The sequence below is a fragment of the Melozone crissalis genome, unplaced genomic scaffold (assembly GCF_028551555.1).
Source record: "Melozone crissalis strain CALT ecotype California unplaced genomic scaffold, PUWL_Pcris_2 ptg000013l_1, whole genome shotgun sequence".
Lineage (NCBI taxonomy): Eukaryota > Metazoa > Chordata > Aves > Passeriformes > Passerellidae > Melozone > Melozone crissalis.
Window position 1 is genome coordinate 62080555 of NW_026535791.1, and position 141166 is coordinate 62221720.

Here is a 141166-nt window from a genome sequence, read left to right on the forward strand (position 1 = left end):
GCCAGCTCCACCGCTCCTCTTGTCTCTGCTGGAATAAGGTGGATGGGGGTGCTGGTTCTGCTTGGAGTAGAGTTCATTCTCTTCACAGGAGCCGTGTATTGGATCAGTGCTGAACACAGGGTTGATAATACAGAGATGTTGTTGTACCTCGTGTGTCGAAGACAGAATATCCCTTTTGTCATTTGGGGTTACCTGTCCCAGCTGTGTTTCCTCCCATGCACTCCCGGCCCCTCACCAGCGTGGCCTTATGAAAAGCAGAAAAAGCCTTGGCTCCATGCAAGCCCTGCTCAGCAATAACAAAAACATCTCTGTATTATCAACCCTGTGTTCAGCACTAACCCAACACACAGCCCCATACCAGCCACTGTGAGGGGAATTAACTCTACCCCAGCCCAAAGCAGCACAATGGGACTAGTGTATGGATAGCATTCTGTGCCTATCTCATATTAAAAAAACAAAAAAACAAAAAAAACCAAAAAAACCCACAAAAACCAAAAAACAACCACCCACCACTCTTTTCTCAGTATTTTTACACTTTTCATCTCTGCAGCCCTTGGGGTATCTCCCAGCTCACTTCAGTGAGTTGGACAGGTGAAAGTTTTTTCTGCTCACATCTGCAGTAAGGGAGGGTCTTGTGTACATCCCACAGTGACTGCCTTGTAACTCAGTGGGAGATGAATATCAGAAATGAGGAGTACCAAATTTCTGTCAGAAAATGGACTTGGAATAGGCTGCCCAGGGAGGTGGTGGAGTCACCATCCCTGGAGATGTTCAAGAAACATAGTTTCTTGAAAAAAGCTGATATTGATTTTAGAATACGAATAGCACCGTGTTAGTCCTAGAAAATGTTGTTAGAATTTTAATGTAAAAGGTGAATCACCTGAAGAATATGGTAGCAAACACTTCATCAGGAACAGAACTGTGGAAAGACAGACAAGGTAGGCACCCTTGCACGATTTTCTTTGTCATGATAATTTGTTGTTCCCTCTTAAAATTCCTACATTTCTTTACTGCAGATTCTTTATAGACCTAACAGAAGCAGCTATAGCAGGAAGAAGTTTAACCACTGCATTGCAGAACTGGGCAATGCTCCTTAATAGGCAAATTAATGGGACAGCAGAAATACCACTAACAAATGGTACAAGATGAGCTCCAGTACCCACAGACAATACTGGTATTTTATTATGGATTTGGTTATAGAGATTTTAGCATGGAGAAGTTAAACCTAAAGGGTACCGAAATGACCAATCAGTGAGGAACACTATTGCCCTCTTTCTCCATTGCACCATGCTTTGCACAAGCAGTTACATTTACAGAATATAAGCAGCCAGAGTGAGGCAAATGTTTATGGAAAACTGATTTTGCAGCATTTTGTGGAGGTTTTGTCAGAATGTGGAATGATGGTGTAGTTTGCAAAGCACTTACATTTCTTGATGCATTTTAATAATAATTCTCAAGGAGTTTAAGAAAATATTCAAAGCTCAAAGTTATAGGTGAGCCCACAAGAGGAGCAATGTGAATCACTCAAGGTGAATAATGGCACCTGCCCTGGTTAGTTCTCAAGCAAAGGTAAGTCCCATGCCATGGGTAGGATCAACTGCTCCTCAATTTTTGCAGGGGGCAGACATAAGAATATTTCAAATACACTGTGTTTTTAAGTTTGGTACATGATTACTAAAGAAAATTCCATTTCTTTCTGGACATAAAATGGTGTAAATGTTACAAATATGTATTTTTGTCATCAATTTATATGTAGTGGCTATACAGCAATTATTAACACAATTATGTAACATATATAAATATCTGAAGAACAGATGGTTGTTTCAAAAAAAAAATTAATCCAAATAATTTTATTAGCTCAGGCATCTTCAGTGCACTTTTTTCATTAATGTGGATATTAATCTTTAAAACTACTGATAGACTGATTCAAATAAATGGGAAAACCTTTGTAGAGAACAATACAAACATATTTGCTTTCATGTAGGAGTATTCTTCTCTTATACTGGAGGAGGTTGTCCCTGCCAAATTTCCCTGGGACAAGGATAATATATGCCATAATGGATTATGCACAGTCCGAAACACTGTCAGACAGGCTTAAAAAGGAGCTGAAGTTTCTGCTGCTGAGGCCACAGAATAAAGAGGTTTGGCATGATTGACTCCTGGCTGTTTCTAATGTAAGGACCTCTAGCAAATTTCAGCTTGATTTTGCATGCCAGTAATTTTAGAAAATTGGCTTTTCTAAACACTTGTGAAAGACACATTTCCCTCAGAAAACTCAGAGATGCTTGAAAATGTCACCACAGTTCATAAACTATGTAATCACAGGCAGAAATACAATTTAAGGAACTTGATCTCTAATCCAATGCCTTAGGCATTATGGTCTGAGCTTTCATAGTGTTGTATTAGATTGCTTGTTTACAGATTATTTTTGGGTCAGGAAAATAAGATCAGTCTTTTACTACTAATACACTTACACTTCTTTGCCATAGATGTACAATTGTAGGGAAAAAATTGATTTGTTGCACATTAATGTTAAAATATGAGTGTGTAACATCTGTCCATCAAATACCAATGAAGTTACCTACTCACACTGATTACTGGAAAACATTATAATTCTGGAAGGCTGGTTTATTTTGATGTTCTCCTTCATGATAATTGTTCTAGTATATTAAAAAACCAAACAAACAACCACAACACCCCCCATTTTTCTCTATTCACCTTTTCTCATTAAAACAAATTGTTTTTAAAAATACCATGACTTGTCACTACAGTTTTGCCAGCCTGTTCAGAACTGGGTTTTGATGTCTTTATGAAATAAACTGCTATTCCCCCTCTTAGAGCTTTTTGTGTTGTAAGTGGAAAGAATGCTGTTTGGCAGCACTCTCTTCAAGGTCATTGAAAACATGTAGGTAATAGGAAATACACAACCAAAGAGCTTCAGTAAATTCAGTTCCAGCTGTTAAGCAGCTTCACCCAATGCTGTGAGGCTCGAAATGCCCACACAAGGCCCAGGGGGAGGGCCACGGCAGGCACAGCCATGCAGTCTGCAGAGCCATGATCAATTCCTCAGGTTCCTGTCACTTCTAGCACGTATTTGTCAGGCAGCTGACTGAACTAGCTTTTATTGGGTGCATGATGACACTTTTCACAATGCCTTTAGTGGTTTGCATGTCCATAGGAATACCCCTTCATCCTTTCTACTTCATTCACTTCCAAAATAAAAACAAAAGCAAACAGAAATTGAACAGGCTTTTGTATTGAATGATACCGTCTTATTTAGAGTGAAACTTATCCCGTGCTTTTTCTGACGTTTGTCAAAGGCACTTTATTGGCAGCTACAGGTCTGAATTCACACATTCAGAAAGTAATTTGGCTGTTGAGAACAGATGCCATTGCAGAGCTATTTGTGAATTCCCACTGACCTACCTTTAATTGCAGCACAGGCTTTATGCTTTCACATCTGAGGTAAACCAGGACGAATTTCAGCACCTGTTTTCACACCAGCTTTGTCACATTCTGACAGCATCCTAAATTACACTCTGTGCTTTCCAAATAAAGATTCTATAAAATAAGACAAGAGGCAGGTAGAAGAGAGACATACATAATGCAAAAACCCCAGTATAACCCAAATGCATCTATTTCACTTCTGGTATACCATGGTTAAAACCCAAATGTTCCTTCCCTGATTCAAATCCTTGGCTTCTTGCTGCAGCCACCAGGAGCTCTGGTTCCTCATTTTCCAGCTACTCCTTCCAGCCACAATGAATAATTCTTCTGTCATTCTATCAACAGGTTGTTGATACCACCAACAGAGATGTGTGGATTGCCTAGTCAAGCACAGGTAATAGGCTACCAGTAGCAGTGAAAATACAAACAGCTTTTTGATGCCCTTAAATACTCATCACAACAAAATCCAACTCTTTTCAAAATTTAAATGCACCTCAGATTTCAGTTGAACAGGATACATTCTGGAAATCAGCTGAGGCTAGAAGATGAAAGGTCCTGCATCTGTTGCCAGTCTGTATATATTTTGTGCATGAATTTTTTTTACCTTAAAAAATTATTTTCACAGCAATCCCTAATTTCTTAGCAAGGTGATGTGAATAGCTTTACCTCATTTGCCTGTAAATGTCTTGATTTACATATATTCATAAATGCACATGCCTATTAAATGCAGTACATTATTTACCTAAATGAGTTTCTAGGTCTACCAAATAATTCTCAATTAAAGGTACACATTCCTTCTGGAAGCAAAATGCCCTTTTTAGGACATAATCTATTTCTGTTCAGAGCACTCCTTAGTCTGGAAGTCCTTCTGCAGTTCCTTGCTCTGTGGTACCAAGGCCTTTGTTCAGGCTGGGTTTGCACCTCTGCATTCCTTTGTCTCATTCATCAAAGCCCATAATATCTGGTAGCTCCCACTATTGCTTCCTTTCTAGCAGCATTTGCCACAAGGGAGCAACACCAACCTTACCCAAGCTTAGTCCTGAAGTGCATTTGGGAAACTCTAGGACAGGTCTCTCACAATCACTAATGAAAGCCCTCATTTCAGTGGTTTCCCCTAATGATCCCTTTTCTGTTTAACACACTTTATCCCCTACTTCTCATGTGACACCATTGATGCCTACCCCCACTCCCTCTGGAGAAGGGCCATGGTTGCATGACTGCAGCTCATGGTGCAGGAACTGGGGGGCACAGGGCAGTGGGGCAGAGCCTGACAAAGTCTTTACTTTAACTGCTTCTATCCAGTACAGCATTTGAAACTACCTCAGACTCATAAATTGGTACAATATGGTGACTTAGCTTGCTTTGGCTCTAGTATAGATGAGAAAAATGTCACATTTCTCAAGTGTGATCAAATAGGTTCTCCCTCCTCTGTGCATGTAGCAGTGCAGGGTACCACACAGGCCCAGAAACTGGGTGTTACAAATAGGAGCAACTTTGCTGAACATCAAGAGTGGCAATTTCATGAACTGAAAAGCCTGAGGGATCAATCCATTGTTACAGAAAATGGGAATGTGAAACAGGTAAATTGTATGTCTGGTTCCAGGCATTATCTCTGGAGGATATTGGATTATTTCCATCCACAGCAGATGCATAAATCATCAAAAGTTAAAGTACTGGAAAATTGCTAACCCATCCAGCCACTTTAATGTGTTCTGCCCTGCTTTGAACAAGGCTGCAGATCTGAGAGCAGATCTCTCTGTGGCTTTCTACTCCAGTTTAACAAGTTTAGCAAAAAATACATTCTTGTAAATTGATTTTTACCATGGGAAAAATAAAAATCTCTGCACAGTAAAGCTGGGACAAAACTAAAATTGAGAAACTGATCACTTTTTAAGGAGCATATGTTCTGCAGAGTACAGTTGGTTATTATTTGTGTGTTAACAATTTTGTACTGAGATTTCCTTGGCTAAGGTGTTTAGTTTATTTAACTTACATAGAGGTCAATCTCAATCCCCTTGTTTTCAGAGAACAGCACTAAGCCAAAATCCACCTCCTTCAGAAAACAGCTAAAACACTTCCAAGAAGGTTGTTAATTGGATCAGTTCCCAACTTTAAGACCATGAAAAGTCATTCAACTAAAAGTTACAGTTGAGTTAATTATCATCACCTTTTTTTTCTTCTGACACATAATGCTTTGCAGTGCTTTGGATAATCTGTCAGGAGAATGATTAGGAAAGTTATTACTTGACAGTAACTTCCTGATTGCAATTAAATGAACTCCAAATCCACAGGAGAAGAAATATACAGATTTTTAAAAAAGCTTTTGCCCTCTGAAACATCTTCTTCTGAAACTGGTATTTTGGATTTCATTATAGTAAGTTAAAATTCAGTTCTTAGTATCAAGTTGCCACCTGTGTTAGATGAAAAAATCCTTGCAGAACTGCCTGTAAGAACCAGAGGAAGAAGTGAGGGCATGTGTGGCACAAGGCAAATCCTATGGAACATCCTCAGCTGACCAAGGACACCTGAGGAACTTGGACTCTTCCTGGGCATAGATTTGCCAGGAGGGCTTTCTGAGAGGTGCAGAATGATAGCAGAGGAACTCCTTGTTTGCAGGAGTGAAAATAAAGGTCATCTCTACACCAACATAGGGGAAGCACTAAAGGATGCCTTCCATCGACACCAGAAGCACAATCCCATGCATTTTGTATGACTTGGGCAATCTGGGAAGGTAAACACAAGAGGAACCCACTGACCACATTAGAATTCTTACCCTGAAGTGACAGAACTCAAACACAGAGGAAACACTTGGTTTCTGTTGGTATGATGTAATTCCTTTGACAAAGAAAGGATGGTAAAGTCAGAAAGTCTCATCAATAGCACCTAAGTACATACAAACAGACCCATACCATGCACAATTCACCACAGGAAAGAAAAGATTCTCACACAGAAAAAAATTGCATGGTGTAACTCAAACTTGTGAGATGAAGCACATGACAAAATCCAAACAAAGTCCAAACAATGTTTAGAACATGCCTGAGGACATATGGAAAAGGCTGTGGGAAAGGAGGCTGCCAGTTCAAGCCAAAGACAGACATAGCTGTCTGGCAAAATTAAATAGTGCAATATAAGGGTTAACCATTAAAGCCTTCTACCTCATTAGAAAACAGATATTTTATTCAGCACCACTTACTGAATAACATTTATTTGTAATGTACAGGAGAAATGCTACCAAGGGTGACACCACCAGGAGACATCTGAAGGCATCAGACACAAAGCAAAGAGTATTTTTTAGTTCATTTACAGACCACATACCATCAATCTCGAATGTTTGGTGCTCAGCATATGGTGTTAATGCTGGTATTCATTCCAGTGGATAGATGACTGACCAGTCACTGCAGGCTTTACCAGACATCATGATGAGGTTCATTTTTACCTGTAAACATTGCCCACAGCACCTGGCAGCACAACTATAGAACTGAATGTAGCAGTGGAAAATGTTCCTGAAAACAAGAAACTGAAGCTGCCTTTACACATATTCCCTGCCCTCTTCCTTGAATGAAGGTTTTGCTCATGCCAAGGAAGTTGCCTTGGTCCAGGTGGTGTCTCAGTTAAAGGATGACACTGAACCATCAGCAAGATTTGACAGGCTAGAGGTGGGTAGGGGATCATGTATCCACAAGAGTATTGTGGACTCAAAAGGTACAGAACTGATACAGAATCTGTGCAATGGCCAAAGCAACACTCTGCCTTTCCATATTATTGTATCAATGAATGAATTCATTATATGAATCCATATAATGGATTCAAAAAAAGAAACAAACAAACAAAAATCCCCAAACACAAAAGCGCAGAACCCCAAAACCCCAACTTATAACAAAGGGGGAACAGCTGTTGAAATTAGGAATTTCATGTCAACAAGAATAATTTATAGCAAAGAATACAGAAAGCATTCACCAAATAAGCTTTTTGCCAAAATAACATAAATTTCATACCATACAGAACAAATGAACACAGATTACTAACTACTGTCAAAATTAAGGCCACATATTAAACAAAACAAAATGAAGAATTTGGTATGAACCAGTCAAAATGTGAGAGCTCTAAGTGAAATAATGGGAACTTTGTTGGAGATGCCTGATGAACTACAGAGGTGCTAACAAGTAATGTCAGGCATTGTGACATCTTGGAAAAAAGGTATTGCCAAAAATTCCACCTGGCTCACTGAGAAGGGAAATTAAAACGGCAAATGAAAAGAAATGTAAGTAATATTTACAATGTGACAAGATTGTAATCTTCTCTTGCACTGTATCAGTCTAATGCATTTAGTCTCCTCTTGAACTTAAAATGGGGACACATTACAATTAAAAGTGGCCCTTCCTCCCTTTAATTCATCCACAGCATTCTCCCATTAAACAGTACACTGTGTAGGATGAAGAAAAGTTGCTAAAAAAGGAGGGGAAGGAGGAGGGGGTCGGAAAAGTTACTTTAGGCAAATGAAGTTCAAAGTAATTTGAATTATTAAAATAAAATTAAAATGCTATTTTAGAACTCAGTATTGAAAAAAAAATAAAGACATCACAGTTGTTTTCAAATATTCTTGACAATCTTCAAATATTCAGACTTTTAAACCAGGGGCTTTGATCTGAGAGAGACTTGACAAAATAGTGACAGAGAAAGTAAAAGTGTGGCAGTGGACTGACAAGGAAGGCTTTCATCAGACTGCTTGAGAAAATAGGATTATAACCTGTTTTACCTGCCCTCCCAGCCCGCTCCTCCTCCCTGGCACTGAATGCTGATCTGACACTTTAATCCTGAAATGAAGCTTCCCCCTCCTGTTCCAGGCAATGTTGAGAAGCATCACCTGGTCCTGTGGCACTGTGAGCTCCAGGGTGATGCACACCTGGGCTGGGAGCCCAGAGCAGGGAACCTCTCCTGGCTGCTGACCAGCCCCAAAGGCCGCCCTGCCTGTTCAGCCTCTGTTCAGGCAGTCTGAATTCAGAGCTCCACACCAGGGGACAAATGTGACAACCAGGTCAACTCCAAACATTGATTCAAGCCTGAAATGCAGAGTGAACAGATAAACACACCACAGCAATTAAGACTGGGGAGACAGTGAAATGCAGCTAAAGAGAGGAGCCTGAAGTTGCTCATATAAGCACATCCAACTTGACGGGACAACTCTAACAAAATCTTACACAGACATTGCAGCAAGACAGTTTTGAAGAGTGTTTAACTGAGTCATCTCTGAAGTCCTGGAGAAGATAATCCAGGTCCACTACATTTTTGAGTACTACAAAGTTTACACAAGAGTGTTTAAAGATTAAAAATATTTTATTTACACTTTTCTTTATACACATTTTATACAATTTTTTCAGTTTTAAACCCAAACAGAGCACATATGCAAGTCTGAGCATATTTGTATCCATGACAAGGGAAAATTACTTTCTGCCAAAAAAAAATATACAAGAAAAAATGCTTTAAAACAGTTAAAAAGAGGCAATTCTTAAATTATTTAGACAAGTTTATAGCAGTTCTAGGGTAATCATTAGACAGGTAATCCAAATGTATATATGAGGACATATACATATAATTTTGATTTTCTATAGGAAAAGTATTTCCAATGGCTAGACACAAACACAGTACAGTTTGAAAATAACTTTTCCTGTTAACTTATCAAATACATTCTTTTCAATACAAACAATCTGATATTGTACACTGGAATTGTGGGATATTATAGTGGAATTGCAATCTCCAGCATATAATAATTTATTTTAGAAAGATCTACAAAAATAACAATATGTAGGGAAAAATATTTAACATAAAAACATAATTCACTCTTCCCTTCACCTGCTCCAACACTGACATAAAAGTTAGGTGGGTCCCTCTGAGGTAATAAAAGCCCCCCTAAATATAGCTAACTTTACAGTCCTACAGAGCACTTCATTTCCTAGACTTACAGTAAGATTTTTCTACCAGAGCCATAAATAAAAACTATCTGCACATAGAAATTATTTTCCCCTAGCTACCAACATAATATTAATCCAGTAAGTATTGAAAATTGATTTTTGAAAGCTGTTTTTAAAAGATTACATAAATTGAACTTAGAGAAGTGTAAAAAAATTAGTAGAGGGACACACAGGAAAGCTGTGCTCAAAACAAATTAGTTTTTCTGCCACATGCCACAGACAACTGTTTTATGAAGTTTACCCACACAAAATGGAAATTTTCAAGTTACTCACCAACTTTCAAAAATAGAATACAAATGCAAAAGTAGTCATTAGCATTTCTTTTAAGCAGCTTTTAATTGTTTAACAAACATGAAAATCTCAGAATGTTAGCTGCAGGACACCAGCAAGCTCTGTTTAAACAGATGATGTGTTTTCCAGTTATGTTCTTTCCTACTCTCCTTCCGCAAACCCTGCCATGTGTGACAGATGCTTATTCAAGTAGCTTCACCACCTAGATATATATTTTTATTAGCAGGAGAGCAGGAGGGATGTTTTCTTTCATGGCCCCAACCCTATAAACTCTTAAGCACAGGCTGAGTAACACATGTGCTTACATGTTTTCCTTTAAGTACCTTAGAGTTTTCTGTTTCTTTGTATTGGACTGTTCACATATGTGAAATCCACATCTGAAGTGTTAAAAGAATCTGGGGCCCAATTCACTATTTATTTTTTTAAGAAAAAGTATATTAAAAAGGCAAAATACCTCTACAAATGCAACTACTTCTAAATAGACTTTGACAAATGCAGGCTGACACAAACTACCAGATTTATTTTAAAGAACTGTTAGCATCTCCCCACAATGCTTACTCTCCCTTTGCTAAAGAATGGACATCATGAGTTAAGCAATGGGGTTTTTTACATCAGTTTGAATTTGCACCTGCTGAATTTTGTCTTTGTTTTCTGAGTGTCAAGTGAAGCTTCATCCCTGACACAAGTAGGTACCATATTCTCAGCATGAGGAAATGCAGCACTTGGAATTCTTGAGGCAGGAGGGCCTCAAGAATCAATAGCTTCAAAGCTCAGGAACCAGGGAAATATTACAGTCAAACCCTCAGAGCTAGTTCTAACAGGACTGCTATCATACTGCAGAAGTAGGGCATCCACATTTTTCAAAAGTAACATAAAAGCAGGTTGCCAGGTAGCTTATATGCTGCCACTTGCTAGCAGTGCTTTCTGAAACAGCAGGACCTCTGTAAAACCAAGGTCTGCCTTCTTCCAGCTGAATTCATGGGTAAAAAAATACCTGAAGTTTCTTTTTGTCAGCTGATGCCTCCCCACAATGAAACTACCAACAAACACTTTGTGGCAGAAAGTGAGCTATTTTTTCCTTATGCAGTACTTAAAAAAAAAATCTGTCCCCTAAAACCAGACCTAGGAGCATGTGAAATGGGAACTGGCAGTATCCAGTCCCTTTACAGGAACACTGTGCTTTTTGTCCATTGTCTCATTTGAAAAGAAAATTTATTCCTGAAGTTGGTTGCTAAATTAAGAAATGAAGCTGATATATTTTTTCTATAGATGTGAAAAAAAAACCCCTAGACTGTAACTCATTATGTCCACCTTTCTAAAAAAAGGCAAGTACATTTGCTTTTCAAAGCAAGTCATATGTTGCATTTTAAATATGTGGGTAACATTAGATTTGCTGGTATTCCGTTATGGGATGGGAATAGGAGAACCTTGCCAAATCCAATAACCAAAGATCACAACTTTGCTATCCCTTTACAAATGAGAGCCATTTAAATGTTTTTTAAAATCCATCTTAATCTGACCATAACGCTCAAAATTTGATAGTAACAGGCAATTCTTATCAGCCATCTTAGGTTTGTTCCTAGTAAGGTACTAAGTTATCTGGAGCTAAATACTAAGAGTAAGCATAAAAAAAATTCAATTAAAAAAAATCCCTCCAAGTAACCAAAGTAACTGTCTCAATAGTTCCATTACAGTATAAAGGAGAAGAGAAGCTAATTTTTATATTTCAGGTCTGAAACAATGAAAGCACAGTAGATATGTAAACTGACAAAACATTCTCCCATATCCCCACCATTCTAATCCCTAATGCTGGAAAGCTTACAGCCAGCCTCTCAATGGGGACACAGCTTCAGGGAAGCTGAAACCAACAGTTCAATTATAATTTCACAGAACAATTACTACTACAATCCTGAACAAGAGCTTTCAGAACTGGGCACCTGAAGATAAACATGAGCTTAAAAGCAGAGCACCAAAACCCATCTGGTTCTTCATTTTTCAAGTGTCAGCACTCACCAATGACTTTAGTGGCAGCTGCTGAGTGCACAGAGCTTCAGAAGGTGCTTAAATGCAGACTCAAAAATGTAACTTGAGACACCCCTATCCTTACCACTACTTTTAATAAAGTCTTGGCCATGTCTTTAGGACATCTGACTCCTGAACACCAGATATCCAGAGCCAGGGCTGCTCCCACACTGGCACTGGCCCCACACAAAGTGAAGTGCTCTACTCTATGTAACGTGCCCTTGACAGCTGCCTCACATAGGATTAGCCTGCTGCCCCATTAAGAAATGAGCTGGTGACAAAAAAAAAATAACAACAAAACCACCAAAACAAACCAACAAAAAAACCCCAACCCTAACAAACAAAAATCTCTCAACTGTGTTTTTTTTCTCTTGTGCCCCAATATTCCATGAACTATGTACAGTCAGCACACAGGCAGCAACCCAGCAGAGTCAGTTTATCTCTCCCCACGTAGGGTGATGTACACGTCTCACAGTGAAACTGGGGTTTTAGTGTAAGCCACATTGTTTTTAAGTTAGTCTATCAAGACAGTAAATTAGATTTCTAATTCAGTAAACTGAATTCTTATTAAAAAAGACAAATTTAGCTGTAAACTAGTCTGCATCAGAAGGCTGAATATCAATATTTGGTCCAGTCCCTTCTGTTGTAAATAACTTATCACTACAGCTATGATGGCAAACATTCCCTCCTTCTTTTAAAACATATGAATATATTTGATTAATAAATCATTTCTAACAATAAACAAACCCTAAAAAATCTGCTGACTTGCCATATAGCTCCAAATACTCACATTTCAACCCAAAACATAATTCCTACAAAGATACAGGAACACAACAGGAGAAGTTTTACACATTGTTTTAACTTCTATTATTTGAAATTTCATTTACACAAGCAGATGTTATTTTTATATAGAAAATTTAGGGTGATTTTGGTCCCTTTGTAAGTGCATTCTTTTGAACTCCCTGAGTACTATACATTCCTTTTCTACAGTGAATTCTGACTGGAAGATGCTGAATAAAGTGGTTTTGCATTGCTGCATATAAAGTAAAGTCTACTGCTTAAAATGAAACACACCAGCATAAGATTTTACAAAATATGCAGCTCATGTTTCAGCATCTGAACTACATGTGAGCCTTCAGCTTCACCAGATCTCTCCTGTGGGTTCTAAAAGTGGCTAATTTACATCCACAAAGACAGTCCAAATGCAGTTACTGTTATTATTTGTGTCGTGGCAGATAATTCTTATCAATCTACTGTCATTTATACCTGCAAATTAGCACAATGGACAGTCAAAGCCCTCTTGGACCAGCCATCTCTATTCAGGCACTCCAAGGTCAGTAGCCATAGTTGTGTAGGTTTTTATAAAAGAAGCAGAAATTATACTAACAAACCAATCACCTAACTCCACATTTTCCAAACACAGTAGTTCTTAACAGTTAATAATTAAATAATAATAATAAAAATATTTTATCACTTCAATATGAGTACTCATATTGAAGTGTGAGTATAATAAAGTATTGACAATAAACTGTAGCATATCCAGTATCCAGTCCCAAAAATAACTGTGGGTTACAGCAGTGCTGAGCATTTCCTTATTGACATTTTCAATTTCAACAAAAAAAGAAAACTGGGCAGCACATCGAAACAAAAAAAACCTCAGGTAAAATGAGTTTACTTTAAAAAAATAATTTATAAAATAACAAATAACCAACAGTTCATTATGTAGCAACAATATAAAGAGTTTAAGGTTACTGGATCAATCAGTATATACTAAAGATACTTTGATACCAAATGAGGCTTCCAGTTTCACTTAAGAACTTTGAACAATTTAGCTCATGAAAGAATACCCTAAATTCAACAGATATGGCTGAATCTGTGCACTAGTTAAAATATAATATTGTAACTGCACATAAAAAGATGCATTTATATACAGTTTTTACAGTGTATGCACATGTGTGTATACATTTTTTTACTCACCAACAAACAACACAGACAATAGAAGGCAGCATAGAAATAGTGTTTTGAATATAAAAATGCTTTGTTTTCAATTTAGTAGAAAATGTGTAATTTGCATTTTGGCAGACTTACTGGTACAGCTATACAAAACCAGGAAAAGGGTCATGCAAAAGGGTCAAAATTCTTTTCCAAAGTAAATAAGGAAAAACAAAAACACCTAGTAGATTTGAGAGTACTTTGCAGTTAATAGGAAAAGCATCTAAAAGACAACATAAAATACAGAAATGGTTGGCTTGTTACTTTATACCTGGTTGTACCCAAGTACAGGTGATGAACTGTATTTTGATGCTCAATAAAAAATGAAAATAACATCCTTCTTCTCTTCCTTTCACAAATATTTTTGTCAAACTCAACTTCAAAAGCATAGTGGTATAATGGCCATTAAAAAAAACAGAACACATTGTGGACATAAAATGTTACCAAAAAAAAGCAGACTCAAAAATACACATTTTTCTCATACTTACAATTACATTTATTAAAAAAAAAACCAACAAAGCTTTCACAAGGTCAGACCAACTATCATCTTTTCTAATAAACTTGGTAAGTACACTGCCTGTACATCCTGTTTCTCTTGAGCATTTGGCCATTGTTCTTATACACAAGGAAATGTCTCTGCAGGAATTCAACTGGTTTGTAATTTTTTTCAACAAATTGGTATAGCTCTTTTGTATTTGACTGGGTTGTTCATTTTGTTTTAGCTGCAACGTCTGACATGCTCCAAAACATATTCAGGGAAGTGCAGGCTGCAGACCTGTAAGCCATCCAGCTTGCACGGCATCCTTGGATATTCATCTTCTTTCCACTTGTTTTCCTCTGGATCAAAAGTGAGAATTGAATCACTGTAATGACCATTGTAACAAAGGCCTCCAAGAACCATTATCTGCTTGTCCAGAACAGCCACACCATGACCACTCCTGCCTATCGGCATAGAAGCCAGTATAGTCCACTGATCGGTATCGGGGTCATAAACCTCTGTAGACGGACATCCCTGAGATTCAAAGGAAGCTCTCAGGATCACACAGACACCACCAAAGACATAGAGCTTACCATTATAAGAAATCATTTTGTGAAAGCATCTGGCATAATTCATTTTGCATTTGTTCTCCCAACAGTTAGTGACCACTTGAGTTCTCCGTGTTCGCTGCTCTACCGTCCCTTCCTTACTGGGATCAAACACACACACTTGCTTAGAAGTTGAAGAGGATGTAATTCCACCAGTGATATACAACTTGTTACCAAGCACAGTCCCTTCATGTCCGTACTTATTGACTGGGTAGGGATCCACAAACTCCCATTTATCTTCGGTAATGTCATAGCGTTCAGTGGAGTAAAAGGTTTCGTCCCTGGTTCTGCCGGCCACCGCATAAACGTACCTGCCAATCACCCCGACAGCGAACTCGGAGCGTGGCACAGACATGTCTGCCATCCGTAACCAAGTGTTCTGCCTGGGGTCGTACCTGAACACTTTGGATGAAGCATGGAACTCGCCATCCGGCCCCAGTTCTTCCCCACCTAATAAGAACACGAAGTTATTGACAATGGCGAGGCAGTCTGGTCGCAAAGGTACTTGAGGACCCTCTAGTTCCCACCAGACCCTCGGTTTGTGCAAGAGAAGGATTTTACTGTTTACCATACTGTGTCCTATCATTCCTCTAAATACTGCAGTCTGGGGTTTGGCAGAACGAATTTTGTTCGATTTCATTTCCATCAAAGGCTGCTGGTGAACGCTATGAAAGTAATTCATGGCTTGGTCAACCTCATGTCGCAGCTGCCGGGAGTATCGGTAAAACTCTGATGTTTTTACCTATGAATACATTTAAAAGATATTAAAATTCTGACCACGAGAAACAATCCAGAAAACCTAAATCACTATATGTCATTAGAAGATTATTCTACTTTGTTTCATTCAGGCAATCTTGAGAGCAATTGCATTTATGCATGAAGGTTTAAACTGATGTATTGTTATCCAAAATCCAGAAGGCAATTTAGTGATTAAGAGCAGTGACTAACATTTTCAGCAGAATAATCACATGCAGAATTTATGCTGGAATTAGGCACAACTGAAATCCCCAAGTCTAAGAATCATTCCTTCTCCTGAAAACAACTTCTGTTCATCTTCTGCTTAATCCATAAAGTACCCAAATTAAAAATTCCATATTTTCCTGCGTTTCAAAGACACTCTACACACCCATTCTGTGGTTACCAAGGTCTACTCTAGTCTGGTTTTTTTCTGCATTCTCACAAACGAAGCCTGAGCTCCCAAATGCTAGGCTCTGCTCACACAGCTATTAATTGCCATGGGGTGGGAAGGGAAGGTACCCAACTGCCTTCCTTCAGAATATGTGCTTGCACCAACCACTCATCATGATGACAACCTTAGGGCTTCCCCTGTGTGAGTCTCCACGTTAACACATGCCTTGAACACAAGAAGGAAACGTCTCCACCTATAATCCTCTGGTTGTGCATTTCTTTGGCAAATTGCAGAGGTAGGTTTGAACTTCCACTTTCCAGGTTGAGAGTTACAACCTAAAAGCCATCTTTGTTCAGTTTTATTGGAATTGCAGGCACAGGGGAAAATAAGAATTCCTTCTGGGACCCTTCCTACTATTTGAGCCTATTCAAGTGCCTGAGGCTGGTCCTGAGACCATTCCAAAACATATTCCTGTCCTGAACATTTTAATTAATCTAGCTCACTGTGGGAATCTCTTCAGAGGCCTCACTCTTCCTGTACAGTCTGGTGTAACACAGCATTCTGAATCACACTTCTAAAAAAAATCAAAGCCTGCTAGATGTTGCCAAATCCACAAACCCTCCATCAGATTTGATCCTAAATGCCAGTTTCTTTCACATAAAATTGGATTGCTTTCAAACAGTCTAAAAGCCTTTAGCATCCACCAGCTCCAAATAAGAAGCAATGCTCTGAAAAAAAAAAATCAGAGGCCACTCTGAAATTTCAAGTGATCACAAGGTAACACCAGGAGCTACCGTTTTTAAGTATCTTTTACCCCACCTCCTCCTACCCTCTGTCCCAAAGAATAAATGCCTCAGGGGTGGTGGTATCAATTTTGACATATATGGAACGCAATTTGGAAATTAATGTTCTTTATACCTTGTGAATAAAGTAGCTGCTTGTTCCACAAACACATACCATTAAAATTTTGTTAGCCATCTGGTAATCATATCTTCCTTGTGTAGTAATTAGGACATTGTGCTGTCAAAGAATGATTGTTTAAAAAAATCTTTTGAACTGCTATTATTGAACACAATTTGCACAGTTTTTGAGACAGTTTGAAACACCCAATTTCAAAAAGAAAGCCAAATATTAACCTACTATTGTAAAGTGATGTATTGCTCAAGAGTTACAGTGACTTTATGTTTTTATTTAAACTTTTTCTTTCCTCCACTTAAATCTTGGCAAGTTTAACTTATCTTTGTTTGAAAAAAGGAGGATGGTCACATGCAGATCATATATATTATTCTTGAAGCAATGTCCAGCCTCTTTCTACTGTTTTTACCAGAAGTGATTTTGGAGCAAAAAAGTCTACTTAGGTATGGTACTCACAGAAAACCCACAGCAAGCCCAACTCTTCTGGGAACAACAGCTATGTTTTCTTGTTGCAAATAGATAATATATCATACAAAGACAGATTTGCTCATATGATATTTGTTAGAATAAACCATTTACTTTGCCTGACTGAAAAGACTGAACATAAATTACAGAAAATATGCTGCCAGGGAGAACCACAGCACAGGAAAATGGTGACATATAAAGGTTAAAAAAAATGAAAAAAGAAGTTAAAATAACAAAGAATCATTGCTGGGCTACTTTATCCTTAAAAGGAACTTTCAAATTCTAAACCGGCAGGACTACTTCAGGTATTCTCAAACTGGAGCTATCCTCTTTGGAGTTCAATAAAAATATAAATTCTCTTTTTTTCCACCTATATTCAGTTCAGGTTTTCTTGGACAATTATGGAAGACAACAGGATCAACATGCTTACAATGTGAAGCATATCAGTAAAACCTGGCAGAAATGGAAATTTTTTTCGTTCTCCCTCAGCATTTACAACTCTGTTATTAGATCTAGAAATTGGAATGCCAGCCAGAAACTGGAATTAAAATAAGCCTACAACCTCATCGGTGTACTCCTCCACACAGCCTAAATCTCACCCCATGAGAGCATGCCAAAGGAAACAAGGAGTATCTCTAATTCCAGAGAGGGACCCTCAAGACCAGGGAATGAATCTCTTAGTTTACTATTGCTTATCTTGACAAAGGCACTCATGTCAAAGCCAAGCCTCAAGCTCCTACCTTAAATGACAAAGACATGATGGAGCAAATGCAACTGCAGTTATTAACACCCTCTGTGACTGCAGCTCACGGGGAAGCTTCGACAAGCACAGCTTGGAAGAGCTGAACATGAAAACACACAAGCACTAGCAATTCTTACAATATGCAGAAAAAAACCCCCCACAAAACAAGAGTGATTGACTGCCTCACTTCTGGGAAGAAAAGGTAATTGGAGCATTCCTAGACTTGGCTGTCAAGGAAAAATATCCCTGTTTTTAACCATCCACCTTTCACCAGCATAACCTCTGCCATACAGGGGCAGTACATCTCCTGAGGCTCAAATGATGAATGTGAGGATATCCCTATAGGAAAGTACAGACTGCTCACACTTGCTTAATGCAAATGAAAACAAAGCAAATGTAGGTCATTTGACCCATTTTCAGTCATATATTCTAGAATGTTCTAGAAATATTTGAAATGTTCTAGAAATATTTGCAATGTTCTAGAAGTATTTGAAAGCCCTGTTCAGTCCCTAGTAAGAAAAACCCTCTGCCTACACTTTCAAGTAATTTAACAGTAATTTTCATTACTTGTGTATATTATCAAAAAAGAGAAGCATTGAAATTTAGGTGGTTTGGTATTTAAAACAACTCTAAGCTGTGAATGTCAGCAGATGAACGCCCATGGCCTTTTGCAGGAACTTCTGACACCCAAAACATGCAGAAGGAAAGCCCTCAGCCTTCAAAAGCAGGCTCTGCCACTACCTGCAAGGAGCAACAAGGAGCTGATCAGCAAATATCAAAGTCCTTATCAACAGACTAATTTTCCTGTTAGGCTCAAATGGAGAAGCTCTGGAAGGAATGTGTCCATAATAACACTCACACAGAACACACGGATTTCAGCAGAACAGGTGGAAATGCACAGCAATTGTCAGGAGCCCTGAAGTAAAACAAATGTGCATTCCTAAAGAGTACATCATCAACTCTGATTTTATAAAAAAATATAAATGCTTCAAAGCATTTTCAAAGTTTTTCTTTAAAGTGTTCTGTTATCTTGCTGAAAGGTCTCAGAGGAATTTTAAGTCGGACTTGCTTATCAACCCGTCATACCTGTTAAAAAAGGAATTTAATCCAAGTCTAAAGCTTTGCTCATGTGATTTTCTTTACATACTTTACATTCTTTCCAAATCTTTCTTTAATTTTCTGGAGAAAATCCCCTTAAAGAGGTTATGCTGGGACAAAACATAATGTAAGAGTTTCCAAAAGATCTCCAGAGATGAAGGATGGGAACTATCTCAGTGTATGAACTACCAATGGTTCACAGTTTTTCTGCTACATAGACTGAGAACAGCATAAACAAAATCAAATGTGTTATTCCATAATAAAAGATGTAAAAATAATTAGAAACATCCATCCCTCTACTTTTCCCCTGGGGAATCCCTCCAATGCATTTGAGCTTTAATGCATTTCCTCTCTTCATTTTAAACCACTCCATAAAAAGTGCTGGCTTTCCAAGTTAATGCAGTGATTAATCACTGCCTATTTTTCTGCTGTACTGAATACATGCTTTTCTAGTTGTAGCAGCTATGGAAGTCTCAGAATCTTCCATTTGTATTATATGAAGAAGTAAAACAAAAAATTAAGCCATTACTTTCTAATTTGAAAAGTTATCTCCACAAAAGATCAGCTGTGTCCCACATTATGTTCATCAGCTTTCCCCCTCCCCAAAACCAATTATGCTAATTAATAAGCCGCAGGAAGAGCAATGAAATGCCAGGTAAGTGTTCTCTAACACATCTGACTTCAGTATACAAACTTTAAAAAAAAAATTCCTCATACAAATATTTACAGCTACTGCTCTGTTTGCATTCTTGTTACTTAGGTTTATAAGAAAAAGCTTTAAAAATCAAAAAACTGGCTTCTTTTGAAGTGCTCAAACTAAACAGCTATTATTTGTGCACCTGGTAACTAAATTTTAGTATGTTATTATATGGGGTGGCTATTAACTTGCTTCCTTATGTAGAACTGGTAAAAAAACCACAAAGACAAACAAAAACAAAAGCACAGAAAAATCCCAATGGCTCATAATGTCACTTTATCATCTCTAGTCATTAAACAGAGAATTGTTTTAAAGATTCCAACTTATTGTCCTTATGTTTTCTAAGCCTGCCCATTCTGAATGTGTGATGCAGCTCAAACTCAGCTACCAGGAGTACAGAAGCAATGCTCCACCTTCCCAATGAACAATGATGGCATCTGTATCACATTTCTAATAACCAAATTCTTGCTCAAAACAAAACCCTCAAGTTATTTTACTAGAGATTAACCTGAACCAAAACTAAAGATCCATCAATTTCACTAACAAGGATCCTTATTATTTTCACATCTGTTCATCTCTGGCCATATTCTAACCACAATTACAAGCTGGTATGAGAACTGCTCAGTACCAGTGAAGGGCTTTGAAGGGCTAAAATGCAAGAACAGAAATCACTTAAGTGTTTTCAGCCTAACCAAAGAAAGGCACAGCCTCTGTGCAGCAAGGACAATGCCCTCAAATTGATTACTCAGCTGTTCCTTTTTAGAAGTTCTTAAAAAGGAAAGAGAAATTGTCAAAATCAAGCTGGAGTCTAACTCAGTCTAACCTCTGAAATGAGAGTGGAATCAAAAATCTATATGCCACAATTAAGAAGCTCTGCATGCAATAAATGCTGCTAGCAAATCTATTCACATCAACAGTGATCTCAACACCCAAAAATATTGAGCCCAGCACCTATTTACAATAAGAAGGGCCCCTAACTTCATCCACAATTCTTATTCTATGCTTCAGCACACCAAGTTGTGTAAGTAGATACATATGTATTACTAGAAATGCAGGTAAATAGGAAAATAATTCAACACACTTATGAAAAGTAAAATCACAGTAACATAAAATTACAATGACATCTTCTGAAAAATTATTATTTTCTAGGAACAGGACAGCAGATATTCAAATATAATGTGCTATTTATCCTACCTCTACAACAGAAGCTGATGAACCTAGTGATTAGTAAATTTCTGATTTAAACTAGCAATTAATAAGAAAGAGCTAGTCATAATAAACCTTACAGACTGGACATAAAAAAAAATCTCTGGGTTTTAAGGACAGAGATTTTGAAACAACATTTCAATCTGAGTAGTGCACAGAACCTAAATGGAGCTTAAACAGTGTATTTCAGGGAAATCATGACATGGTGGCCTCCAGTAACACGGAGATTAACTCAGTGATCCAGGTGAAGGGCACTCCACTCCTATCTCCAAACTTCCCCAAGACTTACAGAGTCGTGGATAGGTTTAGTAAAAACAGGAAAGCACATGGATAATATCACATGGATAGTGAAACTTGTGCTTTTCCCCAAATACTTTGCCTTTACTTTCTAACTATTCCCTAAATCCTTATCTGATTTATATTCCCATTTTTCCCATACATCTGCATGTACCTTAAGGGCTGAGGAACAAAAGGAGTACCTACTCATAGCTCAGAAGCCATTCTTCCAGGACATTCTGTAGTAAGCAAACATGCTGTACCTCCACTTGTGCACTCTAAATGCACTTCATGATTTAATTTTTAAATTGTACATCTCTACAAAAAAAATGATGTAAGGAACAGAATGGCTTAAGAGGACAAAAGTATCCTTACCACAACTTGCAAAGTTAAGTTATGTAAGTTATTTATATCCTACAGTGACAGGCATCTGAGAAATGTGTATTAGAAAGATTACACAAAAGTACATAACAAGTCAGCCAGGGTACAGCAAATACAGAGTTTGGTGAACTGGAAGAGTCAACCTCAGACTGTATTTGGTACATTCATGCATTTACTATGTGCTGGCTTCAGGAAAAGGGAGGATTCTGTTTGTGGATCTCCAAAAAAGGGAATTTTACCACTATTTCCCCATTCCACACAGAGAAGAAAGAGGCTCTCCCTGAGTTACTGCCAGAACAGTGAACAGACATGCTCTTTTATTAAAAAAATAAAGTGTTCCATATTCTGATGTTGGCTCCAACTGCAGTTGTCCTTTGTCACTTGTCCTGCTGGATAACTCAATACTCTCCAGCCAGGGTGGAACACAAATGCATTGCTAGCTGCAGTAACAAATGGCATAATTAGCTCTGCTTCCCTCTGCTGAGCTGTCTCACTCCATAACCTGCACTGGCTTTTCTCTGCTCCCACACACAATTAACAGAGAGGGTATTAGCAGATAAAGCTTTTACATGTAGGTACATAACCATGCATGCTCAAACCAGCTGCTCTCCTGAAGTTGCACCTATTGGGCCACTGGGAAGCTGTCAGGATAAAACATGAGGAGCACTGTATGCAGGATTTATGCCAATGATCCCAAAACCAACTCCAGAAGTTATACCCAAATATAATGCTGAACATACACTTTCACTTGCACTTACAGAAATTTAACTGAAGACAGCTTGATGCTTGAGCTTGCATCCCCAAAATTCATAATGCTGAAGCAGACTCACATAAATCCTGCCTTATCAGATCAACCTCAAAAAGTATGTTGTGAACTCTGTAGTTTTATTACTGAAGAGCTTAAATGATGTAATAATATGGTAGAAGTACCCATTTAAAACAAGACACTACACAGTATCCTGCAGAGTTCAGCTCCTACTAGTTAAAAATATTTTAGCCCAATATAAACATTACATTAGTGTTCTAAAATATGTTTAGGTATTTATTTTATTTATGTCTACAATCCAATATAGCATAATAAATATATTTTATGTATTATTACTTCCTATACTCAGTTCACACACACAGAAAAAAATCCAAAATATAAAAAGTCACTCGTCTGAAGTAATTAATAGCTCTTATAATATGAAATACAAATAAGAATTACTGCTTAGATGATCCAGTGGCCCTTAAAACCATTAAACCTGCTTAGATGATCCAGTGGCTCTTAAAACCATTACAACCTTGTCTGTAGATTCACTAGATACTAAAGTAAAAATATATGGAAGATTAATTTGTAAAAGCACAACAAAAACATGGGTTCTGAATTCCTATTAATTTGCTGAGAGGTGAAAAATACAGAAGTTGAAGTTGTACCTTATAACACAAAATTAACATTGTTAAAACAGCACAGATCAAGTAATTCCTAACCTGAACACTGTTACTGGCCTGTATGAGAACTGCTTACAAAGTATTGTAATCTTTGTGCTGTTAATAAATATTCAGAGATTCTGAAGAACTAGAAAACAATTTTTTTTTGTCTGTTCTTCAATAGTAGAAAAGGCAAGTTCTCATTTAGCTCTTACTACATACAATGGAAGTTAACTATAAACCACCTGTTACAGAGTCCTCTGATATTTAAAGTAAATCATTACATTTGACACCATCAATAATTTTTGATTGTATTATGTCTTGTGTACAACCAAGTGTATGAGTAATTTTGCAGGATCAGGGCTTACTTCTAACTGCTGTGTAATAGCACAAGCACTGAAGATATAACAACAAGAAAACTGCAGATTTAAGAGCAGATGCTACTTTTCATTTGTAAATAACTCTCTTCTGTACTTAAACCACATAAGATGTGCAGTCACTATTTTTGATTGTATTGGTAACAACCATCATAACATACACCCTACATATTATGTGCAGGTCTAGAGCCTCTGGAAAGCAAGAAACAACTTGTGGAAAACAGTTAAGAACGTTTAAAAATCAAACTAGATACAAGTGACCTTATTTCAAAAGGTCTTTTCCATATTAAGTCACACATAAACATGAACTGCACACATACCTGTTCTCCAGCCACTGTAGTATTATTGTCTAATAACCAAAGACAACACTTCTACATGTTTGTCTTCTCTGCTTTTCTTTATTAGAAAAATAAATGCTATCATTTTGTTCCTTTGCATAGCTTCTGGAATCTTACCTATTTAATGGCATGCTGCCCTAGCTAAATGGAGAATCCTGCCTACTGCTTTTCAAATGCACCAACCTTCTCAAAAACACTGGATGGTGTCATCAAACAAAACCTGATGTTCTGAATGATGGTGTCCGTATGTCTCCAGCGTCTTCTATCATGGCGCAGCCAGGCCTGCACAGCTTCATACAGCTCTATCTCTGGAAACCTGCTCAGATGGTCATTGTCCAAGTAAGACATGAGCTTCTCAAAGCTCAGGTATGAAAGAAAGTCAGGTCTGGACATGAGTGGCACAAAATTCTCTAGCAGAAAGGAATCCAGTTTTTCCCTGACTCCTTCGATGTTTACACCAAAATCATCCAGAAGTCTCATAATTTCTGCACAGTTTTCTAAGCAGATTTTAGCTAAGAGAAAAGAGCAGCAAAACTTTACCACCTCTATAAGCTGGACATACATGGCAGCCTGAAGGATTTCATGAACAGTGTTCATACTCAGTTCAATAGTTCCATAGTACATGAATTGGAGGACATGACTGAAGCCTGTAGCTGTCAGACCTTTCAAATGGATTTTGTCCTGATCTCGTTCTCGCATGTCTGCTGTGAACATAATCCTGAAGTAATCACTCTGGGTGGCAAGCAGTGCTTTATGGGCCTGAAATTGGTGGTCTTCAATGACAAGTGTGACATCAAGAAGCAATCCCTCCTCATACAGTGCTCTGAATCCTGCAGAGACACTGGTGTCATGGATGGAGGAGCTAAACCCTTCCACGTCCCCTGCCATGAATCACCTGGGGGGAAGAAAGAAAATAAATAAAAATAAAAATAAATCATAACTTCTAATAACATATTACAAGCTCTTCCTGACCAGATAAATCCTAACTGAGATTGCTTTGATTAGGACTTAAAAGTGTTCACCATTCTTTCTGTTCTGTCTCCAGCTGAAAAATCAACTTAGGAAATAACTTAAAAACACAAACTTTAAATATTCCTCCCCAAACCAAATATTCTCATTTTAAAGACAGGGTAATGAACAAAAATAACTATGCAATACTGCCAAAATGATTCCTTACTCCAAGTTAATTCATGGTCATATAATGAACTAAAAGGTTGTCATGGTTTTTTTCCTCTCTCCCGTCAATCTTTCTAAAGAATTTATCTCAGGGGAGCAATAAAACACCCACTCTTGGATATCAAAGGTCTCAAAAAAAGGAAGCCAAACTTCCTTAACTTCAGAAATAAGCTCCAGTAGATCTGTACATGGTATGATATTAAAAAAACTCCAACATCTATTGTGCTTTAAGATCTATGTCAACTTACTCCAAAGTTATTTGTAGGAAAATGAACATTTTCACAGATACTATTTGAGATTGTGTACTTCACTTCTCCTGTAACAACACAGTCCCATCATGTTCCCCCCCATTTCTTCTATACTGTGAAGTGCAAAATACTAAGGCAACAAGAAGCACTGACAAGAATAGGTCACAAAATTGATATTCTGTATAGTGGGCTTAGTGAGGCTTAATTGCTCATTAAGCATTTGCAGATATAACATTACTTATATGCAAGCTAAAATTAAACTGCAAATAAACCAAAAAAATCTAAGAGTAGCAGGACCCTACCCTGTTTAAGTCAATTAAATAATCAAAATAAAAACCTATTCAAAATCCAGAAACTTCTCAAAATGCTGCTCAACTGCTTTGGGTTTAGGCAGGGTGGAGTTGCCCAATGCAGCTTGAACCAATTAACAATTCACGAAAGGACCACAGCAGCTGCATTCTCCTTCTCTGTCACACTGCAGGACCTGAGCTCCTGCTGCCTGCTTTGAGCCATTTCTGGGGTTCACTGGGCTACTCCAGAAAGTCAATTTAACTCATAAACATGGCTAAAAATTAAACTAAGAGCAGGGAGGGACAGGTGTGAAAAAGACACATGACACAAACATGTCACACACAAACCCTCAAAACTAGGAATCTTTCTGTTTCCCAGTGAGCTGACTTCTGACCTGACACTGTGGGGTTTGGCACAAGAACCAACCTGATGCAGAGGGCAGGACACATACTTGTGCAGGAAGAGAGAGAAAGATCAACAACTTCCCTACTTGGCATTCATTTCCTATTAGAATTGGTTCAGCTACTTTTGTTCTACTTCATTCCACCTTAAATTATACTTCAATTTTCCCTCAGATGTTTGTTGCATTTAACTCTGAATTTTCTATAACAAATGAAGATAATAATGTTTTGGTACTGGTAACCCACATGAAAATCTAAATACCACACATTTGAGAAACCTGCAGATTCTCAAACTTCACACAAATCTGTGGAGCCAGAAGTGACTCCAGGCTGGCCTGTGTTTCACAGCCTCAGAGAGCAGTTTCCACTCGCCCCCACTTCCTCAAGCACCACATTCTGGCTGCTGCCATTATAACAGGAATGCATTTTATTACACTCATCAATGGTTAATCATCTCCTCTCCTTCACTCCTCAGCACACATCCTGGAAAACCAAACTGGAGATACCCTTTGTGCAAAACTGATCTGGTGAATGGGTGTTTGCAGCCACACCTCAGCAGCACTCCCACAGTGCTGAAGGCTGATGATGGGTTCTGGGCACGATAAAGCCAATGCTGGGAGTGCTCTTTACAATGAAGGCGTTCTCACAGAACTCAGATTCCTGGAAGTAAGAGCAGGAGTAAAGAACAAAGATGACAGCCCAATCACTTTCTCACCAGTATCCCAGATAGCACCTGCCCTTCACTGGCACTGGAGACAAAGAGAAACATGCAAACTGCTCTGCACCCTCACACTGTGAGTCTCTTATTCCTCAACATCAAATGCCTACCAGAAAGAGAAATTACCATCAGATATATTTCTTTGTTGTTGCCAACTCTTACACAAAAGCAGATGAGCAAAGAACCACTTCATGAATTTTTACCACCTCAAAAAAGCACCCAACTGAAGAGGAGGCATAAAGCCTTTGTTACAGGATTTTGCTTTCTAACTGGATTTCTGATATCAAATAAAAAAGTAAGAACCAGTATCAGCTTACTTCCTTCTTTCACTGGAGTACTTGTAACTCCTCTTTGCCCATCCCCAGCTCTCTGATGTTAAATAATAGCTGAGCTCATCCTTCTTGTTCAGAGATTTAATGATCACTTGCCTTTAAATGGGCCACTTATTTTCATAAAACATACAGTGACCTAAAGCAACTCTCACTGCTGTCTGAAATGAGCCAAGAGCTTCAGTGGTTACAAGGACTCTCAGACAGAACAACTGTGGAAGTCACAGAGCTTCAGGAGACCAACTAAGACTTGGCTCAGCATCAGTTCCATGATCAGGGTTAAAAATGGGAAAGGACAGTTGGAATTTGCAAATGTGAGAATGAGAACAAAATGACACAACAGTGTATCAGGGGAGAAAAGTAAAAAATGAAGCAACATTCCCCAAGTGACAGTAGCAATTGTACATTCATCTGGAAATGATGGGATCTCCCATCCCACAGGTAATCCTACTGAAGGGATTCCTTCAAAAGAGTATGTGCACATCTGTGTACCTGAACAGCACTGAAAATCCACAGCAGCAAGCTCCAAATACAGGAGGATCTTTGCCCTTACTTTGACAAAGGTAATTACATTATGGGTACTCGTCAAAAAAAAGGAGACTAATTAACTTGTACACAGGATGGACCTAAAAGAAAGGCCTCAAAGAAGCAAAAGGAAAAAAGTTGGAAGTGAAGTTAAGCAGAGAGACATGGTAGATGCACCTCCAGTGTTGCTTTTAAGGAGCAAAACAAGGAAATAATATTCAACAGAATCCAATAAAAACTCCAATTCCAAAACAAACAACCCCCAAACAAACAAAGAAAACACAAAACCCCCAACCAAGCCAGCACCAGAGTCCTGGGCAACTGGCTCTAGGTGGCCCTGCAGGTGGCACAGATGACCTCCAGAGGCCCCTCAGGACCTCAGCCAGTCTGTGAATCGGTGATCCTGCTGCTTTTGCACAGACACTGCAACGATGTGGGGATTTTTCTGCCACCTTCTTTTTAATTCTGATTGAATAAAAATAAGACAAATATACATACACACAAAAAAAAAATCATGTATATGTTATTGTCCTTTGAATTTTAAATCTAGCAAGGCAGCAGTCACTGAAATACTGAGAAATAAACTCCACCTGTATTTAGGGAACACCCTTTAGGGCTGCAATTTTTACATCTCACTACAACTGGCTATTCCATTAAAAATATTTTAAACTCTGAGTCAGCCACAAATCTCCATAACAGTAACAAAGGGGTCAACACTTGGAAACTATTATTTCTGAATGTTTTAAAAATGTGGGTGTTTAAATCACTTAATCCTTCTTTCCACATTCCTGCTGATATTACTTTTAGTAAATCTACAGATTTCAACATTAACATATTTTTCCTCCTAAACAGCAGTGAGCATTTAATGGATTACTTAAGAAGACACAAAAGCAGTAAGACTTCTCCTTACATCATCTAAAGAAGCTTCAGAATTCTAGGAGTGAAAAGCAAAAGGACTACTTGTCTCCCTGAATTAAATAAAAGGAGTAAATATCCTTTTCTTGGCATAAAGCCATACACATTATCAGCAGATAAATTCTTAAAATCAAAAAAATGCATTGCCAGTGCAAATACACAAAGGGGTTAAAATAGTACAAAAACTAGGAAAGTAGATAATTAAATGCATATTATGCTTAATTGGTAAAAATCTTCATTTCTAAGGCTAACATCCTCCATCAAAAGCAAATAGCAATGTGGTAGTTCAAACATTTAAAAAAGGAATACAAAATACTCGCAAACCAAGTAATTTTTCTAAAGCATAGCTATGCCATTCCTCCCACACATACACTTGCAATCTTTGATGTAATTCTGAGCACTATTCAAATGCTGCAGTTATTTCCCAGAGGACAATACATAACAATTTTTTTTTTCATATTTTCAATAAAAATGGAAAATTCAGTTAGATTTTCTTCATGCATGCAAATCACAGCTGCACACTTAATCCAGTGGAAGACATGGAGCCTGCAGTGGTCTCTAGGAAAACTGGAACAAAAAAATCCCAATGTATAAACAATGAAGGGGAGGTGGGGGGCAATGTACATTGACATTTGTTATTGTTCTGCACATATTAGAGCTGATCAGGATAATGCAGCACAGGAAGTAAGACTCTGCTGAAAAGCCAAAAGAGAAATACATTTAACCTTATTAACTGTTCCTTACATTTTTTCCTCTTTAAGCTCATAATGCATTAGATTCTGCAGTGCTCTAACTGCAAAAGCACTTACTTGGAACACTGATTCCTCATCTTTATTCTGCAGCTGTAATAAAAGTCTGACAGCCCTCCTCTAGACTGCTTTTTCTTGCTAAACAAGGAGAACCTTCTTTCCTCAGGGTGTCTGAGGCTCTTAGTCACAAGCAGAAGAAACAGACTCTAAATGCACTGGCTATTGAGAAGCAAGCTATACAATATCTGCTTTTGACTCATGCCCTCCTGGATTTAAAACCTCTCCAAAAGCAGTACTACCTGAAAAAGGGCCCTTTGAATATGCATTTTTATGTGAAATGTAAGCTTATGTGCATTTTCTAGAGACAGAAATTTATTGTCCTTTACCAAGTCTAGCACACCAGCCCAAAGGAAAATTTCAGCTTTCCTTTACTGCTGTTCCTTAGTAATTCATTTGGGATGCTGAGACAGAACAAGCAAGATTAGTTTTGTTTACTAATTATGGAGTACTTGTTCATTTTACCTATCCCATAGAAGATATGCTAAGAAAGCATCTTTGTGGACAAGCTGAAGCACAAATTTTCACATACTAAAACACTATTATCTATGAGTTACACCATAAAGATATTTCACCAGACACACAGAACCATGCTTTGGTTACACAAAGTACTAAAATAGAGCTTAAAACGCAATAATCTCTTCCATCCACCAAATGCAAGCATTTAATGTAAATTTTAAAGCCATTATGCATGCTTTATTTGGTGGAGTGCACAGCAAAGGCTGCCTAGAGCAGAATTCTTTGACCCTATTTTTGTTAACATGCTTTTCTGCAGGAAGAGGACATTTCTCCATAGTCAAATGTTATACACACAGATGAAAATACAACACAACAAGTATTTGAACACAGTAGCAAACATTCACAACTGCAGTGTACTGTGTTGAGCAGGAATGCAATTATAACATACACAGTATAAATAATTCATCCCCCAAATTAAACCTTTGTTTACATGGCTTAAAACTAAAACCATTAAATTTTGTCCACCATTTTTCATCACAATCCCCCACTAACAGCAACAGAAGGAGTGATGTCATGTGGGATAGATCAATAACCAGTGGCTATCAAAGTTTTCCATTGCTACAACAATTGCAAATGTAGGGAACAAAGCAAAGCATCCAGTCTCCACGTGTTTTATCTGAAATCCTTTGTCATTAGTACACTAAATCTGGGAAACCATTTATCTTCAACACGTTGGTATGTTCATGTTCAACACTTCATCCAATCCATCTTGAGAATTCCAAAAGCAGTGGATTACTTGAGAATGGAGAAGTCAGGAGCTCACCAATCCCTGCCAGGCTGAGGAAGCAGACTGCCAGAACCAGCTGCCCACACGGCATTCCTTAGGGACACAGAGCTGGCCAGGACAGCTCCCCTGACCATCTCTGCCCGTGCTGCTGTCTGGGAGCAATCTGAACCAGCACACAGCAACAGTGGCACTTGGTGTCACTGTGCTCACCACTGCTGTGGCAGAAGCATCAGAAGCAGTTACATCCAAAGCTGCTAAAACTCAGCCTGGATTGTGCCTGGGCTCAGCACGGTCATTCCTCACTCTGTGTGCCAGAACCTGCAACTGCACCTCACAGACACTAAGGTAGCTTGAACCATCTGTCTGAAGGGTCACTGCATCACAACACCTGCACAGAAAAACTGCTCCCAAACACAGAGCAAGCTCAGCTCAATGCTCTTCCAACTGCACTGATACCAGAACAGGTGCCCTGTATAAAATAGTTGATACATCCATCAAAATGAGAATTATCTTTAACTGGAAATACTTGTATTACTAATACCTAAAAGGCAAATGATTAGTAGTGTTGAAAAGTACAGATTTGCCATTGCTCTCAAAGTGGACAGGGCTGCTCTATCCTGAATGATATCAGTGCTTCTTTCATATATACATATATATATATATATGTATATATATATATGTATATATATATATATACACACATATATATATATATATATATATATATTTGTGTCTTATAGAAAGATTAATCTTTTCAATTGTAAGAAAAAGGTATGAATAAAGCCTGACTGTCTCACTGTGAAGATTTTTATGAAGAAAATTATAGTGCATTTTATAAAGAAAAGTAGCAAGCTAAGTATCTGTTAGTAACAAAAAAATCCTATCTTTTCTGACTTATAAATTTTTAGTGTAATAAGATGGAAAAGAGCAAGAAGTAATATTTAAACTACACTAGTAAAAAATATTTTAAATTTAAATTAGGATTGCTAAACTACCCCCTCCATTTGTCTTTTTATCTGTGTCTTATTGCTAACTTAGTAAGTACTCTGAGCATCTTCTGAGAAATGACATTAATTGTGCCCTTTGTTCAAGACACACAACGTTTTAACCTCACTGCCAAATGCCAAACTGACTTGTCAGAAACACAGAAATCTCAAACATATTTCATATCTGCACATATCCTCCAAATTGGCAGCTTGATGAATGAAAAAGGTCTGATGTCTCCAGTGTGAGCTCAATGGTTATCTGCTGTGCTCTGCCTGCTGAAAGGTAAATCAACACATGTGCAGATCCAGAGCAGCCACAGGGTATAATTATGGAAAGTGAAAGGAGATGAGTGTCAGTGGGAAAGTTTATAGGACATGCGGTAGAAATTAAACACGTTTTCTAGGTGATGGAAGGGAAAACACAGGAAGTATGTTGGTGCATGGTGGTAGGCTCAGGGGGTCTGAATGTGATCTGGGGCAACGGTGGTGCAAGAGCTGGGTTATTCTACAGGAAAGTTTATATAACAAGTCCACAGGAAGCCAGACTTCAGTAGTTCTGTCCTTTTATCCAGTAATAGCTTTATGATGCTCCTATTCCTCTTCTAAAGGAGAAGAAAAAACCCAAACCCCAAACAATAAAAAGGCCAGAACTTTAAATTTTTAAGTGATGTTCCAGCATTTACCAAACGGATCCAAGCTCCAGTACCAACCCTGCCTAGCTCTACTCGTACAGATCACGGGTACTTTTCTCACGATCAGCTATGATCGAGGTGGGGGGGAGGGGGGGGGCAGGTAAAATGGCCATTTTCGGGGCAGGAACTCGGATGACCTACTTCGTTCAGCTGTGTGCTGGCACGCTGAGCCCCGCTCCGCTGGGAGCAGAGCTCGCAGGCCGAGCTCCCCCCAAGCGGGGCTGCCAGGCCCGGGGTCCGCCACGAGCGGCCGCAGGAACCCGAGGGGCCCGGCGGGGCCGCGGCCGCCCCGGAGCCGCCAGGCGTTCACTGTGCCCGCCCGATCCCCGCCGCAGCCCGCCCGCTCCCCGCCTGCCGGCCCCCGGCCCCAGCCCGGGGAGGAGGGTCCCTGAGGGCCAGGAGGGCGCCCGGGCCGCCCTTCATGGGGCGGGCGACGGCGGCGGGAGGGCCCGGGGGATCCTTCACCCACCTCTCGGCAGCGGCGGCTCTGAGGACGCGGCTCCTCCCGCTGGAGCGGCGGAGAGGGGCCCTGGCTCCGTGTACCATACAGCCGGGGGCGGCGGAGGGAGGCGCCGGGGGGCTGCGGAGAGGGGCAATGGCTGAGGCGAAGCCGGGAGGAGGAGGAGAAGGAGGCGGAGGAAGAAGGGGGGATCCTGGGCTCCCTCCTCCCCGCCGTCCGCGCTCGGGGGGGAGGCAGGAGCCGGCCCCGCCGCGGCGCCCGGGCACCGGCGCTCCTGGCCCGGCCTCGCCCCGGGGTCCCCGCCGCCCTCACGCTTGTTTACCTTCCGCGCTGCCCCGCGCGGCCGCGGGCGCCATGTTCCCCCGGCAGCACCGCGCCGGCCGTCACTTCCGCCGCACCTGAGCCGCGCGGGCGGGCCCGGGCCGAGCCGCGGCACCGGCACCCGGCACAGGCATCTCGGCACCGGCACCGCCCCGCGCGGGCTCAGCCAGAGGCCGGAGCCCCGGCACGCCCCGAGGAGCACGGCTGGAGACAGCGACACCGAGAAGCATCATCTGCGTCCGGCCCGCGAGGACGCGCATCCACACGGGTCCGCTTGCACAGGGTCCGAGTTGCGCTGCTCTCTCCCACCCGCTGCCTCCGGGCTGCGGCCAATTCCTCCGAGGCTACGGCAGCTGCCCGGTGTAGCGCTGCATCCCGCCCCGGGCTGCACTAATCCCCGCTCGGTGCCGGCTGGGCTCCTCCCCGGCCACCGGGCAGCCCAGGTGCTGCGGGCTGATCCCAGCTGATCCCAGCCCGCGTGGGAACCGGGGCACCCGAGCCGCCCCTGAGCAGCGAACAAACTGCACACAGAGAGCACTGCCCTGAATGGGGTGAGCAAGGCTCTGCCTTAGCACAAACATCACCCCTTAGCTTTCACTATTTTGCCTTTGCCTGGCAAGCTCAGATTTTATTGTAAGAGATGAACTAACCTACGTGGAGCTTTGGTTTGCCACTACCACCCCCAAACCATTTGCTACCCTTCCATGTCACTCACTGCTATAAACAGTAGGCCACAGGCTGCCATCCTCTCCCCATTTACTGCTGTCCCCATCTCTTTCACAGCCTATTTTCAGTCTCTCATTACCACCCCCTTCCCATTCTTGATTTATAAAACAAGTGTACCTTCTCTATACCTGCCACCCCCAAGCTGAATGTCCTCCTCAGCTTTCAGGGCTTCACACAATGAACCAGCTATCCAAGTGGTGCCTCACAAAGACTTCCCAATGCTATTCCCACTCTGCTCACCTGCCCACCTACTGCTCCCTCTGCTACAATCAGCTTCCCATTCTCTCCTTCATCCCAATGGGCAGGCCTTTGCCACTCCTTACTATTCCATCTCATTCACTCGTGCAGTAAATCTGCCCCATCTCCCCAGTCACTGTTTTAAACCTGTTATTTGTGCACTTCTGGTGAAAAAAACCAACCTTTATAGACTGACCCTGCCAAGACAGCAGATGTTCCTGCCACCTATGCCTCAAAGGAGAGGCATTCCCTCCCTCTTCCATAAGGGACATCTCCTGCTGCAGCAAGCATATGCCCACCCGTATCAAATGCTTCAACAAAGAAAAATTAGTAGAAACCAAGTTTATCAGATACAGAAATGATACAAGCAAAACTTCATGCATCCTACTGCACCCCTCAGGCTTTTGACCTTCACAGGTGAGCCAGGGTGGAAAAAGCAAAACTTTCATGTTTTACCTGACTGTCATTTTGCTGTCTCCAGTTTGTGTCAAGCTGAGGTGTGAGATGATCAGATCTCTCCTACACACTGTCACAGAAGAGGACCTCAAACCTAGCCACAAAACAAAACCACAACAGCTTTGACATTTAAAACAGCTCAACATTTCAAAGCACAAAAAACCTCTCCCGTCCCCTTCCCCTTCACATAGAACAATTTGCTTCTATCAAAAAATCAAAATATGTTAATAGTGTCTCAGTTCTAGTCTCCTGAATAAAATTAAATAATTACATTTAGGCCTCTGACAATGACCACTGGTATCAAGATTACCTTACTGAATATTAATTTAAATTAAGATTTAGGTTGACCCCTCTGATTTAGGCATCTCTACAAAGTCAGTGGCTAAGCTGTTACCACAGGCTTAAATGAGACTATTGCAATGAATAAAATTCTGGATATAATTTTTTGAACTATATTAATACACTAGTTATGATTTAATTCTAATATTTTAAACTTGATTTAATTCATATATAAATGTCCAATACATATATACTGACATATGACATAATGTCAACTCCTAGAAATGTTCTTACCTATTTTAGTTGGGGTTGTTCAGCATGGACAAGAGAAGGCTCTGAGGAAACCTTCTAGAAGCTTTTGGTGCTTAAAGGGGACTCAAAATAAGGCCTGAAAATGGACTTTTCACAAGGGCATGTAGTAACAGAACAAGGGAGAATAATTTTAAATTGAAAGAGGGCATGTTGAGATTATGTGCTAGGAAGAAATTCTTTCCTGTGAGGGTGGTGAAGCACTGGCACAGATTTCCAGAGAAGCTGTGGATGCCCCATCCCTGGGAGCGTTCAAGGCCAGGCTGGAAGGGGCTCTGAGCAACCTGGGATAGTGAAAGGTATTTCTGCCCATGGCAGGAAGATTTGAACTCAATGGTCTTTGATGTCCCTTAGAACTTAAACCTATAATCCTACAATAATTGGACATTTGCAGACTTTAGACTTTTCTGGGTTTTCTTTATACTACAAATATTTCTAGATAAGTGAATCAAAATAGCAAGAGTACTTCAGAATATGTAAAATGTACAAACTCATTATTAAAATAGAAGCAACAGTTTGTGGGTTTTTTTCATATTTCTGACAGGGTGTTTGGCAAGGATTAAGTCCTTTTTAAACGCTGTTTCAAATGTGACAAAAACTATTTCCATAATTTTACACACACTGCACTGCATTTATTGCATAATTTACACAGCTAAGTAACTACAGAGTCCAGTATTTTCAGTTCATTTTCATAAAAGAGGGATTATACATGTGTGAACATGGAGGCAACTACAACCAAGTATTGCATCATGTTCCCACTGCACCTCGTGCATCTCAGTTGTTTTTCCCAGCAGTGAGATATTTAATACAAAATTGAAAACAACATGTGGCCTGATAAAAGATTGGATATGAAAATTTATTTTCCAAATCAATGTATGACATGATTGGGTTGCAAGACAAAATACATTTTGTCATTGGCAACACCTTCATAGATACTGGGAGGTTTCTTACAATGTGTTCCTGTTAATTTCCTCAGACCAAGAACAGTGGCAATGTGTTTGCTCCAGGTACATCCAGCACAACTCACTCCTAGCTTTTGATCAGGAAAGCATGGAAATAGTAGCATTGGTGAAAGTGGGAGGTCACAAACATTGCTAAACCAGGCACACCAGTTTCACATGGATTTCCATCATCACATTGCAGTCACGTGGTTGTCTGCCCCAAACTTGCTTTTTTGACCTGCAAACCAGGTTAAGTCTGAGAACAAACGTGTTTTCCAACAGACAAAGCCACTGCTGTTGGCACAACACACAGGAATTTGAAATAACTGGTTACCTGCATTGAAACCTGCTTCCCTGACCATGGAGGAAATACTCTCAGCAACATCTTCTGTGCTTGTAAGAGGCTCCCATGAAGAAGTCGCCTTGATTTCCCACAGGGAAGGGTTGGGAATTTGGTGAACCTCTAACCTGGCTCTCATCACTGGATTAGGGATTTTATTCAATTTAAAAAGCATTTATGTCATACCCAACTCTGGAAACAGCAAGTGTTTGGTGGGATTTTTACCTGTTTCATACAAAACATTCAGGTTGTTCGTATGTTGGGGCAGCTCTCACATCCACATGCTTTCCCTAACAATGATATCTGTTGCCCAGTCTACAAAGACAGCAACGAGAAAAAAGGGAGAAATTAGAAAGATGTCCTCATGTCGATGGCCAGCAGAGGTTATAATACGTTATAACACAGGTTATAATACAGGTTATAACACAGGTATAACACGTGCTATAACACAGGTTATACCACAGGTTATAACATAGGTTATAACACATGCTATAATACAGGTTAAAACACATGCTATACCACAGGTTATACCACAGGTCATAACATAGGTTATAACACAGGTATAACACATGCTATAATATAGGTTATACCACAGGTTATAATACAGGTATAACACATGCTATAACACAGGTTAAAACACATGCTATACCATAGGTTATACCACAGGTTATACCACGTTACTGTTCAAGCAGACTCCGCGGTCGATGCGCTCCTTTCGGTACATACACGGGCACCGTGTTTCAGTCCTCCCCCCGGGTGCCTTTCTGCACCGCACCCCCGGGACACGGCAAATAAACCCGCACAGCCACAAACCCTGAGCCCGGCCCCCTGAGCCTCCTGCGATCGGTGTGCCTTTCACCGGGCCCGTCCCCTTCCCGCACCCACGGCGCTGTTCACCGGCGCGACCTGTGCCGGCTCCCGGCGCTCCTGGTGGGGTGTTCGGGCCGTCCGTCCCGGCGGGCTCCGGCTGGGCCGAGCTGCGCGCTCCCGCAGGCGCGCCGTGCCCGCGCCGTGCCCGCGCTCCCGTTGCCGCCGGCCGCGCTCCCGCCCCGTGCACGCGCGCGGCGCGGCCGCGCCGCAGGCCCCGGTTGCATCACCCGGCGTGAGGGCGCCCAGGGGTCCTTTACAGGGCTGCCCGGTGACTCGCCTGACTCGTGGCCGCTCCGCCACGGAGCCAGTGGAGGCTCGCCGGCGCTGATCGCTGTTTGTCCTTGAGCTCGGTGTCCGCTCCCGGGGCGGCCGGTGCCGCGCTGTGGGCCGGAGGCTGCGGGCCGGCAGCGGCGGTGCAGAGAGGAGCCGGCGGTCAGGCGGCCGCGCGGGACTCCTTACTTCCTACTCGGGCCAAGATGGCGGGGGACGAGGCGGGAGTGACTCTGGGGCAGCCGCACCTCAGCCGGCAGGATCTCGGCACCTTGGTGAGCGCCGCCCGCGGGGCGCCCCGGAGCCACATCGGGCTCCCGGGGCTCGGCGGGCGCGGCCGGGTGGGCTCGGGCTGCGGCCCGAGGGGCTCCGAGCCTTTTGCCGGGCCCCACCGTGGCCGATGCGCTCCGAGGGGCGCGGGAGGTGGCGGCGCCTCGGGGAGCCGCGGTCAGCACGCGGGGCGGCGGAGGACGGGGCCGAGGGCAGGGGGCGCGGGCAGGGAGCGGGGACCGAGGGCAGGGAACGGGGAGCAGGTGCTGCCGGCCCTGGTGGGTGTGGGGCGCCGGGCGAGGCGCTTCTCCCGCCCGTGGGTGCGGGGCTCAGCGGCTCCGTGTCCCGCCGGCGCGGCTGAAGCTTTCATGGCTCTCTGGTGGCTGCAGTTTTCCTCATCTAAGGTTTGGCCTGTTCTCTGGTATTAAAGACTTCTCTTTTTCCGAAGCAGAACCATAGATTTGAGGTGTTTCTCTACAGCAAACTCGAGGAGTTCGCTACCAGCCCTGTCTTGGTTGGTTTGCCAAGAAAGTGTTCTTGATTATTAACAACTACCGAGAAATACCAGTTCTATCTGCCGCTGCAGCCAGTTGCAGTGCTCTCCTTGCCTATTAAAAATCTCACCTGGGCTTCCTCACTTATTACACTTACACGCTACTCTAAGTGTATCTATAATGTATATTTCAAATGCAGGTGTGTTATAATGTACATAGTCAAAAATCCTCCTGCTGTGTGCCCGGTGTTTAAACTGGAGCAGCTAATTTGTTTTTACAGTAATAATATTCGATGTTTTTTGGGCTTGAGCACAGGAATTCCCTACTGTGAGCGTGTTAGTTATTTCAGATAGTTTCTTTTCTTCCTGTCATTGTTGACCATGGCATTTCCCAGCTGGAAAAGGCACAGATAGAGACTGGCTGGAACATCACCAGGAATTCTCTTTAAGGCCTGCTCTGCCGGCCCTTGAGTGCTTGTGGCTGAGTGAAGCTTCTTGCTGAGCAATAGCGTTGTACAGTCTTGAGGCAAAAGCTCCATGCGTGCATGATTTCATGCACCAGGAAGAATTCTCCTGGTGGCAGGAATTGCATCACGCTGAAATTCTGGTCACCCGGCCACATAGTGCCATCTGCAGGTCACGTTCCCATCCTGGGAAGTCATTTTAAGTTCGATATATGAGAAATATAAATTTATCTGTGTGTCTTAGGTGTTCAAAACTTGCTTTGTATTGAAGGGGAACATTTTATTCATGTCATACTTGAGAGCAGAATGACTGAGCTTACGTTTTTACACAGATGTGTTTGATCATTTTGCACAGAGCCTCCATGTAACAGTGTAAACAATATGTGATTCAATGTTTGTATTATTTGTATCTTAAGTTTTGTCCTGCACCGAGGACTCTTCTGGCATCATGAATCTGCTTGAACTGAGTGGCTCATCCCTATGAATTCAATGCAGGATGGATATTAGCTTTACAGAAAAACATTTCAGTGGATTTCAACACTTGTCCATTATTTGGTCAAACAGCTTTTAAAAAAATAAACAACTCTTTCAGAGTTGTTTCTTTATCTATACAGAGTGTATTTGTGAGGTTTTTGTGTTGCCAGTGGCTACCAATAAGTTCACACAACAGACTGTTTAGGACAGCAGAATTTTTACCTGGTACCTAAAGCAGCAATAACAGTATCTGAGGAAAAAAACAGCCATTAAAAAGAATTAAAAGCCATGGTGCTAATGAAACCTCTGGACCCAGTGACTCCAAAGTGTTAGTTGTAATTAGGTATTGGCTGTAATGGAACTTTACACCAATTAAACAACTGTTTATTGACAAAGCTTTGTTTATAAAATATTAGTGCAGTTTGTCATGTAGACTGTTGAAAATGGATTTGTCTGTTGTGTAATTTAGGTTCAGGGATAGGAAGGTGCTTGGGGTGTTTTGTTAAAAGCTTCTTTTGAGATTTGTTTTGTTTACTCCCATCTTTAACACTTTGCAGCCAAGTCTGATTTACAGTCAGGGTTTTGAATTGAAGCCTGTACTGATTCACAAGCAGGACTTGGTTCATTTTTACCCACATATTTCGCACACTTAAAAAACTGGAATGCACATAGTATAACTGGATTTTGCTGAATAGAACTATCAGTTAATTTTCAAGTTTCTAAATTTTTAACTTTACAAACTTTTATATACAAGTTGAATAAATTCTAAAATCTCCCTCATACAGGATGTTACCAAGTTGACGCCTCTCTCACCAGAAGTCATCAGCAGACAAGCAACAATTAATATAGGTAAAAAAACCTTATAAAAAAGAGGGGTGCATTAAGGTGACTCTTTTTGATGCTCATGCAGTAGCAGATAGTGCCTATGTGGTAACACTGTCAAGAAATTTGTGCAGAAACAGTTACATAGTAGTTTTAGGGACTTGTCCAGCCCTTTTGCCTTAAAAACCATCAATTTTACTTCAGGAGCACAGTTGAATGGCATAGGGAATAATTGCTAAAGCAGAATTTGTTTTACCTTTGAAGTAAAGGATTGAAGTGGGCTTCATTAAAATGCAAAGATCTGTCCATTGGGAGCACAATTTCAGGCCTTGTTTGTTTAAACAAAAATGATTACAAATTCCATATGTATACCATATGGACTTACTGGCTGTGAGAATTTGGGGTAATTGTGTATTGATTATAGTGGAGCATTGCACAAAATTAAACTAGTTTATTAACAAGCATTTCCTTCAACAACACAGGTACAATTGGTCATGTAGCCCATGGGAAGTCAACAGTAGTCAAAGCTATATCTGGAGTTCACACTGTCAGATTTAAAAATGAACTGGAAAGAAATATCACAATCAAGCTGGGTTATGCTAATGCAAAGGTGAGTCATCACTGTAATTGTAGCATCTCTGTTACTAATATATTTCATGGGGGATGTAAGATTACAGGTAACTAACCCTTGAGGAATTAAACCTTTTTTCAATTTAAAAAATCCCAGATTTACAAGCTGGATGACCCAAGCTGCTCTCGACCAGAGTGCTACCGGTCCTGTGGAAGTAGCACCCCAGATGAGTTCCCTACAGATATTCCTGGCACCAAAGGGAACTTTAAACTAGTCAGGTAACTGCTTTAAATTACTGCAATAAATGGTGTTTAGTTGCCTTTGTATGAGAACAGGATTGAGCTGCGAGCTGAACGAGTTCTGGCACACTGCACATTCTTAGATGGGGCACCCTGGGCTAAGGCATTGTCTAATCTCAATTCATTGGTGGTGGTGAGCACTCCATGGTACAGCACAGCTGTGTCTGCTGCCCTCAGCTACTTGCAGGACTTTGAAGTTAAATATTTCTGCTATTAATAGAGGTACATTTTAAACCAGGCAGATTGAGAACTAATGTGGACCTCACAAACACATCTTTTAGATCTCTTTTGGAAGGGTGATCTTTGTTGAACTTTTTCTTCCTAAGGGCAGAGTTTCCAAAGCTTTTTAAATGAATATATGAAAGCCTGATGCTGAATGTGAGATCAGGCCTCTCACTGGAGGCCAAGTGTTCTTTATTTGCTTGATTTCTGATGAAGTATAGCACTGTCTTTATGCAGTGGTGATGTGGCTCTGCACAACAATTGCTCAAATGAGAGTAGTCATGAAGACTTGTGGAGATCCTTGGTACACCACACAATACATGTGGTGTAACCATGTGTCTTTCCTTTTCTCAGATTCCCAGCAGAGCACTTGTACTGAGATGAATTTCTGTTGGAGTGTGACAGGCAGGCAGTCATTGTGAAAAAACTGGTTAAAAGCTTTGCATTCTTTATCCTACTGGATACTTGCTTGTAGGAGATTCCTAACATCATCAGTAAAGCACCAAATTAGTCCCTTTTTGATGGCCTGCCACTAAGAACAAGGATTCTTCACTAGATAGGTTCAGGAAAGAGTATAGTGAATCAACTATGTTGGTCTGCACAATAAAACCATAAGGTTGGAAATGTGACATCATGTCTGTAGACAAATCTTTGAAGTGCAGTTATAACCATATAATTAAAGATGCATAGTTTCCTAAAAATGAAGAATGGGAGGTGCCTGTTAAAAGAGTTGAGAGAAATCCCATGTGGTGTGTTGGGATTTGGGTTAGTGGTGGTGGGTTGGTTTGATTTTGAGCTTTTATCCTGGTGCATTTAATCTAGTTTAGAGTAAATTGGTGAAATATTAAAGAGGTACTTAATGTGGACATGTGGAATTAAATCTGAAAACTCAGAAAAAGTATTCAGTAGCTGTTCAGTAGCATTTGTGTTCTTTCAGAACTTTTTTGAAAATACTATTTTAAGGATACTTTTAATGTCTGTGTCTGGCTAATCACTGACATAAATCAGTCAGAGGAATTGTGATAATGGCTTTTGGATCTCTCTTTCACCTTCTCCTGCAACAGGCATGTCTCTTTTGTGGATTGCCCTGGCCATGATATTTTGATGGCTACCATGCTGAACGGTGCAGCAGTAATGGATGCAGCTTTGCTCTTGATAGGTAATGATTGCTCCCCAAATGCAGAGCTCTGTTTTGTAGTAGCATGAGGCAGCTTTATGTGGGCTTTAAAATCTCCTGGGATGTGGTGAGCAGTTTAAACAAATGAATGCTTTTGAGATGTGTTAAAGTGGTGCTGCAATGGTACTGTACTGTAACAAGCTGGTTTGTTTTAAACACAGCTATCCATACACACTAGTCTGGTAGCTGGCCCCATTGATTGGAGATTGGTAATGTAAAACCCTCTTGTCATACAGTACTGTAAAATTTTATCACTTTGTGGAAACAGATTAGCTGCATTTTGAGTTTCTCTGAAGGTTCAGTTTCTTTTCAATATGCATGTAGTCTTTGCCATGCAGTAGAGTTCACAAACAACAGTACCAACAGTAGCCCAGATAAATATAGGCAACATTTAAGTACAGGAGATTTAATATAATCCAGACAACTTTTGTTCTGATTTGCAATCAACTTAAAGTGAGTAGAATGGATTTTTCTATGTCTGTAGAACATTCTAGTGTTCTCTAGTGATACATACCATTTATCTTGCCTTGATAGGATATGTCAACAAAAGAAGCAAACAGCTTCAGATATTGTAATTTAAAGTCTGAGACAGATGATGAGCTATCATTTCTTCTGCCTGTTTATCTCCAGAAAGTGTGATAGACCAAACTTCAGGCAGATTAACCACCATAATAACACATCAGCCAATGATGGCTTCTTAGCTGAAATCCAAACCATGCTGATAGCAGCCCTATTCACATACTTGATTGAATTATAGCAGAGTTTGGGGATCTTGGTATTTTTATGACTTTACTGATAAGAAAATATTAAGGTATTTCTTGAAAGGTAATTTGTGCATTAAGCTACAGTCAACTGTGAGATATCTGAAGAGCTAAAGGGTGGAGTAAGCCAAGTTAGGTGTTGTATCTTTGGATATTTTGGGTGGGTGTTCCTAGTGGGAGCAGGCAGAATGGGGGAACCTCTCTGGCAGCCTCTTATCCTGCATTGTGTGGAGGCTACAGCCAGCAGCTACAGGGGAGAAGAGGTGCTTACTGACTTGGTGATTCACATGTAGATTACTGAGAGACAACTCTTTTCTTTTTTTAATTTTTTTATTACATATTGATAGTAGATGGAAGTAGATATCCTAACTGTAGGAGTTTTATCTATCTTTATAGTTTCTATATTCCACTCAACTTTCTTCTTTCAGCTGGTAATGAGTCATGCCCTCAACCTCAGACCTCAGAACATCTAGCTGCTATAGAAATCATGAAACTGAAGCACATTTTGATTCTACAAAATAAGATTGACTTGGTGAAAGAGAGTCAGGCTAAAGAACAGTATGAACAGATTCTTGCATTTGTACAAGGTAAGTTTCCATGAGCAGAAATCCAATGAGTGGTGGAAATTCAGTGTTGAGACAGTGTTCAGTGGTTTTCTGTATTTGATAGAAAAGCTTATCTTGGGCAATGCAGGTGTACATGATCTGCTAATGTGAAAATTAGACCATGGGGGTTGTGCTTCTTTCAGCCTGCTGGCATACAACAGTGTTATGGCTCTGGGTCAGAGCTGGAGATGTAAAACTAACATCAGTCACTCTTACATAGTAGCTTTCAGTGGATTTGTGATTTCTTCCTGGAGTGCTTCTTTGGTAGAGATTCACTGTGGTTTTACTGCAGTGCAGGAGAGGAGGAGGCTGTACTTGTTAGGGGCACCTTGTAGGTTTAAATATATTAACTTTTTTAACGAATGACAAAAGATTGCTCTTTCATCTGTCTGTGCAAATCCAGTTTGGGCAGTGTTATCTTACTCTCTAAAGGTCTGCTCACCTTTAGAGTGATTTGAGTTTTATCTTTCCCTGGAGCTTCCACTGTTTTCCCTGTTTATCTGCAGTAGGTGGGGTATGTGACAAGCTGCAGAGCTAGATTGTCACCATCAGAAGTTGCCAGTGGGTCTTTCTTTTCCTTTTTTTCTGTTTTGTTCTTTTTTTTTTTCCCTGTAATTCATAATTGTTGCCTTTCAGAAGCTGTAGATAACTTTGTCAGAGTGGCTTGACATATAAATTTGGAGTTTGAAAACTGGAGTTATCACAAGGAACATAGACATAATTAAAACTAATGATTGTCTAACAAACCTGGATTACTAAATGCATTCTTTTGTAAAATAAGCATTTTTCTAAAATATGTATTTGTATTGCAAAATTTGAAAAACATAAATCATTAAATTAACAGGAAATTTGGTTTGTCATAATGAAATATGACTAAAATTAATGCTGCTGTATCCAATACTGAGATATTGACCTCTCTTAGGAAATCTCTGATCACAGTGCAGGAAGTGAATTCTCCCTTGGAGTGGAAGATTATCTTGCACACTTTCAGAATGCCTCAAAAAGTAGATGTGGCTATGTGAGCTAAAATGTTGAAGGGAGGGATAGATGCTGTGATGTTGCTTTGGGAGATACACATAGACCATGCCATGGAATTGATTCGTATTTTTAACAAGGACAGAACACTTGGTCATATTAAAGCTAAATGTTGAACTTGATTTTGCTTTAGGCACAGTTGCAGAAGGAGCTCCAATAATTCCAATCTCAGCACAGCTGAAGTACAACATAGAGGTGGTTTGTGAGTACATAGTGAAGAAAATCCCGGTCCCTTTGCGAGACTTCACATCTGAACCGAGGCTCATTGGTACGTAAGAGTCAGGCCTGGGTGTTGGTGGCCAAACATTTTCTGAGTGTGTCTGCACTTAGAATAGCAAATGCTGAGTGCCCAAACACAGGTGGGTTTAAAAGGAGTATTTAGGATGCTCTTTTTTTTAAACTTGCATGTCTTCTGAGAGCTGTATTGTTTGTTCACCGTTAGTTGGTTTTGTGTATATTCCAATATTCTAATATTCTAGCACTAAAATGCAATAAAAGTGAGAAATATGTCTATCTTAAAAACATCCCTTTAGTTGTTATGAATTTAGTTTTGATTGAACAAAATATTGGCAAGCTGATGAATTTGATAATTCACTTATTTCCATGGAAAATTTTTGGGTAGCTTGGTTAAATCTTTTGTATTAGTCTCCTGTTTCCTGGTTGTAATTGTCAAAGTTTCAGTTTTTGTCCAGCATGAAATGCAGTTCCTACAAGGAATTCATTTCCTTACCTTTTTTTTTCCAGTAATCCAAGGGAGTCCTACATTGCATAAATGCATAAAAATTGACCAAAAAAATTACATCAAGGTTACAGTGTTCAGCTATGAGTACATTAAAACAAAGTTCTGGTATTTACAATTAACATTGTGAATTAACATTGTGTATTCACAATTAACATTGTGAATATTAAAGGGGTTTTGTAAAATGGTTGATCGTTGCTTTCTTTTTAGGTCTTTAAGTTACTTTCTGCTATGCAGAAAAAGTCTTATGAAACATTTATATATATGAGTAGTTTAAATGGTTTGGAGAATAAAATTAACTGTCTGCCTAAAAGTTGGGAGTAAAATATTGATCTGTTTTTGTAATATTTATAAATATGTGTATCCTTTCATAAGAAAAGAAGCAAAATTGCTAAAGAAAGACATTGTTTGAAAACCTGATAATAAATATAAACCTGGTCATGATCTCTTCTTTTCAGTAATTAGATCTTTTGATGTCAACAAGCCTGGCTGTGAAGTTGATGACCTTAAGGGAGGTGTTGCTGGAGGCAGTATTCTAAAGGGTGTTTTAAAGGTAACCCTTTCTCTTTCTTGACTGAAATTTGTAATGACAATGAGTAGAGTTTCCCCACGCTTGCTACAAAATGGGTCTGTATTATTGATTTTTTAAAAACTTGAATACAGTCACATGGCACTTATTCTTTCTGTCTGTAGTTCATTTTCGCTTTACAGTTTTAAAATACCAGAACAAGAAGCACTGACTTTATTTTTTTTAAATATATTACTGTAGTCTTATTGTTTGCTAATAATGCTAACAGATTTCATCCCTCACAAAAATGGAAGGAGCTATTTGTGTCCTACCACTTCCACTTGCTGAATTATTGTCAGGAAGAGGAGAGCAAAAGAATTTTAAAAGCACTTTAGAAGTGTGTATGGGTTCTCACAGGTCCCACTTCCCCATTTAAGTGTTCTGTATATTTTGATTTTTTTTTTTTTTTTTGCTTGCTTGCTAGTAATAGACAGAAACTTTAAAATAACTGCTTTGTGAGGCTGGAGAGCAAACTGTATCTTTGAACATTTATACAGCTTGTACTTTCTCTGGTTTGCAGTGTACTGATGTCCATCAGTTACACTGATTGAGTCAATTAACTCAATTTTTCTCAAAGCTGAAATATTTCTAAATGAAGTACAGTGTTTAAAAATTAAACTGAAATTTAATTGTTGGAATTATTGCTGATAAAGATCCGTTGTTAAAGCAGTTTTACAAATTGTATTGAAAAGAAAATCAGATGTTACATTTGCTGTAAGTATAGTTCAATTTGCATAAAAAAGTGCAACAGAAATCCTACAAGTTCTGCAGTAGCCCATAACCAAGGACTCTTATAAAAAGTAGATTTTGGGATAACTAAGTCTTATCTGTGACTAGTCAGCTTTGTGTTCCTGTGAAATAACCAGTTGAACACGTTTTCACTTTTGTCATTAGGTGGGCCAGGAAATTGAGGTGAGGCCTGGTATTGTGTCCAAGGACAGTGAAGGCAAACTCATGTGCAAGCCAATCTTTTCCAAAATTGTGTCACTCTTTGCTGAACACAATGATCTACAATATGCTGCTCCAGGAGGCCTTATAGGTAAGAATATTGTCTTCTGAAAAGATTCATTTCTTCATGCTCATTGAAAACACTTGGTTTCATTCAGCAATGAATTTCAGTGTAATTAACAAAAATACCACTTTTAGCATTTTTAGATAATTCATATATGTAGAGAGAGACCAGGTTGGTGTGAAAAATGGATATTTTCATAAAGAGCTCACAGTCTTGCTGACATTCTGAAAGTGTACCCAGGCAGTAGGGAATTCCCAGTACATTCTCTGGGGTTTTTTAAGAGCATCTTCAAGTATTTTAGCACATAGAAATGATTAGAAATGATGAATTGAGTTACTCCTCCTGCCTCTCCTGTTGTCTGTAGGTGTTGGCACAAAGATTGACCCCACGTTGTGCCGGGCTGACCGCATGGTGGGCCAAGTCCTTGGTGCAGTTGGGGCCCTGCCAGAAATATTTACTGAGCTGGAGATCTCCTACTTCCTGCTGAGGCGGCTCCTGGGCGTGCGCACCGAGGGAGACAAGAAAGCTGCCAAGGTCTGTGCCCCTGCCTTGGTTCGCACTGATTGTGCTTCCTGTGCTAATTTTCATTAGTGAATATATTGCTGTGATCATATGTAGACGTTGTCTGCTTGTTTAATACTATAGAATGGTTTTCAGAGGAGTAGAAATTCATCTCAGTAGTTTAAAGCAGCATAAAGTATTTATGTGTCATGTTATGTATTTTTCTAAGCATGCTGGTAGTTGTTTTCTTTTGCTATCATCCTATTCATTGTGCAATAATTAGTTTTATAGTGGTACTGATCTACTTCCTACTGACATGCTTTTTTTAGATTTTTTTTCACTGAAGAATTTTTTTAAGTTTAAATATTTTTGAAATACTCTGGTTGGAAAAAACTGAACTTGAGGCACAGGACAGACTTGTGTAACATGATCTGTTTTACACAAATCAACTAAAAGATCATAATTTCCCCTGTTAGCATTTAAAATTTCCCCTGTTAGCAATTAAAATTATTGCTTCATGCAACAGTGAGTAAAGTGCTTCAGCACTCTCTTATCCTGTGAAATTAATTATTTAGTGGGTTTTTTTATGTAGGCCTAAGGGAAATGAAAATACACCATCCTAGTAAATAATCTGTATAACATCACAGGTTGTGACAATATCTCTGACTGTTTGTGTTTTTAATATGTTACATGAAATCATCAGCATAGTTTATAGAAAATATAGATCAATCCCAAGAAAGTACATCATACCAAGAACCTCAGAACTATACGTACAACATCTTTATGTATTTGTCCTTTTGCATATAAAACTTTTATCTACTGACACTGCTGCCCATAATTTGTGTGTGTATATTTATAGTATTTCTCAGCTGTATCTCTTTTTGTGGCAAGAAGGTAACAGAAGATAACTTGGTACTGTCTGTGCTGTTTGTTTTTAGTACTAAAGCTTAGGTTTCAGAGTGTTGTATGTCTGTCTTCAGGTGCAAAAATTATCGAAGAATGAAGTTCTAATGGTAAACATAGGATCCTTATCTACTGGAGGGAGAGTCAGTGCTGTAAAGGCTGATTTGGGGAAGATTGTGCTAACTAACCCTGTGTGCACAGAAGTGGGAGAAAAAATTGCTCTGAGTCGAAGAGTTGAGAAGCATTGGCGGTAAGTTGGTGTGAGGTTGGTAGGGTACCTGCTTGCTACATTGTTAACAAAAAATACATGGATCTGGTTTGTGCTAGAATAGGTAAATGTGTGTCTGTTTTAAAAATTCTTCTGGATTCTCCTGACAGATTGGCATCATGGTTGTGGAGTGCCTCATTTCATTGCTCTCTCTTTTTTAAACAAACACCACAATTGGGAGGGCATCTATTGGTTAACAGCCAAGGAAACACCTGAGGTTTGTGCTTGTTGCCCAAACTGCCAAGCTGTAAATTGAGCTCAGTAGGGAATCTTGGCAGAGGGGTTGGGAAATTCTCACCATGTTAAGCCAAACAGGCATCTTTATGCACACCTCAGTGGGTTTCTAGCTGTGGAGCTGCATGTGATTTCTAGTACAGCCTGGAAATAACAACAGGGGAACAGAGGAGGGATGTTTGAATGTTTTATGTACTCTGAGCACAGAGGAAAGAATAAAGTATCAACTGGATTGACCCATTCAAATTAAAAATATAAAATGCCTGACTGCAGAAGCATCTGGAGGCTGAAAATGATGAACAGAATTGCTTTATTGCAGTGCCAGATTCTCTTTAGGTCATTACACATACTGTACCTGTCACAGGTTTCATATGTCTGGATTGATAAGAATATAAGAGTTTTTTGATTTGTTGGCTCTGCACAGCCCTTGTAGTATGAAAGCACAGCCATTTTTACAAGTCTGTACTGTATGGAAAGGAACCAAGCTTTAAATATCCATGGATGCATGTTTCTTTTTCAGATGACAAGAAAATGTAGACAGGAATTTAGTGCTTGCTGTCTCAGAGCAAGATGACAAATTAGGGAAGACATTATTCTCTGAAAAAAAAAACCCAAGGCAAAAGATAACATGTCTTGAACAGGAGGAAAAAAAAGGCAGGACCCAAATTAAGTCAGGTAAAGCAGGAGGAAGAGGAGAAACTATGTTAGAAATTATGGGTTTTTTTCCCTTTTTTTAAGCTGTAGACTGATAGCCTGTGCAAATAATAATGTGTCTTTTGTTGCTTCTGTAGATTCTTTCCCAGTTAAAAAAACTTGACCAAATTTTGCCTGAAATCCCACCTGTCTCTGGATTATGAGGTGGGCACAGAGTGACAGCCTGTTGTAAAGATGGTTATTGAAAAGCTGATTCCTATGCTGTATTTAAAAGATAAAGACAATATAAGGAAACTGAAAGTTGAGAAAAGGGAAAGAAGGCAAACTGGGAAAACCTGCATAGTAAAACCTAATTACAGTAAAGATAATATTCAGTTGGTACTATGAAAAGGAACTTGCAGCCTGAGACAATGGAGTACTGAAAATACAGACAGAAGATCATAAAGCAAGATTAAAAAGAGGTGTAAAGTAAAAAGGAAATATACAGAGGAATAGAGAGAGGTTAAAGAGCAAATGGGATACACCAGTGATTCCAAGGATCACTGAATTCAAAGATGGTCAAGTTATGACCTATGGTTATGGTACTGAAAAGTGGGAAGTGCTGCTCTGATAAACTTCAGTTTCTTTTCGGGTGTCTAAGACAGACTCTACTGCAAGGTAAATTGAGATGCATGTGTGGTTTCTCACCAGGAACTGGAAAGGTTTTGAACACAGTTTTACTAATAATATGAAATACCTGCTGACTGTGGAAATGGATGTATTCTGAATTTCTTTTTGCAAGTGTATTTTTCTGAGGCAATAGTGGCCTATTAAAAAGGCCTTAATTTTCCTGAATATAAATAGCAGCACTCATCTGAGAGCTGAGTTACCATCAGAGGCTACCATTGAGAGTTACAGCTGTTTGTAATCTTACTGAATTGTCATTTCTCTTTGAAAGTAATGCAACGCCTCAGACACAGGTGAAAGAGATCATGTTGTGCATAATTTACCATCCAACAGTACAACATAAGTTACAATGTTTTCAGATTTTCAGCTTCTGTTCAGGAGTACACACTTAGCTGGTCACAAATGTCCTCTGTCCTTCACCCTTTTCTATTCTGTGTTTCCACTAAGCAGGTTTGTTCCTGTAGAATGTTTTGGGTGGGAGACAAGTGTATAAATTCAAAATGTAAGAACTGAAGGCATAAGAAGGACAGAAGGATGTTGACTTATACAGGATATTTCTGACTACTGTAAAAATAATCAAAACCTTTTTTTTTTTTCAGTTTAATTGGTTGGGGTCAGATCAGAAGAGGAGTGACAATCAAGCCAACTGTTGATGATGACTGAAGAACAAAAGAGTGCTTCATTTTTAAAGATGAAGTGCCTATTTCTATTTTGGAGGGGGTGTATTTTCACAGTGGAATTGGAAGCTGTGCAAACACTATCTTGGAGTTGTATGGCTGTCCTTGTACCTTTTATTGAATTTTACCCTCTTACTAAAATACTAGTCACTATCACCATTAAAAGTGTAAAAGAATTGGCATAGAAGTGGGTTTCATTATCCACTTTTTAGCAGAAATTAATTGTACATGTCTCATGGCATGTTTAATTTATGTTACTTTGTGTTTCAGACATATCTGTTTAATATCAGTCAAACCAGCCCCGGTGTAACACACAAACCATAAATCTGGTATTGAAATAAAATATTGCTTATTTTCATTAATTCATACAGTTTTTCTGAGTAACAAAAGACTGCAATGATTGTTCAAGTACAAGAATTAAAAGCAAGCAAACTCTTCTTGGAAGACTTAGTACCTTTTCTGCACAATTTGTTTTGTTTAGACAACTGTTACCAACAAAAAACTGTATTTCTTTGTTTCTATGGTTCTTCATTTTAGGATTCCAAAGTATTACACTTTGTAATTAGGATGGCAGTATTGACTGACTTGAATTTGTAATTTCTGATATTACTACATGTTTTCTTAAATCCCCCCCAAAAAACCACAAGTAAACTGGATCTGAACTGGCAGTACTGGTTTTGGCCTATTTTAGTATGGATTTATGAAAAGAATGTGATTAATTGGAACAAAACTTTGTCATCATGAAACTGTGGGAATGACCTGGGAGTTATTTATACAGTAGGGGTAAATGACTTTAAAATTTTGTTGAGCAAATACAAAACATTGGGAAGAGGCTGTAGAAAGGGATGATTTGGGGTGGGGGCAGAGTAATGGTGGTGGAATTGTGAATAGGATGAGGAAAAAAGGTATAAACCCACTTTTTTTTAGCTACTCTGAATCACATGCCTCAGGATAAAACATAATGTAATAAACTTACTGTAGGGTGCTAATACTTTAATCCATTTAGATTTCACTTCTTTATTTGTACTAATATACTTAGTTCTAGCTGTTTTATATACTATTTAGCAAGTTATGCTACTTAACATATTTTGGTACAAAGTACTGCATGTTTTCAAAGCTTGGTTTTGGTTTTATTCAGTATCTTCAAGGGCTTTCTAAAGGTAAATATTATATCACTCATCAAGCTGGAATTTGATGAACAGCTTGCATTTTATTATTGATTTTGCACTATATTGTGTTCCCTTACTCTGTCTACATTCCTGAACTCAGTTTTTCCATTTCTAAAGTACTACCTTACATGGTGTTGAGAGTAAATACATTAATTTTTGAGTAGTGCTTTTCCATTTTAAAAGCAGGAGTCAGCTGTAGTTCTCTCTGACTCTGCAGGTACTTGACCAATCTACAATCTTAAATGCGTCTGTTTCAAGGATTGCATCTTCCATGCTTTGGCAACTCCTTTCTGTAACTGAATTCTATAACTTGGATAACCCTAAGCCTTGCCTAGTCTGGTGGCAGGAGGGTGAGCTTGAAAGAGAATGTAAGGTACAGCAGAGTGCTTGGATGGCACCAGCTCCGGGGAGAAATTCAGTGCAGAGTCCTCTCTTAGTGCACTGCACCTGTGGCTCTAATGAAACACATACAGAAAGCTTCTGAGAAACTGGTTAAGCACCCATAGACATTCTTAGAAATGCAGATGTATTGGAGATTGTGTCTCTCTTGATCTGCAATTTAAAGAACACCAGTGCCATAATGTTGCAGAAGTTGTGCATTGACCTGTGGCTTTTCCAGGAGGGGGTGAGGGTATCACAAGGATCACCTCTTTCTACCCTGCTGTATATCTTGTCAGACCAGGATACAGAGTTCTTCTGCCACCAAAATGTTAGATTTCCTCTGATGGAAAGCTCTGACTGCTGACATGAGTGGTAAGTAATGGGATTTTGAGACTCCTGAATACAGGGAACAAGTCTCTGCAGCATTGGGGAGACAAGTGTGAACAGTGTAAGTGCAAATACATTGTGTGCTGATGGGTGCACCACGCCCTCCTCATCACTGAGCTGGGATGCTGAGATGTTGAATGACAAGAGAAAGCAATATCATGTACAGCTAAGGAAGTTGAAAATTATTTTAATTTTCTTGGCCAGGAAAATAGTGACAGATGCCTTGTGAGCTTTCTCACTTTACCAAGGATTTGTTGCAGTGTGATTTTATGTTTTTAACCTCTTTTACCCTGTTCAGCTACCTGAACAGAGGTGTGCATTTGCACTTATAATGGGTTGGGGACACAAATATAGATAGCTTGTGCAGTGGTACAAAGTTAAAGTGTGGCAGCAGTTATTTCTGAGACTTCACTGTGTATTTGGGAAATTCCATTTCCAGCCAAATACTAGATTTTATTCTGAAAGGGTGAAGAAAAAACTTTCAGTTAACACCTTTGCTGATTCGGTCCTAGTATACACGAAATACAGAAAGAATTTTAAATTATATTTTTATTGCATTTGTTTTGCAGCACTTTGAAAAGTGCTACCTTGTAGCTCAGTGCTGCAGAAAGGGTTCCCGCTGTTTTTCCATGCTGTCATGTGGATGAGCCTCCAGCCCGACTGCAGGAAAGGTTTAAACTTTGTCCCCGCCCCCTTTCCCATCAGTGTTTCTGCCAGGGTAAAGTCCCAGCTGCGCCGCCCGTGCCGTTCTGGGTCACCTCTTGCTGCCAGGCTGGGGCTAAACATTTATAAAGCTTCAAACGCCCTCCCTGACCCAGCGCTGCAGAGCACCCACTGCCGGTGCCAGCTCCCGCCCCTCCTGCCGGGCACGGCCCGTGGGCAGCCACGAGGTGCAGCTGCCTTTTCCTGACATCACCACAGCCTGTGAGCACCGCTCCTTCTTCATCAGCTCTTCCACTGCCACCGTTCTTCTGGCACAGCTGCCTTGGTGGCTGATGTTCCCTTACCACGGTGCTAAAATTACTAATGTGCTCTGGCTTCGTGTTGCTGCTTCTGTTTCTGTAAAGCTCCATCTGTACGTGCTCATCCAATGTTCCATCCATCTCCAGTCCACCCCCTGGTGTAGTAAAAGTGCATGTTTCATATTTTCCAGACTAAAAACCCAGCTAGAATAACCAATTTTACAGAAATTTTGGTTTATGGTGAATAACATAGAAGCTGTAATAGTCAAAAACTGTGTAAGTGACACAAGTATGTAAATAAATTCTCCTTTCTTACCCTGAAAGGATTAAAAACCAACCAAACAAGAACTCCTAACATGGGCACTATATATGCAATGAAGAAAGAACAAATTAGCAAGAGAATTTTGTTACCAAGGAACAGACATCTTGTTCAAGGAATTACCTCAAATATTTAAATAAATACATATCCTTCAATGTCTTTCATAAAACAAGGCACTAGAACACTGTGCTCAAACACAGATGAAAACTGTTGAAATATTTTAGTTGAATAATGTTAATATATGTTATTTACTTGTGTTGAGGAAGGCTTCATTAAGAAATTTCACGCTATACATTTATAAAACACAAACTTTTCTGTTCAAACAGTTTCTTTTTAAAGCCTAGTATAGTTTTTTGACTATTTCAGTAGAGTTGGGGGGAAAAAAAAATCAAGATTCTCTTAATTAAGTCTCATGTTACACAATCCTAAGGATTCAAATGAATCAGGGCAGCAACTCTCCCTTTTTGCCTCTGGGTGGGCATTTGTAAAGAAATCCAACATAATAGACTGGATTCATTACGTTTTTTAGAAAACCCCTTCCCCTGCCAAACATTAAACTTTTCTATATTTAGTTATTTTCATTTATTTGTTGTTCAATGAAGACCTGAAAAGTGTTTTCTCCTGCAAAAGCACCTTAGGGTTCTCTGTACTCATTTCTCTTCCCGGTTTTGCTTAATCATCTATTTGATTAGGTAATCTATTATGTATCTCAAAATACTTCATTTGCAACATCATCCTAACTACCACACAACAGAGTTAAGTCTCAGCTTTTGCAAGTTTTCATTAAAGCAGCTTTTTTTAACCTTGGTGACTAGCACTGGGCATACAGAAATAGAATAATCTTTTGTACTTTTTCTTGGCTACAGCCAAAATGCTGTTGATAACAAAGTTTAGCAACAATTCTTTTTTTTTCTTAAAATTGTCTCCCATTTATTGTGTTGGCAGTAATTGTATACAACTTAATCCTTTAAAAATCTAACACGGAATCATACTTCACACCAGAAAGAGGTATGGGGGTATAATTAGTCCTTCCACAGCAATCACAAGCATTCACATATTCTCCATATGGTTTTGGCTCTTTGCCTCCTGTCTTGTTTTCTGTTAGCATGTATTAAAAACATTGGTACAGCCCTGTGAACCATGTACTTGTGTGCTTCAGGCACACAAACTGTCCTGTCAACACTGCTGGGACCCTTGTGCACTTGAAGGTGAGCTTGTGCTTTAAGTCTTTGGAAACTGGGATCTTAAATTACTTCCATTTTTCTAAAAGCTTAATTCCTCCTTTAAATTCATTGCTACTTCACACTGTTGCTGTTCTACCAACCTGTGTTCATGCTGGGAATTTATTTTTGTAGTTAAAACCAGACATTTTGCCTTTGAAAGCATTTTGAGCCTTATGGGAAAGCGTCTGTTTAGACACATAACATCCCAGGAAAGTGGACTCTTGGTACACTCCAGAGCAACCTGGCTGCTCTATGGGCTGGTGAAAGCTGCTCCAGGTGGAAGCTGCTCACCAGCTCCCATCCACTCAAGGGGAGTACAGTTAATTGAACTTTGTCAGCTTTGAACTGACAAACACTGAAACTCAGTGTTGTTCCACTGAAGTCTCCCCAAGAAGAAGGCTGGCCCCTCAGTGTAATGGTTTGGTTTGCAATGTCCTGCTCTCCTGTTAAAGGATTTACTAGAGAAACAGGGAGGGGCTGTTTCTGTTTCAAAACACAATGCTCATACAGTTACCAAAGCAGATAACCCTCAGGGCCATCTACAGCTCCACCAGCTGAGGAAAGGAACTCTTAACACTCCGAATCTTAACACTCTCTACCCTTTCTTTTTCAAGATCCATCAGTGCTGACTTCTGACACGGTGTCAGTTGAACATTTACCAGTCCCTTTACCTTTGTTACATGTACTCACCAACAACTCCAGGCTGTATCTTTGATTCATGGGCAAATAAGGTAAATGAAATGTGAGTTTACAGAATTATAGAAGAAATAATGGATATTTTAATGTCTGCCCCCTCCCTGCCCCCACAACCAATGAGAGTCCAAACTAAGAGCTCTTATTTGAAATTGCAGAATAAATAATTAACTGTCCTACCTAATTAAAAATACCTTTAAGCTTGCACAACACTTAATCTGGATGCACTAGAAATAAAATTGCCTGTGAAAGCTTTCCTTTAACAACTAAGTACAACTAAGGATTAAGAAGCCTACTGAATATTCGTAAACCAAGACATGTCAGAGATTTTAATGCAAACAACTTACCAGTTCTCCACAGGCTGCAAGGGACTCCTGCTCAACACAAGGACCACCCTGCTGTTTAAATGTAAGATCTGTTTTCAAGTTTTTTTATATAGCTTTTCAATTTAAAAAACTCTTCTCTTTTTTCCTTTTCTTTCTTTTTGTTTTATCTTTTCTTTCATTTATTTTTCTCCTTTTCTTTTCTCTTTTCTTTTTTCTTTTCTTTTTCTTTCCTTTTTTCTTATCCTTCCTTTTTTTTCCTCTTTCTTCTTTTTCTTTCCTTCTTTTCTTTTTCTCTTTCTTCTTCTTTGTTTTTTTTCTCTACAAGAGCAAATAATCTGCATTTTGATCTGAGGCAGCTGAAAAAACCATGTCTGGAGTCTTCACAAAAAAATTCAGTTTGAGGCCAACACCCCTTAGGGAAAATTTCAGACTTGTGAAAGCTGGCAAAGTTTTACGAGCAACTGAAAACCTGTACAATGCAAAATGTCAGCTTCAAAGTAAGTGACATTACACTGCACATTTCTGGTGTTTTTAAATAGAAAGGTTATCTGAGATTTAGGCAGCTGTAGAGATACTGGCCTTACATTTTCACTGATTTAAACCTATTAGGTCAGTTCCAACCTACTGACCTTGTATAACTGAAAGAGAAAAGACATTGACTGAGTATCTGGACCCTCTTCTGATCTTTCTCTAAACTACCCTGCAGCACAGCACAGACAGACAAAACACAAGAGCCTTGCATTCCTCATCTGGTCCCAACACCATGGGATTTTGACACTGGACATGATTCTCTAAGATACATGTTAATATTGGAATAAAAAGCATGTTAGTTGGTCATCAGCCTGGTGTATCTGAACACATTTTTTTAAACTCTTTTTTTATAAGTAGGAAAGATTAAGTTCAAATATAGTTTTCAGACCCCAAGCAACAAATAAGATTCTCTGATCATATTTCACTGTTCAGTTTGTGTATTTCCTACTCCTTTGCTATCCAATATTTCAGCCTTATCATGAAAGAATTTCTCCAAATGAACATTGCCATACTTGTTTCACAGATATTCCTCCAATACCTTATTTTTCAGGGTTACACAGATCCCAGCAATGTCTATGCTTAGGCTTGGTAAAATTCTTATAATGCCATAAAAACCTTCTTTGAAAGATATTTTTCTTTATTTAATGGGCATTTTTAATGTAAATTTCTTCAAAAGAATTGTGTGTACTGACACACAATTGTAAAGGTCAATCTTTGTTTCATTACTTATTTGTTGCAATTAGTTTTGTCATCAAAGGAAGTATTTCTTACAGCTGCATTCATCTTTCTTTGCCCTCAAGCCTTTGGCTCCCAGGCATTATGGCTGCCTGTGTGCACGGGCAGTTCAGTGCACATCCCAGCTCTGGTTGTGTAAATTCACCCTGGAACTGGAGACGAGTGCGTGTGGCACTTCTGTCCCCAAGTGTCCTGGGCTGAAGCGAGTTGGTGGCTTTGTCTGCATGTGCAGTGTTGGCTGTAACGTGCCTGTCTCAGTGGCCAGCCATTTGTTCTGGCAGACATCAGGCCACATGCTACCCCAAACACGGCACTGTGACAGCCCGGGCCCCTCTCCAAACCTTGCTTCCCACAAACTGTATGAAGCTTCCTGCCAACACCAAGCCAGTCCTGTCTTCAGCTCTCTCAGGGAGCACCCTGAGCACCAGCAGTAACTGGAGAAGCAGATGGATGGGTCAGAGCCCCTTCACAGGCTCCCAGGGGATGGTGATGGGCAGCACAGCAAGCTGCAGCAGGCTCATGCTCGAGCTCCATGGTGAGGACACTGGCACCAAACCCAGGGCTGGCTCTGTGGTGAGGACACTGCCTGCGGGCAGCAGGTCCTGCAGCAAACCCAGGACAGCTCCATGGTGAGGACACTGCCTGCTGGCACCAAACCCAGGGCTGGCTCTGTGGTGAGGACACTGCCTGCTGGCAGCAAACCCAGGACGGCTCCATGGTGAGGACACTGCCTGCTGGCAGCAAACCCAGGACGGCTCCATGGTGAGGACACTGCCTGCTGGCACCAAACCCAGGACGGCTCCATGGTGAGGACACTGCCTGCTGGCAGCAGGTCCTGCAGCAAACCCAGGGCTGGCTCCATGGTGAGGACACTGTCTGCTGGCAGCAGGTCCTGCAGCAAACCCAGGGCTGGCTCCATGGTGAGGACACTGCCTGCTGGCAGCAGGTCCTGCAGCAAACCCAGGACTGGCAGCTGCAGCAGCAGGGGACATGGCAAGTGACTGTCCTGGAGTTCTGTGCCTTCAGTGAGGCAGATAACAGAGAAGGCTGGGGAACAGGGAAGCCTCTACTTGTGAGCAGCTCGCCACCAATAATGACAAACAACCTGGTGCAGGGGGTTGCATCTAGATGATCTTTAACAGCTCTTCCAACCCAAACCATTCTGTGATTCTGTGAACAGTGCCTTGGGAGAGGAATGCAAGGTTATTCAGCACTTGCCACTCGGTGCCTAGGGATCACATCCACTGATTGAGACCTGGGCAGTTTTATAGACTTGGGATCTCCCACCCACCAGAAAGATCAATCACATGGGCCTCTCATTCCCTTGTCCAGCATGAATGCCAAGTCCAGCCCTGACTCCTCATAACATTGCTTTGCAGCTTGGAGCACCTCATGTCCTTTTGGTCAGACAGTGCCTCTCCTATGCTGTGATTTGGCTTAATTCCATGATTTTGGTTCCTTGGTCATAACATGATGCAACACTTCACACTGTGGGTAAAATTCCAGATAACTTGGCCTGTCTTCACTTTTCTGTAGGGAATTTCAAGGGGTTCATCCATTGAGATTTTGTGCATGGCCACGTGCCTCTGTCACAGCAGACAGCAACAACCAGAGCTGCTTTGGGAGGTTCCAGCAACTCTTTTCTCACCGTGAATTTTGCCCCAGGTGAGAGGAGTTAAGGAACCTTCTTTTCAGAGCCATTTTAGGCACAGAGGCTGTGATTCAATAATTCCTGCTGCATTTCCTTCTGTGGGTCACAGCCCATTCTTCAATGGTCTTGCATGGAAACTCTTGAGACCATCTAGCCTGGGACATTTTTTGTGAAAGACCAAATGGTTGCTAAGAGATAATGAAGGACCAGTGATGGCAATATGTGCTTGTGGTGGCCATAGAAAGTCCCTTTCCTAAACCAGCAGCAAAACCAACCAGGAATGGGGTGTCAGTCAGCCACTAAAGGCTTGGCAATATCTGCAATATCAATTCTGGAATGTCTGAGAATGAAAAAGAGAGGGACAAACAGGCATTGCTGTCTGAGAGCAGGCACCTCAGCATGTACACTAGAGGACTCTACAGAACCCACTGTCCTCAGAGGTTTGTATTGTGTAATTACAGTAATTCAACCTACAAACACAAATTAATGTCTGGACAATTCTTGAGAAATTCTAAACAGCGCTACAAAAACTACAAAATGGACAAGAAAATCTATTGTCTCTTAAGAGTAAGTATGCCTGGGCATGTCTTGACAGAGCAAAAAAATTATTTGAAATTATTCTTAGAAAACATCAGTCTACAAAAAACCAGGACTCCAAGAAACTATATTCTTCTAGATACCTCTACCTGCTTCCACCTGTGAAAGGGCAGGGGAGGATTGTAAAAGATGGCCTAACATCAGTTTCTTTATGGCATAAGCCATTAAATTTCATTCACTCCTTTGTGAACCAAAGGACTTGGGCAGAAATGCCAGGAAGTGCCATCCAATCTGGCATCAAGGGGAAGATCCATCCCGTCCACTGCTTTGCTTGTGGTTGATCACCACCCTTTATCACTTAGGAAGCCAAGTCTATTTTTTTTTTTTGCTCAAATCTATCTTCTTTAAACTCCAGCTATCCATGTCCCTCTTTAGACTGAATTCCTATAAATGGGGAAGTACTATATGATACATGTCTACTTTTTTTTTGTTCTTTTTGGTATTAAACAGCTAAAGACTTTTTAAGCATCCAAATTCTTCTACAATTCTTTGTGGCCTCTCTAGTTTTTGGTCTATTTAAAAAAACATGATACAGCAGATACAAATTCACCTTATTTCTACTACTACTCCACTCTGAGCATCCCCAAACAGCACCAGACCTTTTTGTCCCACATCTACATCAGGCTGTTTTTAAGGTGACTTGTGACTGTATTCTTCTAACTTTTCTAAGTTTCCACTTTCCAGGATTCAGAAATATCCTCTAGGTACATGATTTGCATTGATTAATCCTACACACTTAATTTTGCACTTGGACAGATTAGGACATAACTTATTTAAGTGGTTCAACTTACAAAGTAATCCAGTCTGTGTGATGTTTCTGCATTATTGTCTTTTCCTCATCATCTCTATGCACATATTCCAGCAACTTTGTCACAGTCACAAATAAAAACAGGAATGACTCTATGATGACTTCTAGACCTTGATGGAAGTGTTGGGCCATACCTAAGGTTCCACCTCTTTGAACAATCCAATTGTTAGGTGATTTCTGCCATGTTATGTATTTCTTCACCACTCTCAGTCCATCAGCTTTAAAGCCACATAATGTATGATACTGAAAGTAAGGGAGACTTTAGGTGTGTGTAGTTTGAAGCACCTTGCCCAAGTCTGCTCCATCTGCACAATTATATTGTGCTAGAGTTTCTTACCTACTCAAGTAGTGAAGTTTGGTGTGTCTGCCAAGATCATTTTTCCCTAAGCCACACTTACTGGCACTAGTTACATTTCTACCCTTTCGTTCCTTATTAAAGAAATCCCATGTTTCTTTTCAATTATTTTAGAAGAACTTGAACATGACAGCCAGCTTATTACCCAACTCAGACAAATGGGCACTGGCTGGTATCACCCTTCCTGAAGTGGTTCAAGCCTTTGGAGATTTATTGTTATAAATGAACCAGCTACCTCCTCTGCTGACAAAGGCAGGCAGGAGTGCATTTTAAAGCACACAACTCCACATTTCCCTATGCTTTTACTTCTCACTAGGCATTTCCTACTGATAAGTGACCAGCAACACTTTATGAGGTCTTACAGACTTTTGCACTGACAGCTTCTCCTTTGTTGCACTCAATTTTAAGTCTCCAGGGTTATCTGGACCTACAGATTAGACTATCAATAGAAAGACTGCTTATCCCTCCTATTTCCTTCATTTTGGTACATATTTTTACAAGGATTTATTTTCAATGTAACTGTCCTGAATACACTGTGTGTGAAAGTCAGCAGTACTACAATCATGAAGCAAACCTTGATACCACTGCTAGGAGCAATCTTGTCAATCCTCCTTACTCCTTCCTTTTTAGTCCAGTGACTGCAGGTAAATATTGGTGCACTTGCAATATTACTAACAATCAAAAGAGAATATTATGGAACATTAGATCTTTGGGTAAAATTGCAGTATTTCCTTTTTATAGACAAGTTTCAAATAGAAGCTACAAGACAGAAAAATTATTCCAGAATTTCCATGAGAATATATTAACACAGAACTGTTCTGGGAGAAATTAGAACAATCCCTCTTCACTTTCTTTCCTACCCAACCTCCATCACTGTGGTTGCATAGGAAAAACATGAAAAGATAATTTCAGCAGGCTCATGTTTACTGTACAGTGACATAGCCAGCTCACAATGAACCCTCATCACCAACTGAGGGGTTTGTCAGGATCAAAAAATGGTTACTGAAACATGATCAGGTAACTGGATGGTGGAATAATTCTATTTCATCTATTTCACAGATGAAGAAGCAAACACATGTCTACTTAAGACCTTCAAATCAGTCACCAGAAAACTGACAAAACTCAAGTTACTCTCTTATAACCTGGAGTTTGGCAATAGAGGAGGTACAGTTTGAGAAATCTGGAAGAGTTACTCAGCACAATGGTGTTTGCTATGCGTGTTGCCAGTGCCTGGAAAAGGATCTAATTAACACACTAAGATAAAAAGGAAGGAACTGTGACTGAAAATGGCTCATTATGAATTTTTATCATTTATTGACAAGAAAATTATCAGCAAGATGGATAAAAACATCAGCCATACTTACTTGGAGCTGTAACCCATTTTTCATGACTCAACATAGAAAGCAACTCCTTTTAAGATTACCAAGCTGGAACCTGATCACAACATTGTAAGAGCCATTGTGATAAATAAACGTCCAAGTATGAAATTAGCAGCAGGTATCTCCAGAACTAACTCCATGACTGCTATATTCAAGTATGACTTTAAGAGGACACTGAGCAAAAGCCACTGACTGCATTTGCCTTTGTGAGGAAAAAGATATAGCACAGTACCTATTTCTGAGTGACACCAAAATAAACTCTAGGGAAAAATACAAAGGAATAGTAGATCACAAGTAAAATTAGAGTTGGACTGCAAGAGCTCCATTCACTGAGAACTGAGAACAACTGAGCTATAAACTTTTATATACAAGCTGTATTCTGTCTCTGCTGTACCAAATCTGACACAACCTAACCACCAGTGAAGGTCAGAAATCCTATTGCTTACAATGTAGTTTTACCCTTTGCCTACTGAATTCCAGAAAATATTACAAAAACATTTCTGCAGGTAAGTTAACCTATGTTGTTCCAAAGTGGTGCCAGCACAGCCATGGTACCTGCAGTTGCCATGTGTGTTCTGCCCTTGGGTACCTCTGCTGGCTGTGGGAGCAGAAAGGGCTGTGAATATCAGCTGCAAACACAGCTTCCTTCCTGGCAGCTGCACCCATGGGAGTCACCCTGTTTCTGATCACACCAGGGTGCCTGTGGCCTATTGGAAACCAGAGTGGTTGAGAAAACACTGAGGTAATGGCTACATCAAGACAAAAATTACACAAAACATTCAAAATATGCTGGTACCCTGCTCCTGAGTGGTGAAGAACAAGGGGGTAAATGTGAAGCAGTTACATACAGACAGGATGAATGCCCAGCCAGTCAAGAAGTTAGCAAATAAGTTTGCAAAGAAGACTGCAAAACATCCAGCCACTTGCCTTTTAATGGCATTCTAGTTTTCTGAAGCTCTTCCCCTGCAATAACATGGCAACTGCTATGCTGAATCTTTGAGTGCAACATGCCCTGCATTCTGGATTTCCATTGCCTAGGTGAACAAGAAATTGAATAAAATGTCCTTGGAACCAAAGACCTTGGAGCGTGTTGTGCTGTTCACTGGAATTTTCTAAGCACTTTATGTTTGTTGGAAAACTGGCTTAGAAATCACAGAATTGTTCAAGCTGGAAGGTGTTTCTGCAGACTGTCTTCTCCAACCCTCCTGCTCAGAGCAGGGTCACCTACAACAGGTTGCTTAAGGCTGTGTCCAATTGGGGTTTGAATATCTCCAAATGCAGGCTTCACTATCTCTTTGGGAAACATGTTCCACTGTTTCAAAGCAATTCAGTCTTAAATTCAAACATAAGGACAAAGAAACAAATTTTCCCATTTTTACTTATTTATACTAGAGTTACCTTGCTATTGATTATGAACTAACCATCATCCTTCTCTGTTTTTCCCTTAACCTCTTCCATCCTGGCAAAAACATTTCCTTAAGGCTATTTTACATTAACATCACATGTATGGTCAAGCTCATAAAACCTTGTGAAGGTCAGTATTTTAGGATGCCTTCCTGAAACCCAGGTCTGGGCTGAGTCTACAAAAGTTTTACTATTACCTTAATGGAATGAAATAAAGTTTTAAAGTATTACTGCTCCCCTGCTGTTCTCAGTATCACGGTGTGTTGGGTTTATGCAGGTAGGTCATGGTAGCAGGGGGGCTACAGGGGTGGCTTCTGTGAGAAGCTGCTGGAAGCTTCCTCCACATCCAGCAGAGCCAATGCCAGCTCCAGGATGGACCCACAGCTGGCCAAGGCTGAGCCCATCAGGAATGATGGGAACATCTCTGTGATAACTTATTTGAGAAGGAAAAAAAAAAGGTTTTTTGTGCAGGTGTAACTGCAGGCAGAGAAAAGCAGGGTGAGAACATGTGAGAGGAACAACTCTGACACCAAGGTCAGTGGAGAAGGGGCAGGAGGTGCTCCAGGCACCAAAGCCAAGGTTCCCCTGCAGCCCATGGAGGACACCCAAGGTGGAGCAGGTGGATGCCTCAGAGGAGGCTGTGAGTCCATGGGAGGCCCCTGCTGGAACAGGCTCCTGGCAGGGACCTGCAGACCCATGGCATGAGGAGTCCATGCTAGAGCAGGCTCTGTAGGACCTGTGACCCTTTGGGGGACCCACACTGAAGCAGGCTGCGCCTGAAGAACTGCACTGTGTCTCTGGTGTGACCCACCTTGCAGCATTTTGTGCAGAACTGTTGCCTGTGGGATGAACTCATGCAGGAGATGTTAATCGAGAACTGTCTCCTGCAGGAAGGATTCCTCATCCTGAGCAGTGGGAGGAAAACTCTGTGATGAATTGATCATAACCCCCATTCCCATTTCCCTTCCCTGCTGGGGGAAAAGGAGGTAGAGCTTGGGAAGAAGAAAGAGGTGGGGGGAATGTAGTTTTATTTTACTTCTCATTATCCTGGCTCTGATTTTGTTGGTAATAAATGAATATCCCCAATTCAAGTCTGTTTGCCCTTCGGTATTTCTTGAGTGACCTCCCCCGGTCCTTATCTCAACTCATTAACTCTGCTACATTTTCTCTTCCCTGTCCAGCTGTGAAGGCGGATGACAGATCAGCTTTGGTGGGTGCCTGACATCCAGCCAAGGTCAGCCCACACCACACCGTTAAAGTCTGCAGGATGCATGTTTATCAAACACTCTACTGAAATAAACTCCAAGCACCGCCCAATTTATATTTTATGCCTGTGTGTTAAGATAGAAAAGACTAGTGCATAAAATTAAAGTGGAAGTGGAGTCAAAGCTGAACCAGAGGCTGACTGGCAATAAAAACACAACACATTCGCTGTTCTCAGCCAGATAAGTCACATTTGCATCATTTGATAAGTGCAACAGCCAATTTCCTTCCAGTTTCCTTAAACGTTAAAAACGCCTCTTGAAGAAACCTCCTTGAGGCCTGGCCCCACAATTATGCAACCGATTTGAAGGTATCTCCTCATATCCATGACGTTACCCACCGAATTTCTAATGCCTCGAAAACTTTAGGGTGCATCTTTCATGGATCAGGAGCAACTCTTTCCTTAAAAAAAAAAAAAATCTTATTAACTATTACGACAAAGATGAGAAAACAACTCTAGACAGGCCTTAGGTTTCAAGGCCAAATTACGTCCAATTTTCCATAGTCCCCAAAATGCGAACCACCACCTCCCACCGCCCCGATTCTGTGTTACGTGAGTGCCAGTGGCCCCCGCGGAGCGCCGTCCGTGTTCTCCGTGGGGACCGGGGGCCCGGCACCGCACCCCGCTGCTTTCCGCGCTCCTTGTTGTTCCCGGCGATTCCCGCCGGCAGCCGCGCCCTGCGCCGGGGTGACCCGAGGCCGCTCCACCCGCGGCCCTCGGCCCGCGTCCACCCCGGCGCGAAGTCCCCGCGCCCTAAAATCCGCTCCCCGCCGCGCACACCCGAGTCCAAGCCCGCGGCGGGGCCGCGGAGCCTCCGGCCCGCACTCCGGGGCCGGGCCGGGCCGCGGGCCTGGCGGCGCGCGGGGGGGGCTCGCCCGGTATGGAGGGGTCGGGCGGGGAGGGGGTCCCGGGGCACCGCTGCGCTCCGCGGGCGCACGCCGAGCCCCGGGCGACGCGGCGCGGCCGAGCCGCGGCGGAGGCGGCGGCAGGAGGAGCCGCGGGACCGAGCGCCGCCGCGCCGCCCCCGCCCCGCCGCCCCGACCGCCGCCTCGCCCGCCCCGCACAGGCCCCCGGCCCGCTCGGCCGCACCGGCCCCCGCGGGCGGGCGGCCCGAGGCGGCGGTGGCGGCGCGCTCCCTTCCGCCTGCTCCTGGGCTCTCTCGGGCAGTGACGTGACGTGCTGACGGCGGGCCCGGCCCGGGGAGCTTGGCCGCTTCCACTCAGCTCCGAGCTCGGCCCCTCCCTCCCCTCCCGCCCGCCCGCCCGCCCCGCCGCAGCCGCCGCCGCCGCCGCCGCGCTCGGCCCAGTCGCGCTGAGAGAGGCCGCGCCGAGCGAGCGCCGCCGCCCGCCACCCGCACGGTAAGAGCCGCGGGCCGGGCCCTGCCGCCCGCCCGGCCCGGGCCTCCCCCTGCCCGCACAGGCCGCGGCGCAGGCCGCGAGGAGGCCGCAGCTAGGCCGCGCCAGGGCTCCGCCACAGGAGCGGGCCGCGGGCTCTGCGCCGGCGGCTCCCGCACGCCCGGCGCGGCCCGGGGTGGCGGGGGAGGTGGCGTGAGGAACGCGGAGTGGAGGTGGGTGGCTGCGGGCCCGGGGGGAGGCGAGTGGGGCCGGTGAGGGGCCGCGGGCCCGGCCGGGGGGGGCTCGGAGGTGTCTGGAGGAGGAGACAAAATGGCGGCGCGCGGGGGGGGGGCGGAGGGCGCCGGCGCCATCTTGAATTAATCGCTCGCACAGCCGGGGCCCCGCGCGGGCCGGGCCGGGCTGGGCCGGGCGGGGCGGGGGAGCCTCGGGGCTCCGGCAGGGACCGCCCGCAGCCTCCACACCCTCCCCGCCTCCCGCTGCCGCACTGCCAGGCGCAGCGGAGCGAGGCGCGTTCCGGCTCGCCGCGGCTCCCTACGCGGCCGCGCCGGGGCTGCCGGCCGGATCCTCTCCTGCCCCGCCATCTCCTTCCTCTCCTCCTGCCGGGGATTCGGGCGGCGCGGGCTCGGCAGCGCCGGGAGCTCTCCCGTCAGCCGCCTTCGCCCACTCGCCCTGTAAGCAGCCCCCTAATCCCTTGGGGCCCCCTTGGTGCTGGTTCAAAGGTGCGCCTGGGATCGGTCATTTCCCTAATTTAGGTTTCGTTAAGAATTAGCTTATTTCCTTTGGAATTACTGTCGTCTGGCGCACAACATTCCAGTGAAATCTGGAGAAAACCCTTTTCTTTAACCGGTTTCTGCAAATACCCCACCACTGAACTACAACAAAGAGGGGAATGACTTGAGGTGTTTTGTTTTTTGACGGAACCGCAGTGAGAACATCAGCACCGATTCCCCTGCCAAAACTGAGGGAGATGCGTCAAGAAATTAGCAGCTAATGATCACATTGTTACAACGTCGTTTTCACACGTCGTTTTTATTCTTCTGTTTCTCCACCTAGTGATAACGGGGGTTATTTTCAAGGCAGGAATGAAATCCTGTAGGGAGCGTAGGGGGTTTTTTTGCCATTCCTGAGGACAGCGTGTGTGTGTGCGTGCCCTGCGTTTGCCACAAGTGGGTCACGTCAGGCGAGCTGTGACACTGCGGCGGCGGCGGGGACTGAGCCCGGAGCCGCCTCAGGAGCTCGGCCGAGCCTCGCTGCTCGGGGCTCTGACCCAAATGGGACATGCCAGGCGTGCCGCAGCTTTTAATGGCACGGAGCGAGGCACGACGGGAGCGTGGCTGTGGCTGTGGCTGTGCGCTCACTCATCCCCGCGTGGGTAGGGGCCAGCGCTCGCACGTGGGGAATTTGGCTGCTTTATGGCCTGGTTTGTAAGAGTTTTGCTGCTTGGGTATTTGGTGTATGGCCCTACTGTAAATTAAGAGTAGGCAAATACATACGCTATGTATTTCTTTTTCACAAGGATGGCTTTTTTTAAAGTTTTTCTTTTTTTCTCCTTTTCCTTTTCCCCCATTTTCCTATTGTCCTTTTTTTTCTTTTTTCTTCTTTTTTTTTTGGTGAGAGCAGAGAAACAGCTTCTGCAGAGTATTTAAACCTCTTTTGAAGAACTCTGTTCTATTTTTAAAGTTGCTCCTTCTTTAAAACATGGCAGCTTGTCTATTTCGTTTTATTTCATCTTGATTACCTTGGTAGGTCTGTTGAGTCAAGGATCTGTAACATGGCAGTGCACTGTCTGTGTTGCTTTTCTTGATTTGATTGTTCTCATGTTTGTTTTTATTTTGGAAGATTATTGCTGATGTAGTAATACCATTTCTTCCATTAATATGTAATTTTCCATCTGTCCTTCCACTTGAAAATGTTACCTTGACTTCCATAAAGCCCAAACCAGCCAACTCTCTGAGTAAATAGGTAAAAGTCAGTTTGTAAAAACTAACTGTATGGACAGAATTAAGTGTATTACAGAGTTGTATTAGTTCTTGATCCATGTGAAGCTGGCATGGACCCAAGCCAAGTAAAAGGTGTAGGTGTTTAGTTCTTTTCAGAGGTTATAAAACCTGATTTTGGATACCTCTGATTTTTTTTGTCCCAGTGGTAGAAGAGTGTTATGAGAATTTCGGAGATTTGAACAAAGAGACACACAGTCAGTCACACAGTTGAGAAGGAGCAAGTGTAGGGACATGGCTGGGCACCAGCTTTTCTTTGAGAATTTGGGTTCCCAAGATGGAACTGAAAAATTGATTCTGTTGGCTTTGATGCCAGAACCATGTCCTGAGGTAAATGTCATCTAGAATGTTTTGGAAGGACTGAGAGGAGTTTCTGTCCTTCTTGAGATCTTGCAGAACAGTGAACAGCTGGAATTGTTTCCTAGCCTTTATGGTACCACAGAGGTTGAAGGTCTTGCCAGGGCATTGAAGGTGTTCTCTGTGGTGCTTGCAAGAAGCAGCTCTGGTATTTCTGGTGTCACAGAGCTGCTGCTACAGGTTCAGAGCCCTGTGGTGTTCCTGCCTTTGTGTGCCTGCACCTTGTGCTCACCCTCACCCTCTGCTCAGAAGAGCAAGCAGGAAGAAACAATGGTTTCTCATCTCCTGGTTAGAATGCTCAGACTCTGAAGTGTTTTCAGGAATCTTTTTGTATTTTTTTTTGCCTCAGCCACAGACAAGTTACTTTATGCCTTTTTGGATTGCAGATTGTGATTTGGACACTTATTATTTCAGATAGTTCTGTTAATTCCTGTTTTAAGTGCCTGCATCCTCTTTTGATCATCTTCTTGCAGCAGCTTTCTGTGGATGTGGGGTCTGTGCCCTTGTAGAGCACTTCCAAACTCTTCATGGTCCTGTGCAGGGGTAGGAGTTGGCTGGGTCTGTCTGCTAAAGTGCATTTTGAGAAACATTATTTAGTAAGAGGAGAAAAAAAGAGAAAGCATTGAAATTTCTTTCTACTCTGGAACAAGCACCAAAGCAAATGTTGGTTGCCTTTTTAAGACTCAGACTTCAAAGCCCATGTGCCAGGAAGTGTCTTTGGTTTGTTGGAGCCTGAGCCTTTGTTGTGAGCACATTTTGCTTGTGTAGGTAAGAAGACCTGACCAGTGCAGAAGAGGCCAGAATAATGTGGTGTGCTAGGCTGTCATTGCTGTGAAACTGCAGCTCCTGAACACCACAGGGATATTCTGGGTTTAGAATCTGTTGCCTGGTATCCAGAAAACAAGAAAAGCAGGGAAGAGATGGTGTCAGTGGGCACTTACAGGAGGCTGGGAAGTAGTGATAGACACTTCTGCATCTCCTGGGTGAAGAGGATAGACAGGACAGTGAAGGACTGCCTCACTTAGTGAAGTGAGGAATTCAGGGAGCAGATAGGATAGAGAAAGCACAGGCATGAATCATAAGGAGTAGGAATTTGTGGTGCAGTGGTCAGGCAGGTGGTGAAAGCAGGAACAGAGGAAATGAATGCCAGTTCTTCAGGTGCTGAACTGACACTTCAGGCTGCTCAGGTCGCAGCAGATGGCAGGCTGGTGTGCATGGTAATACAGCCCTCAAAAGCACAGGCACAAAGGGCATCTGAACTTTTCCCAGAGATCAGGACAGACAGCTCCATCTTCCTGTGTGTCTGTAGTCTCAGGAGAGAGGCAGTTTTATTCCTGCCAGCCCTTAGTACCCCTTTGCCTCCTACCAAAAAAACCCTCCTAATTTCCCATACAATCTTTGCTGCAAATTGATGAGTAGCAGAGGTTTGTGTGAGTGATGGGAGGGTACTGCAGTTAGAAGATGGAGGGATGAAATGAGCAGGTGAGGTAATGAACATGATATTGGTGCAGGCACACCAAAAGTTGGGAAAGAAGCAACAGAAGAGAAGAAAGTGAACAGTGAAGGCAGCACAGAAAGTATGACAAGGTGAATAGGAAGGACATTGGTACTAGACTGGATGGGTGCATACCAAAGAGATGGGAGGAAAGCAGTTTGGGTATGAATAATTCTGGCTGGAATTACTGTATGGGATTTGTTACTCTTCTTGTTTCTGTGGCATGGCAGAAGTTGATTGCCATCAGTCAAGCTATTTCTTGCATCTGAGGCTGAAACACTTTTCTTCTGCTCTTAGTTCTGAAAAGAAGCATTGGGTGAAGGGCTGTTCCTCTTCATGGTGGGCACTTCTGTTGGAAGTGCTTGACAGAGTAACTGGGAGGCAATTTATGTCCAGTTGGATACCACAGTGACTTGTTAGCACAGCTGTCTTTTGAACACAGAGCCCTTCCAACTGAGCATCACACAAATAAGAAGACCTTGGAAAATTGTTAGTGTTCCACTATTTTTCTTCCAGTTCCATGTCTGGCTATATTTCTCCCTCAGCTTTTGTAAAAGAGAAGGCCCAAGTGACTGCACTGGAGGCTGGACAATACCCCAAAAGAGAGTTCCAGAGGTGAAGAGTTGAGAAAATATGAGCTAAAATGTGGAGCAAGTTTAGAAAATATTTGTTCTAGATTATGGGTTTAGATTTGTGTTTTGGACTAGTTAATTTTTTCTTTTGTATAGCAGTTTCCCTGATAAAGCCTTAATGAATGTAAATGTTAGTTGATGTAATTTGGAAAGGTTATGATTCTTTTGGAAACCTTGGTTAGAATCTTGATGTTTTGTCTGTCTTTTGTGAAAGTATCACAGAATTGGGGAGCTTTCTGCTTGTGACTATGAGAAATGTTTGGAGGAAGAAAAAGAACGTTTCCACTTCTACAGAAACACAAGCAGAAACATGGAGCAACATTCTGTTGCCTTTTGCTCGTTGTGCATGTAGGAGAGTAGTTGGACTGCAGTGCAAGGGAGTAGCACAAGTTTATGTTAGGCTGCATTTTACCTAACTAGGTTTGCCTGGTCCTGTAATGCACATAACTGAGCAGCAGAATTTAGATTGCAGTTTGACATTTTTGCAAGTATTTTAACTTTGTGGTCTTGTTTCATTCTTTCATTAAGAAGACTGAAATCCTGAGTTAATATGCATTGAAATGTTGACATGCTGTTCAAAAGTTTTGGTAGAACATGACATTTGGTGATTTTTGAGAACTAATGTGTCTTACTTACGGTACTTTGTCTTATGACAAAAGTTCTGAAAATATTTGCAGATCTAGGTTTTAAAACATTTGATGTTATGCTCTGGAAGCAGTTTACATGGATGATTTCAGATCCTGAAGTGACATAAGAGTGAACTCTTCCTGACTGTCTAAGAATGAACATGAGGACATCAGAACTGGTGTGCATTTCAGATAATGAGCTCTCTGTGTTTAATTTATCATAGTGAGCCTTAATGATTTCACAGCTCTATATTCCTCCCCATCCAATAGGGACTTGTTCCTTGAGTGGGAATATGTTGTATTAAGGTTCTCACAGGAATATCTCTAGGCTTTGTCTTAATTTTTTTTTAAAGATTATAGGAAAATAATATTTTCACATTATTTTATGAGCTGCTTCTGTGTTTGTGAAGCCATAGGGTTTTGAGAAAAATGGACCCTAAGTGTGGGACTTCACCCTCTAGTTCAAACCGTGGGTGTTTGGTCATCCAGGGTGTTATGGCTGGAATCCCAGACTGAGGGACCCTGAGTAAAATCCAATTCATCTTAAAGTCATGAGGTGCTGTGTGTTAACTTCAATGCATCCAAAACATCAACTTTTCCATGCACAGACAGAGGCAACTTTCTTCACCATATACAGTGAAATAACCTTTCTTCTTCATCTTCTACAGACACTGTGACTGATGAGAGTTAAAGGCCATGGATGAAGATGGGCTTGAATTGCAGCCACATGAGCCAAATGCATTTTTTGATCCAACAGGTCTGTAAGGAGATAATACATAGATAAGAGTGTTCACATTTGATGCAATTGACTATTGTTTATTCTGCCTTTGCTTAGAAGTGCTGTGCTGCATCAATGCTTTTGTATGGAGTAGTTGCTTTTGAGTTTGGGTTGTTTTTATCACTCACAGCATTATGAATGAATGAGCTACTGTTCTTTCAGTCAAGTAATAGTTGTTTGGGTGTTGGGGGAGAGTCTAAAAATTGCAAATCTTTTTCAGGAGAGAAAATCTTGTTCATCTTAATTATGTTAACATCTACTGAGGACTTGCTTTATCTATCTGTCTTAATAGTTCATATGCTGTTTTGCTTGTTTTACTAGAGTGCAGCATGGTGTGAGAGTTGAAGTGAAACAGAAGTAATTTCAATTATTTACCACCTCATATGAGACAGTGTTACAATTTAAGTGCTATTTTAATTGTGTTTTTCAGGAGCTGATGCAGCACATATGGATGGAGATCAGATTGTTGTGGAAGTCCAGGAAACAGTGTTTGTTTCAGATGTGGTGGACTCAGATATAACTGTGCATAACTTTGTTCCTGATGACCCAGACTCTGTGGTGATCCAGGATGTCATTGAGGATGTTGTTATCGAGGATGTTCAGTGCCCAGACATCATGGACGAGCCAGATGTGTCTGAAACAGTCATCATTCCTGAGCAGGTGCTGGACACAGACGTGGCTGAAGAGGTTTCTTTGGCTCATTGCACTGTCCCGGATGACGTTTTAGCTTCTGACATAACAGCAGAGACAATGTCTATACCAGAGCACGTGCTGACAACTGAGTCGATGCATGTGCCTGAGGTTGGACACGTGGAACATGTGGTTCATGATAACGTTGAAGAAGCAGATATTGTCACTGATACTCTGGGAACAGATGTTGTTTCTGAGGAAGTCTTGGTGGCAGACTGTGCATCAGAGGCAGTGATTGATGCCAATGGAATCCCTGTGGAACATCAAGATGAGAAGGGCAACTGTGATGATTACCTTATGATTTCCTGTAAGTGTTTGGGGAAAGCCATCAAAGTTCTTATGATATGGGCTTGAAATATCTGAGGGAGGGCTTGAGACAATACCCAAAGCAGAGTTTCAGTATTTTTTATTGAGATGTAGATCTCACAAGTGTACTCACACAGAGGGACTTTTAGGAGCATGTACCAGCTAAAAGTTCTGGTGAAGCTGTTGGAGAGAAATACTGGCAAATGCAAGTTTTTTCTGTAGCAATTTATAGCATATGAACAAAAGAGAAAGAATTCTAGTCAACTAAATGCCATGTACATAATAAGAACTGAAAGAAAATTAATGTGACCATGCTTAAAAATGCTTATATGTGCAGGTTACTATGATAACTATCAAGACATTAGGAAACAAAAATATTTCATGGAAAAGAAAGAGTAAAAACCCGTGGTTTCTGAAAATCCAATACTTGTCTTGTTTTTTTGCTAAGCCCTCACCTCTTGCACTCCATTTATTGTGGATACAGACAGCAATATGGTTTCTTTGCTGTTAGGATGTGATTTCTTCTCTTGATTAAACAAAGGACAGAGGTGTGCAGGTAACAAAAAGAGTAGCTATTGCTGCTCATAGCTGGCAAGTGAATATCTTAATCTCTCTTAGGAGCAGTGGCACAATCCCTTTGAATTGTATTTCAAAAGCCTTAAATAGAGGGTGGAGAAAAATAGAGCATATCATCAATCCTTTTTCTACTGAGGATATCCATTTGTGTCAACTAGAGTTTACTCTAAGTATGTTACTTATTATAGTGATTACTCAGTGCAGCACCTGGGAACATCACAGTGTCATGCTGAACATTTATTTATTGTAGAAATAGAAAAGCCTTGTTAGGTTGGTTTGTTTAATTGCCCTTTCAGGCACTTCAGTTTTGTGTGGTGTTAAATGATTTCGTTTTTGAGGTGTACTTCGTGCTTTGCTTCAGTTACCTTTTTTCTTTTTTTTTTTTCCCTTTTTTCCCCCTTCTTTACTTTTGGACATATTTTTGAAATGTATAATAACTTGTTTTAATTTTATATTCTGTACTTACAAATTTTAATGTTGCTTCTCCTTACCTAGGATCACTGCATTTCTTAATTTATCATCTCTTGAGTTCCTTGAGTAACCTTGTTGCAGCCATGTTTTGAGTTTATATGAGGTACAGTTAATTCTCTATTATCTGGGAAAACAATGAAATGGGATAATGCAAAATATGGATCACACAAAATATTGTAAATTAAACTGCAGGATTGTACTGAGGTGAAATAGGTCAGGGGATCTGTTCTGAAATTGTATTGATCCAGACTGATAAATGCCCTCTTGTCTGGTGTGGTACAGATAAAACTTTCTGATTCTGGACCCAAGTTAAATCTGATGAAAACAGCTCAAATGCTTCTGACCCTGCTGCACAGTAGACAGCAGACTGGATAATCTGCCAGTGGATAATTGAGACCTGATTCTGGTGGTGATCCTTCCCTCTTCCATGTCCTTGGCTGTAGCTCTTGAGGGGGTCTCTGCTCCCCCCCTCCTGTGCAGGTTTTGCTCCTGCAGCAGGGCAGGGCCTGTGGGGCTGCTGCCATGGAGCCCTTGGCAAACCGTGCCTGTGTAGGTGCACTGAGGGATGGGGGTGTGTGTGTCCCGTTCATGGCAGGCAGTGGCTGAACAAGCACTGAATGTCCTGGTAGAGGCCACTTTGGGTGGCCCCTGCCTAGCTGGGAAGGCTTCTTAGATGTACCAGTTGTCAACTGGGGGTGACTGGCAGGAGGCACAGAAATTCAGTTGTTCACTTGTGCTGGGGCATTCTCCATCTTCAGTCACGTATTTCTGCAGTTTCACACTTTATTTATTATTAAATGTCTCTTGCAATGTACTTTGTTGAGATTCAGAACCTTAAATAAGCCAGCATTTAAAATAATGGTTATGCTACAAAATATGCATTCTACTTGTGTTTAATGTTGTACAGTTCATTTTAAAGGGAAGTCCCTACTACCACCTACTGTGTTTAAAGCCTGCTTAACAAGTTCTTCTGGTTGTGAAGGCAGTCTAGTGCTTTTCCATCAAGTAAAGGCTGTCTTGCCAAACAGTCTCTTTGTTGTATGAAAAATATGATTTGAATTAATTTTTGATTATTTTTTGTTTGCATCAGCAGTGTATGTGTTTATTGATCTGATGCCTGTCTCAGTTCTTCAGTTAAACTGAGTTTTCAAAAGATAGTAACATCAGCCAATCCAGTTTTGGGTTTTTCATCCTAACTTGTAAATTTGTGTTTAATTCTGGCAAAACTCCCTGAACTGCAGGGGCAGATGCTGGAATGTAATCTTGTCTGCCATTACAGTAGTCAAATGTTTCTGCTTCCCAGATCTGTGAGCTAGACTGTTCTCCAGAATGCCTTTGCCTGTCTTCTTTTACATAGGCACTTGGAAAGTAGGGGATGACACTTCATGTTCTTCCTGTTGTAGGTTTCTCCATCTGTTTTCTTCAGTGGAAGCTATTGGCACAATCTTTTTGCTTTTTCCTGTTTTGTGGCTCTCTATAAGCATTTCCATTTTTGTTCCTAATGAGCTGAGTATACATATATTTTCTTAAGGTCATTTTCTTAGCTTTATCCTGAATACATGTGATCTGGAATGACTAATCTGTGTGTACATTTTTTTAAAGTTGTGTTTATACCTTCTTTGTTAGTTTCAGACTGATTTGTATTTTCAAAGGGTGCAGTTCCCATGGGTTTCATTCTGTGACTTTGCTTCAATGAGCTCAGTATTTTAATACTTCTTTTCCCAGTTAGAATTAATTTAGCTTTGGCATTAATATGACTTTGCTGTCGTCATTTTCATGGCAATGCTTCTTGGCACTGCTTTACATCACCAGTTACTTTTTGATGTAGTTATTTTTTTTCTTGGATACTTTGTCTTTGCCCTCAAGATTCATTTTTATTCCATGGTAGACTGGGGGCACTTAGAGCAGAGCAGAATCAGATATTCATTCAACTGAGAATGCAAACCTACCAGTTAGTGGCTTGAAAAAGATGAAAGGAGGTTTGATAATTTTTTTTTTTTTGCATGTTCCATAACAAGCCAGTTCATGAGTTGGGTCAGGAAAGTAGAAATTGTGCTGTGACTCACATGGTACTAATTATTTGTTAGATTGGAAAACCATTTCTCCCTGAGTGAAGCAGTAGTGGTGAGATGAACTGGTGTTTGTCAAAACAAAACAAACATCCTACATTTACTAAGCCAGGGAAGCAGTGCCCTGTGCCTGGCAATAGGATGGAGATGGAAATTAATTTTTTTTGGTCTGATTTAATTCTGTTTGGCAATGGTAGACACGTCCTCTGGCATTAACTGCTTCTTTAAGATGAAAAATTGTATCCTGATACACTCTTACTGCAGTAAAAATAGTGAGGGACAAAAGTTTGACAGGAGGAGTCTGGAAAGAGTGAAGGGCAGCCTCACAAGGCTTAAACTGTAGCTTTAAGAATAGAAATATTTGCAAAAATGGGAGCTGTGTTGTGTCCGTCCATCCATCCATCCATCCATCCATCCATCCATCCATCCCTTTGCTTTTCTCTGGCTTAGACATGTCTCTTGTTTGTTTTGTCTGAAGCCAGGCCTCTGAAAATCAATCTTTTTTCATCCTTGTTGGATGTTTAGGTTGAAAGCAATGGATCTGATGTACCAAACCATTGGGATTCATGCTTTTCCTTAGGGCCTTCCAGTAGCCTTCAAGTCAAGAAAGCAAATGCTTTAAATTGCTTTTTTAGCATAAATATCTCCCTCTTTTCCCCTGGAGGTTGCTAAAGATGCAGGAAATCACATTTTTTTCTCAGAGCTAGAACTTGCCATGCCTCTGTCTGACCACTGGAGTGGCATCAGCAGCTCAGGCTGCTCAGGAGGTTGCCCTGAGAGGTGATGGAAATCAGAATTACCTTGGGCTGAGGGATGTCAGAGCTCAGGCTGCTTTGTGTGCTGGGGCAGAGCACAAGAAGGACAAGTGTTGGATCCCAGCTGGGAGCTCAGGAATTACACCTCTGCTGGATCACTACCCTGGAGGGACCTTTAGGTGCACAGGATGTCCTCACATGTAAAAGCAGTGAATTCAAATGAAAATAGAGCAGATTGCTCTTTTCTCAAAGGTTAGGAAACCTGCTTTGCCATTCAAGAAATAAATGCATGGTAAAAATAGCTTCTTTAGTGGACTAGGGATTGTCTGCTGTTGAGTGAAGTAGATGTTGCTGCCACAAATAACTGAACAAAGTCAGGGGAAAACAATGCTTTTAATCTGTTTTAGAGAAAATGGCTGTTTTCATTAAGAATGCTTAAATAGGGTTGTTTATTTTATAGGCAGACAAGTGTCCCATGATACACATTTTTTTAGCAGCTTAGAAAACCATTTGGGAGCAAAGGCTGATAAAATAGATGGTTTTTGTTTATTACTCCATTGACACATTTTTAAGACCTGTTTAACTGGTGTAGATAGATTTTTCCTTTGGTTGTTTGTTTTGGTGTGCTTTTTAGCAATAAACAGTGGGTATTTGAAAAAGGTGGAAGGTGTCTGTGCTTAAGTGAATTTTATTTTTTACAATCCTTTTATTTTCCTCATTAATCCCACACAGAGGAGAAATGGTAGGAAAGAAAAAGTTTAGAAAGTTATGGAATCTATTAAAAATAAATGCAGTTATATTTGCATTTCTTAATTAGAAATAAACCACTGTAAGGGTATAAAGTCTTTATCTGCCTATCCCTCAAATATCTGATAGAAAAAAAACCTAAAAGCAACATCTAGGGGAAAGTGTATGGTTAAAGAGAAGGTGTTCTATTGAAGCAAACCAGGATCTTGGCCTGGTATTTATGCTTCTGTGTGGGGAAGCTGGCCTCAAAGGGCTTTAAGTATGGAGTTTATTATCAATGCTTAGGAGCTTGTTTCTGTCCCAAAAATGCCATTGAGCATGTTTTAATAGAGGGGCAGAGGTACTGGAGAAAATTGTTCTTTGGCTGTTACTATTTTATTATATGATTTTTGAAATTAAATGTAGTACTTTCTAGGAAATCAATGCTGTCATTGTGATGGATCACATAGAATCTGTTGTTCTTGTCGTTGCCTGGATCTTTTATTTCTTCACTTTATTCCTTATTCCTTACTCCTTTTTTTACCTGTTGGTCTCTTATTGTTGATTTCCTTATAAGTGCTGACTAGACAGGTTTTAAATATGCTGTGGCTTTCTCATCTGTTTGTGCTTTTAATCACAATTCTAGCATTATATGGAAGCAATTATGGCAGCATTGGAGAAGCACATACTTATTTGTTTCTTGCAGCTCATAGTATGCATTAGAGCAGGCTGCTCTAATCAGTGAAGTCTGTGAAGAATTTTGGCAAACCAACCATAGACTGCATTCTTGCAATTCATGTAGATTCATACTGTGTCTGGTAATTTTTCTGGGTTTTGTTTGGTTTGGGTTTTTTTAACTCTTGAGATTTAGTCTGTATGCACTTGTTTACTGAATGAAAGCTACCAGCTATAGGGAGGAAAAAAATCAGACTTTTAAAGTTTTTAGTGTCCAGTTCATATCTGATAAAATGGAGGCACAAGGTATGACAGCACTGGAGTAATGCTAGCCTGAACTTTCTTCTAGCATGTGACTTGTGATTAGTTCAGTAATGCTCAGTGGCTCCACTTAAAAGGAAATGGTCTCTTAGAAGTTTAACTAATTCTTTTAAGTTGGGTTTTTGGGGGGCGGCGGTTGTTGCTGTTATTGGGTTTTTACAGAGTTTTTGTTTGTTTGGTTTTGGTTTTTTGTTAATGTCCAAGAGGAGCAATATGAAAGAAGATCAGCCATGGATGGTAATTTGTGGGACCCCTTGATGGGCTGTGAATTCAAATGAAAGCTTAATATCATCAGAGTTCCAACTTGAAGCATTGATCAGTCTGGTATTTCTGAATATCATTTTCTCATTGTGAGACTGAGATACACGGAGAATGCAGAAGCTTTGGACAAGTGTTACATAGAAAGCAAATTTCATAAAACACTGCCAGTGAATGAGTATAAATAAATGCTTGTGTAGCCATAGGATAAAATACCTTGGGAATGGTACTTTCTGTAATAATACCCATTTTCTTTCACCTTGTTTGTCGCTTCCTTTGATTTTTATCTTCTTTTTTCCACACTATTTTTCATTCTGTTACCTGTTACTATACTGCAAATATTACTGCTTTTCAAGCCCATCAGGGACTTCAGTTTTTAAAGTATTACCACCTGTCAAGAGTAAATTTTTTTTCCTTTTGGATGAGAAAAGTTGGCCTCATACCTCCTACACATCAATTTCCTTACAGCTTGATGTCTCTTGTTAAAAAATATTTAAACAAGTTGCTACATTTTTACAGCAATGCTGAATATAAAGGGAATTCAGGGATAAACAAACTCTAAATTGTATAACAATTTTTTATTATGTTGGATAATACGAATATACTTAGAATATACTATATTCTAATATACTTAGAATTTTGGAGAAGTTATTTCAAGGCATGAATAGAGCATGTTTTTAAGACCTAGAATTCTTCTGTTGTGTCAAAGTTACTAATGGATATTTCCATGTATTAATGGAGGTAAAAACCTCTGGACTGGTTGAAAGCAATGGCCCTGTTTCACACCATGCACATAGGTTTGTTTTCTCTCTGGTTGACTCAGCCATGGTTTTCCTTCCTCGTGGGTATGTTCCAGCATCAGTTGATCTTGGTGGCAGACTTCCCTTTTGGCTTCAGAGGTGTAAAGTCAGTCTACACTGATTGAAAGCCTTCCAAGGAAATGTGCCTGACACTGGAAACAGCCAAGTTAAGGGAGAGCAGCTACATAAATGTAGTGTAGGAACAAAAGCAAGGTCTCTTTTTTGTCAGGGTTCCGGTGACATTTGGTGTATCACGGATATGACAAAGAAGTCATGGAAGTCTGTTAGTAACTGAATATACACACTGTGGAGCTACATTGTTAATGTGGTTCAAAAGAACATCTTAAGGGTTCTGCTTTTAAATCCTTTGGGGTACAGCTGCAAGATGTTATGCTGTCCTGTGACACAAAGTAATTTTTTAAACATCCTACTGCTTGAAACAGTCTGTACCATGGCCACTGAACAGGATCTTGGCATTGAGTTTTTTGTGCTGTTCTTTTGGTAAGGAGAGAAACAGACTAATTTATGTTAGTGCTTTATAATTTAATGTTACTATATTATTTTTTGTGAGTAATGATGCCTGATTGAGAAATTGTACTTAAATACAGTTATGTTTGATACGTGAGACAGAACATGTGATAGTTTATCTAATTCAAAGGCTAATTTATTGGCTTCATGGCAGGAAAATAATAGTAATAACATTCTGAGCTTTTTTTAAAGTATGTATTAAAATAAATTTAAGAATGCACTTACTGAGTAGTAAAGCTATGATTTATTTATGAGGGTAGTTCAATGAGTGCTAGTAAAGTAAGCATACTTTGTGAAGTATTTGGTATGTCCTAGGCACGGTAGTTAAAAATTATTCACCATTTATAGGACAATTCTTAGACTTCTACTAGTATAAATTCCATATCTTTCTGCCATGAACTGAAGTCATGCATGACTCTGAGGGAGTGACAGTAAAGTCACAAATTACCAAAGTATTTTGTCATGTTAAGAATTCTTAAATAATTTCAGTACTGAAGAAACATCTGGGGCTTGTGAAAATTGGAGGATTCTTAAAAGGCCTTGAGAGCTGGATTTGATTTTTGTGAATGCATACTTACTATTTTTTTCTTGAAAACCTGTTCGTGGTAAAGTAAGATGGGGGGAGGTGCCCATGTACAGTATACCTCAAAAATCCAAGTATGTTCTTGTAAAGCTGGCTGTCAGCCATGGATAATGTGGAATTCTGGGCAAGTTTCAGCAGCTCAGGCTGGAGTGTGGTGTGGGTGCCCTTCTGGAGGCAGGAGAGCCAAGTTTGGGAGTGCTCAGGGCTGCAGCAGCAATGCAGGCTCCTGCAGGAAGGACACGAGTGCTCAGGGCTGCAGCAGCAATGCAGGGCAGGCTCCTGCAGGAAGGAGTCCTGCAGTGGGAGGGCAGCACTCACCACTGCTCCTTCCCAGGTGTGGAGGGCGTGAGGAAAGGGGAGGAGTTTCTCCCGGAGCTCAGGTTTCCTCTCCTGGCAGCTGGAAAAGCATCAGCACCAGCGCTTTGCAGGGAACCTGGTCTGACAGCCACCACTTGCCTCAGAGACAGGGTTGAGCAGCAGATAATGCTTTTGCAAAGAACAATTAATAGCTTCTTAGTGAAATTATGCCACAGAGTGAAGTATTTATGTGTACTTTCTTCCTACCATCAACTTGATGCAGATCACAGTTTCCTTATTAGCATTGCCTGGTGCGGTGTTCGTGCCTCTAGTTCTGTCATTGCAGCATTCTTGCACTTCCACCTTAACTACAGGATAACAGCTTGAATTTATTTTTGTGTTTATTGTCACTATTTTCAAGGATATGAAAAAATATTAATGGGTAGGTTCTTTGTCACAACCTTTTAATTTTAAACTGCTTCCAAATTTGAGTCATAAATTAATAAATATGTCTTTCATATGTGTCTGTCTGCATATGACTGGGTAATTGTAATAACTTGTTTTTGTAGTGGATGATGCTGGTAAGATAGAACACGAAGGTTCTGCTGAAATTACCATGGAAGCAGAGTCAGAAACTGGCTCTTGTAAAGTGGATGGCATTTGTCCAGAAGTCATCAAGGTCTATATATTCAAAGCAGATCCTGGAGAAGACGATTTAGGTAAAATACACATGTTTGAGACTACTCCAACCTGACACTTAAAATTATGCATGAGACTGTTGTTTCTCTCAAGTGGTATGTAAAAACCTGTGAGTCTGATAGTAAAGAGTTGACAAACTTTGAATTTTTGTGGTGTAGCATAGATTTTGGTGAAGTGTATTTAAAATATTTTGCTCTGGTCTTCCTAATTAGGGGGCACAGTAGACATTGTGGAGAGTGAGCCAGAGAATGACCATGCAGTGGGGTTGCTCGATCAGAACAGCAGCATTCGTATCCCAAGGGAGAAAATGGTTTACATGACTGTCAATGATTCTCAGCATGAAGACGAAGACTTAAGTAAGTAGGTGGCTTTCCTTTGGGAGCAGGGATTTTCACTTTCAGCAGTGCAGCATTCCTATTTTTTTTTAACTTCTTTTTATCTTAGATGTTGCAGAAATAGCTGATGAGGTTTATATGGAGGTGATTGTAGGGGAGGAGGATGCCGCGGCCGCCCACGAACAGCAAATCGATGACACCGAGATTAAAACTTTCATGCCCATAGCTTGGGCAGCAGCTTATGGTAAGTAATGCTCGAAAGAATTGTCCTTGAGTGACACTGAAGCAAAGTACCAGGGATTGGTTTTTGGAGGGTAGTCTGGAGTATTTGTGCTTTTGTGTTTGTTTCTAGAGTTTTAGTTTAAGAATGGTTTCTTAGCATACTGAGCCTTAAAAAGAAAGGAAGTGGGAAGTTTTAAGGCAGGCTTCTTCTTGCTCCTATTTAACTGGCATTTTCCTTCATATTTTCATGAAGTGAAAGGGGAAATACATGAGCTTCCAGCTAAAAAATTGAATCTCAAGTACCTCTGTTCCTCAGAGTTTTAGGACACAGTGAGAGCTGGCTTGGGACTAGAAGTGAATATTTTTATTTTGGGGTGGGGGGCAAAAAGAAGAAAGCAAATGGTAATATGTAAGATTCAGTGTAGCAGTGAAAAGCAACACTCAACACTGAGGTCTAGCTTGATTTCTAGAAGGATCATATAAACACATGATTTCACTAATGCCAATAATTAAATGATTAATAAAAAGAAGTTGGAGGGAGATAATAAAGTTGTAGTAGAACCTTGAGAGTATTTCCAGCACGCAGAACTATTTTTATTGATATGTGAACACCAGCTGGTGCACAGACTGGTTTCCCAAACTTCTGTAAGCTTAAGACCAGAATTTCATCTTTGCCCCTTTCTCCTTCTAAACAAAACAAAAGAAATAGTGGAGTAGAGGACAAAACTTACATTGTCTGCATGATGTGGATTGTGGTGATGGTGCCAGCAGAGAATTGTGCTGGGAATACAGTGGGGGCTGGAATCTTGGACATAAGTCAGGAAGGGCAATATTTCAGGGAGCAGTGTGTGTTTAAAAGTTATTTAGGGGATGGATGATAGTGCACCCAGAGCCTTATCTTAGGCCATATACTGGTGAGCCCAGCTTGAGTGAGAAGGAAAAATGAAATCGAGTGAACTTGAAACAAGTTGGGTACTAAACATTCAGTGGTTTTGGAGGAGGGAGAGAAAATTGAGCAGAATGTGTTAAAAAGAGTGAGATGGAATTGAAAGGAGAATTGAAGAATGTGGGAAACAGTGGAGTGGTTGCATTGTCAGCAGTAAGCAGCCTAGCATACAGGGTGAGAGATGGTGGGGACAGGGAGGAGTTAAGCATGAAGGCCTGAAAATGGCAGAGGAACACTGGAGCTAGCATCCAGGTGAGAATCTTCAGGCTCTGCACATTGCCTGGCTCTGAGTCTCCTTACATTAACCATGAATATTAATGCTCAGCACCCTCTGAAAGGAACAGCTGTTGAGCATATTCCTCTTTCTTGAATCTTCCTGTCTTGTGTTCTTTGCTTTCACTAGAAAATGTTGGCTTTTATTGATTCAAGTAAATACTTGACCACAACATTTATTATTGAAAGTTCACTTATGCTCTTAAATCACCAATGTTAAACTGATTGCCAATAACTACCTTCTTGAATGTATTCGTGATTTTCATGTTTGTTTTACATACAGTGATACTATTTGTGTATTAAACACAAAGCTCTGTGAGGCAGAGACTCTTTACTTCTTTCTGTTACACAATACTGAGCATGCTCTTTGTTCCCAGTAGAAAGAATTTGTAAGTTCTAAAGCATCAGGTGTCTAAATAGTAAGTAGTATACTTTGTTTGCCACTTTATGGGCTGTTCAGAAAGAATCTTTGATCACAGCTCCTGTTCAGAAACTTGATGTGTGACAAACTTCAGTCAGGTGAATTCAGACAGAAGTGAATGAGAGCTCACACACAAATGTATTTCAGGACTGAGAAGAATATTGGGCAGTGGATACTGTGACATGCTGTTATTTACTAATGTTAAACATTTTGGGCATAATTAGCAACCAAAGAGATTCAAAAAATGCCGCATTTGAAGGAGAATTCTCTGTGTAATGAAAAGCCATTAATTCCTGTACATTATACACTCCTGCAAAATTAGGTTAACAAAGCTAATGCTCATGATACCAAACATAATTCCTAAGTTACATGGTGAGACATTTTGCAGCTTATGCTGTACATGATTACAGTTTGATTAAATGTCCAGATAATGGTTTATTGTTTCTGTTACTACCATTGTAGAATTTGTGCTTGGATTACCTGCAGTGTTGGTAGGTAACTTCTGACCTTACCTTGGTAGGTAATAACAACGATGGCATCGAAAGTCGGAATGGCACTGCAAGTGCTCTTTTGCACATAGATGAGTCATCTGGACTTGGGAGGCTGGCCAAGCAAAAACCAAAGAAGAAGAGGAGACCTGAGTCCAGACAGTATCAGACAGGTGAGTATGTGGTGCCTGGCTCTCGTTCATCCAGGCACTTGCCCATAGACAGATCCATGCAGAATGTCTTGTAAAGGGAGGGGTTTGGAGAGTTACTTGGTTGACAACACTTCTGCTTTATAAATGAGTGCATATTTTATTTTACAAATTTTACACGGGTGATTTGGATTATGGCAAAGGAAGCCACCTCTGACATAGGAAAAAGTATTATAGCAAAATGTTAAAAAGCTATATACTTAACTTGCCACACCCATTTTAATGTTTAATGTCACTTTAAAAGGCAGTGTTAGATAAATAGTATTCTGTAATCATGCCTCTTAAAAACCCTTTTTTTGTCTTTATTGAAAATATGTAGAACAATGCATTTCATTATATCAGCTCGGTAGGTAACTGGAAAGTCTGAACATTGTATATTAATTTTCAGTAGTGTAACTTCTATACGCTTTCCTGTTTTAATGGTGAAATAAAATTGCCTTGACGTTTGTGCCTTTTTCCTTTCATCTGTGAGAACAGAAGTGTTCTATGGCATAATTTGTTCTCTGCCCTTATTGTGTTACGGTCAGAATATTTATTTGGTTTGATAAAGTTGAAAAAACACAACTTTTTTTTCAGTAGCCTTGCCTTAAATAATACTAAAAGTTTCTTTCCAAATTGTGACTTAACTGTAGGAGTTCTGTTTTGTTTAGCTTGAGTTAATAAACTGTGCAAATTAAAGTTGGCCTTTTCTACTTCCAGCTAGTCAGTTCTCCTTATAAAACATTTTTGGACAAGACAGCTTTTTTAACTTGCCTAAGCAAATTCAGGGTAAACAAATCAGGGTAATAGATGAGTGCAAATAATTTCCAAAGCTTTGAGGTTTCTGTGAAACATGTTCTTATTGATTCTTGCTTGGTACCTCTTCAGATCGTAGCTGTGACAGATGGCGTAAGAAGGAGGTGTTAGTTTCAGGGCATCTGAATTGTACTCAGTGGTAGGTGATTAAACTTCAACATTAAACTTTTTCTGCCAATTTGTGGAGAGTAAAGAGAAGATTGTGTACTTTGCTTACTAGATGATACTCAGTTTAACAAGTTGGCTGCTGTTCTTTGCACCAGCCATTGGTTTCTGCATGTATTTAATGTGTGAACTCAGTCAGAATTCTTCAAAATAGAATTATTTGAGGTGAGGAACATCTGTGTAGTAAAATGTACATATCCCATCTTTCTCCACAGTTCATCTTACTGTTAACATATGACATTTATGGAAGTATTGTATTATTGTATAATATTGATTGATAAAGGGGTTTTTTGTTGTTTTTCAGCAATAATCATTGGCCCCGACGGTCATCCGTTGACAGTCTATCCCTGCATGATTTGTGGAAAGAAATTTAAATCCAGAGGCTTCTTGAAAAGGCACATGAAAAACCACCCGGAGCACCTTCTTACCAAGAAGAAATACAGATGCACAGACTGTGATTACACTACGAATAAAAAAATAAGTTTACATAACCACTTGGAGAGTCATAAGCTGACCAACAAAACAGAGAAGCTTATTGAGTGCGATGAGTGCGGGAAAACCTTCTCTCACGCAGGAACTCTATTCACTCACAAGATGGTGCACAGGGACAAAGGAGTTAATAAAATGCACAAGTGCAAATTCTGCGATTATGAGACAGCGGAGCAGGGGTTACTGAGTCACCACCTTTTGGCTGTCCACAGCAAGAACTTTCCTCACATTTGCGTGGAGTGCGGCAAAGGGTTCCGCCACCCGTCGGAGCTGAAGAAGCACATGCGGATCCACACCGGCGAGAAGCCCTACCAGTGCCAATACTGCGAGTACCGGTCGGCCGACTCTTCCAACTTGAAAACCCACGTAAAGACTAAACACAGTAAGGAAACGCCGCTCAAGTGCGACATTTGTTTCCAGACTTTTTCAGATACCAAAGAGCTGCAGCAGCATACGCTTATGCATCAAGAAAGTAAAACGCATCAGTGTTTGCATTGTGACCATAAGAGCTCAAACTCGAGTGATCTGAAACGACACATTATTTCAGTCCACACGAAAGACTATCCTCATAAGTGTGATATGTGTGACAAAGGCTTTCACAGGCCTTCGGAACTGAAAAAACACGTGGCGGCTCACAAAGGTAAAAAATTGCACCAATGCAGACATTGTGACTTTAAAATTGCGGATCCGTTCATTTTGAGTCGCCACATACTCTCAGTTCACACAAAGGATCTTCCGTTCAGGTGCAAGAGATGTAGAAAGGGCTTTAGGCAACAAAACGAGCTGAAAAAACACATGAAAACACACAGTGGCAGGAAAGTTTATCAGTGTGAGTACTGTGAGTATAGCACTACAGACGCCTCAGGCTTCAAACGGCACGTGATTTCCATTCACACAAAAGACTACCCTCACCGGTGTGAGTATTGCAAGAAAGGTTTCCGAAGGCCTTCAGAGAAGAACCAGCACATTATGCGACATCATAAAGATGTTGGGCTGCCTTAAAGTCTCTTTCACAGACTTATGGCTGGAATTATAAAGGAAATTTGCCTTTCAGGCAGTTAGCTTATTTTAAAGCCAATCACCTGCGATCACACACACACAAAAAAAACCCACAAAAAAACAAAAACAAAAAAATACTGTGCATTTGATTTGTTGCTGTATAAAAATAGGATTATTGCTTGTAGTTGACTTTTATACCTTTTGTTCAATAGCGTGTTCTGAATTCTATTCAGTTTGTTTAATAAATGAAGAAAAGATGGCAACAATAAAGTTGCATTTAATAAAGTAAACCCTGTCTCTTACTGAATTTTTCAACCGTAATAGTTTATTTAAGTATATTTATCTTACTGATCTCGTTGATACTCACAGTGTCCATGTTAATGCAGTTTTGTCGTGAATTTTAAAAATATGAAAATTCTCTTGATAAAATTGTCAGAGGTGTGTATGGAATGGGGAATTGTCATGTTGACAGTAAAGTCACTAGGGCCCACCTGATTGTTCTGTTTTAACTATACAGACTTCGTGGCAGGTTAACTATTTTCCGGTTGAGGAGTTACAAGTCTCACTTTGTGTTTTCATTCTGGTTTCAGAGAGAAAAATACTTTAAAAAATGGTTTGGGGTGGTTTTTATCTTTCCTGGGCAAATTCAAAATATGCGCAAATATTACATTTATTGTTCTGTGCTTCTTTGTCTTTGAAAGATTTTGTGTGTTACAAGAGTTGGGTTTTTTCCACTTTATTCCTGTCTTAAATGTTGGAAACGTAAAATACTCTTGTTCCATTTGCAGAGTTAACAATAGACCTCAACTGTCTGTATGTGCTGGTAAACGTACCTCAAACTTTATGCTTTTATGTATGTTGGTATTTCTTTGAAAGAGCAGTTTGTGGTTCAAGTCACATTTTTATTGTTAGTTGTTTTAGAATAGAATTTAAGACCAAGAGGTGCCTCAATTTTGGAAACCAGATATTTACAGTGAGAGCTTAAGAAGGGAATGGAGTGGAGCAGATGAGTTCATAAGGAGTAGAGATGTTGTAACGTAGATATCCTTAATAAGAAAAGTAACTTATGATAGATGCAGTTGTTACTAAATTAAATGTTTTTCCTGAGCCATTAGTAGCTGTGTTCAGTGGCTGTTTAATAATTAGTACTGTATCCAGAATTAACCCAGTTATTTCAATCTGTTTATAAACAGCTGGGAGAATATTACAATTATTAGATGCAATTTTGCCACCTGAAGACTATTATAAAGCAGCTCTATATAATTTGCTAATTGCAGTGTAAATGTACCAAGCACAAAGTCCTGTACTTTAACAACAACCTTTGAGCAAAAACCCCAAACCATTTTAATTACAGGCCAGATTTTAGGACATGGCCCTGCTCCCCTTGCTCAAATTCTCATCCCAGCCACTCATGATGGATTGCAGAATTCAGTCCCAGCTGCCTGCCAGATTAGGTTAGATTTGTAACCAACAATTCCCTAATGGAAAGGCTTCAGAGGCTGAGCCAGTGTCAATTCCTCTTTCTAGGCAGGTGAACTTGCAATTGAACTCAAACAGGAATTTTAGTGATAGTTTCAAGTCTGGGGTGATAGAGGGACAAAGGTTTCCTTTCTGGGTGTGCATCTTCTAGGCCTTTTGTAATTTGTCTTGTTACCAAGCCCTGCCCCTACTGCTCCTCCCTCCTGTCTCACTGTAAGCTGAAATTCTTGTCCGTAGTGTGCAGTTCAGGAGAGCCCAATGCCATGTCACTGCCTGTGCTGTAGGATGGTTTTTCTTTCTTTGCCTGCTTGCAGTGCCCCCAGACTTGCTGGGTGCTCTTGTGTAATATTGCTACTCCATGACTCTGTAGTGTGTAATTCCTGGCTGTGCTGCATTGTGCCTTCCCTGAAATCCCCGCTGAAGCCAGTGGATTTCCTCATGGCCGTAGTGTCCATTGCCTGCTGATGCCAAACCAGATGCAGCAAAACCCAGCAGAGATTCCCACTTGCTTCTTGCAAAATACTTGCCTGTGACTACTTTTTTTCCCTCTCTTATGTTCAAGCATTTTCTAACTGGAAACCTGGAAAGTGTACAAAATCTGCAGAAAATCCCATAGTAGTGCTGAGGATTTTAGCCATTTTGAACTTTATTTTTTTAAATAAGCTGAAAGACAAAGAACACAATTTTATGCATTTTCTTTCTCTTACGTAGCCTGGACTCATACCCACTTTTTTTTTTTTTAAAGCACAATGTTGAAACATTTTTTTTTTTTAATAATTAAGGGTTTGGTCAAGTGGATTTTGTAAAATGTATTTGTCTGTATAAAGAGAAAATGAAATTATAGTTATTGTTAATGTACTGACATTAGTTACAGGTTAGTTTTAATTCTTAAATAATTTGCTTAGCAAATGCTATAAAATGGATGTTTCAGTTTAATGTTTAAAAAAGGTACAGATTTTTACAAGGACATAATATAAATTATTGTTCTGTAGAAAATACCCTGTTAAATATTGTATATGTCCTTCCCTCTGTACACTTTGTAAAAAAGACAAAAGAAAAAAACAAAATACATAGAACCATATAGGGATGTGTGACATTATTGTAATTGTGTACTTGATAATAACGTGAAAAAATAAAATTCAAAATATTTTCCTTTTAATGCACGTTTAGTCTATTTGATGCCAGTTCTGAGCTGGAGCCTTGCTCTGAGGGACACGGTCACCTGCAGCTCTCCTGAACTTTTCCTTCCTTCTGCTCCCTGTCCTCAGCTCATTTTGTGCAGTACTGGGACAGGAGTGGTTCAGTCCCAGCTGTGGCTGAAATGTTCCTTTACCTGGAAGTCTGCAGAAGTGAAAGGGATGGCAGGTCTTCGAAATCCATTTTAATGCCTGGTTTTATATTAAAGAATTCACATCTGATCAACTTCTGATAATGCCTTCGTGTTTTTCTGCAAGGCGGTTACCTGCTAAGTGCTACCGCATGTCCCAAAACGCCCCACCAGACCTTGAAACAAATGGGGGCGCTGCTGCTGTTGGGACTGAATAAATGTTTGCTGGTGCCTCTTTAGCCATGTGAGCCTGAGCAGGAGCCCAGCTGCCCCTTCCCGCTGGGATGGCTGAGCAGGGTGAGCTCTGCGGGGAGGTGCCTGAGCTCGCTGCCCTGCCCGGCTTCTCCAGCCGCTGCTCCCCGTGCAGGGCCGGCAGTGGCCGGCTAGGGGTGCAGAGGGCGTGGGGCTGCTTTCCCACTGCTCTCGGAATGCTTCAGCCCCGCTAAATCCAGCTGGGCGCTGGGAGCTCCTCTGGCAATGGTCGGTCTGGGCACTGGGAGCTCCTCTGGCAATGGTCGGTCTGGCACATCCTGTGCTGACAGCACGTCACCCAGCGCCAGCCCGCTGGTGCCACGGCTGGCAGATGTCACTGTCCTCTATCTGCACCTGCCTGCCCTGGGAGGTACCTTCAGGACATCTGTACCTGTTAGTTCACTCTCACTGCTGCCTTTAGGAAATGCTGACTTGCTCCTCATCTCAGCGATTCAGCCCCACTGAACTGGGGCATTGGGCAACTCTTCACAGCAGTAATCTGCCACACTGCAGAGCCAGCAATCTCCCTTTGATTTGGTTTGGTTTTTGTTTTCTCCACCTACCCGATGTTCCTCAACTACTCATCAGGAAATTGTACATTGAGTACCAGAGACATTCAGGGCCCTGGAGAAGAAATGCCCCCAATTCTGGCTGCATCATTCACCTGTGAGGAAGGGCCAGGAGCAGTTACCAGCTCCAGGCTCCTGCACAGTAGCAAGTCCCCCCTTCCTCTAGGATCTCCCCCTCTTCCTCTTGGATTTCTGTAGCTGTGGGAGCCTCACTGCTCTGCTGAGGGATGCTCCACTTGCCCAGGTGCCTGCAGCCCATGTGGGTGATTTCCCCCTCACTGGGACACAGCCAAGGCACACAGAGCCTGGATGCCAACCTGAGATTCTTTGACTGCCTTATTTGCAAGCCAAAGTCTGTGTCACTAGTTAGGAAAGATGGATAGCTTCTCACTGTTCTCACTTCTCACAGCTTCTCACTGCTGTTCTCTGGCTTGTTAAAGTAGTAATTAAAATTAAATAATATATAGTAAATAGGAAATACAATTAATACATTAACAATTAGGACAGGTAGAAAACTGATCAAGGAGGAGCTGACTGGAACCAATAAGGAAGTGAGTAGAGGGGCCAGGGGAAAAGAAGTGGCTGTTGATACACACAAACAAAAACCTTTCCTTTGGTTTTTGTGAAGTTTGAAGAGGGGATGAGTTGATTTGGTTTCCCATAAGTGCTGATGCAGAAAAGGCAAGCGTTTTGATAGTTTTTATTTCATAAAAGTAACATAAGTATCAAATAAGGCTGGGGATGTTTTTTTCCAGACCTGTGACAATCAATGCTATAGGCCAAGAGCATTTAAATACTACAAGCACAGGTGGTTCAGAGGCCATGTACCAGACTTTTGTAATACTGGAAATCTGCAAATCTGGAAAAAAAGTTACTGTTCCATTGAAGATAAAAATTAGAGAATCATTTCAGCACAAGCCCAGGCAAGATCAGGATGAAGAATTACAGCTGCTGGCACCAAGTAAAGAAGGAAACATAAAAAGATTTAAACACAACAAACACATCCTATATGATGGTTAGAGCACGTGTGCCCTAGCTCTGAACAGACCCCTCCAGTGCTGTGGTGGTGCAGGGTCATGTGCTGGGCTGTCCCTGGTGTGACAGCACAACTCTGCAGAGCCAAGCCCCAGCTACCACCTCTGCTCACCCCTGCTCTGCCTCTCACCCGATTGTCTGCTGTGGTTTAACCAGTGTTGGAGGTCCCCTGTAACCAGCTCCAGCGGAGCCAAGGGTGGGGTGTTAACAGCCCCAGACGAGTGACTCCCACTGTGGGCGGTGCTTGTTCTCCTGGGGGATGTCTGTCAGAGACAGCCAATGCTCCTGTGCTGCTCAGGGGCTGAGGAGGCTGAGTCAGTCTCTTTTGAGGAGCCAAGTGCTTGAAATCAAGGTTTTGATAGAAAAACTTGTGCTCTGTTATGAAAGCCCAACACAAAGCACCAGCCTTGACGAGAGTGTTTCCAACAGGAACCACAGAGATGTTCCTGCCCTAGGAAGCAGAAAGCCACATTTTGAGGTTTTTAAACTAAAATCTAGCAAGTTGGCTAGAAGCTGAAAGAACAACGTAGAAGCACAGTGTCAGAGAGGGCCTGAAAGTCCTGCCTTGTCCTATTTAGATTTCTTGATCTCAGTTCAGTTGCTCCCATCCAGGCACAAAAGCCACCTGTGATTGATTTTCTTGGGACTCCCAGGTGCTACACAGGTCCTGAGGGGAATCTACACATGAGGCTGTGCCCAGAAACAAGTACAGGTAAAAAGACAATTCATGACAGACAAAAGAAGGATATAACACAGACTTGATTTTTCTCTAGCTCTGGCATGAGAAATTTTTTTGTTAATCTGATACTGTAAAGTTAGCTCTAAGAAAACTAGGACATATTTTGTTTGACACAGCCCAGAAAAACAAAGAATGCCAGGATTGTATCCATTTGAAAGCATGAATCATAATTAACAAGCACTCACAGGTACAGAAGCTGGGATGTTACAGCCAGTCAGATGACTGGCAGAGGCAGAGAATGCTAAGAATAAAGAAGTGCTTGAAACCAGGAGAATTATATATACTTTATATATTTACTCTATTTTAAAATGTCATTATGGTATCATTAATACCATTTTGCCTATCTATCATGGCCTTACTAAGAGAGCACTTTCATTTCCTTACTTCTTAGGCTTTTAATGCAGCAGTTGTGCTGAAAAGCTTCTGGCACAATGTGAATTCTCTGTGGGTAGTCAGAGCAATGCCAGCACTTGTCCAGACTCACTCAGCTCCTTTGCAATAGTACCCAAAGCTGTCACCACACTGGACAGCTGACCAGTATCACAATAAACCTAACATGGATGCAGGAGAAAACACCCCACAGCCCCATATTGCCATGGAACAGATCTTCTGTAGTACAATAAACACCTTGCAAAGAGATCCCAGCAAGCCAGGACAGTGATACCATCTCATGGTCACTGCAGAGCAACAGGAGCCCTGACCCTCCTCTTGTTAGAGCAGCTTGGGGCTCTGGGCTCTCACCACAAACCCAGATATTTCACATGTGCAGGCACAGAGCCTGGGAAGGATCAGAAGAAGCTGGCTGCTGCAGAAAGACAAACAGCCTGTGCTGCAAGTATCCTGTGCCAGGATTTCTGTGTGAGCCTGAAGAGAATCCCAGCAGGAGTGCAGGATTGGCTCCTGTGTGAGGTTGGGGATGATGGATCCCTGCCACTGAGGCCAGGTAGCTTTACCTGCAAGTGCAGAGCAAAACCTTCCCCACAACTTGGATATTCAGTGCCTGCTCTGGCAAGGCTGGCAGGCAGGATCCTGGTTTGGACACTTTCCCAGGAGTCCCAACGTGTGCTGGGTCAAGGGGGCCTCCTGACAACTGCACAGAGAGATGGAACCAGCCCCCTCTCCTCCCCTGGCTCTGGCTGAAGGAGGAATGGCTGCTGGGCTGCCAAGGGTGCCTGAGCAGCAACTCCTTTTCTGACTAGATATTCCTTTTCTTCATTGAGAGCTTTGGAAATGAGCTGAAGACAATGAAATAAAACCAAAGTACCAGCCTGGCCACTTGCAGGAGGTCAGTGGCAGAAAGGACTGGATAAAAAGAGATTTCCCTCTTGCATCAGGGAGACAAGGAGGCTGGGAAGGGTGCAGCAGCCACTAAGCACCAGCTGCCTTGCATTTCCTGATGTGGAAGATCATTAAAGCAAAGAGAAAGCCCTGTACATGCAGGACCATCTCTGGCTCCTCAGGGAAGGGAAGGACTTGATTTACCATCTGTGTTCAAATAAGTGATGTCCCCCAGAACACACATCCATCTGTGAAATACACCGGTGCTTGAAAGACAAAAACATTTAAACATTTGGCAAGTGATGTCTCTTCAGTATGACACAGCTCTTACATAAAAGAAAACAAAATTAACATGTTCTTGACTTGAAAGTGATTCCAGATTACAAAGCAGAATCTTAAAGTTAGTTGAGCTCCAAGCGTCTAAAAATAACATTAGTTGCCCTTCTTATTTATTTATTTATAATTTTTGGAAGAGCATACAATGAGATGATATGCAAATGGAGAAACTAGTGCTGACAGCTCTGCCCATAGTAATCAGGAGGCCGGGCACCAGAAGAGCACCTCTAAAGGAGAGAATCAATGCTGAGGGGGCCATATCCATCCTTTAGTTGCCCTGGTGGCTTTTGGATGTTTGGATGCCCAGGGTCCTCCTGTGGTGCAAGATCATCCCAGCAGTGCTGGGGATGCCATCTCAACCACTGCGCCCTGTGCCAGCACACCCTGCTGCTTCCCTGCAGGTGGGCTTTTCTTCCCCATTGCACAAGGGAGTAAATTTCTGTGTCCAAAGCCTTATCAGACCTGCCACTGCTTAGCTTATTAGTACTAAGAGGCTTGTGAGTCTTAAATCACTGATCCTATTAGTGGGATCAATATTAGGAACCAATATTAGGAGTCCTGTTCCCACTTGGGGCTGTCAAGTCCAAGGGGCAGAAATCACAGGGTTTCCTTTTGGTTTTTGGTTGGTGTAGCCAAGATCAAGTTAATTTCTGCTGACTGACCAGATGATGGCTGGTTCAGGAGTGCACGGCTGTTTCTCCTCAGTCACCATGGAGGAGGCTCCATGAGCCCGTGATGCTGCAGAGAGAGGGTTTGAGCACCAAAGCGACACTTGGAGAGCTTTGGGGAGAGGCGGTGAGGGATGTCTCCAAACGAGAGGAATGCTGGGCAGCTTTCCCAGCTGGTGTCTGCTTAGAAAGCTTGTGGTGCTCCTGACCTGTGGTGGCCAGCTTCAGGAGGCTTCTGGAAAGATGGTAATTCAAGACAGAGTAAAGGGAGTTATAGGTTTACGCTGAAAATCCAAAATTCAAGTTAGTGGATGTTACTTTTGCTTCTTTTCCTTGAATTCTCTTGTAGAGAGGTTGGTAGTACTGAGAAATGTGTCTTGTACCATTTCCTTTTGCAGGGCACCAACAGTCCCAAAAATAGGGGAATTTGATGCACCTAAGGGAGAAGTGTTGCCTTTGCATAGGGGTTGAATTAGTAGCTGAAGTCCACACTTTGAGCAACTAGGTTGGTTGCCCATTATGATGGCAGCAACCAGTTGCAAAATTAAGTGGATGCTACTTGGTTCTAAGCGGTGACTAGGCAGCTGACTTGGTCTCTGACTCTGTGTGGGAGAAAGTTATTTGATTAGAGGCGAAGGTGTCATTTTGAGGCCAGCAAGAGGCAGAAGGGCGGCAGGAGGGCAGGGCTCCGGCGGAGCAGGGAAGCCGGGCTGTGCAGCTCCCCCAGAGCCACCGTGCCAGCCCCTCTGCGGCAGCCCCGAGCTGCTCCATGGCACACCCCTCCTGTCCCCGGCACCTCCCTCGCCCCCGGCGGGCCCGGGCCGCGGTCGGCAGGTGGCGGTGCCGGATAAGGCCGGGCCCGGGGGCTGAGGGGGCCCGGGGCGGGGAGGGCCGGAGAGGCCCCGGGGGCGAGGGCAGCTCGCAGGGGCCGGGGGCAGGAGCAGGGAGGGCCGGGGGCGGGGAGGGCCTCAGGGGCCCGGGGACGGTGAGGGCCGGGCCCCCTCAGCCCCGGAGCGGCGGGACCCGGCCAGAAGCCGCTGCCCAGGGCTGCAGGAGCCGCGGGCAGCTCGGAGAGCCCCAGAGGGAGCCCCGCCGCCAATGGGCCCCTCCCGGCATCAGCTGCCCTAAGCAGGGAGTTAAACCCAGGGATCTGCCCCGGCAGCCGGGGCACCGGGGCCTGCCCCGAACCCAGTGCTCAGACTCAGTGTCACTGGTGTCCTGCCAAACCCCCGCGGCCGGACAAAACCCCAAATGCCCACCCTGGCAGTGGGCGAGGAGAGCATGACAGCATCCCATGGGACAGCCAGCCCACACCCGAATTCCTCCCCGAGGGATGCTGCTTCAGGCAAAGCGGGGACGGGATTATCCATTGTCTCCCTCACCTTGCAAATTCTCTCACCACAGCTGCTGTTGTTACAGCGAATAGCAAAGGAATTAATGATTCATCGCTTAATTTCCTCTACCCCTCCTCCCTGCACCTTGATTTTGCTTTAATAAACTGGTCTGGAGCCAACTGCAGCATCAGGTTAATAATGACTTTAAGCACCATTTATGCTGCTATCGTGGCAATTTAAATTGTCACTTTCTATTAAAAGGTCTAACTCCAAATGGGTTTAGCTGAAAGCTTTGGCACTGACAGTGCAATTAAATAACAAAACTCTTTTCTTGGGATGTCAGTGCAAACACATTTTAAATAGGGGGTCAGAAGCACCTAGCTAATTTAAACTACAGTATAGCTTTCTTGTGAAGAATAATACCTGATGCAGGGAGTTTTTTCCATGCTGTGTGACAGTTTTTATTGTGAGTGTGAGACTTAAAGAAGTGATGTGCCAAAGGAGTTCAGCAGCCTTTGAAAACTCATGTCTTCATGATAAATTTGGGCAGTGCTGCATAAGCAAAACCCATCATTTCTCAGCAGATACACATGAAAAGATATTGATCCTAAAGGACTGATTTACAATCTTGATTTCCTCCAGACTGTTTGTATGAACAAATCACTTTACTGGGCATGCATCTGAGCCTTTGTCTCCAGATTTACTGCTTATCTTTCAGAAACATACTATGTATGGTGCACCTTGCATGTCTTACATTCTTTTTACCTGTGGCTCTGGAGTCATTTATGAACCACATTGTTCTGTGGGAAAACACACTCCTGTGTATACGATTTTTACAGCTCACCTGTAAAAATCACGTCCAGTTCCTCAACTGGCTGCAAAACAAAAGTTCTTTATTTGCAAGCTCTGTGTGGCAGCTGCAGTGCCAGTGCCATGCTGTCCAGCCAGCTCCTCCTTTGCTCCTGCTCTGCCTCAGCTCTGCCTCCTCTCTGCGTCTGGCCCTCTACTCCTGCACAGGGCACAGCCTGGTCGTCCTTTTCCAAGCACCTCCTGATCTTCAGCTCTACCCCACATGTTAAGCTATTTCTTTTTTTTTGGTATTGATGCCTCAGGTTTTGGCTTTTATATTTTTCAGATTCTGTGCTGCTTTTGTGTGTACTTCTGAGCTTCATATTAGGGGGTGGTAAGCTCTCTTTACAGAGCAGGCAGACAAAACAATTCCTTCTCTAGCTGGGGACCAAGAACAACAGACTCAAATCAGGGCCAAGAGCATAAACAATGGTGGAATGAAGAAAGAAAATCAAGCAGGATGGGACTTCATGGGCTGAATCTATAATTGGACAATTAACTCCAATATGCCAATGGACCAGGACTTATAAAAGTGAGAGACCTCATGACCAGTCGTGCATTTTGTGGCCATTTTGGTTCATCTTGGATGTAGCCCTGGCTGGGCTTTTGTGCTGCCCAAGGTAAATCTGTTGAGACCTCCTGATAAACCTGCTTTATTCTTTAGCTCCATCTAGCCTCTGTTCTAGGTCAGCCTACACAGGGCATCAGTATCAAACAAAAATCCTTTTGCTGCAAGAGGGAGACTGACACTATTTCATGTGTAGCAGGTGTTTAACATCCTGATCAAATTACCTAGCCTGAATAAGTCACAGCATCACAGAAAGATGCCTGCTCAGCTTCTATTGATTTTCCTAAAATCAGCTCGTGTTTCCTTATCCCTAACAAGAGGCAGCCTGAAAGCACAGCCCTTTGCTGGACATCAGACAGAAAAACACAACTGCCATCCTCAGTATCTGTGCCTCAAACAGGAAGTTAAAATAAACCTGAACAGCTTTAATGGTTTGTATTTTCATTTTAATGCCTTTAAAGGCTCTCCAGTACACAACACTGTCCCCTGTGTTATGACTCCTGTGTTTTTTCTGAGGAGCATTGCATGTGCTGGGAATAAATGAGTGATTGCTCATCACATTTAAACTCTCCCATCCCATTCTCAGTTGCTACAGTTGTTGCTCTGAAGGACACAGAGACACATCTTGAGCTGAGTATTCCTAGGATGGCTAAGGATAATTTTTACAAATAAAAATTATTTATGTCTACACAATTACATTTCTAGCCACAGAAACTCCACTTTTTACCACTTCACTGAAAAGAAAAAATGAAGTGGCAGGTTGATTTATGGCTGGCCCTTACAAAAACAATATGCAAGAGAATAGGATCAAAAGTAAATTTCTTTATGAAATTATCAATGTTATTCTGTTGTTTTGTTTGGTTCTTTTTTTTTTTTTTAAGAAAAAGAGAACAAGAAGAAAACTATAGTGGTATTCTGTTGAGAGTACATGTTGTTAGAACTTTTTACTTAATAATTTTGTCATCATAAATCCCACATATTTGTTTAAATGAAAACTTTTCATGAGAACAACCCCATCTTCCAGTTGCAGAGGAGCTCATGTTCTGTGCAATGCCCGAACCCTGACTTTCTCTAACATTTATCTTCTGCTTTTTCTGTCTTCAGCCTTGCTGGACACCCGTGGAGCAGCTGTTCTCAGTGCCCCTGCCCTGAGCAGGGCAGCAGAGCAGATTCTCTCTGAGGGTGCTGTCTGTGCTCAGAAGTCCCCAGCCAGTCTGTAATTCTGTGAAATGCAGCATGACAAGGGTGATAGGGGCAGGAGCACATGAGAGCTGTGACTTTCCTGGGCACAGGCTTGCTCCTGACCTCCTGAAGTGGCTGCTGATTCTGTTTTCTCAGGGGACACTCAGCTCCTCATAGTTTTACACATGGCAATAGACTTCCAGTGGGATAGAAACAGCTCCCACAAAGGGCACCATGGCAGTGGGAACTGCAGGGAAAGGTGAGTGAAGGCAAGGGCCAGGAGTACATGTGTGCATTTGGGAGCCATGCTGTGCTCTATGTCTGTTTGTAAACATGAGGCATTACACCTGACTTTTTAAAAGGAAACAGGTTTATCAAGTGTTGCAAAAATAGCCAAGAATTATTAAAAATATGGTTTTGGTTTTAATACATTTTCTCCAGTATTCTAATTTATTGGATTAAGCTGATAAAAGCCTACTTCAGACAACTGTGAGATTTAAATACATACACATATACAAGCATGTGTATGTATATGTATATATACTCCTTTCTCAGTATGCTGCTAATTTTTTTTTGGTTGTGTGTTTGGTTTTTCTTTAGGATACAGATCACATTTTCAATATTTTTTTGACAAAAATATCTTTTAAAATTGGACTTTTGAGTAAAATCTGAGATTTTTGCAGAAAATAAGGCTTGAAGAAAAATTTGAATTATTAACATAATTTGATACTTAAATACCAAGTATTTTGAGACTTCTGTTTTTTCGACAGAGAGAACAGTGTGGCTTTTTGCAAGCATTTCACTGAATTAGCTGCTTTTCACTGAATTTACTGTTGTAAATGAATGTTTTCAGTCACAGTAAACTCCAAGCAATTGTTGACAAATGTTTATACAAATTACTTTCTGGACATGCATATGTTTGCACTGCAGAAATTGGCCCCTAAGTATTACCTGTCAGTCAGACAAGGTAATAATTTTCTGTTGTGAGACTTGAACACCTCCCCCCTACCCCCAAATACACAGATCAACATTTGGGTGGAACTTATCCAAATTCTTGCTTCCACTTACAAAGTCAGAATGAATTGGTGGGGAGTAAATATCAGAGAAACTGTAAACTGACTAGGTAGAATTGAGAGAGAGAGAGGGAACAGAAACAAAGGACATCAGAGAAATTTTTCTCTGAAAATTATTATGCAGGAATGACAGTTCTGAACCAGGACAGGTACCACATTATTCAGCTGTCAGCAAGGGCTGGAGGATGCTGGGGGAGCTGTGATAGTTCCTATATGAAGGTGCTAGTCAACTTGTCAGATGCTAGAAAAGAGGAAATTGGTGGCAAGAGGAGATAATAGAAGAGGCAAGGAGAGATAAATCAGAGGGATGTTAGACTAAGGGAGAGATAACAGATGCTGCCATGGGAACTGCCAAGCAAGAGCAGAAAAGCTGGCTTGGGTCTCAGACAGACCACACACCCTGCAACTTACACATTAACATGAACAATGTATCCTGTGAAACAAAAATATATTCTAAGGAAATAACAAAATGGAGGGAGGAGAGAAACAGGCTATCAGGAATGCAAGAAGTATCTGGGAATATTTAACGAATTTGTCAAGGCAAGAGAAAGATGTGTTGAAAGGTCTTTCTGTAGTCTTGCTCATAGTATGTTAAAATTGCTCCTGCCTTTTGAGCTTAATTGCTGCCCAAGGTTACAGTGTGAGCCATGTCACTGACACCACTGCCTCTGATGGTTCTTACATCTGAAAGCTTTCCTGGTTTTTCCCAGTTTTCTCAAGTCAGGCTAATAAAATTATCACTTCCTACAACTTTGCCTCACTAGCATGCAAAACATCTGTTTCCTTTTTATTTTTTAACAATCTCTGTATAATGATTTTTGTCCCTTCAGGAACTCTGGAATATATCTATTCCATGTCCTGAGATGATGAAATGTAAGAGGAATAAGTAACAGCTGTTTTGAAAATGGTTCAAGAAATAAGAAGAAAGTGCCCAGGAGTGCAGTTCCTGGTGGCTCTAAATCAGCTCCTTCCTTCCTGAAACAGATGTTGATGGAATTCACCTTGATCCAGTATGTGCATTGCATTGGGAGAGCAGTGTCCTGAGGCAGGGGTGAAAAGAGGTTTTGCTGGCACTCACACAGGGTGGGATCTGTGATCTGCTGCTGCAGCTGTCCTCATTCCTGCAGAAATGCCACAGAAATCAGCTTGCTGCCTTCAGACCAGCCCATAGAGATGGGGCTGGTCTCCTACTAAATGTCAGCTGCTGGCTGTGGATGAGAGCCCAAAGCAAGTCCTGCATACTCAAGGTCCCAGTCCTCATAGAAACATCCCACAGATCTCTCCTTGCCCAGCCCCAGCCTTCCCTACAGAGGGAGCAGAAGTGGGATGTGCAAGGTGTGCCCAAGCCAAAGGTGAGTCACCTCAATGGATCTTTGTTGCTCCAGTCTTCCACCAGGTCAGTGTGGACCTTCTGGAAATGCAGGAGTGCCAAAAATCTGACATCTGGAGCTGCAATTTCCATTTCAGCTGGACAGACACAATTAGGACCTTCCAACCTGTTTACTGAAAGAGATTGCTTGTGCTTCCTCATGGGAACACAGGCTCTGAGTTTCACCTAATGAAATGGGCACGGAGCCTTTGCCAAACAAACCCCTCCTGAGCTATGCCAGGTGGGATGTCCTCAAAGTCCTGCTCTGTGGATTTCTGCAAACTGGAGCTGAATCCACAGCCACCCAGGAGCCTGTGCCCACTCAGGATGGCTGTGGTGTGTCCCTACCTGTTTGCTCCAGGTGGAAGAGAATGACAAATTAACACTTTGAAGTACTCAGGATGAATGTGTGCCAGGAGTAGAAGGAAACTGCACTCAGATAAAATCAAGGTATGTACATAGTAGATGACAATACTCATTAGAGCCCTATTCCACTTCAAATTGCTTTTCATCTCTAGCAGGTCTTTGCAAATTTGCTTAATTTGTAATCTTCCATATCAATGGATCATGAGAATTATTGCTGTCAGGAGAATGTCAGTGCTGCTTAGGCAGAGCTGCATTAGGAGAAAGTGGCATTTTTTCAGCATAATTGCTTGAAGCATAAGAAATGAAGAGTGGCTATCAGATTCCATTCAAAGATTTGAGGGAGCAGAAGTGCAGAGAAAATTAAACTTCTAAGTATAAATATATGTTCACTGTATAATGCCCTTTGTTTATTTTTTAAGGCTGATGTTTACTTATTCTTACAATTTTTGTAAGACTTTTTGTATTACTCCAGACTCCATTTCTGCTCTTTGGACAGTCACAAATTTCTAGCTGTACCCCCTGACAGCTGCTAAGGTGATGTGAGAGATGCTGATAGGATGTGATTATTTTTAGTAATTTATGGCTCATAGTGCTCAAGGAATAAGCTGATCTGAACCAGTCTTTTGGCTAACACAAATGCCAGACAATAGAGCTATCCAGACTCCCTCTGCACACGAGGCCTTTAACCTTACACTTTGGAATAAATCACAACAGTTCTGCCCAGCAAAGACAAACATTTGAATTTGGTTGCCACTTTATAAGTATTATTGAAAAATTTTACAATTTCAAATAGGACAATCATCAGAAGAATTCTTTTGTCTATTTGTGTGATGATCAAGAAACATTAATGTTTCTTGTCCTCCTGCATCCATCTCTGGAGGGACCTTTCCCTCCACATAGGTACACTTCTGCCATTGCACAGATGAAAAAGCTCAGACTCAGGCTGCTTGACTTCCAAAACATTTCTTGCTAAAACTAAACAGATACCACAGCTATTGTCAATCTGCTTCACTGTATTCACAAGACCCCTGTTTCTGTCCAAATGAGCATGCAAAGGAAACAAAACATTTTAAGAGAACAGTATCATAAACCCCCAGAGGGGTGCAGGTTATTAATTATCAAGGCAATATCAGCACAATGTGAGTGCTTTGCTGTTTTATACTGGAAATCACAAAAAATGGCCATTGGAAGTACCCAGTTGTTCTCTTCAATGCCTTGTTTGCCTCTGGCAGCCTGAGCTGCCCCTGCCTGTCTCTGTGAGCTGGGCAGAGTCACTGGAACCCCTGGGGTGACAGTGCAAGTACCCCAGACACGCCAGTTCCAAAGGGAAAACTCCTCATGGGTCACCACAGATTGGCGAGGTTGCGAAAACATCCAGGGTGTGCAGAAGAAGGCTACGGGGTCTTTTGCAATTTATTGCTTCAGGGTGTTTTTTTCCTTTTCTGCAGAACCACAAACATTTCAGCAGGGTTTGTGAGTCCTTGGGCAGGGCACCCCCAGCCTCATGACAAGAGCTGCCCCTGGATTTGCAGTTTTGTGTCTGGGACACAATTCCTCAGCACATGGATCAGAGACACAGACACCACTTGCCCAAAGACAGGGAGATGCACCAGAGAGGCCATGCAGCCTTGCTCTTGCTAACAAATCTCAGAATTTTCTGGTTTACTGTGACTGTGCATTATTCCATAACATCCCAGACCATGCAGCTATCCCTGCACACTTCAGGTGTTTGGCTGAAGCCCAGCTTCCAGTTTTCATCTGCAGACAGTGCATCTTTGAGCTATTACAAATGTGTACCTCATGTTTATTTGAAGCATAATTTTGTGTTTTCTTTCCAGCCAAACTCTGTTCCAGATGCTCTTGCTTCTTTTCACGTCTCCATTTAGCTCTGTTTGTGCATGGACTACAGGACAAAAATTCAAAATTGAATGTGGATGCTTGTGCTCTTCTTTCACCTTCACAGTTCACTACAGACTCAGAAAGTGCCTGTGGCTTTTCAGTGTTTTCTAAACTCCTAATTTCCCATGCACGTAGCAAGAGCTACGTGGTAGCTTTCAAACAGCAAGAAACTCAAAACATCTTCTTTCCTGACTGTAACTTTCAAAATAAATTTTCTATTAATTATTTAGAGGGGGAAAAAAGCCTAGGACCTTCAGTTTTTTCACAGGCTGTCTTTCTATAAAGGTTAAAAGTACAGTTTCAGACTGTGCCCCTGATTTTGCAGATAGGCAGTGCAGGATTTCACCCCTGCCCAGGCTGCTGGCGCAGGCAGTCTTAGTGCCACAGTGCCTAAAGCCCATGGTGACAACATTTTGCCTTCATACATGTGTGCTCTTTTCTGCTTGCTCCACAAAACAGCATATCCCTAGTTTTGGAGCATGTTGTGGTTTGGGTTTTAAATTACATTACAATATTTTAATTATACTATTATATTACAGTTTTGCAGATGTGTGTGCATGTTCTGGTTTTGAGTTTGGTTTTTTTTTTTCCTTCCCAGTAGTAGCAGTACAAAGAGAGAGCAGAAAACATTTCTGTCATGTTGTGACCTGTTGGGAGAAATGCATGATGAATCCTGCTCAGCACTGGCTGATGTGAAAGGAGCAGTCTGAGTCATGGAGGGCACAGTGCCTGAGACGCCCCAGGCAGATTAACTGCAGCAACTTCTGAAGGGACCCCTGCTCTCCCCTCCAGGACACTGCTGTATCCATAATCTCCAGCATGGGTTTGGCTCTGGAAACCCTGTTCCATAAGGAGGTTCTCAGCTTTTCCTTAGGACTAGTGTCCTGAATCAAGCTGAAAAGAAGAAACTTCCATTAAAAAAAAAAAAAACAAAAACAAAAAACCAAACCAAACAAAACCAAACCAAACAAAACAACAAAAAACCCCAATGAATTTGTGTGTAATTTCCTGACTTTGAAGCATTATGTTTTTATTTACATTACTTTTTTTATTTTAATGATTTGCAAAATGTTTCATATTTCAAAATTTGATTTGAACACCACATGCAAAACAATTCCTGTAGGAAATGTCAAGCTGAAATGTTTTTACATAAACCGAAGTTACAAAATAGCTTCCTGACAATAAATCTTTTAAAAATCACCCCTCTTATCAGAAGCCTCCCTTCAGCTGAACTGGCATTTTTGACAGAAAATGTCAAAATTCTTGACAGCCCTGCACTAGAAGTTGGGGGTTATAAATCAGGACTGGAAAGGAAAAATACACAGAAATTCACCTTAGAGACAGAACTCCTTAATCCTTATCTATTCCTTTTGATGCTCAAGATCTGTGAGGTTTGTCTTTGCCCATCAGTGCCCTTGGATACCTGTGAGATGCTCTCAGAGTGGCATTTACCTGGTCCTTGAGGCATATTTGTCTCACTGCTCATCAACACTCCTTTGGGGAGAAACTTCTCCCATTGCTGAGAAGCTCTGCAATCAAATATGTGTACTTTGTCAGAGCAGGGAAAATGCACTCCCTGCCTCCACTCTCCCTCAGGATGCTGATTGTTGGCTACCCCCCTTCCACCAGTTTGGGATCCTAATTTTATAAGGTTCTTTCAGCTCTTTGTTCTACTATGAAGTACCGTGAATTTCCTTTCTGTTATTCTACTGACACAGGCAATTGCTCCAAAGTTACTTTCAAAGGCAAATGACAGGGCAAATGATTACTTGTAACTGGAGGAAAGTGTAACAATACATTAAAAATTAATAGTTTGATTCTGTCTCTGTATTTCTGCCCTTTATTGGCTGCCAGAAACTGATCTGCTGCTTTGGAAGTAAGATAAAATCACACTTGTTAGCTTCAGATTTAATGAAAGCCTCTCTCTTTTCTCTTTTATTGCTCCTGTACTGATAAGAGTCTTTGTCTAAGCTTTCCTCTTAAGAGCATGAAAGCTTCTGGCACACCTGATATTCTTTTTTATGTAGAAATTTGTCCACCTGAATAAGCACTAAAATTACAATTCAGTTTTGTTATCTTTATTTCATTGTCATGACTGTATTTATTTCTTTTTATAGTTGCTGTCATAATCCAGAGAACAAGCAAATCCCCTTATTAATTTCTTTTACAGTGATACAGATGTTCCTTTTCTTACTTTAATGACCCACCTTTCCTGAAATGAGTAGTTTATTACTGGTGGTTGGTGAAAAATCCACAGATTTATAGTGGAAAAGGCTGACTTGCATGTATATCCAACTGTGTATTATGCTATAGCTGAAAAACAGAATTTAATTTCATTATTAAAAATGTACATTCCTTTGAAATCTGAACAATTTTAACTGATTCTTCTGGTTCTTATCTGAGTATCCAAACTTGTGAGAAATGTGTTGTACAGTTCCCTATAGCACTGAAAATTTATTACTTATTTTTCTAACACAAATTTGTCCTGTTAGCTTGAACTGCTGAACAGTTCAAAAACTCAAAAAGTTGGTTTTCCTTCCCTGTAATTTCATCCAGTTCCTCTGAATTTTCATCTAGTGCTTCACGTTTGACTGAAGCATAGCTCTGTTTTGGCAGAACACACAGAGGAAATCTAAATTTCTTCTACAGGGAACTGGAGATACCTCTCTTCCTGAGAGTGAATGAATAAAGTCTAGGTTTTGGCATTATTTTAAATGATCAGTTAGTATTATTTTTCCTCTCATATTTAATTTTTCTTTCCTTTGTGTGTATGTTCCTTTTCTTTATAGTTATTCCTTTTTGCTCTCTATCACAACGAAAAATGAAGAATCAGTTGCTTTCATTGTATTGAAATATTAAGTTTAATATTTCAAGTTTAAAGACTCCTTTACACAAGTTTTTACTGACATTGTGAGTTTCTTGCATCAGTATAGATCACATCCTTTCATACAAGCATAGTTGAAAGTACTTCTATAGTGCTCCTTGTGCCCACACTCTAGCAGAGGGGCTGCTGAAGCTCTACCTCTTTTTCCATGAAATGGATGTACAAATGCAGCATTCCAAATCCAGCAACAGCACTTAAAAGGATAATTATGTCTCCCATTGATGAGTGTTAGGCTCTTTCTGGGATGATTCAGTTTACCACCCTGCATCAGTTAGCCTCCAAATTGTCTTAAACAAATGCAGTGGGAGGAGGTTAAACAGCTCAAATAATTTGTCTCTGTCAAACTGATTGATTTACCTATGTGATTGGAGGTCCGTGACTGTCACCTGGTTTTTTAAGTTGTTCTAAGCCTTTTTATTACAGCGTCCTGCATGGGGTCGCTGGAGGTGAGAGAGAGACGAGAATCTTGTTTCTTGATCAGAAGGCTGGATTTATTGATATATGATATATAATACATTATAACTATACTAAATAGAATAAAGAGAGAAGTTGCAGAGGCTGCTAAGCTAAGAATAGAATAGAAAGGATCTATAACAAAGTTGTGTCCAGGGACTCTGTCCCCAGCTCGCTCCCGTGATTTGCCCTCAACCATAAACATGGGAACATGAACCAATCACAGGTGCAATCCTATTGCATTTCACAGCAGCTGATAACAATTGTTTACATTCTCTTTCTGGGGGCCCTTGCTTCCCAGAAAACGAACAAGTCCCAAAGAAAGGATTTCTGTGAAAAAATGTCTGGGACACCTTTTGATATTTACATTCTTGTAACAAACTTTCTCACACACTTTATGTAAATCACTTATTGTTTTGCATTCTTTTATAGAAGAAGTGAAATTTTATAAACTGTTGGCTATCCAGTATCATTGGAGGAGTGGCACTGTCATCCTCCAATCCACTGTCACTTTTAGAAATCTATAAATGTTAGAATCAAAAATTAAAAGTACTCTTGAAAGAACTGTGCGTCCACATCATGTTATTCTGTGTCCTACAGTGACACATGACCAGAGCTGTCAGCAGAGGAGAATCAGGCAGGCACAGTAACCTTTCCTTCTGGCATCTCTGGAGTTTGTTCATCTACAACTCAAATCCTTTACTTTGTACAATTGAACCTGAAATGCCTGCCTTGTTTTTTAACCTGACTTAGCAAAGGCAGCTGCTCCACATATGGGTGTCTGTCCCTGGAGTTCATAGTTGTTAAGACCCTTTCAGAATCAGCTGAACCTTCTCCAGGTGATGTACATTTTCACTCACTAAAGGAGCATAAAGGTTTTGAAGTCTGTGTACCCCTCCAGGAGCTGAGTTAACCTTGCCTCAGAACTGCAGTGCTAGGTTTGTGATTGGACTCAATTATCCTAAAGGTCTTTTCCAGACTGAAGGACTCTGTGAAAGGAGCTGCATTTCCCATCTTTCCCATCTTTCCCATGGGCACTGATGATGCTGATGTCTGCTGCCCTTCCTACAACCAAAAAGCAATAGCCTATGTATCCTGTGCAATGGAGCTTTGAGTTTGTCCTGTGAGATAACCTGCAGAATGTTCTGCTGTTCAGTTTCTGAGCCAGGGCTGACATCAGGATTTTATCTATAGGCTTGGCCCTCCAGCATGGGGTAGAGGGGCTGTGTCACCTTCTGAAGGCCAGGATGGCTCCTCCAGGGAGATGGCATCGATGGCATCAGTTCCTCTGGACCACACACCGTGGGACAATGACCACAAGAGGATCCTGTTCCTGTTCCACAGAGATGAGAGGACCCAGTAATCCCTGCAGTGAAAGTCATCACAAAAATGGAAGAAAGATAAGCACATGCAGTGCTCTTTAGAAGATGAACACAAGTAGAAGCAAAGGGGCAAAGTAGAAGCAAAGGTTTCTTGAGAAGAAACAAGGCTGAGCTGGGCAGTGTCTGGAGGAGGGGGCTGAACCACAAAGAATTTTACAGCTCCTGGTCAACAGAGGAAGGGAACTGTGTTCAGAGGTGGCTTTTATTCTGAGGACCTGTGACAATCTCTTGATGCATCTAAATGGATAGGTGATCCATTTATAAATACTTATCCAGTGCTAAAGGTGGCTTTGGGGGCTGGTTAGTTTGTTGATTTTTCATGGAAAATACAATATATTGAACTAAAAGGTTAAACCAAAAACTGAACAATGAAGCTGGGAGGAAAACATACTTGGGCTTATGGGAATTTAAAGGATTCATTGTTGGTGCTTAGAGGGCAGAGCAGAGAGGGCAGAGCTGAAGAGCCTGGTCTAAGAAAGTGAGCACAGAGCAGACCTCCAGCTGTGGTAACTGAGGGATTATGGCACATTCTTCAGTTTGCTTTATCACATTTAAACACTGTCAGGCAAATATTGCTGCCAAGGCACAGTCCAGAATGAGAGGAAAAGGTGATGCACACTCCCCCCAGGACCTATGGCAGCTTTTAAGGAAGTGGATCCAATGTTTGACCCAAAAATGGCAAATGGTGTTTCTACACAAAAAGGAATCACAATAGGTCTCTTTTTAGACTCTATTTTGCAAAAGATGCTCCAATAGAAGAAGAGAGCTGGAGAGTTGGATTCCTACAGCAGCATGTAGGAATTAATCCTTAACCTCTAAACTTCAGCCTGGTAATTTTCTATAGGTTTTCTGACATCTCTAATGTCATGTTTAGTGTCTGCTGCAGTATTTGTTCCAAACTGGTATTGCTGAATGGCATAAATAATACTGTCAAATCCAAAACTATTATTGAGTTCAAGGAATTCTTGAGTCTCTTACACTTAGTGTATGAATGTCTTCAACACAATCATTGCCAAATCTGCCTCATTCAGAAAAAGGAATTCACAGGTAAGGGGGTTCTATTTTTATCTTTCAGGAGCTGGCAACCTAAAGAGTAACAGATGGAAATCCTGTTGTGTCTGCTCAGGAAGAACATTCAAAGGCCTTGGGCTGTCTTTAAATCTCAGCAATCCTAATGAGTTTTTGGTCACATTTTGGAATACGTGACCACCTGAAAACAGTTGGTTAAAAAAAATCAAGCCAACTGTGTAGAAAATGAATGGTCTTCTAAGGTAATTTCCCTCTCTACCAGCAACTGTTTCTTCAGGATGAGAAAACAGACTTTCAAATAGAAAATAAGCTGGAACAGTGTTTCATGGATTTTGCCTGTATGTTTCTGCAGCTGGGTGGAGAATGCTCTGGGCAGATGTGAGAATTGGGCAGACACCACATTCCAACAGCCACCTACTGCCACATCCCTTCTGGTGAAAGGCTGTCATCCTTACCTCTTAATGCAGTGAAAACAAAGCCAGCAATGCCAAGGAATACTCAAAATAAATTACTTTGATCTGTAACCAAGCTCTCCTGACAGCAACAGAACAGGCTGTCAGTAGCCTCATCTGTCTTGCTCCCAAATCCTGCCACTCTGGAAAGGGCCTGCCTTCTCTCAGTTGGGTACCTCTGTGTTAGACAGTAAGCAGTCCCCTTCTCCCCTGCATCCTCGTGTTCCTGCGGGCAGTGTTTCAGTGTCTGGCCTGTCCTTCCTGTAAAACCCTTGGAAATCCTGTGAAAACTGCAAGATGACAGCCCTTACCACAAGGGCTCTTGGTGCTTAAAAATGTCCCTAAATTTCTCAGCTCTTCACTTCAATTTGTTCAACTTTCTAGAACACCACCATGGTGTAGGGAGGCCTCTATATGTATTTTAGCTGTTTTGTGTCTTCCTTTTTCTATCCACAAATTTCTCACAGTCCTTTGCATTTTGTCCCATGGTTATTCTTGCTGTCATTTTTGAAGACTGTCCACAGTGGCCCCAGGATCTTTTTCATGAGTGGCAATAGTTTATCACTGCATAGGTGATCAGGACTGTCCTCCTTTCCCCAGACACCCTCTGTGCTCATTGTTACAGCGTGTCCCTGTCGCTTTGTCACCCAGGCAGTCACCATTAGGGTTGGCCAGCTTTCAGCCCGAGTATCCTGAACAACCTGGTGGGTCACCAAATCCCATCATTGCAGTACTCATTCTCATTTCCTGGAAACAGCCTGAAAGCGCTCGGGCTCCAGAAAGAATCCTTCCAGCAGAGGGAAAGAGAAGAATCTCTCGGTACATTCCTGCCCTCCCTGCGCTCCCCTTCAGCATCTCACCTCGTTGCAGCCAAGTGGATCGGGGAGCCTTTGGTGAAAGGCTCCATGAAGAGTCCCTCAAACACCTGTCCCACTCACAGAGCATCTTCTGCCCGTGCCCTGGGGCTGGAGCGAGGGCGGACACAGCCCTGGGCATCCCTGTCATCCCCCCGGGCTGCTCCAGCGGCCCTCGGCTGCGGAGACCCGGCTCCAGGTGCCCCGACACGCTGGGGCTGTGAATGTGGGCCCGGGCAGGACCGGCTGGGTGCCGCAAGCAGCTGCACAAAGGCGGGGCAGAGACACGGGGACCACCGGGAACAGCCGGGCCCGTGCCAGGCGGGGAGGCCGCGGGTTGGCCGCGCTGCCAGGGCTCGGCGCTGCCCCGGGCTATGCACTATCCGGGCTGTGCACTGTCCCGGGCTATGCACTGTCCCGGGCTATGTACTGTCCCGGGTTATGCACTGCCCGGGCTATGTACTGCCCGGGCTCTGCACTGTCCGGGCCATGCATTGTCCCGGGCTGTGCACTGCCCGGGCTATGTACTGTCCCGGGCTATGTACTGTCCCGGCTATGCACTGCCCCGAGCTATGCACTGTCCGGGCTATGCACTGTCCCGGGCTATGCACTGTCCCGGGTTATGCACTGCCCGGGCTCAGCACTGTCCCGGGCTCAGCACTGTCCCGGGCTCAGCACTGTCCCGGGCTCGGCGCTGCCCGGGCTCAGCACTGTCCCGGGCTCGGCTCTACCCCGGGCTATGCACTGTCCCGGGCTCGGCTCTGCCCCGGGCTATGCACTGTCCCGGGCTCGGCTCTGCCCCGGGCTATGCACTGTCTCGGGCTCGGCGCTGCCCGTGCCGCCGTGCCGGGCGCCAGGAGGCAGCACGGGCTCGGTCCGTGCCCGCCCCGGCCCGGGGTAATCATTAACCGGGCCCGGCCGCGGGCACCCGCCGCGCTTCGCCCGCACTCGGCCGGGCACGCACCGACCCCAGCCCGGCACGGCCGGGGCTCCGCGCAGCCATGGAGGGCGAGGCCAACGGGACCCTGCACCCGGCCTGCGGCTCCAGCGAGCCGCCCTACTCGGAGGAGCTTCTCCGGAGTAAGTGTGGGGCGGGAGGAGAGGGGGCTGCCCGCCGGACAGCCGGGGCGGCCCCTGCCCCGCAGCGCCTTCAGCACCCACCGCGGCGGGATGGCGGGGGCTGGCCCTGACCCTGTCCCTGTCCCTGCTGCTGTCCCTGCCTGTGTCCGTCCCCCTGTCCCTGCCTCTGCCCCTCTCCCTGTCTGTCCCTCTGCCGCTGTCGCTGCCTGTGCCCCTGTCCCTGCCCATCCTCTGTACCCTGTCCCTATCCCTGTCCCTGCCTGTGCCCCTTCGCCGTTCTTCCCCGGCGAGGAAATCCCCGTTCGGAGGCCGGCACCCGCCTGTCCCGGCCGATGCTCCGCCTGTCTGGGGCCCGAGCAGGCCCCGGGCAGGGCGGGAGCTCAGCACGGCCCCAGCCCGGGCTCGGCTGGGCTGGCTCAGAGCGGGGCTGCGGCGGGAACCGAGCGCTGAACCGGCCCCGGGAGCCGCGCCGGGCCTCGGGCTCCCTCCGGTGAGATTCAAGGAGTGGAGATGTCACTGAGACGTGCACTGCCCCGCCCGCAGCCAAGTGTGGAAGTGCCGGGGTTTTTTGAAGCAGGTTGGATTAAAGAGGCTGCGGCAGAGGCTCTGCTTTGCTTTCAGATAGGCTGCGGGTCCGGCAGGAGTTAGTACGGATGATGAGCCTGAACTTCTCCTGAATTAACCATGTGGTGCCTTTTTCTGCCTCTGGAAACAAATCCCTTGGGAGAAAATGCCGTTCAGCTGTCAGCTGTGGGTCAAACTTCATACCCATACTCACTGTCAATGATAAAACCTATAATCTGTGGGTAAATATTGAAATGTTTAAGGGAGAAGCAATAAAGATTTTGGTGAAGACACCAAGTTTTATCTCGGGCTTGGGATATCAGGGACTTTTCCTTACATTGCTGGTGTGCCCTACAAAATTCCACCGAGCTTCTAGTAAGTTTTCCTGCCTAAGGAAGTTACTTGTAACATGCCTATGAGCATATGATGGAAGCAGAGAACTAATACTGAGTGAATACATGTTTGCTGGTAGCCTGCCTGGAAAAGTTCCCAGATTATGTATTTATTTCTGCTACATATTTACATTCATCTAAGGATATTTGTCCTGGAACTCCCCCTTTCTGAAAGGCACTATTGCATAATGCTTTCAGAAGGTGAAGGCGTATTCTTACTGCCTGCTGTCTGTGGATCCTGGAAAGATTTAGTCATGAACTTCAGTATTTGAATGGTTCTGTGGAGTCAGTGTCTGCCTGTGTAACTAGGGATGAGTGCAAGTATCTGCAGGAATAAGGCAAAGAAGCCCCTCAGAGATGGTGTTGTTACATTAATATTTGAGAAGTTCATGAAATAAATCAGAACTGTTTGCTTTTCTGTCTCTGCAGGCCTTGACCTTCCAGGGAGATTTCTCTTTGCAACCTTGACTCTGATGACGCTCATTGCCATTCTGGTGTTTATAGAGGAAGCAGTCTACATCTACAGGAAAATCCCCTCCTCCAAAAGATCAATCATAATTTGGATTAATGCTGCAGCGCCTGTAAGCTAACACGGAAAGGAGATAAAATTCAATGCTGAAAATTAGGCTTCCCTGAAAATCCACAGGGGCCACATGAGCTCTTTGGCCTTCATACAACCTTCCTCCCTTTTCTTTGTAGGTGATCTCCACTACTTCATGCATTGGCATGTGGGTTCCTCGCTCAACAATGTTCACAGACTTCACAGCAGGAATGTGAGTGTTCTGCTTGTGTCTAGGTGTTGCTCCAAACCCTGAATTTCTTCCCTTTCAACATCTGCGGCTCTTGGTAACACAGTCATTCTGTAAATTTAACAATTCAGTAATTTCTTTGTTTGAATTGAAATCTCTTGGCAGCTCTTTCCTGGGAGGTGGAAAATGCTGAAACAGTTCCCAGTGCTCCAGTCCCCCAGTGTGGGAATGTCAGTGTGAAGGATCTGTGACTCACATGTAATTGATTCCTTGCACTGACAGTCTCCTTGGAGCAGCAGTCTGTCTTTCCTCTCTCTGCATGCCATGTGGAACGAGAGTCTGGCCTGTGACTCCTTCCCTGCACTTTTACCAATGATGAGCCATGGAGGTCTCTTATTAATGGTGCCAAGTGAGCTCCCAGTGAGCACATCAGGGTAAAAATGTTCCACAGTTGTCCTGATGAAAGCACTTTATGTGTGAGCATGACAGCTCTGGCGTGCAGAGAGAAGAAGGGAGAAATGTGCTCCCTGCCTTCTGGGGGTGATGGCACAGCCCTGGTGGGCAGGACTGAGTGGGGGTGTGCCATGGCCCTGAGCACTCCACACCTGGAGCTGAGTAACAGAGTAACAGAGGAGGGACAACACAGCCGTGGGGAATACTGCTGGCATGTGCCAGTGTGTGCAGGGAGTGCAGATTGCCAGAAACCTCCAACAATCCAGTCCTGTGGCACTTCAAGCGTGTTTAAATTCCCTCTCCTCCCTTGCCCAAGCTGCAGGCAGTGCAGCAGAGGACCTCTTTTATTGATTGGGTTTCCATGTTTGGTGGCACAATCTGCAGTTCCCGGGTAGGGTTGAGACTCTGCAGCTGGGGAGGGAGGGAGAGGTGGGGTTGCAGCAGTCGGAGCTTTGTCTGCAGAGGAACCACACCCTGCCCAGGCCAGCACATTCAGCGATAGCTATTTATGTGAACCCGGCCATGTTTGCTGGTTGAAAGCCACGTTTGAGGAGCAAGAGGACTTGTTCTAAAAGGTCCAGACTAGTGAGAACTAGATAACTTATGGGGAATGAAGGGGCCAGGAAAGCCTGTGCTTTAACAGCGACTCTGCTCACCAGAGCAGCTTTGGGAAATTCCACACCTGCTCTGTGCCTCAGTTCATTCCTCCTTCAGTGAGGGTAGGGCAGTTCTGCTCCTCCAAGGTGATGGAAAGCAGAAGGTATCTCAAAGATAGAGCTAGAGCTTTTGTTGATTGGGAAGCACAAGCTGTAAAAACCCTGTACAGGAGGTGGCCCTGCCCTGCACAGGCATATGAGACACACAAACAAGTTTCTCTCCCTCTCCTAGATTTTTTGCCATAGTTATCCACAAATTCCTGATGATGATGATCAAAGAGTGTGGAGGGCAGAAGGTGCTGCTCAGACGCTTTGAAAATGGTCACTTCACCATCACCACCGGCCCCTGCTGCTGCTGCTGCCTCTGCCTCCCTCGTGTGCCCATCACCAGGTGAGCCACCCCCTCAGGATTCCCCTTAAGGAGCTTGGAAACGGCTGCTGGAACTCAGCCAGCTCGGCAGGGCCAGGCTCACAGCAAAGCTTCCCAAAAGTCAGTCTCAAGACGTCTCAAACTGTTTATTTTAAACAGCATCCTCACTCTGGGGCTGTACACCACCACTAATTTATTCAGTTTCTATAATGCAGAGGTGTGTGGGTGGAGAAATTTCTACTCTAGAAAATCTGATAATTGACATTTCAGTTTCCTTTCATTCCAGAAGGGAACAAATGTCTCGAGATTGGGTATTTTTCACAAGCAGAATTGTCAAATGGAGCTTCTCTTGATAGAAAATTTCTCTCACTTTAATAAAATGGAAATGTTTCATTCTGATTTTGACTTTAAAACTACTTGAGGTTAAAATAATTTTTACAACAGAAAGTAGATGTAATTCTTGTAAAGCTTTGTTCTCAATGAAATGGCATTGTCTGGTGAAGCAAAAGCAGACGTTTTCTTCTCCTAAACTTAGTATTAAAGCATCTTTGAGAAGTGGGGTGAGGATGGAGAGCTCCAGGAGCCAACATGCTGTAACATAAACCTGTCCTCCTTTGGCACTGCCTCCTCTGGTCAGTGCCACCCCCTCACTCACACAGCTCTCCACAGCCTGGAAACCTCCTGTGTTTCCCTGAGCTTTCCTACTGGCATAGAGGATGGGACTGTTTCTCTCATTACAGGCAAAACCTGAGGGACTGAAAAGAAACCTTTTTGTGAGGGTGTGGACTTGAGTGTCCTAGGGGATTGTACAATCTGCTTAAAGAAAAGCAGCCAACAGAACACAGCATAGTGGTTTCTGATGCATTTTCAAAAATTCTAATTTTTCACTACCATATTTTTTCCTTAAACTGCCTCATTGGGTATTAGAATTCAAACTTTAGTTTCCATAATTTTATTTTAATGGAGTATAGGTTGTAGCAGCTGGGAGCTTGGGAGAGGATCCCCTACTCTGCCTTGCTGTTGTTCAGCCCAGTGGCAGCTTGTGCAGGATGATGTCAGCTAATATGGACTCACTTCAGGGGCTACACAGTGCCTGCTACTGCTGGCAGGAAGGACAGCTCTCTGTTGGGATAAAAAAACCCAGGCTTTTTGCTCTGCAGAGGGCTTAGGCCTCCTTCTCCAGTGTCTGTACCACTGGAAACCCATCTGCTCTCTGCTTCTAACCTCCAGCCTTTTCCCAGTGCAGGGTACCTTTAAAAAAAAAAAAGATATTGGCAAGCTATGAGAGAGAAAAGTCAGTCTCACATTCCTTCCATAGGTATGTATGGGGAAACAGGGAGCTATCCCAAGGGAGGGATTCATTCTTTAAAAAAAACAATATACATCTGCAGTCCTGGGGAAAACAACAAGGTACAGATGAGGCAGTGTGACAATCCATGCACAGGGAGAGATGTGGCAGGAGAGATCTGGTGATCAGTAAAGGTGGGCCTGTGTTAACAAGGGAAGCAGCTCATGGCATTGCAGTGACTGCACTCTTTGTCATATGTATGATTCTTTAAAGCTCTCTGGGAATAATAAATCTTTGAGAAGGCACACACTGGCCCATTGCAGGTCTTTCCACATGGGTTTGTGCTGTTGATAATCCTGTGGTTACCAGCTATATTCATTGAGCAATTCCTGTAATCCCTCGTTCATAGCTGTATCCTTTAACACATAAATGGCAGCCTGCTGTCTGTGAGACATCTCTGATGTCAGGGCCCAAAGAACCCCAGTGAAAACAACACTGAAAATATGAGAAATAATGCACAGTAATAACAGACTGAAACATGAGGCAGCTGTAGCAGCTGCAGCTTCACCTGTGAAATCTGAAGGAGAGCTCAGGTCAGTCAGCTTCCATGCCCTATGTTAGAAAGTTCATCTGCCCCTCTCCTGGTGGGCTGCAGAGCTGGCTGGCCAGGCTACAGGTGTGCCCTGGACCCACTTTACAGTGACAGAGGTGAAGGAGTCCTGGCCAGGCTACAGGGGTGCTCTGGACCCACTTTACAGTGACAAAGTGAAGGAATCCTGAGCTCTCCTGCCAGCCTTGTGCAATTTGCCAAGTTAGGGGCTGTCCCTTCCTTCTGTTGGACCACAGAGGGGCAAGCCCAGATCTTACATGGTGCTCTTCAAGATGCACTGAGGAACCACCAGTCCTTTCACCTAGGGCTGTGTGATCCCCTTTTTTCATCTACCACAGGACTAGGAAGTGGCTGAACAGGCTGATTTGTCCAATTTCATGGGAGGGCTGCAATAATAAGGCAACAAGGCAAGAGCAAATACATCATTGTTCAGGAACCAGTTGTGCAGCTCCTGTCTCCCTGGTTGGCTTCAGGGCAGAGAAAGACATCATGTTTTGCCCAGCCTTGGTTAGTATGTACTTGCTGCAGAGCAGGAAAAGTACTATTTTTGTAGAGACTTTTTCAAATAAACACTGGGAAATTCTTGGAAATATTTTCTAATCTTGAAGCTGTTCCTCCCCAGATTTTAGCCACATGCTACAGGAGTGGAAAAGTTCTGCAGTTGACAGAATCCAGAAAATGTTATTAAGGTTGCTAATACATCTTGGCCTATCTAATTTTGTGTTGCCTCTTTTTTAATTCAGGCAAACCCTCTTTTGGCTGAAGCTGGGCACCTTTCAGTTTGCTGTCTTTCGGCCTGTGCTCGTATTTTTATCAATAGTGCTTTGGACTAATGGCAATTATGTTCTTTACAATGTAAGTAACCATTTTAATCAGAGAAGGTCCTCAAAATCCATAGGTTTCAGGGCTGATGTAACTATCTTAGCCTACAACTAAACTGTGACATCTGGGACCATTTCCAAGTGAGTCCTTACTGTATTCTTTTGACACCTGAAGCATGTAATTTCCTGACATCCTTGATTTCTGCCTTCCTCAGCTCTCTTGGAAAGAAATTGGGCATCAGAGGGGATTGGGCATCAGATTATACATTTCCCAGCTGGTGTGGTTAGAATAGCAGGACTGCAAGTTGCTCTGTGGGATGTACCTGCCCTGTGTTTTGTAAGGTACAGCCTTAAGAAATAAGTGTATGTACTGGCATGTTAACAGGAAGCCTAATTCTGTGTTTTTCAGTAAGACATGGTGATTTTCATATCTGTGCAAAATGAAAAGATAGTACTGTACTTCTGCTTTGTACCATGCAACCTGCAAGCTGATGGAGAAATCTGTATCTGATAATAATTTGGCACCTCTTGCATAACTCAGACTAAAAGCAATATTTTTGTTGTTGTTTCATGGTATGAAACGAAGGACCCACCTGAGATGTCAGGCTGAACCTGCTCTCATGAGCTGTTGAGCATTGCCAGGTGCTGCTGGGGTCTCTGAAAAGGCAAACACTCCATGGCTGGCCATTGCAGCACTGAGGGTTGTGTCACCTCCCCAGGCTGGACATGTCCCTGTGTTGGTGCCTGCCCACAGAGCCTGTGCCAGTGCTCCAGTTGGTATTGGGCAGCTCCCCATGCAAAACCCAGCAACTGCTGCTGCCACCAGCTTTGATGCAGGTAGAAAAATGCATTTTAACAACATCCAGTTCACAGCTTCTTCCTGGAAACACTGAAGAAAGGTTGTGGGATTTTTTCTCAGGTGTCTCCCAAAGGACCTGCACTGTGGATCAGCTGCTTCATTGGTGCCCTCACCCTTTGTGCTCTGTGGGCAGTAGGAATCATGTTTCGAAAAGTTAGGATTCTCCTTAAGTGTAAGAACATTATCCCAAAGTTTGCTCTTTATCAGGTGAGAACTTTAATATTTCTGGGAAGCATTTCTCTTAACTGCTGATACTACTCTGCCTTTCTTGTTCTTGCTCCTTTCCCGAAAAATTATGGTACTTTTTCCCATTAAATACACTGTGCAAAGCCATATTTTTACCTGGTTAAAGCTGCATCCCTTTCAAGCACTCTCCTTGGCTGCTGCTCAGTTTTACTTTGAGCCAATTCACCTCTAGTCTCAGGAGTGCTGGAGATGTGAAAGCCATGTAAAATCTGTCTATCTTTAGACCACTGAAATCACAACAGCACTTTCTGTGGGGCTTGAAGGAAGCTTTGTATCTGTGGTATCCTGAAATGCAATATTCAAATGCTGGTGTGTACCTCAGAGAGGAGATGTTGCATTGTGCAGGCAGCTGTTGTTTGAATTGTCCAGCATTCCACATTATGCTGTTTTAACAGTATTTTTCTTGGCCATCCTGCACTTTAGATTTAGATAATACTGAAAATACTGGCTGCAAATCATTAAACAGTAAGGACCAGAACCACATAGGTTAGATTGAAAAAGCACAGGGACAAGGCCACCCTCTTCCACATAACTCGGAATAGAGCCCAGCAGAATCCTTGGAAATGTCTCCTCCTTGAACAGGGCATGCATCAAGGCTGGTGCACTGAGTTGGGTAAATTATTAAGCACTAATAAAGGCAGCAAACAGGATGGTCACACCTGCAAAGCTGTGTTAGGGTGAATTCAGGTTTGGGATGGCAAACTGTGTTGATGTGAGGGTTTAGACTCAAGCAGTTCCACCAGCAGCCACAGAGACACTTGGACAACTCCATGGCAGCAGCAAAGGTCTGGCTCAATGGAATAGGATGAGCAAGTGGTGGCTCATGAACTCGAGCTGTGAAGAGTCCCTCATACCTTCTGGCAGAGCCAGTCTCATAATTTGGGGACCACAACATCTCCCTGCCGTGGCAAAAAGAGGAGATAACAGGAAAAATGTTCTTTGAGTCTTTTTTCCACTAAGGAAGAACATAAGCTTATGGGTCAAATTAACTGTCATTTTTTAAACATTGTTACCTATTATTCAGGACTTAGTATTATTTGAAATCCCTGCTGTGAGGTCTGTGTATAATGTACCTCCCAAATGAAGGCCTGAGAGGAAATGCTTTTCAAGTCGAGGATTAATTTAATGTTCCTATTCAGAGCAATATCATCCTGACCTTAAGATGAATTCTGCAGAATGGCAGCACCCTGCTGGCAGGTGGGGGGAAAGGGAGGGCAAGCAAGGAGGAATGAGGCAAAGGAGGTTCTGTTATCAAAGCAGAATTGTTGTGTGAACTGTAAACCCCTTTCTGGTAGCTAAGGCATTTGTTTTCTGTTTCTGGTGCAGTTTATTGTCATTCTGAACCACCTGCAGACCACTATTATCAACATATTCGCTACACAAAAAATCATTCCCTGTGCTCCACCACTCTCCTCTACAGCCAGAGGATCTTGTAAGTTTTCTGGGGGAAGAATGTTCTTCACTGACTTATAAAAGTACCAGTTCATTGTTGCTGATGGCAATCTCTGGTGTTTTCCCAAAATACAAATTTCATGGTGTCACTAGCTTTTGGAGAATCTCAATTTTAGTTTAAAAACAGTAACAAAAGTTTCATAGCTGTCATGATTGTAGAGAACAACTTGATAATGAGAAGAGCTGGAATCAGAAATGAGAGGAAAAGAAATCAACATGCATGATTACTGTTAAATCTCTTATATTTTGGATGCATAATTTATTGTATTCTTATTGATGGGCAATACTGGAATTCTGTAACTGATGTCATTGCTCAGGTGAGAGACACAGAGGCAGGATGAGAGAGTTTGTTCCTTTTGCACAGGTGAAAATTAATAAGCCAATTATTCTTTTTTTGTCTGATAGTAATTTCCCCTTTTGGGGGGCTTTTCTTTATATAATTTTTTCTTTTTTTGGCAGACATTGCCCAGCAGCTGCTCATCATGGAAATGTTTCTGATAACTGTAATCTCCAGGGTGTTCTATCGGAGGAAATACCACGACCTGGAGCCTCCGGAGTGCGTGGCTGAGGAACCTGGGGACAAGAAGCGGAGTCCTGAGGTTATCCTCAATGGTGCAGCTGTGCAAGATGCATTGCCAAAGGTTTAGAAGTGCTCCTGTAATGCAGGAGCTGTAAGATCAGCTTCAGGAACTTCTTGCACCAAAAATAGCCCCTGTCCATGTCAGAGCATGGCATGAGTGCCTGTGAGCTGCAGTACTGAAAGACCAGTAAAGATAATCCTGCTGATTCTCCAGCCATGTGGACATGGTGTGAGGGTTTTCACACCATGTAATTTACTAAGATTTTATACCATTTTGTACTGTTACTGAGCACTTGATGGTGCCAACCTGTCTTACAATACGATTTTTTTTTATTTTTTAGCTATTAGAATGGCTATGATTTAGAGTTAATTCAGAGTAATTATTTTTCATCTTTCTTGACTTTTAAAAAAGCTTATTTCACCCTGGATTGCTGTCATATGTCCAACACAGCATTTTACCATGCTTCCTCCATGACAACAGATCATCTCTCACTCTACACCACGAGCTCACCATAGCTAATTCTGATCAGTAAATACAATCTCATGTTTGTTCTGAAATCCCCAAACCCATGTGGGCTCTTCACCTACAGAAACAATGACGTCTCTAGGGCAAGACTTTTCACATTCCTAGTCAATTCACCTCCTAAATTGGTAAATACACAGTTACTGTTTGTAAATATGTCAGGTGTCCTTCCTGCAGACAGCAGGTTCTCTGTCACTGGCCTGGAAAAGGAAAGTAGGAGAGTCTGGGATGTCTCTGGTCTGTGATGCCGTGTGGTGCTTTGGTTCTCTGCTTGGTAGATGGGGATAATGACACTCAGGGTCCCTGCACTAACAGTGAGGATGGGGGTCATTGGAAGGGCTGTTGGGGTGCTGGTCACCAGCCAGCTGGACAGGAGCCAGCGTGTCCCCAGGCAGCCAGGAGGGTCAGTGGCACCTGGCCTGGATCAAGAGTGTGGCCAGCAGGTCCAGGGCAGGGCTGTCCCCCTGGTGAGGCCACAGCTCAAATCTTTTGTTCAGGTTTGGGCCCCTGATGACAAAGAGGACATTGAGGTGCTGGAGTGTGTCCAGAGCAGGACAAGAGAACAAAGCCAGGCAGATTGGAGTCACAGGACACTTTGGGTTGGAAGAGACCTTTAAAGGACATCCAGTCCAAGCCCCTGCAGTGAGCAGGACATTTTCACCTGGATCAGGCTGCTCAGAGCCCCATCCAGCCTGACCTTGAATGTTTCCAGGGACAGAGCACCTGCCACCTCTGTGGGCCACCCATTCCATTATTTTACACCTCTTACTATAGAAAAGTCTTCCTTATATCTAGTCTAAATCCATGCTCTTGTAGTTTTAACCTTTATCCCTTGTCCTATTGCAACAGGCCCTGCAATAGAACAAAAAGGATGTCCCCATGTTTCTTGCAGTCCCCTTTGGGTACTGGAAGGCCACAACAAGGTGGCCTCTTCCCTGAGCCTTCTGCTCTCTAGGCTGAGCAGTCCCATCTCCCTCAGCCTGTCCTCATAGGCTGAAGTGCTCCAGCCCTCCCATCATTTCTGTGGCCCTTCTCTGGACCCACTCCAGCACACAGCAGGGCTTCATTTATGGCTCACATTGAATCAAAACATTGCATTCTGTTTGGGAATTGGTAGGAAATGAAACATACTGAAAACAACTAGTGAACCACCTGAAGTAGAAATTGGGGCTGACTTAAAATGGTTTTTTCTTTCTGATTGAGATCAGAAACAATATTTTCTTTAACAACTGAAGGATTCCATTATAGTAGAAAACTTGAATTTTTTTTGGTTTGAAATGGTTGATGCAATTTTTATATTTAATCTTTTTTTCTAAGTAGGCAGTCAGGGAAATTAATATAGACTCTTGGACTGCATTAATTTGAGAGAATCTGCACTTTTCCCTTGAAAAATAATTAATGTGAAAATTTTTACTCTGCATTAGAGTGAGTGCATTAGAATAAGTTAGCTGGGATCAGCTAACTTATTCTTAACATGACAAATCTTCTTAATGTATTTTAACATTATGACTATTAGCATATTCCTAATGTTGCTTTATTTCAGTGCAATCTAGGCCATGGGTACATACACAGGCTTGAAGAGCAATACTGAATTTCATAACAGCATTGGGGATGGTTGGCTGCGAGTACAATCAGCTTCAAAATTGGAAAATAAAATATTTTGAGTTGGTAAAGCATCTTTGTGCTTTCTGTAGTGGTTCAAGGGAATGCTTTGATGGGTGGGATCTGTGGCATGGAAAAGCAGATCCATGTGCTGTAGCTGGAGAGTGCATTTGAAAACAGATGGGGTGTGTAAGAAGTGTGTCTGTAGGTCCAGAGGAGGCTGCTGGGGCGCAGCAAAAGTCTTCACCCATTGCTGTTGGGCTGGTGTCTGTCATGTCTGTTAAATGCATCTTGTCAATATCAGTGTGGGCCTGATTTAGCCACAGGTATTGCTAGCTATTATGCTTTTGGATAGGTATTTAACACTTGTTGTGACCTTCATCTGACATATTTCAGCAATAAGATGTACTGTGGTGGCTGTCAAACAGACTTTGGATTTGGCAGCAAATCTGTTTACTGTGTACAGGCTTAGAGATCTCATTCCAAACATCACTTACTTACACAGAAACCCTTTCAGAGCAAAATTAGACATATATTTTCTTAAACACATGCCCAAGAGTTTTTCTGAGTTACAGTTTATGTGACTGTAGCAGAATGTGTGGGCCTTATTGTCACAAATTTTGTTTTCCTTTTTTTTAACTAAGACTCTCTTGCCCTCCTCTGGCTCAGCCCAATAGCTGTGTCCTGCCTAATGGAGGAGCCTGGAAAGAGCTGGACTCCATTGCAGGGCCTGCATTCAGGTACTCCTGAAATGAAAACATTGCAAGCCACCACCTCCAAGCTGGACCTTAATCAGTCTGGGGATGGAAAAACAAAACAGAGAGCCAGACATTCCTTCAGTCTCACTTCTGATAACCATCCCTTTCACATCACTTTCAACTGCGTGTTTGTGATTGAAGTATTTGGAAACAGTTGACAAGAGCTACAAGATAAATTTCACAACTCATTTTATACAGCTGTAGTAAAGTAATGATTGTAAGGGTGAGTGCACACCCTTTATGCTGTGTTTGCCTGGGATTATTGTGTGAGGAAGGGTAAAGGTAATATTATCAGTGTTTTCTGTGATTAACAACATTAAACAGAGATAAGCATACACAGAGGTGTGTGATTGAGGCTTAAGAGGCTTCAGGCACGTGGAAGGAATTCATTAGAACATGGGGAAAGATGAGTAATGTGCTTTGGGTGTACATGTGCTAAAGATGCAGGCAGGAGAGTGAGCATTGGCCATGAAATCTCCTGGAGTGTCATGCAGGGGAATGCATTCCCACACCAGGGGGAATCTCTAACACCTTGTGGTGCTGCAGGAGTGGGGTGGTAAACAGGAGCTGCTCTGTGCTCCCCTTTTCCACCTGTCCTTCAAGCTATTAATTTTAAAGCCACACCAGCTGAATCCTTCCTGTTTCAGAAAACTGGTGTGGGCTCCTGTTGGCTGCAGCATGGCCAGGGCTGGAACCTTGAAGAGGTTCCCTCAGCAGACCTCCTTGAAAGGCAAGCTTTGCCCAGCCTTTGTGTTTCTCATGGCCTCTCACCAAAGGCCTCATGACTTAATACCCAAAGGATGTGTTTCAGGAGTTAAGAGGGTGCTCTGCTGGCTATGGATCTTCTTATCCCTACATCCCACCCTCCAATTGTCCTGTCTGCTCCTTCACCCCCACACTTGTCTCTGCCTTGTCCACCCTTGCTTGAGAAAAAATCATGTGGGTTCCCATCAGGGAGGATGTGCAGGGGTGTAGGCTCATGCCTGCACACCCAGGACAGCCTGAGCCTACAGTCTGCAGTGTCTGCTTCCAAAGAAAAGCCAATAAAAAACACCCACAGCAATCACTGTGATCCCATGGTTCCCAGAACTGGAGCAGGGGAAGGATTTGGGTAATATTGTTAAACTCTTAGAGAATGTCCAAAGGAGGCCAGGAAGATGGTGAAGGGCCCTGAGGGGGCCCTTGTGAGGAGCAGCTGGGGGCACTTGGTCTGTTCAGCCTGGAGGAGACTGAGGGGACACCTCACTGCAGTAACAATTCCTTGTGAGAGGGAGAGGAAGGGCAGGCACTGATTTCTTCTTTGCTGTGACCAGTGACAGGACCCAAGGGAATGGCCTGAAGCTGAGTCAGGGGAGGTTTAGGTTGGATATCAGAAAAAAGTTCTTCATCCAGAAGGTGGTTGGGCACTGGAACAGGCTCCGCAGGGAAGTGATCACAGCATCAAGTCTGACTTGAAGAAGTCTGGACATTGTTTGGACAATGCTGTCAGGCACAGGGTGTGATTCCTGGGGATGTCCTGTCCAGGGCCAGGAGCTGGACTTGATGATCCTGATGGGTCCCTTGAGCTCAGCACATTCTGTGATTCTGTTGGAATACAGTCAGTGGTAAATTGGACAAGTTAGGGCACAGGTAGATTTAGTGCAAGCAGTAGAGAAGCCCTGAAGACTCAGGGATAACAGAGAACACAGCAGTCATTTGCTACACACCTAATGCAAATGCTAGAATGGGTCTGTTGCAACAACTCCACCTATTCAATAATTGGAATAATTTGAGGCATTTGGCTTCCTTACCCTTTCAGAAGCAGTCTGAGTGCTGCTTTTGCTGACAGCCATTCACATGTTTCTTCAGCTCAGCTCATGAATCTGCTTGCACCTCCTTAGCTCCCAGGTAAAATGGAAGACTATTTTTAAGACACAGTTTTTTGGGGGAAGAGGGTTAGATAACATATTGATCTCTTAACTGCTTTAGATGCCTTACAAAATGTTAGCTAGGTGATTCTAACAGTTCTCTGAATCAGCATGAGCATCTTTGTTTCAGCAAAAGCAGGGAAATCTAGAGATCTGTCTCTGTTGTGCTGGTTGACAATAGGAAGATAATCACAACAGTAGATTGAAAGAGCTCAAAACCTATTTTTGCAGAATATTCTTTTTCTTTCTTTCCCCTCCATTTCTCTATTTGTTGCCATTTCTTTGCATGCAAAAGAAGCTTGTTACACCTGTACTGATGCTTCTTCCTGAGAAATAATTGAGCAGTTGGTGTTCTGCTGAAGTCTCAGAATAGCCTTTACTGTTCTTTAAACAAGGAAAAGAAATCCCTGCTGTGGAAAGTGCACTGAAAAAGAGGAAGATTTTATTCAATAGCCTTTATGTTTTTGTGGGAGAAATCAGACAAATTTTGACAACATTTTGGACAGTTTTGGTCAGTTCTAAGGGGAGAGAATTGTTCTAAGGCAATTTCCATTTGCAGGTATCTTTTCCCTTCACAACCACACCTAGGCCCCATTCTCTAGGACTGAACTGCCCAACATCCCTGATGCAGGTAGGATCACAGCATATGTAAAGAACTAGTGGTAGGATAAAGTCACTTTTGTTTCTTTAATGCAATTTAGCATCTGAAAAGTGTCAGCCTCCCCTCCAGAGATTCAGGCATCAGATCACAGATGTCATCTGGGAACTAAGGAACAGTTTCCACACAAGCTGAAATGGTGCAGACATTTTGGAGAACTGCTAAGCTCTGAGAAAGTGCTGCCAGACATTCTGCAGAGCAGAGCTGCAGGGAGAAAGGGAAGGTTGGTGCCAAGGGACAGAGTATTGACTCAGAGACAATTAGCAGCTCAAGGGTTCCCAATGAGAAAAAAAACCAACACAAAAAAAGCATTCAAAAGTCCATAGAAGCAACACCAAGTAGCCCAATAACAGCAGCTGAGCAGTGTCAAGGCTCAGCCCTCTCCAAGCAGGCACAGAAGCCAAACCTCCCCCTCTTGGCTGCTCCAGTGCTTATCAAGGGTGGCGAGCACCTTTGCTTGTCAGCTCTGCCCACGGCTTGTGCATATTGACCAATAAATCAGGAGTTTAACTCTTTTAAGCTGTGAAATCCATTTGCTGAGGTTTGGTGCCTAACAAAAGGGAGAGCTGTTCAGTATAGGCAGCACCTCCTCATCTATCACCCTTAGCAAATCCCCGGTTTAAGAGCTAAAGCAGGAACCAGAAGCAGCACGGCAACAATTTTTGAATTTATATTAATCCTTCATTGCCAATTGCTGAAAAAGGTGAGTTTTGAGTTTCGGTGTGTCCCTGTAGCCTTTCATACCCAGCCAGCAAAGGGTGTGAGCTAATTGTTAAATTCAGTTCAACAAGTTCCTCATTAGGGTGAAATTACCTGAGTTTGAAATCTGCTAATTTTCCAATCAGGGTGAGTGTTTGCACTTGTGATTTGGAAATAATTAACACATGGTATAACATCAAAACCTATGTAAAGGCTAATGGTAGAAGGGCTAATTTCCTTGGCATGAAAGTGGTGTACCTGGTTTCCCCAGAGTTCTGTTACTCTTCTTTCAGTATTGGTATCTGCTGTGTAAGGTGTTCTTGTATTTATTTAGACTGTTTCTCCACAGAGTTATACTTTTTAATGATAATTTTATAAAATTAAACTATTGTCTTCCAGGATTGTGGGTATTTTTTTTTAAATTTGAAATGTGCTGTATTTCTTTCTTCTTCCTCCTGTTAATGCAGACTTTCCTAGAATTACTCATTTCTATTTTCCCTAAAGGGAGACAACAAACTGATTAGGGCTTTAGCCTGAGTTCTGCAAGTTTCCAATGCACCTTCTCAGGACACCCATGTTCTCATTCTTCAGACCATTCCTAGAAATGTGAATACCCTATGGTACTTAGAAAGAAAGGATATCCAGGCAAGACAATTAATTAGGAAAGCATATGTGCACATGAGTGAAACAAATGTAATTGGAAAACACAAACAAATGTTCTACCTTAGTTTCAGCAACCCTGAATTCCAACATCCTGACACAGCTCAGCTGGTCAGAGCACGATGCTGATAATGCCAGGGTTGTGGCTTTGATCCCTGTATGGGCCATCCACGTGAGAGTTGGACTTGATCTTTGTGGGTCCCTTTCAACTCAATATACTCTGTGATTCTGTATTAATGGATGACAGTAGCTGGTATAATCCAGGTAGTTTTTCTGGTAATCATTGCTACCCTTGTAGCTTAGAGCATGGCACTAGCACAGCTCAGTGCATCAGGGACCTGTCACCACAACAGGGCTCCAAAAGGAGAGACTTTAATCTCTGGTAGCCAACTCCACCCAAGTGTTAGTCCTGGTGTGTGTTGTGGTGTTTGACAAGCAGGGTGTGACTTGACAGGTCCTGACAAGGAGAAGAGCCCTCTCCAAGTGAGCAGGCAGCCTAGCAGAGGTCCAGTTCCAGCCAGGGGAGCAGTGGCACAGAGTGTGGTGCTGAAGCTCTGCTTGTCCATGACTGGCACGTGGGGCTTTGCTTTGCTTTTTGTCACAGCATTGCCTTTAAACTCCTAAGCCCTCCAAGCAGAGCCTCCCACAAAAATGAAAGCCATCAAAGGCGGGGAAGATTTAAAAGACATCTGATCTCCCAAAGCTTTGTCAAGCAGCATTCTTTAGCCAGAAGGTTGCCTCAGGAAGCCCTGGGACAGAAATGTGGTTCTTTCTGGGCAGCTCTGTCCTCTTGCTGGTCCACAGATATCCATGGAACTGTTTGCACTGAGATAGGAATTGTGTTCCAGGTAGTTGTGAGTCAGCTCTCGGGAATTCCCTAACTGGACCAGTATCTCTGGCATTTAGGTAATGTGTTTTGAACATTTCCAGTGCCATAATGGTTTAGAGCTTTCTCTTCTCAATGCACTTTTTGATGAATGTAAATAGGGTTTGCTTGTCTTCTTTCACAGAGGAAGCATTTGTGATGTGTGTCCATGCCCATTCACACGGCCAGAACTGCTGCACAGAGGTGGTTGGGATTTGCGTTTTCAGGCAAGCAGATTACTCCCTTTCTTGGTCAGTTTTGCTTTTTATAGCTCATTGCTTATGAACTACTGTTGCTTGTGAAATTCTGAGCTGCAAGACTCATCCCTTTATTGCTCTGTATCTGTTCAGTGCCTACTTTTGTTTATGACATCAGCTACTGTGGCTTCTGTGCTTCAAAAGAAATTGTTCACCTCAGATGTGGTTGCTTTGGTTATGGGCAATATCTCCTACGTCAAACACCCAGAGCTGTGAGAGCACCTTCTTTTCCCTCCTTGTGTCAAGTATCCCCCACACTGCTTGTATTTAATGTGGTAAAGAGAGCATGGTCAAGTGAGTGAGAGGGGCTGATACATTAACACTCATGATTTAGATTGGAGATGATTGCTTATTTTCCTGAAGCTGTTTGTTTGCCCTATGTACCTTAGCTTCTACTTTTAAAAAAGATCACAGTCAAGTTCTGGTGAAGTAATGCTGCCCATTTCACTCTGGTTCTTACTGAGCAGCTATTGTGTTGCAAAAGACTCACCTGGCAACTTGGCTGGTGGCTTTTGGCTTCCTTTCTGCCTCTGCCAAGGTCAGGATTGAAGAGCTAGAGATGGTATTTCATGTTTGGGCTCAAATGTTTGTTATTTCCTGTCTATATAACAGTCTTACAAGTGGTGAGTTCTACAGCATTCTACTAACAAGCTACAAAATGGCTTCCTATCCTTTTCTACAAGGTCTTTTAAGGCTAAACTATCAAATTAAGAAATGACACCTAAATTATTTTCACTTTTAACCCAACTCCCATCCCACAATGCAGACTTTTCTGTCCAATTACAAAATACCACCCAAACCCATGAAGAAGGTGATGAAGAAAAACAAGCAGCCACCACCTTAAACCTCCATCTTGCTTTATATACACTGCTATATTCTAAAACCTTAAACTCTAAGTTTTCCACCCTGTGATATTACACACTCCTATTCAAACTCCACACCTGTAATCCCAGTGCCATCAATCAATTTTGGAAGCCTTCTCCACGGCCCCAGGTCAAATGCAGTGTTGTCTTGTGGGTCTGTGCACAGAAAGTTTAAAATTCTCAGCATCCAGGGTTCCAACACTTGGGGATCATTTTTCCTGCAGTGCCAGCTGCCTTGGGAGTTGCTGAAGAACCCACACTGTGTAAGCAAAGAAAGATCAAAGCCTTTAGGTCATCTGGCAGATGAAGCCAGGGAAATGATGTTAAGGAGATGAAGATTAACCAATAGTTTTCTTTGTCTCTTATCCTTTCGGTTACATGCTGCTTTCTACCAGGCCACCTCTTCTCTCATGCTCCTTCCTCCCTTTGAAATTCTCTTATTGGAGGCCCAAAGATGGCAGTCTCCTGCCCCAGACCACCTGGGGAAAATGGTCTTTACTGAAATGGAAGATATCTGCCAATCCCCTTCTGAGATGCTTCCTTGATTGGCTGCCTGCAGGGAGCCCAAGGCAGCTCGGAGCCCCAGGTAAGTAACTGAGAGTCTAAGATGGTCTTTGCTGTAATTGTGCCAGAAAAGCAGGTGTCTTCTGGAAGCTGGTAGCAGTCTCCAGCCACTCTCTGCTTTTAATACAGATTGCTCAGTTGTTTGGGGCTGTCCCAGCAGACAGCATCCCTTGGAAGGCCACAGGGAGGTGTGTGTGTTTTGCTCGGATCCTGAACAGCCAAAGTGGCTCCTCATGCTGCAAGGCAGCAACCAGCAGCAGCCAGGTGCCACAAGGAGCCAGCTCTCAGGTGAGCCCTGGGCTACAGCTTCTGCAGCAAAGCTGCATTCATGCATCCTTTGCAAAGGAATGAATTAAAATTGTTCTTGTAATGATTTTAGTGGGATTTTGAATTGCTTTTGTAACATTAAAAAAGAGACAATGCTAGTCTTTTGCCAGCAACCCATCATCAATTTTAGCCTGTCTCGCCCTGAAGGAAAAGAATGCTGATAAATGGAGAGAGATTAAAAGGATTTCATTTAGATTTATCATTCTTAATTTTCTAGACTTAAACCCTCTCTTTGAATGGCTCTTTTTGAGGAAGTGATCTGTCTTTTATTAGTTTAATAGAATTTGGCTAATATTACTGATCTTATCCCATCCTCAAGCAGGTTTTCCACCAACAGATTAAACAGATTTCCCTGGCACTATGGCAAATCCTCTCTGTAAGCAGTTGTGGCTGAGATAAGACTTGCTATCGGTGCTCTTCCTCCACCTGAGTAAGCAATCCTGTTGAAACTCTCTCCTAAAGAACGGTGAGACAAGTGTGACTCAGTGTCAGCTGGCTGTTTGTTTTTTCTTTAAAACCATGTGATTGATTACTTTGAAGTTTTCTTATCTTCTTTCTGTACTCTTCTGCCACTTGAAGCTGGATGAAGAAACCCCTGCAACCGTGTTGCATGAATTAAATTGCAGTGAGAGATGATTAGTATCATCAGCCTCTGAGGTTCCAGCACACTGTCACCAGGATAGCAAAAGAGGCTGAATTTTGTTTGTGCCACGATGGAAAAAGCAGTTCATCCCCATTTAATTTATTTTTATTCCATGGTCTCTCCAGGGGTTTCAGTACCATACCATGAGAAGAAACTTAGTTCTGCTAATGAAGTCAAAATCACTGTATTTGAGATAATTCCCTACCCCTGTTAGCAGAGAAAAAAAAAAGGGATGTGATAAAATAATTGTGACACACAGAGACACAGACACACACACACACACTCTCCTTGGTTTCCACATTTCTTCCCAGATGAGGAATTCACCACAGTAGTGACAGGGTGAGATATGTCACAGATTACAGAGTGACTCTCCCTGTGCAGTGCTCAGGGACTCCACCTAAGGACAAGTGGTCCCTACAGGCTGAGCCCACCCCCTCTTACCTTCTCCAATGACCAGATTACCAGCAAGCACAGGCTGAGGCATCCGGCCCAACATCTGGCAGGCCCAGATGTGCAGTGGGAGAGGCTCGGCTCGGTGCCCGCGGGCACTAGGTGGCACACTGAGAACGCGCCCTGCGCTCCGCACCCAGCCAGCCCCACGGCGCTCGCCAATCTCCCGGCAGCGGCTGGCCCTGCTCGGATCGTGCTTTCACTGCTGCTTCCTGCCTTCACTGCCAGGCTTGCGATTTATTATTAGCGCACGAATTTCTCTGCCTTAAGTAATATATACTATTAAAATATATAAATGTTAAAAATATGTAAATATATAGAATAAAATATATTAATAATATTATGTTATAATAAGTAAGTAAATAAATAAATATATATATATATATACACACACACACAATATGTATAACAATATCTATATTGTTTCGGCTGCTTTAAGGAATGTCTGTCTGCAAGCGGTGATACGACCCTGCTGACTCCAGCAGCAGTCACACATCTGGAAGGTTCAGGGGATCTGTGATTTATCGGGGGGGAATAATGCACGGTGCAGCCCCTCCTGGGTACTGATTTGAAAGAAGAATTTTTACAGAATATTTTTGCCACTTCCATCCTTTCACTTGGAGTCCCCAATAGGATTTAAGATTGCTATCACCAATATTATAAATAGTAAAAATCAAGGCTTGTTTGCCTCTAAACCATCCCTGTAGATAAAAAAAACGTAAACCAAAGCAGGCGATGGGTGCCATTCTCAGTTCTTGCTCAGATCCTACTCTATTAGTCCTGCCAGGTGGACACTCCCATCTCCTTCATCACACAATGCTCCTGTGTGTTGCAATAATCACAATTTCAGTGAAATTACTCTATTGTACCTTTTGCTTTGAATTTCATCCTTGTCAACACAAGTAAGTTAACGGCATGTGAGGCTATATTTACATGCAGCTCTTGAGCCCTGCCCTCCACGCGCAGACACCGTGCTGGAACCTTGGGCTGGTTCTCCAGCTTGTGTTGAAGTCCACTCCCCGCCTGGCACAAAGCAAACAGCTCCTCAGGGATGCATTTTTACAGCTTGTCGCTCTGATTGTGTCTACAGTAACGGTTTAAATTGGATTACTGGGCGTGAAGCAAATCTCCCAATCGCGTTTCTAATGATGCCTTGAGCTGCCCAGGGGGGGCTGGCCTCCCGAGCACTCCAGCAGGATGCCGACTGCGGGAAACTACAGGGGGAGATGCGGTCTAGGAGAACGCCTGGAGCTCCCCCCAGCTGCCAGCCGGCTGCCCGTGCCCACGGGACTAGCCTAGAGCTAGCCCAAAATGTGAACAATTGGAAATACCTGCCCTCAAAACAAACCCCTGCACTGTACAGACATAGCCCTGGTGCAACTCAAGCGGTCAAATGCATGTGGAGATACTGTTCCTCATGGTTAATGAGAAATTTCTCCCAGTCTTCATGTAGGAGCAGTTCTTGAATTTCTGTCAGTGATCTCTATACTGCATGTTGTTTCCTTTAAATTAAAGCTTGTGGAGAATTTTCCCCTCAATCAGTAAGAACATGCCTGCTGTGGGATACTTTTCCTCCCTTCTTTCTCCTTACCTCCTCTCCTTATCTCCATGAAGTACCAGTCAGGACTGTCCCAGGCTCCTGTTCTTCTGCAGTGCTGGTGGACGTAGTACCAGACACCAGACAAATTCTATTTCATACAGAGAATTCTATTTCATACTTCTCTGTAACACAACCCCCTCTATGAAATTCTATTTCATACAGGGGGTTGTGTTGCAGAGAAGTAACACAACCCCCCGCCCTACCCCATCGTCTGTGATGTCAAGGGGATGAAGCATTTTAAAGGCATGCTGCAAGCTGGCTTTAGGAGAATTCAGTCACACAGGGTAGCTGTTCTCAACCTTGCTGGTTTTCACCTTTCACCTTATCATTCTGATTTGAAACAGGATGTATAAAATCCAAGCTCAATGTGCCCTCTAGCGAGAGCTGATTCCTTCCTTATGACTAAAGAAGTCCTGTCAGAATTTAATGCCCTGGTTTTATCTCTCATTAAATATGGTCAGAGAAGGCCTGTTGATACCACTTAGTCGTGGAAAAAAGTTCTTCACACCAATCCCTTCTGTTAGACAGCAACTCTAGCTAGAAATGCCTGTTATCCAGCTCTGTTTTAGCTGGTGGTATCTGGTAATTTCAGGCCTTGCAGTGTGACTGTGTGGCAAGAAGTGGAGGAGGGCAGAGTGAGAGGAGGGAGAGAGCCAGGACTTGAGCTCACACCTGCAACCTTTCCTCAATGGGCCATTTTCCCTTGGGCACCTTCTCCTATGCTAAAAGATTGCAAGATTTAGAAACACAGCAAGTATTTGTATCAACTAAGACATACATTACACAGGTACAACTAAGAGGCTACTCAGCTAAGTAGTACTCAAGTATCAACTATGACTTAAGTTCTTAAATACAGGCAACTTCAGCTAATTATTACAAGTATTACCAAGCAGGTAGGCAGCTGTTGGTTGGAGGGGAGTTTTCATTTCCATGACTCTTTGGAGAGGATCATGATCCCTCATCTGGCCAAGCTGCTGTTTGCTGAGTCTCTCTTCTTTCTGGGGTGTTGCAACTTTTGCCCCTCCTCAGTATTTCCCATTGGTGTTACTGCCTTTACAATTTCACTTCTGCCTGTGAGTTTACTTTCATATGGTGTTAGCCTACACTCCTTCTTGCAGCTGAACAAGAATGTTCTAAGCAAGACTCAGCCAAGGCATCACAGCTGTGCCACAGCAAAAGCAAGCCTTGGGTCACAGGCAGCTGAACATCTGGGCTGGTGTTTAGCATCTGAAAGTTAGCAGCATGTTTGCACCGGAACCAAGGTAAAGGCATAATATTGCTCTTTGTTGTGGCACCCAGACTGATGTCATACTGATCATTGACATGCAGGGGCAGGGGCAAATTATCATTAGGGCAGATTAGAACATTGGCTCTGGATATTTTGGTACCATTATGAAGTTCAGGCTGGACAGCTCATCATGACACCAGCAGCAGAGTCCTTGAAGTAACCACTCACTGTATCACAGGTGGTCTATCAGATAGACACATTGCTGAAAAATCTAGTGATAGAAAATGTCCCACTGGCTCAGACATATTTTCCTGGGGGTTTTGTTGATGCCTTAAGAAGGACCAAGTGCACCAGAATGCTTTCAGCAGGACTGCTGGGTTTGAAACAGGTTGTAACAGATCTGAACAACAAGTTTTGTGGTGGAGTCTTTTGAGGAGAACAAAGAGAAGATTAGAATCTACCTTTTGAAAGTTCAGACAGAAAGGAAGAAGACCAAGCTTTTTGGATAGCAGAGCAGAAAAACCCTCACATATCTGATAACTGAGAGAATCACTGACATACCAGAAGGTACAAATGCAGACTGAAGAGTGTGATCTGTGTGGAGCAGCTGGAAAAAAAAATCTTTGATTTGCTGGTTAATCAGAATGTACTGCAGAGAAATCAGTTTAAGGATAATCTCATTTACTATTTATTTCTGACTCATATTTCCACAGGCCTGGATATATGCATTTCATCAGCCATCTACTTTAGAGAGGAATGGCATAAATTTCAACACATCTGCTATTTTTGCCTGCAAAATATTCAAAATTGTTTCTGTAGAAGCTACGGGCAGCAGTGGGGGACATTTATTTAAAGAAACTTGGAACAATGGATCACTAGTGATTAAAATAAAAATGGAAATTACATTCTGGATGTAGGAGGCAAATGAGTATTGCATTTACAATACTCTGGCATTTAGCATGTATGAACCATCATTGAATAGTTGCATTTTGGAAATTTTGAAACCTGGTTGTCTTTTGAAAAATGCAGATTCAAGCTTCTCATTTTATGCTAATGTGAAGAGGTGAAGGAGAATACCAGTTTGTTGAAACAAGTGAATTAGCATGTGAATGGGGCACATTGGACTTCTCCCTCTTGAAATGGAGGCTTTCAAAGTACAAAGTAGGATTTAAATCTCACACTGTGATTTTTCCCTTCTCAGAGCCCCAAATCATGTTACTTGTAGTGCATTAATAGGCCTGTACCCCATCGACTAGAGGTGCTGTCATTTTTACTAATAGCCATAATCTACAAATCTTGCAATCAATGAAACAACCTGTTTTCTCTCCCCCTTCCTAATTCTTCTTTTGGACCTCACTTTCAGTTTTCAGGGCTGATGGTTATGAAAACACTTCCAAAGTAAGAATGTGAATGGCAAACTGGCCTGGACTCTCTCCTTCCTCATCAAATCCTTTTTTTTCTGAGGACTGCACTGTCAGCCTTGCCAGAGAGGTTTGCCTTCAGTGCCGATTTACTCCTTGCAAATCAGATGGGCTTGCAGCAATATATTGCTGACAAAGCTAGGCTGCAGTGACACAAGAGAATTAGTGCTGCTAAAGAGAAGAGACTTGGGGAGGTAATTTCAGGAATGTTTCCAGCGCCTGAGTGACTGAAATCTCACAGCTCAAACAGCCTAATCCCATACTACAACAAGTCAAGCCACCATAAGCAGACTCTGACATTTTTTGCTCATGTGAAATAGAAACTCAGGAATCTCTGCTGTGATTGAAGTTCCCCAATGAAAGCAAATTTTTGCCTTCCAAGATCCCCTCCTTCCTCTTCCCCACCTCCATTCCCCCAAATTAGCCATTGTAACACAGCCTGCTTTTCAAATACCTGCTTGTGTTTGTGTGATGGAGTGCACGTTTGCCTTCCTTCATTGCATTTTACTTGTCTGTGATTAATGATTAAAGCAAAACCTTTGTAGCTGGTTCTAAGTGCCTCTGTTAGCAAAGAAGGGAGCTTGCAGTAAGTAATGACTCCAGAGCTGGACCACTCTGGGCTGCTCTCAAGCCAAGTCCTGCAAATATCACTTGGCAAGATGTTCCCTGCCTCTCCCAGCCTGCTTTTATTTGCAATTATATTCACATTATTTTTAACATAACATTGTATTTGACAACAACATGGAGATGCTTTGGTTTTAGTTCTCTTATTTTTGGGGCTAATGTCTGTCTTATGAAGTAACAGTAGTCTGAGCTCTGTAGCAACTGGATGTGCCTACTGCAATATCAGAGAGTGGTGGCTAACATCCCCTGGTGCTGCACTGCCAGTTGGAAAGGCAGCAGGAGGTGCAGTTATATCAGGCTGCCCTAAAGGCTGTAAGGCTCTTCTTTCTGCTGGCAATGCCAGTGTTTGCCCTTCTGATTAAATCACTACCCTTCGATGCAATAGCTGCTTTGCTCCACAGGGGAAAGGTAAGTCACTCAACAAAACAAGTGTTTACAGTCATACGTTTACAAAGGTTGTTTATTTTTGTTTGTTTTTAAAATGGATGTATACTTCTCTTACTGCTCTACTGGGCAATAAAGGTTTCCTAAGCAGTTCAGTGAAAACCTTGATTCATATAGGGCTGGCGTTGGTGCTGCCTTGTATTGAGATGTAGTGTCTCCCAAAAGGATTTATCATAAGACACCTGTAATCTTCTCAAGAGAAGGGAATTCAGGTGGTAACTGGTGGAAAAGACCATGCCATTTTTCAGTTAAAGTCATCCTGACTGTCCTTTGATAGTAACTGGTGTCACATTGCTTAATCAGCTTTACTGCCTGCTTATTTCAATGAACTCAATGTCTGTAATGGAGAATCAGAGAGCTTCTGCTGTATTTACAGTAGATGAAATCCTATAACACGGCTGAACAAGGTGCTGAAAGGAGTGGCTCTACAACCCCTCTGGTTCCTTTGCAGCTCTAGAGAGGATCTGTAACTTCTCTCCATTGTTTTGATAATGAGCAGGAAGTCGGACCACTTCTGTTTCTGCAGATCAGCTCCCTAAGGTGGCACAGCCTGAGGCTGGGTTTGTGCCCTCAGCTGGGCAAGGAACCTTACCTGGGAAAGGGATGGGGGAGGCTGGGCAGCAGCTGCAGTGCTTTTGGCAAGGCGTGAGCCTGATACAGACATCAGCTGTACTTTCCACTTGCTGGACCTGAGGTCAAAATTAGCTGGCATTGCAAAGTCCAGCCATTGCAGACAGCACACAGGACAGCTCAGGTCTGCCTATCCAGAGCCATTAACTGCTGGGTGCCTTTTGATTCTTAAGCCTGAGCATTAGCAAGACAGCTGAGTGACTTTTGGCTGAGGTCAGGATGTAGAATCTTCCTCAGAGCTCTCTCAGCTTCTTAGCTTCCTTGAAATAGTTTCCCAAGAGATGTATTAATCTGTTTGCATGTATCATGAATGCTATTCTTAGGAGCTACCTTTGATTTGTTCAGTGTGGCAAGGCAGAATACAGAGCTGTATTGAGCTGAAAGTTTTAAGTGCACCATTCCCCCACACACTGCAAGCACACATCCTCACACAGACATGCCTCACATTTGTCTTGTCTCTATGTGAGCCTACATCAAGTCATAAAGATTGAGTGGAATGTCTGTATTTCACTAAAAGAAAAAGAAGCCTCTGTGATATCATATATATGACCAGTGTATTGGGTTTGCATGGTGGGGATTTTGTAGAGGATTTGTGACCCCGTGGGGGATCCACATGGAGCAGCCTGTTCCTGATGGACTGCACCCTGTGGAAGGGACCCAAGCTGGAGCAGCTGGTGAGGAACTGGAGCCCATGGGAAAGACTCACATTGGAGAAATTCACGGAGGATTGTTTCCTGTGGGAGTGACCCCAAAGTGGAGAAGGTGAAGAGTGTGAGGAGGAAGGAGTGACAGAGACAAGGTGTGATGAACTGACCTCACCCTCATTCCCTGACCCTGTGCACCTTGGGGAGGAGGGCAGAGAATTTGGGAGTAAAGATGATATCAGCAAGAGGAGAGTATATAGGGTGAAGGTGTTTCTGCAGAGAAGTGCAGCCCAAATTTGACAATTTATCTTATCTGGAAATGTGAGGCTCAACAGCTGTCCTCCACCATGGGTAACAGCTGTAGCTGTCCCTTTGAGGAGAGTCCCTTTGGGGTACAGGGTATAGATATCTGTCTTTGACTATGATGCAGGTTCAGCCCCGAGTGCACCTCAAGGGAAATCTCTGCATTTTTTTTCCTTTCTTCTCACTTAGAAAAGTTACCTTGTATTTAATTCCCATTCATTATGCATGTGTGAGTTCAAACTACCAGAAGTCAGTACTCATCAAGTGGCTAAGAGCTGGCAAACATCTGCTGAACACTACTGGAAATGACTTCTGAAGGCAAGCTATTCAGCAACCTTCAAAATAAGAATGATCTGTGCTCTTCATTCTGCTTTTCAGCGTGTCCATCACATGCCACTCCAAGCTGCAGCTGAGAAGAAAGGCACTGAACTACACAAATGTGGTAATGTTGTTGCTCATTCAAGTGTGACACTCTCTTGTTTAGCATTCAGTTGCTTAATGAAGTGAAAAGATGACTTTGGATCATCAGTAGTTCCATTCTTATCCACATCCACGTCCATATCCTTATCTAATCTTTCAAAGCTAATCCATCCTACAACAAACTTGTAGGCCTGAGTGATGTTGCAACATGGAGAAAGTAAAGCTTCCAGGTTGTCAGGATTCTGCATGGAATCCATTTTTCACCTCAGAAGGGTATTTTATTACTCCTGTTATCTCAAAGCACTCATCTGCAAGCAAACACCAGAGCAAAAGTTTTCTTCCCACCCATGAAGCTGTTGTGCTATGCTTTTCCACAGATCATCAAAACAATTTGCATAATAATTTGCATAATAAAATGCATGTTATGTTTTGTAAGTAGAACAGTTGAAAAAGCTATTTTTTGGTTTATCTTGTTAATTACAGTTTTTTTCCAGTTATTATCTCTGAGAAGGCTGTGAATAGAGACACAGTACATTTTGCCAAATGGTGCTCCTGGAGAAGTCTCCAGCTGTTGGCAGCAGGCCTTCAAGGCTGCTTGAAGAAGCCTGAATGGAGGCCACCACATTTACCAGGATCAGCTGCATGGATATGCCACATGAACATGATGCATTTAATTCTCCTTTGGACTGTGTATTTAAAGACAAATTAAAATAGACTCTTGTTTGGCATCAGTACTGAGCTCCACTATATGCATGGATTTGTGCAACTCCAATTGCAGACTGATGAGACTCCACCTTGTTAAGAGGAACTGGAAATTAGGGTCATGATGCAAGAACTCCTGTACATTGCCTACCAGAAAAGCTTCTCTCTAACCCCAAACTGAAGTGCTATTATAACCCTGACAAGTTTTGTGTTTAGCTTAGGGCTCATTTGCTATGTCAGTGCACATAGACATAACACTGTGTTTGCCCTCATCTAGACCAGCCTACAAGCTACAGTGTGCACACCATTACAGAAAATCAAGCAAAATATGTATTGCTGTTTACAGGGAAGAGAAACCCCAGAATCCAGCAAAAAAGCAGTGGCAGCAAGAGGTTTGAAGTCCAGTATGTCACAAAAATATGATGTTTAACTCGGGCCATGTAAACAAGTTCAGTTTCCTTACTGTGCATTTTGAAATCAGTACCAAATAAAAGGAGTATATGAAAACAGGAATAATACAGGTTATTGTTTGGACAAGTGCAGGAAAATGTTTTTAACAGAAAAATTTGAGAAACTACAATAATTTGTTTAAACTTTACATGGTTTTAAATAAAAACTAAAATACCCACCAATTCCTGTGGTGGGTATTTTAGTCTTTATTTAAAACCATGTAAAGTTTAAACAAATTATTGTAGTTTCAAAAAAACCTGGCAAATCTATAGAGTGAAAAAGCCCAATGAACAGTAAGAACTGCAGGTTAATAAAACATATCAGGTCAGAGAAATGTGGTACCCAAACTCACTGCAATTGCCTGTGTGTTATATAAAAGTATTCTAGTGCATGTAATGCTTATTGATTTCAGAAAAGCACTTGATATGACACTGAATTTAAAACTAGCATTTGATGCATGGGATACAAGGAAATATAATGGGTGAAAAGTAGATTGATCAATGCAGAACAACAAAGTGATGCATCACTGTTCTCTAAAGGCAGAGCTTCTATTGGAACAGGGGCTCCTCTCAACCCATTTTCTACTGCCAAGATCTGGAAGAGGAGGCAATCAGAAAATGCGCTTGTGCTTCCCTATTATTGTTTCGTTGGCTGGTTTTTGAGAGGAAAATGGCTGATGATTCATTACAAAATGTGTATTTGGACTCAGATTTTTCTTTATTAACTTGTCTCTTGGCACACAGGTTCCTCTGGAAAGTGCAGCTCAGGGGCAGGAATTACACTCTGAAAGATTTTTAACATTCAGAAAGCTCCACAATGACAAGCATGATAGCTCTTCTTCCCAGTTGTCACAGGAGCTGAACTTTTATGCTGTTTTATTTAAGGGATCCAGTGAAATTGGTGGATTCTCAAAAGAGAATGTTTTGATGTTTCTATAAAAACAGTGGTATTTCCTGGAAGCTTTAGTTCTCACCTCATGGTTGCAATGAAACCAAAAAACAGTCTCAGATCTCTATGGCAGAGCTGTGAAAGTCCTGGGAAACCTGCTCATCCAATCTTGCAGCCTGCTAGATAGGGTGCCAAGTACCAGCAGAGATGGGAACAACTTC

At 42.2% G+C, this 141166-nt stretch overlaps 4 protein-coding genes across 7 annotated transcripts; 3 read left to right on the forward strand and 1 right to left on the reverse strand.

The window, feature by feature from the left end:
* Positions 1 to 12944: 12944 nt before the first annotated feature.
* Positions 12945 to 37198, reverse strand: KLHL15 (kelch like family member 15). 4 transcript variants are annotated; one of them, XM_054272231.1, is made up of 5 exons: positions 37057 to 37198; positions 36469 to 36558; positions 34375 to 34468; positions 24025 to 24736; positions 12945 to 15549 (listed from the first exon to the last, which is right to left on the reverse strand). In XM_054272231.1, exons 4-5 carry the CDS (start codon positions 24727 to 24729, stop codon positions 14440 to 14442), a joined length of 1815 nt encoding a protein of 604 aa, XP_054128206.1. In that variant the 5' UTR covers positions 24730 to 24736; positions 34375 to 34468; positions 36469 to 36558; positions 37057 to 37198; the 3' UTR covers positions 12945 to 14439. The 4 variants fall into 4 exon arrangements, with proteins under 4 accessions (XP_054128206.1, XP_054128207.1, XP_054128209.1 ...); XM_054272232.1 differs by lacking the exon at positions 37057 to 37198 and having other exon boundaries at positions 36469 to 36653; XM_054272234.1 differs by lacking the exons at positions 34375 to 34468; positions 36469 to 36558; positions 37057 to 37198 and adding an exon at positions 32957 to 33013.
* A 352-nt stretch (positions 37199 to 37550) lies between these two features.
* Positions 37551 to 51466, forward strand: EIF2S3 (eukaryotic translation initiation factor 2 subunit gamma). The gene is made up of 12 exons (XM_054272235.1): positions 37551 to 37658; positions 39870 to 39933; positions 40389 to 40516; positions 40634 to 40755; positions 42063 to 42157; positions 43365 to 43523; positions 44710 to 44844; positions 45774 to 45868; positions 46778 to 46922; positions 47260 to 47429; positions 48377 to 48549; positions 50721 to 51466. The coding sequence occupies exons 1-12, from the start codon at positions 37590 to 37592 to the stop codon at positions 50782 to 50784; spliced, it is 1419 nt and encodes a 472-aa protein (XP_054128210.1). The 5' UTR covers positions 37551 to 37589; the 3' UTR covers positions 50785 to 51466.
* Positions 51467 to 66268: 14802 nt separating this feature from the next.
* On the forward strand, positions 66269 to 89956 carry ZFX (zinc finger protein X-linked). Its single transcript, XM_054272230.1, has 8 exons — positions 66269 to 66340; positions 72113 to 72201; positions 72653 to 73219; positions 81847 to 81996; positions 82189 to 82332; positions 82421 to 82555; positions 84694 to 84834; positions 86135 to 89956. The coding sequence occupies exons 2-8, from the start codon at positions 72141 to 72143 to the stop codon at positions 87319 to 87321; spliced, it is 2385 nt and encodes a 794-aa protein (XP_054128205.1). The 5' UTR covers positions 66269 to 66340; positions 72113 to 72140; the 3' UTR covers positions 87322 to 89956.
* A 21740-nt stretch (positions 89957 to 111696) lies between these two features.
* Positions 111697 to 120882, forward strand: LOC128934563 (organic solute transporter subunit alpha-like). The gene is made up of 8 exons (XM_054272243.1): positions 111697 to 111775; positions 113161 to 113312; positions 113431 to 113504; positions 114822 to 114980; positions 117601 to 117712; positions 118598 to 118744; positions 120110 to 120215; positions 120695 to 120882. The coding sequence occupies exons 1-8, from the start codon at positions 111697 to 111699 to the stop codon at positions 120880 to 120882; spliced, it is 1017 nt and encodes a 338-aa protein (XP_054128218.1).
* The last annotated feature ends 20284 nt before the right edge of the window (positions 120883 to 141166 follow it).

Bases quoted from the DNA above. Each gene is read 5' to 3' on its own strand.
- KLHL15 (XM_054272231.1), bottom strand. From the start codon at position 24,729: ATGGCAGGGGACGTGGAAGGGTTTAGCTCCTCCATCCATGACACCAGT. The intron at 15,550-24,024 runs GTTGGTGCATTT...ATGTATTCATAG, and splicing joins CATCCAGTGTTTTTGAGAAG to GTAAAAACATCAGAGTTTTA.
- ZFX (XM_054272230.1), top strand. From the start codon at position 72,141: ATGGATGAAGATGGGCTTGAATTGCAGCCACATGAGCCAAATGCATTT. The intron at 82,333-82,420 runs GTAAGTAGGTGG...TTTTTATCTTAG, and splicing joins GCATGAAGACGAAGACTTAA to ATGTTGCAGAAATAGCTGAT. The intron at 82,556-84,693 runs GTAAGTAATGCT...TTACCTTGGTAG, and splicing joins AGCTTGGGCAGCAGCTTATG to GTAATAACAACGATGGCATC.
- EIF2S3 (XM_054272235.1), top strand. From the start codon at position 37,590: ATGGCGGGGGACGAGGCGGGAGTGACTCTGGGGCAGCCGCACCTCAGC. The intron at 37,659-39,869 runs GTGAGCGCCGCC...TCCCTCATACAG, and splicing joins GGCAGGATCTCGGCACCTTG to GATGTTACCAAGTTGACGCC. The intron at 45,869-46,777 runs GTAACCCTTTCT...TTTTGTCATTAG, and splicing joins TTCTAAAGGGTGTTTTAAAG to GTGGGCCAGGAAATTGAGGT.
- LOC128934563 (XM_054272243.1), top strand. From the start codon at position 111,697: ATGGAGGGCGAGGCCAACGGGACCCTGCACCCGGCCTGCGGCTCCAGC. The intron at 113,505-114,821 runs GTGAGTGTTCTG...TCCCTCTCCTAG, and splicing joins ACAGACTTCACAGCAGGAAT to ATTTTTTGCCATAGTTATCC. The intron at 120,216-120,694 runs GTAAGTTTTCTG...TTTTTTTGGCAG, and splicing joins CTCTACAGCCAGAGGATCTT to ACATTGCCCAGCAGCTGCTC.